General features: G+C 39.6%; 7 protein-coding genes, 1 long non-coding RNA gene, 1 other non-coding gene and 1 pseudogene across 10 annotated transcripts; 9 read left to right on the top strand and 1 right to left on the bottom strand.

The window, feature by feature from the left end:
• The first annotated feature begins 26770 nt into the window (after positions 1-26770).
• On the top strand, positions 26771-50951 carry LOC145434427 (uncharacterized). 2 transcript variants are annotated; one of them, XM_080311779.1, is made up of 4 exons: positions 26771-27464; positions 49948-50033; positions 50390-50542; positions 50606-50951. In XM_080311779.1, the coding sequence occupies exons 1-4, from the start codon at positions 27388-27390 to the stop codon at positions 50698-50700; spliced, it is 411 nt and encodes a 136-aa protein (XP_080167905.1). In that variant the 5' UTR covers positions 26771-27387; the 3' UTR covers positions 50701-50951. The 2 variants fall into 2 exon arrangements, with proteins under 2 accessions (XP_080167905.1, XP_080167912.1); XM_080311786.1 differs by lacking the exon at positions 26771-27464 and adding an exon at positions 49648-49806 and having other exon boundaries at positions 49883-50033.
• LOC145434228 (uncharacterized) lies at positions 27913-30329 on the top strand. The gene has a single exon (XM_080311567.1). It carries the CDS (start codon positions 28053-28055, stop codon positions 29181-29183), a length of 1131 nt encoding a protein of 376 aa, XP_080167693.1. The 5' UTR covers positions 27913-28052; the 3' UTR covers positions 29184-30329.
• Positions 39028-116081, top strand: LOC145434218 (uncharacterized). The gene is made up of 2 exons (XM_080311558.1): positions 39028-44136; positions 114401-116081. Exon 1 carries the CDS (start codon positions 42974-42976, stop codon positions 44108-44110), a length of 1137 nt encoding a protein of 378 aa, XP_080167684.1. The 5' UTR covers positions 39028-42973; the 3' UTR covers positions 44111-44136; positions 114401-116081.
• On the bottom strand, positions 51092-54655 carry LOC145434613 (uncharacterized). The gene is made up of 2 exons (XR_013913497.1): positions 54324-54655; positions 51092-51732 (listed from the first exon to the last, which is right to left on the bottom strand). It is a non-coding gene; the product is annotated as an uncharacterized LOC145434613 (long non-coding RNA).
• On the top strand, positions 55997-56069 carry Trnar-ccg (transfer RNA arginine (anticodon CCG)). Its single transcript has one exon. It is a non-coding gene; the product is annotated as a tRNA-Arg (tRNA).
• On the top strand, positions 93297-95928 carry LOC145434212 (uncharacterized; annotated as a pseudogene).
• On the top strand, positions 109815-116081 carry LOC145434266 (uncharacterized). Its single transcript, XM_080311627.1, has one exon. It carries the CDS (start codon positions 113410-113412, stop codon positions 114373-114375), a length of 966 nt encoding a protein of 321 aa, XP_080167753.1. The 5' UTR covers positions 109815-113409; the 3' UTR covers positions 114376-116081.
• A 3675-nt stretch (positions 116082-119756) lies between these two features.
• Positions 119757-121960, top strand: LOC145434333 (uncharacterized). Its single transcript, XM_080311699.1, has one exon. The coding sequence runs from the start codon at positions 119899-119901 to the stop codon at positions 120652-120654; it is 756 nt and encodes a 251-aa protein (XP_080167825.1). The 5' UTR covers positions 119757-119898; the 3' UTR covers positions 120655-121960.
• Positions 121961-123830: 1870 nt separating this feature from the next.
• On the top strand, positions 123831-126946 carry LOC145434340 (uncharacterized). Its single transcript, XM_080311709.1, has one exon. It carries the CDS (start codon positions 124885-124887, stop codon positions 125638-125640), a length of 756 nt encoding a protein of 251 aa, XP_080167835.1. The 5' UTR covers positions 123831-124884; the 3' UTR covers positions 125641-126946.
• Positions 126947-127474: 528 nt separating this feature from the next.
• Positions 127475-132870, top strand: LOC145434313 (uncharacterized). The gene has a single exon (XM_080311682.1). It carries the CDS (start codon positions 131845-131847, stop codon positions 132724-132726), a length of 882 nt encoding a protein of 293 aa, XP_080167808.1. The 5' UTR covers positions 127475-131844; the 3' UTR covers positions 132727-132870.
• Positions 132871-144179: the final 11309 nt, after the last annotated feature.

Below are 144179 nucleotides of genomic sequence, written 5' to 3'. Positions count from 1 at the left end.
CGACGTCGTCCTATTTGTTCAATTAATCGCATTTAAAATGGTATGTCCTGAGAGAATCAAAATGGTAGAACCGTTGAATACGAATGTGAAGACTATAAACCCGCCAATAGGCTTTTAAAATACGTACGACGATAGCGGGAATTCTCAATTTAATTTGATTCGGACCGCGCGTTGCAATCGTAAATAACTGCACGCAAATCAGCTGAAGCAAAAAACTAATTTCATATTCATGTTCACAAATCGATGTTAAAATATTCCAATGCAATGATACCATATCTAACCGGATCAAGCAAAATTATAAATCTACTGCGCAGGCCGCACATCGTTCAGAATTGGCACAACCTATACTTTTTACGGGCCGCAATCTGTTGCTTATCAGAGATATATAATGCACAGCCCAAGTTTTAATGTTGAACTGATACAAGTTCGTGGTGAAAAGGAAATATGTCGTTTCCTGGCTATGGTGATTGAGATTGAAATCATCCGCTTCAGTTCAATTATATGTAGGCCTACCTGCTAACTTCACGAAACCCATCACGCAGACTGGCATCCAGCACAGAAAATCGGTGGCGGCAGTCTCTTTCATATTTTTTTCGCGCGCATTTTCGCGCGCGCGCGCGGCCAATAGCACAAGTGTTGTAAAATGTACATTCAATTATGGGCTTGCTGTGGGTTTACTTTCTCTTTGAAGCCTTCTGGCACGGAAATGGCGAGGAGAAGTGGTCAAAGTAGTGATCATTGGTACTCAAGCAGCAGTGTAGAAGTAACGCCGGGCATAAGTAATAAAGTAAGTGTTTTAGAGCGAGTTTAGCCTATATACAAAAGCTACTAGAAGTGGAAGTAGGGCCTGTAGCAGACCTGGGCAGAGTGCGGCCTGCGGGGCTATTCAGTGCGGCCCGCGAAAAGTTGCTTGGGATTCAAAACATAAAACCTACTTTTTAATGCTCCTGCGTGGAATAAAACCATTGGCTGTATAAACTGAACCGACAATTCGTTTACTTTCAAGCCTGTTTATTAATATGCCGCGATTAAGCAGCCTTGCATGCGTAATCCAGATTCAAAATATAAACTTAATTAGGAAAATGATGCCTTGACAATTAAAGTCACCAAACCTTCTTTGTTGTCATTGTCATATTAACCATTATTGGGGGCATGGGCAAGGATATGGATTTAAATAGAGTTCAAAATGTATATATTTAACATTTCTTCGAAATATGACCACAAGCAAATATTATTTTTGGTAATTAACCCTCACCTTCTCATTCCCTAATATCAACACATCCACTGAGCAGAATTTATTAACAGTGTAATCCACTGCTTTCAATTTAGAAATTAAATTAATGTACTAGAAAACACAGCTAATTTTTTTTTGAATCGACCCGCCAACGTATTTTATGCTTCTCATTTGGCCTCCGGAGAAAAATAATTGCCCAGCCATGGCCTATAGTTTGCATGAAATCAAATGCCACTTGACTGCTTAGATAGAACATATTAATTAGTCCTACATCGAAAAGTAGAAGTATATATATTATTAGTGTCCACTGTCCAGTGCGTGTCCACCTCTAAGGGTGATGAGCACCGAATTGTTTTTGGGTAATTGGTTCACAATAGATAGGCTACCATAGTCCAGTTAAATTCAGCTCCATTTTGAACCACGGTCACGCCAGATTACAGCCAACAAACATTCTGTCAATATGAAAACTGATGAATATAATATACTGTTATCGCCCGTTGTGTCTCGATGGGTATATGTGTCCTTTAGTTAGGCCTACGTGGAATATTGTCCGCAATTTCAGGTTTCTTAGAGCAGCTAATTGCGCCCGCAGTCTTACCTGATATCATTGCTCTGATGCTGGTTAGAAGACTTTCAAGAAGACGCCTCTTTTAAGGAATAAATTTTACTCGCAAGAGATATGATTTGGTAATCGGTATAATACTTGTCCACCTCGAATCGTTGTGCTCAGACCTGTTGCATAACTGGTCGATTCAGTCGTAGCGCTAATGAGGGACATTTAGTAACGTGATGTCTGAGTTTGCGTTATCCGCCTGAAACCTCGCTGGACATTAACCATTTCGCATATCTTTGGAACCATATGGAATCAATTCCAATCGCTTCTGTTATACAGGATTACCATACTAACTTTTATGATTTTTAAAATGTGCCCTCTTTTCCGGATTCCAAAATATGTTAACCGTATTGTTATACTGGTTATGGTTACTGTGGTTATATGAGCTTCGACTTGAAATATTACCTGCATAATGCGATGTAGCCCGCGACCATGAAGACAAACGCCAGGAAGTTGATCAGCAGCAGAACAAGCGAGTACGTAAATGATTTGTCTTCTCGGTCAGGGAACAACGTCGGAAGGCAGACCGTGTGACTTGAATAATATCCAATTCCTGCACGGCCCTTATATTAGGATTCATTCGAGCTATGAGGGTTCTCAGTTTATTCCATTCCGTACCGCTGTAAAATCAAGCCAGCTATCATAGCAATCCTTCATTTTTAATTCACATGTCTCGTTATTCGTTACCTGTCAGCTTATTTATGGTTTGTACTGTTGTTCATCAAACCAACCCAATTATTGACACGATCTCTGTCGGTTTATTGAGCTTTGTTTTGAATATCACGGTGTCATTGAACTTTAAATTCAGGATTACGAATAATCAGCATTGTAATTTCAACCTGAATCACGCAGAGTTAGGTGAGCGGCGCAGCCACGACGGAAATATGATAAAATATCAATCTCAGCAGGCTGCATAGCGCATCTATCATTAATTGGAGCAAAACGAATACAAAAAACGACATATATTCACTTCAAGCTTTGCGACGGACTCTGTATGGGGCAAATCTATTTCTCATGGTAATGATATCTGCTTCAATTAACATTTTCTAATTGCGCATTTATTTGTGGTTTACCCGTTGACGGTAAGTCAAAGCGCTTGCAATAAATAGGGCCTATGTATAGAAAGATGAACATATCCCATTATTGGAAATTGTTAAGTTTTGTTCCGCAGAAGAGCTTGTTACAGAATAACACACAAGCATGAAGCTAAACTACAACAACCAGGACCGTAACTGTCACACCCCAAAACCCCCAATTGGGGGGGCCGAGATCGAAGGGGGCCCAAAATTATTTCGTGAATTAGCATAAATTATAGAGTATTTTTGAAAACTCATGCAACTTTTTCAAAAGTTTTTCGCGCTACGCGCGATTTCAAGTTGCCAAAGGTCTTGAATTTTGAGTACTCTTCCCCGAAGAAAAAATACGCAGGATTTATAGAAATGGGCATGTCGGCATTGGACATTACCGCGCCACGATTTACCAAGACATATAAAGGTTTAGGCCATGTAACATGCGACTCCGAGAAGTGGGCCAGGACGATCGACAGCGAGAAAACCTTGGCAGAAAAGGACCGCCCTTATGTTGACAAAATACAAATAGGTTTAATTGTCCATAGGCGCCTAAATGACTGGCGCCGAATATTCCTGTCTTTTGGCAATCTGAACCTCACAAGACAAATACCATCCCACAGGGAAAAATTATATGCCAGTGAAGAAATACCAATTTAAAATCGTGGGCGTCTTTTACTGTAGCAGCATACGTTTGGGCGATTCTATATATTTTGATATAGCAGACATGAGGTCACTAAATAACATCATGTTACGGAGTCGTACCAAAGGGCGCTACAGTTTCCAAGACACTTCTCTCAACTCTGCCGGTAAATCTGATTACAAGAGCAGAGATGATAAGAAATTGAATGCACTTGATGTGCAATTCCCTATCTTTTCGACCGATTTTATCATGATTTATCGAAGATTTTCGCGCCTCGCGCTGGCTCACTACACAGTACGGCAAATTTTCTGGCAAAAGCGAACAACGTGATTGGGGGTAGGTTTATCACCCTATGGTAGCCCAAGACCCAAGTTTTTTTGGGGGGCCTGACGAAGTGCTGTTTTGATCCTGCCAACGGGTATACGCCCGAAGGTGTTTAATTATTATTGAGGGGTCCTACCTTTTCAAACACACCTCACCTGTAAATCTGATTACGTGAGATGTGCGAGGATATAAATTAATAGCATTATATATGCAATTCCCGATGATATTGGCCGATTCAATCATGAATTATTTAAAATTTTCGCGCTTGGCGCGTCTACGCGAGAAAAGCTGGCCCAGTCAAAGGCGCCCAATCTAGATGACAAGTATAACGGTAAACAGCGGATAGCATGAGGAGGGATTGGGGGCAAAGCCCCCCATAGGTTCGGTTCATCATCATCATCATGTGGGTGACGTTTTTTGGGGGGGGGGCTGACGAAGTGCTGTTACGGCCCTGACAACAACCAACAGTTTAAACTTAGAGGAAAATCATGTTTTTAGGCCATAATAACCTTACGCCCATTTTCCGTTACCTCAAAATCATAAGTAACAGCAAATTTATGTATATTTATTCAGCAATAGGCCTACTCTCCATTGTAGCATTATCTCCTATACAAATTCACTGACGGCTTTCCAATGTGAACGAAATTAATGTCCATGATTTTGTTATGAATCCTATGATCCAGTTATGGGATTTCGTCGATGCGTAAATGCACGATTCTTGTGTAATGTGTAACATATGGTTGTATTTAAAACAGAAATCAATTTAAAACAGACATGTTTAAAACAAGGCCCTAATTTAAAACATGTTTTTTATTGTTTAATTTAGAGCCATGACGTCACGAATATTCAATGGTGACGTCATAGTGGATTGACATTGGCAATTGAAAATATAGGGTAATTATAGTTTCTTTAACGAAAGATCTGTACTATTGCTGTTGAACGGATTATTTTGACGGTTTCCAACCATCCCATATCGATATAAAGCTAGATATAGCACTATACTACTACTATACTACTACTACTACTATAGCACTATACTACTCACATGAACATTGAACATGCTATGAAAATCGCTACTTCGACTTGTAACTGTGTTGAGAATTCACAGTACTGCCTGCACTTGAAGATGGTAATTGGTCATTGATTATTGTCATTAAGCATAGGGATCAATGAATCAGGTCTATTAATATTTTATCGTTTCCAAACATCACAAGACTGCGATACAATGAAAAGATAGGAAGGTGTCGAAACAACTTGGAGTATAGCCAATAAGATCAGACACCCACCTTAGCCTAGGCCAGGGGTCGCCAACTCAGGACGGTTCATGGGCCCCTTTTCAAATTTCGTAGAGGCCGCGGGTCGCATGAATTCACTATCGAGATAAAATAGGCCACACGGTTCTGAGACTTTACGACTGTACAACGCTGAGCTCTCTAAACTGGGCGACGGGCTTGGTTAGTAGGCCTACAAAGTAAATAATATTTTATTCAAAATTATAATGATCATCACTTTCATTCTATCGTCAACTGTGAGCTGCGCACGATACCTAACAATACTTTTCAGCGACTAAATAATCGATATTGGGGTTAGACACGATGTTCGAAAGCTATCGCTTCTTGCAAGTTTCATCCTGTTGGGAAGCCTGAAGTCGTTTTCCAAGCGTCTTGCTCTTGGCAGTTTTGGGGCATTACAAAAGTCTAGCGATATGTCTAAGACCAATCATATCAGCTTATTATTCCTCCATGGAATGCTATTACCATCGCCGAAACTATATCAGTTAGTGAGTGTGACGTTTGGCACAGGAGAATAGCTTATTTTGAACAACAACAGCCATTTTTAAACTGAAATCAATTTCAGTATTTAAAATGCTTTACCAAGCGTACTCCCAAAGTAGGAAAACAAGTCGCGGGCCGCAGAACATGACCTCACGGGCCGCATGTGGCTCGCGAGCCACGTGTTGGTGACCCCTGGCCTAGGCGAAGTAAGGCATGCACACTGAATGAAAAGTAATGCAGAGAATATAAGACGCCAGCGACAAAATGAGGTGGCATGTGGCGGAGGGCGAGGTCGATGTTAGGTCGTGATCCGGTAATCCTGAAGACTGGCTAGTATTGATTTAGAAGAAATTGCTTGTATTTCGACTAGAATGCGGACATGCTCGACGACTGTCGGATTGCCGGCGAAATGCTGTTCCACAATTGGGGTCCGGCATACTTGATAGAGCAATGCGTTTTCTTGTATTCAGTCCTGATCATAAGGTAGTTGTTCTTCGTTGACGCGCGTGTGCTGTACTTGTGCGCTTTGTCTCCGAGGTGAAGTAGTCGTTGAAATTAGAGGGACATTGACCGCAATGGAACTGATACACAAACTTGGCAATTTCTAGCTTCCTCATATCTTCTAAGTTTAGAACACCAAGTCAAGCCGTTGCTTCTAAGTCGCAAGTCATACGAGTCAATGCAGATTTAAATTCGAGTTAAGTCAAGTCAATTCAGAGCAGTGACTCGAGTCAAGTCAATCAATTAAAAACTCAGGACAATACGTAGCTACAAATAGGCTGTAAATAGAAATATAGTGCGGCTGATATTTCGATGCCATCGGCTCGAGAGTATTGCTATAGGCAGTGGCAATTCAATTAAAAAATTCAATTCCATTTATTGCTATAATTTTCATCATTTCAAATCACCAAAAGACTGTGATGCAATGAAAGACAGGAAGGTGTCGAAACGACTTGGATTAGTCTTCGAAATCAGACACTCACCTGGCCTATAGGCGATGTGGAAAAGGAGGCATATGCACACTGAATTAAAAGTAAAAGAAGATAATATAAAAGGATAGGTGGCATGTGTCGAAAGGCGAAATCGATATGCCAGGTGGTGGTCCTCTAAACTGGAGGATTAACTTTAGCATTTATTCAGTAAAAATTGTTTGTACTTCGACTTCAATGTGGACATGCGCGATGACTGGCGGATAGCTGGCACATTTTGAATTTACCGAGGCGAATATCGGCTCGTCCTCCCCGCTTCGTCGTTCTTACAGCGAATACAAGAAAGCGATTGAAAAGAACGAGAGAAGCATTAAAAGTAGGATAACTTCACGACCAATATCGAACAACGTTAAATCGTCGTGACGTCCTCCTATCGGCTCAACACATCGCATTCAACATGGTACACTCTTAAAGAAAAGATTCTGTATTCAAACCCAAAGGGCGGAGATGGGTGCTACACGAAAAAAGGACCTAACTCAGAATTATATCGCGGGCATAAATTCTACTTGCCTACGTGCATGTATATTTGTATAATTTTGATTGCAATGTTCTACTTGATTTATACCGAGGCTTAAGTATGAAGTGTGTTCGGGATTTGTGCGCCATAGGTATATTCACGCCCCTATATCAGGTGTGGTACACGGGTGGAAATACACACTCCTTTCAATTAGATGGTATCGGTCTACGCATTGCAATCGTAAATACACGTAGGCAAATCAGCTGAAGTGGCACTGAGCTGCGCACATTTAACATATGCGCAGAATACATATATATATATACTCCCTACTCATGTCAGCAATCAATAGTGCAACCGTTGTACATTCATTTTCGGGAATAATAAAACGCTATCACGCAATGAACGTTAATATGGCTTTGCTACGGCTTTCCTCTCTCCTTGAGGGCTTCTGTCTCGGTACGGATGAGTAATTAGAATTACCGTTGGTGCACAAGTAGCAGCAGAAATCACGTCGGGAATTTTCATCATGTCTCAGTAGAGATAGCCATTTCCACGTGAGCAAAAAAAATAAGTACACTTGGACTGGTTTTGCCTAAAAGCCGAAAACTAATAGCAGTGGAAGTATAGCCTGAAATCAAAACTAAACACACTTTAGTTTACGTATGAGAAAGGATTTCCACAATTCTGTGTCACTTTGAGCGGTTAACCGGGCTCGCATGATACTTTCCAGAAGAAAATGCCTCTTTTATGGATCAACTTTTACGCGCAAGAGATATTTCGACTAAATCAGTCATCGTTACTCGGTTACGTAGTATATTGCGTGACCCACTCGAATCGTTGTGTTCAGACTTGTAGCTCAGGTAACATTCTTGGTCATTACAGTTTTAGCGCTAATAAGGGAAATATATAAACGTGACGTCTGAGCTTTCGTTATCTGCCGGAAACCGTGCTGTACGTACATTATCCATATCTTATATTTTGGAACATAATGGAATCAATCCCTATCGCTTTCCGTTATAGACCTACAAACTTTGACTTAAAATATTACCTGGATAATGCGATATAGCACACGAGCATGAAGAGAACCGCAATGAAGCTGATCAGCAGTAAAAAAAGTGGGTAGTATTAATCTTCTCGGTCAGAAAACAACGTTGCAGGGCAGACCGTGTGACTCGAATAATATCCAAATTCGTGCACGGCACTTATATTAGGATTCATTCTAGCTATGAGGGTTCTCAGTTTATTCCATTCCGTACCGCTGTACGAACCAGCTGTCATAGCAATCCGTCATTTGTAATTCACATGTCTCGGTTCGTCGTTAACTGTCGCAGCATCTATCTGGTTCACCGTTGGTCTGTTGTTCATCAATTCAAGCAAATCAATTACACGATTTCTGTCGGTTTGATTGACTAATGTTTTGAAGATCACGGTGTCATTGAACCTTAAATTAAGGATTAAGAATAATTATAATCATCACTGTAATGTCATTCTTAGTTACGCATGTAGTCGGGTGATGGGTGCAGCCACGAAATATGCTAGAATATCATTTCCGACGGGCTGTATTACGCATCGATCATTAATTGCAGCAAAAACTAAATTCATAAAGAGACATATCTTCGCTTCAAGTTTTTTTTTTCAACAGATTCGGTGTGGGCCTAAATCTCTTTCTCGTGGAAGTAGGCATTGTTATGACAAGCGTGAACTCTTCTCTATTCACGAATTCCCAATTGTCTATTTATTTGTGGCTGATCCTGATGACGGTATGTCAGGCAGCTTCTAGTAAATAAGAATAGCTATTAGCAATAGAAACATATAGCGTTGGTGGAAATTGTTAAGTTTTGTTCTGCCAAAGAGATTGTTACGGATTAACAAACGAAGATGAACTTGAAAAACAGAAACCAACAGTCAGCTTTAGAACAGTGGTTCTAAACCTTGTTGACCTCGTGGACCCGTAAAACTTCGAAACAAGCTTTGCAGTCATAAACCAAAATTCACTCTAAATTTATTATTATTGACGACAAATGCATGCTTCATTGGATATTTAATTTAATGGCGTCTTTTTGTTACTAGATATTTATATGTGGTTGTATTTCAGTTTCTGCGAGGAGAAGCTCGCGAAGTCCTGTGATTGTTCGGCATTCTTGAAAGAAATGCGAGTTTGCTATTTACCATACCAGTGGTTCTCAGCCTTTGTCACCTCGAGGATCGGTAAAATTTCAAATGCTATTTGGCGCACCGGTGGACCTTGAAAGCAGCCCCATATGTAGGGGAGACCGGGGACAAATGTAACAATCGACCTCACCGCTAGTAGGATGGAGAAATCAGCTTGATATTTTAAGTGCGCATGCAGTAGTTTTCTCTCCTATTATACCTGGAGTTACGTTGAGCTACGATGCGAAACCCCGGAATAATTTGAAAAAAACGAAATTTTTGACCCTCGAGTAAAGTTTTTCTGGTCTGGAATAATTTGTTTAGACGAATAGTACCTCAAGTAGTTACAACGTAATATATGTAGCTGGAACAATGTTACCATAGTCTACCGTGATGATGGAAAAAATAGGACTTGCATCGCCGGGAAGGTACCATACTGATACACTAATCATGGTCGACCGTGGCAGGGGCAATCGTAACACTCTGTTACTTTTGCCCCGTTACAATATGTTATCAATTCTGAATGTCTTTGTTCATATGTTGGTATTACCATTCATCTACTGCAGATTAATCTTGCAACAGCCAGAAGTTCACCAGAACAGATACTACCTTGCGATACCAATTCTAACATGATCATCTGTCGAAACGGCAATACAATAGTGGTGATGTGAATCTGACGGTTCGGTTATTTTCGTGATTCAACCACCCTTTCTCATGTTGATCGACTTTTGGTGTGTGGAACTTCAATGGTCATGACTGAATCCTCGTCCCATGACTTTGATCATGACCCAATTACATTTTGATATTTGATCTGAACTATTTATTTTAATTTTGTACAGCACAGAAGAATGTCATTATAGCTTTGACGCCAGACAATGTTGCGTCCTCATTTTGCTATACTATCCTCGGCCCATCCAACCAAGATATGTTAGCCAGGTCGGTTTCGCACCTTCACAGGTGCCCGAATGACCAACCCATTATGCACGCTGAACAACAGAACCTTGGTAGAAGAGGCCGAATATGTTTAGGGAGATGATGGAATGAATGTGTCACTTGTACGCTTTAAGCTTGAAAAAGACACGAAGAGTGATATTGCATTCAGATGCCATAAATGCGATGGGGCGTAGCCTGGAAGCGTTGAAACGTCTCTTCCTTTGGTTTCATGCAATATTTCAATTTGTGTTTCCGTTTTCGTTGTTCATTTCGTTTGTTTTTAGTTACAAATAACACTGTTACAATTGCCCCGCAAGGGTGGTACAATTGCCCCTGGGTACGGGGCTATTGTAACATTTGAGCAGCGATTTTTGCGACCCAAAATTTCCATGATTTATTGTTGATTGAGTTCCAATTTCGTTTTCATATAAACCATCGAGTTGTTGGCTTCTTTATATAAAACTTTGAGAGTGAAATTTCCACGAGAAAAACACGTAATGTTGGAAAATACAAAAAGTGTTACAATTGTCCCCGGTCTCCCCTAAAGTATGTTCAGCCGTTTTTCTGCAAGCATGGTAGTAGAGCAGGGGCGGGCAACATACGGCACACGGACCGGAATCGGTTCGCGACGGGACTTTAGGCGGCCCGCAGAAATGTTGTCGCGGATCGAAGGTTGAGAACCACTGGACTGGACCCCTCTATTGCCATGTATCGCTTAATTGCACTGCCGGGGGATTTAACGAAGTTTGTTTTAGGGCATAGGCGATAAGCGCCACTGTGTATGTGTGAATAAAACAAACAAACAACGAACGAAGTTTGTTTAAAAGTCGCTTCAGCTTTCGCATATAACTTGTCCGAAATATGTACCAGGAAACTTTCAGACAATTTCTTATAGCACTTAGCCTACACCATTGTGACACACGCCCTAAGTCAGGGGTGGGCAACATACGGCCCGCGAAGGGATTTTGTCCGGCCCGCGGACAGTTTTTCGTCTTACATGATAATGTGGCCCACCGGCCCCGGTCTTCTGAGATTCCCCACTACTTGCTGACATACATTTTAGTGATTGTATGTTTTTATACACATGTATGCACATTGCACAGCGAGCGAGGGTGTAGCTTACGCGTAAGTTCGTCGAAGCGAGAAGACTTGCATTATCGGCATTTACGATGTACTGAACCCTAATGTCATTTGTGGTAATAATGGTGTTTGTCGACGACAATGGTCATTTACACCAGGCCGATATTTCTTATAATTGATTTCGTAACCGTCGACGTGTAGCACGGCGCACACTTATAGGCTTTTGTAAGACACCGATTATGCCAGGTGTCGCCAACTGAAAACGAGTCGCGGGCCAATTTCAAATTTCGAGGCCGCGGCCCGCATGAATTCAATATCGAGATAGACAGGCCGCACAGTTTAACAACCACGCTATCTCGTCACCTACTTAATCCTAATGCATTGATATCTTGGTAAATTTGGGGTACCGGGATTATTGAACGCCTGGAAATCTTGATGAAGGATTGCACCGTGTGTTGATTGATCAGAGAGAAGCAAACATGGTTGTACCTGTATGACAGGGGTGGTACCTGTATGATAGGGGTGGCCAACCTGCGGCCGTAGAAGCAAATTTGTGCGGCCGTGGACACGTAATTCAATTAGTAGGTGTTGGCGGCCGTCGACGTGGAATTTGAATTTACGAATTGACTCCCGATTTCTTGAAAGATTTTAATTATTCTTGAAAGTTTCTTCGCGCAGCGCGCGATTCAATGCGACTTTATTTTTCGATTTTAATATAGTTGCGCACTTTGCAATCAGAGCCCCACAGTACAGTTGCGAACAGATGCGGCACATATAGATATACCAACTCGGAATCGTGTTCTCCTCACTATACCGACAATCCTGACGGGAGGTCAAGACATGCAAAGAGCAGCATGCAACAAAGTGACTAATAATAATTGGCCTGCCCTGACCAACCCTCCACCAACTCTACCGGTGAATCTGATCACATGGGATGAGAAATAATATGTAGAACTAGTAATTTTCATGACGAAATTCGTGAATGAATCTTAAAAAATTTTCGCGCTTGGCGCGACTATGAACAGCCAACATTATTTAATAGATTAGTACGGAGTTCGCCGGAAATGGACAGTTGGACACAGACACTTCAACATGAGTATTTGGCGTCCTGCTAGTTCATTACGACTATTCCCTGGAATGCGGCCGTAGGCTACATGAGTAGTCGAAATGCGGCCGTGATTGGCAAAAAGATTGGCCACCCCTGCTGTATGAGAGTGCTGTTCTCAAATCCACATTGTCTTCGTCATTATTGGCGAGAAATGGCTTTGAAGTTGCATTGCTGTCGTTAAAATACATTCATTAAATAGGATATCTTCCTTGTATACGTGGATAAATGGGCGAACAATGTATCGATTCAGCGATCCGGCCCGCCACGTACTTAATTTTCCTATATCCGGCCCGCCGACTTGGAGAAGTTGCCCGCCCCTGCCCTAAGTAGACTATGAATTCTCAAGTGCCACGCCATACAAAAAACGGATGCACGTCCCGAGGTGGCAATAACTATAACGATGCTGAAGTAGTCTGTGTGTTGTTTGTGGATTCTGCGTGTGACACTCTAGAGCAGTGGTTCCCAACCTGGGGGGCGTGAAAGCTCGGAAGGGGGGCGCCAAGAAGCGGTCAACTTAGAAAAAATGTGCGCTTTGCGCGATTTACCTCCAATTCACGCGTGTTTCTCTATATATATACAACGAATTTCATATTTTTTAATTCTCTCATCAACAGTTATAGGGCAAGTTTTTGTTGCAGAAAAATCCGTGGAAAGTTGCATTTATTTTTGAAAAAAGTTGCAGAAGTTGCATTTTGACCTCATTTTGCTCGGTTGACTAAAGTAAAAGGTAAATTTTCCGGTTCAGCTCCTGAAATACCCGAAAAAGCGTTAGTTCGGTTCGGTTCAGATTTACGGTGTTTCAGTCGAATTTGGCCGTGTATTTCACCAAAATCGAAAATACTTTCATGAAAAATCGAGAAAGTTGCAAAATGTTGCAAAAATTTGCATGAAAAAAATGGACAAAAGTTGCAAAAAGTTGCACTATAAGATTCCTTCAAGCAGCTTAAAACAGCATCTACATATCTTACGAGAATTTAGGAAGCTGCCGGAAGCTGTAAAAAATGTTGCAAACTTGCCCTAGATATAACCTTCCATGCCTTCAAAAAATCTGTTGGAGTTGCTACCATCCCGGTTGGATTTTGTGATATGACGATAAGGGGGGCGCGAAAAAAGTTTTTTTGAACAGCCCTATTGTATATATATCATTGCCCTAGCCTATGGTAGAGTTTGGATAAAGAAATCGCCAGTTACCGAAAAAAAGATATGACACGGATTAGCTGGAAATTAGTCGATTTCATTGAAATAACCACGTTCAAAGGATGGTGATATAACTTGCAACTGAAGTACCATTCACCCTAAAATTAACGACCACGAAAACGGAATAAACTGACAAGCAGGTAAAACACGCATAAATATATTTCTTAAGTGATAGTCGATATCTAGAAGCATATCTAGTGTATAGTCTTTTTAGGCAACTTGACGATTTAATCACCTAGCAAGCAAGATTAGGAAAATATAGTTTTATTTGAACAGCACTACTGTTCAGTGTTCATGGCTACTTTGCGGCTCGTTTGATGAAATTACACGGTCAGTAGAGGGCGCAAGAACCCAGGATCGCGATACATGCAGAGATCCCGTTTTTGGGTTTTCCCATCGACGAGAGGTTCGGCTTTTTGAGCATCTGGTGGGTTTGAGTTTGATTTTACGCCATTATGTTCATCTAGCTCAGTGGTTCTCAACCGATGGCCCGCGAGACCTCTAAATTCACAACAGGCTTGATAACGTAATTTGTATTATTTAAAATGGGAAAGTCACGAGGCAGTTTCTCTTTTCTGGTAATACTCAGGACTCACATCAACAGACTCATTTTAATTGTTGAATTGCCAATAGCCTACTGATACAAACATGTTACTGTTTAGAGATGTTTTGTTAAGGATTATGGAAAAAGAAGAAGTTGAAGTAGTAAGGTCAATCACGATGACTTCGAAATGTTCGCAGAAATCCATTTTCTTTAATGATATACACGACCAGTCGACCACTATTCCATATTAAATTCAAGATGAGTTTTCTAGATATAACGTTATGTGTTCATTAAAAAATATATTTCTCAATTTTGGTGCCATAGCCTATTTGTTGCGGTCATACTCAAATGTGTCGTTACAAGCGCTACGCGTTATCACATTCACCAAAAATGGATTGAAAATGGATTTAAGGAACTCGATCATACTAAATCAAGGAGCGGATATTCAAGACACGGCAATGCAGTGCCGAGATAGCGTAGTACTATAATCCACAGCTACAACGCCAACGGGTTATGGGTTCGAGTCCAACCGAGGTTCACTACAAAAAAAAAATTAGACAAATTTGGTCTCAAATTTAAGAAATGAGGATGATTTGGTCTCATTTTCAGCAATTTCAGTCTCACTGATGAATTGAGGTCTCAAAATTGAGACTGATTCAGCTGTTTAAGACCACATATAATTGTCACAATTATTTGGTCTTAAAAATGAGACCAATAAAATGCATCTCATTGTGCTTATTAAAACAGTTTTTGATGTGTCAGTATTTTTGGTCTTGTTTTTAAGACAAATTTCGCTAATCAAGAAACGACATGATTTGTGGTCTTAAAAATGAGACCGGAAAGTTAACACGTGCCAGTATTTCTAAGACATATTGTGCTTATTAAGACAGTTTTTGATGTGTCAGTATTTTTGGTCTTGTTTTTAAGACAAATTTGGCTTATCAAGAGAAAACATGATTTGTGGTCTTCAAAATGAGACCGGAAAGTTGACATGGGTCAGGAGCTCTAAGACATAATAAGCTTATTGAGACAGTTTTTGATGTGTCAGTATTTATGGTCTTGTTTCTAAGACAAATTTCACAAATCAAGAAATGACATGATTTGTGGTCTTAAAAATGAGACCGGAAAGTCGACATGGGCCAAGAGCATAAGACATAACTGGCTTTTTGAGACAGTTTTTGATGTGTAAGTATTTTTGGTCTTGTTTTTAAGTTGGATTTTGCTAATCAAGAAACAACATGGTTTGTGGTCTTAAAAATGAGACCGGAGATTTGACATGGGCCAAGAGCATACAATTAGACAAATTTGGTCTCAAGTTGATTTTTCAGAAAAAGAAGTCTCAAAACCAATTAGTCTTACCAAGTAGGCCTACATTCTGTCTCAAATCGTATTTTTAGCAAAAAAAGTCTTGAAGACCAATTAGTGTTACCAAGTACTTTCCGTCTCAAAAGTAAGACCCAACTTGATCGATAATAGAAGCACTGCTTCGGAGGCATCCTTTTCAATGTTAGGTTCTGAGTGAAGGGGGAGAGTGAGAGAGACCATGGGACAATACTTTTCTAAGGACTCTACAGACACAGCTAGCTTATTGAGATAATTTTTGATGCTTCAGCTTTTTTGGTCTTGTTTTTAAGACGAATTGTGCAGTATTTTTGGTCTCATTTTACCCAATCACCATAAATGCTATTTTCGACTGAGACAACCATATATATATTGATCTGAATAGTAGCCTACATATGAGTAGTAAGTGGCATGCACCTTGATAACTATATGTAGTGAATATCTTGTAAATCCTTAGTACAGTATCGTCCCAACACTGCAAATTCTGGTCTCTCTCATGCTTCCGCTTCGCTCAGACCCTAACATTGAAAAGGATGCCCCCAAGGCACTGCTACTATTTTTGATCAATTTGTGTCTTACTTTTGAGACATAAAATACTTGGTAAGACTAATTCGTCTTTAAGACTATTTTTTTTGTAAAATATCGATTTGAGACAGAATGTACTTGGTAAGACTAATTGGTCTTTAGGACTTTTTTTTTGTAAAAAATCGATTTGAGACCAAATTGGTCTAATTTTTTTTTGGAGTGTCGACTCCAGAATTCCAACCCAAGTGCTGGAGGTCTATCTAGGCTCCTCCGCACCATCTCATCCGTGCAACAGGGGTTGAACCCGCTCAGAGGCCAAACGCCGAGCGGCGGCCAAATGTCTGTACGGCGTTTGGCGTCTGTTATGTTCAGACGCCGAGTAGCTATAGGGCGTTTGGCGTCTGATATGGTGAGACGCCGAGTAGGTATACGGCGTTTGGCGTCTGTCATGTTGAGACGCCGAGTAGCTATACGGCGTTTGGCGTCTGGTATCTCGGTAAACTGAGCAGAGGCTAAATCCTTTCATGGCGCGACTATATGATATCTAAGATTGCATAGCCTATTGTTAAATTTTTGTCATAATAAGCGGTGGCAGAATACCAAATTATCTATTGCATGTTCAGCTGACTTTTACTGTGGTACCACTGCTTATTTCTTTGTGACTTTTACTAAGATTCCATTGCTCATTTCCTGATGACTTTTAACTGTTCCAATGCTGTTTTCTCAGTCATTTTTACTGTGGTTCCACTGCTCATTTCTTAATGACTTTTACCGTGGTTTCATTGCCTTCTGCTGTGGTTCCGTTGGCTATTTCATATTGTGGTATTGCAGTTTCATTACATACTGTATCTGCAGACTTGGGTCTGAGTGTACAAATATGGGGTGGTGACAAGGTTGTAACCAAGTCACTAGGTTTCATTAAGTGGAGTCGTTTGCAATTCACCGGCGAGTCAAGTCCGAGCAATCCCTAACGAGTCAAGTCCGAGAGCAATGGGTCGAGTCCAAGTCATGGTGTTTACTGTTCCCCATCGAGTTCAGCTTCAGATCACTTCTGTGGAACTCGCGGGCCCGGGGCGATATCGAAGGCCTCGTATAATTTTTATGTTTATTTTTTCCATTCTAAACATGGTTATTGTAACAGATAAAAGGCAGGTTTGGGCATATTTTTCATTTATCAGTCCTGATATACCATACTTGAATAAGTCATACAATGAGTAAATCCCTTTTCAAGAAAATCAATCAATCAATCAATCAAAAAAATTGTGAGTCGAGTCATGACTCGATTCATTGCAACCCTGGGCGGTGATACAATAATTGGATACAGCTGAACATGCAATAGATAATTTGGGATTCTGTCACCGCTTATTATGACAAAAATTTAACAATATGCAATCTTGGATATCATATAGTCGCGCCATGAAAGGATTTAGCCTCTGCTCAGTTTACCGAGATACCAGACGCCAAACGCCGTATAGCTACTCGGCGTCTCAACATGACAGACGCCAAACGCCGTATAGCTACTCGGCGTCTCACCATATCAGACGCCAAACGCCCTATAGCTACTCGGCGTCTGAACATAACAGACGCCAAACACCGTACAGACATTTGGCCGCCGCTCGGCGTCTGGCGTTTGGCCTCTGAGCGGGTTTAACCCCTACTCATCCGTGGTGTCATACAAAAGCCTGGAAGTAGGCCGTGCTACAATTCGGCTGTTACAGAATCAAAAATATGGAATATTGGCCTAGTGTATATGACCATTGTAGTAGTAGACAAACACCATGAATACCTCACACAATACCAACAGCAACATGACCGCGTATTTGAAAAAATGCAGTTTCGGTATTCATTTTGAAATATAAAATGTAGACCCATCTTCTACATAAATACTATGATGTTATCATCAATATAAGTAATTTTGTTAGTGTTTGTCGCTAGTCTGCAGGTAATATTTACAGAAGACAAATAACGATTGCATGATAATTGAGCTAAATTTGAACTAAAAGGTGAGGGGGTCCGCGGGGTTCCGTGACGGTCGCAAAGGTTGTGAACCACTGATCTAGCTAGTCAAAATTTAAAATATTAAATATCATAATATCGTCAACTGCAAGCACCTCGGTTTGCCATTGTTGATGTATTTCACAGTCATGCATAGCCATAGCATATAACTTTATAACGTGTGAAGTCGTGGTGGAATCAAAGTAGCTTATGGCCATTTGTCAAATTTTGAGATCCATTTTTTTTAAATCGATAGGAAATCAAGTGTTTGTAATATTTTCAATTTTTGTGGCCATGTTTATGTTTGTCTCATTGTTTAAAAGTTGATCATGGTCCAGCTATGGCCGAAAGTAAACGATAATTTTGCGTTAAGTTATTTTTCTGGGAATGTGTGAAATGGAAATGACCTACTTTTATTCGACAGTGGCGAAATTACTATGGTAACAGTAATGGCTGAGTATTGAGTGACTCTTTCACTGCTAAAATGAGAGCGGGGTCAGCGTTATCAGGATTCTGTGGAACTTTATTGATGAATATTGATAGTCATGTTGCCAAGAGTCATGTTCATAGAAAAATTCTAGGAATTGTCTTAAATGCTAGTATCATTCCAATAATTTTCTCATGTTGCGATCAATCACATGTAACCGACTGGTAACTGTATTTTATATGCACATGGATAGATCAAGTATTGATCAGATGAATCAAATATATTGTAGTGTAATTACAGGCGACAGACAGCGCATTGAAAATACTGTTTTATTCTATAGTTACTGAATCACAGCGGCGCAGTACTGCAGTAATTGGCACTGATCGCATGAAACGTGCAAGAGTTATAGCCTACCTAAAGTCAAGTTAGTTTTATTGTATATCAATACCGTAACATTTTATGAAATATTTTTACTGTTTTCTATAATATTGTGTAAAACATTAATAGCATGGTTGAAATAGAATGCTACGGTAAATTTTCACGGGAGAAACGGCTATTTTCACCTGATAAAAGTAGCTTACTCTACAAAACAGTAGGTAATTGAAGAAAAAAGCTTTTAGCTTGGCAGAAAACTTTTCTGTATCGTTCTGTTCAAGACTGATGCAATTGTACCAAAGTAAAAGCGACTATTATGCTGGCATGGCCTTGAATGAGCTCATTGTCGACTGTTAATGGATGAATCGACTTTGTGTCACCATAATCACTCATCTTGTGTTTAAACGAACAAAGTACCATACTGTGTATTGTATCATAACCTAACGATAAGAATTGCGACCCTGTGTCTGATCATTTTACTGATTCCGTTTCCAAGCATTTTTGTCGGTTTTCCTTGGTATGTGGTGGTGTCTCAATATGAGTGGATCTGAATATATTTTAATTCCGACATGGCCGCTCTGATAGTGACAGTTTGGGTACCCAGGCAATATAGCCAGAGGGTTAGTTGAACTGTGCATTCGAACATCACCTGAATTTCATGATATTTTAGTTTGTCTGCTTACTAAACATGCCTCTTTCATTGTCCAGCAATCCTAGCTATTTGATTGTTTCTGAATTAATCAATTGCAAGCACCTTTCACTCTGGTCGGGTCACTGAAAACACTTGAAATTCTTCTTCAAACATTGCAATTGACCTTGTTAGTGTGTTCATATAATAATAATACACTATTGATGTCTCACACACACACCGATTGTTTCAAAACAACGTGTCGAGAGGAGAGCAACATATTTCTGTAGGATTTAATTGGAGCAAGTAAAATCAAAAGTACCGGTATGAGTTATTGGGCTCCATGGATAGAGGTATTTCATTTGATACTTCCCACCATGTATCAAGACCACTTCTTGAGATGCAAATTGCAATTGTTTGATTTTTCGCACCACCCTGTTCATGAGTGCTGTATCTTCGAATAGTTTAGCTATATGTCTTGTTTCTAATGATAGCCTATTATGAGTATCTTGATCGGTGTTGTTATTAGTGCAGCACTAATGTAGGCTGGTTTCGGTTCACCCCGTTAATCATTATTTATGACTTCTCAGCAGCTTCAACGAAGCAGATTAGTTCAGTTTTTTTGTTAATTTCATTACTTCGAAACAGCACCACATTATCACATTTCACATTATCAGCCACTGTGATTCCCATGAAACTTCGATGGCCATCGGCGATCAGTGCTCCCCATTAACACGATAAAATCCAGATTGGTAAATAGTGTATCGTCACAGCACACAGTAGCCCACTAGTGAGTCAGAACTATAAGCAGCTAAATGCTAAACTGGAGATTTGATATGTTTCATCCAGATTAATGGATCCAGGAAGCAGCTTTTCTAGTTTAGATCATGTGCAAATTGTCCAGGCATTGTAATAACTGTAAATGTGTTCAAATACATGTGCTGAAGTTTTGGCTTTGGATATGCATTTTAGGCTACGTGTAGGCCTACTTGCACTGACGATAGTCATGTTTAAAGCTGATCCAATTCAGTTAAAATGAAATTAGTTGTGGTACGATAGTTGCTTTGGAATTGAATGTAGTTAGTTTTGGTTTAGTTGTGGATATTCGAAGGTCATTAGTTGTTCTAGTTGCGAGTTTTTCAAATCGGTAGTTTGCTGCCATTTTCTCAATTTTGAAAAGCCAGTAGTTCATAGAAGGCTAGTTGGTATTGTTGATATGTGCGATTGATAAATGAACGAAAAATGTGTATAAAACCTTGGAAATACACTAACGGTTGATTTAATCCAAGGATTAGGTCAGTGGTTCTCAAACTCGGGGCGGGAAAGCATCTGAAGGGGGTGGGCATAGAGTCGCCTGACAGAAACGTAGTTTATGAACCTTAAATGATTCTAATTGGGTACCTACGTCCTACAGGATCCAACAATGGCAATAACCCTGATAATATTGCGACTTTAAATGTCATATATTATTGTTAAATGCTATATTGTGACTGATACTGACCCGTGGCCCTATAGCAGTGTTCGGGAACCTATGACTCGCGAGCCATATATGGCTCTTTTGGGTGAGAAATGGCTCTTTGCCAAATATTTATTTTGTACTGAATTGATTAATATTGCAGCAACTTGTTGGTAAATTTTCATCACGCCCAAAATAATTATTCTCGTGGCAGTATAAACATGTATTTGAGAGGTAAAGACAATGTCGTCTTCAGGTTTAGGGGCTCGGACCCCCTCTTTTCAAAATCATCAAATTTAAGTTACGGTCACGGCGGCAGCCAATGTAGTAGGCTACTCGATAATTCTCTGCACACTGCTCGAAAAATTGAATTGTGTGTTACGTAAATTAATCAAAGAGCATAGCAGACATAGCAAAGACGATTTCCAAACGCAGATTTCAGATACACGTTGTTTTCCTGATCTACGGCGTTAAATGAACAATTGTGGATATGACATTCACAATTACAAACTCGAATTACAAACAACGCCATAGCTATCCACGTTCTTGATTGGTGAGTATAGATATATGTAGCACCGGCGATAACATGTATGCGTGTGGCGCAACGTTGTTACAGAATACTTTTAGAATTGAGAGGTCGATATGTATTTATATTTTCGGAATTAGTGTGACAGTCACATTCGACTAATATCAGTTATAATTTGGGCGATTTTTTTGACATGTCTAAAAAAGTCGAAATTAGGTCAATATTAAAAATCTTCCGTTTTTTAGGTAAAAAATCGCCCTGCCCTGGTTTTAATAAATTCCAAGCTACTTATGATGAATTGCGTTATCAATGGTGAGGCTTGGCCCGTCTGTGCCTTACTTCTTGTTTCGAGCTTCATTTTCGAAACATTAAATACCAGTTTTTACAGAGAATATATGGCGCACACGAGGAATCTCATATAGTGAGTTCGAATTAGTGCTACCATGACGTCACGAATTTTCAATTGTGACGTAACAGTTGATTGGCATGTAAGGCTCTTTGAGAGTTCAGATTAAAAATATAGGGCCCATATGGCTCTTAGGATAAAAAAGGTTCCCGACCACTGCCATAGCCTATAGCCTACCAATCAGCAGATGTCTCTGAATTAGGATTAGCTGTTGAATGCTTGTAGTTTCGGTGCTTTTATGGTCGATCTGTAAAGCATCTGTGCAGAGTGCTCGAAAAGACACAAAGTTGTGAAGAAATAAGATATTTTCTTACAAGTTCATGATATATGCTATTTTATATTGTGTCTTTTGAATTTACTAAGCAAGAATTTAAATCGAAGTGGCTCCTACGAGAATACTCATACTCAACTAAGATACATTTTGTAGAATGCCACTCAAGAAGGCTCATTTTACGGCTACCCAAAAGTTATCAATTGAATGAATGATACTCTTGCCGAGCACCTACGACCCCAGGAGAAAAACTGTTTGTCTCGTCTAAAAGTGATAAGTTTGAATGGCGTGAGGCGCGCTCAGGGGCGTATTTAGCCGAAAAAAACACGGGGGGTACCGTACCTTTAGAAAAGGGAGGTTTTTTTTGAAGAAGAGGGTGTTCCTAGTTCTAACCCATTGATCAGGTTAAATGTATGCACAAATGCAGATATTACCACTGTCAGATAATCTTACTCATGTTTGTTACTTCTTCATTCGCATATACAAAACTAAGTACAACTAAACATAACATTGTAACCCGTAAGTGAAGATAACAGCAGAAAGAGAGACAGTGAGGTATCTTGACCTTAATTACAAAAGAGAGGATGTTATCACGAAAGTGCGGGCAGATCATATTACAGCACAGCGGTTCGCTCAAATACGAACACTCGAACAGTGAAGATACGCAGATGAAATATAGTCTGTTTTTGTCTATATCAGTGGTTCCCAAACTTTTTCGGTGTGAGGGACAAATTTAGAATTTCAGAGTACGGTCGGGGCCGCACAAATACTATGGCTATGGAACGGACCCAAACAGTGATCATGGCTATTTCTGAGTAGTTTTATTGCCCTGGCGAGATTTCAAAACTGTACACTGTTTACCGCTACTTATCTGCTGCATTGGGTGTGCATTGAGTGAATCAGCTGTACTCGCCTAAATGCGCGAAGCGGGAAATTTCTTTAGTTTCATGACTGAATCGGTCAATATGATCGGGAATTGCATATATTGCTATCAATTTTCATCCTGTCTCTGTTCACGTAATCTGATTTACCGGCATAAGCGCTGAGTGAGATGTGTTTGAAAAGGTGTAGGCCCCCTCAATAGTAATTAAACATCTCTGGGAGTATACCCATTGGCAGGAACGTAACAGCACTTCGTCAGGACCCCGGGCTCCCAGAGGGTGATGAACTGACCCCGCATCACGTTGTTCGCTTTTGCCACGAAATTAAAGTTGTACTGTTTAGTGAGACAGCGCGACGCGCGAATATTTCGATAATTCATGATAAAATCTATGAATAAGATCGGGAATTGCATGGTTGTCCTCTTTGCCCACGTAATCAGATTTACCGGTATAGCTGAGTGAGAGGTGTCTTTTAAACTGCAGACCCCGTAAAATTAAACATCCTCGGACGGGGGGACCCCTAGGTATTACTTCTTTACATGATGTTTTTTCGTGACCTCCTGTCTGCTATATTTAAAAATGTAGAATTGCCGAAACCTACTAATCTGAAAGATCACACGATTTCAGATTGGTATTTCTTCACTGGCATATAATTTCTTTCCTGCGGGATGGTATTTGTCTTGTGAGGTTCAGATTGCCAAGACAAGAACATTCGGCGCCAGTCATTTAGGCGCCTTTATGGACAATTAAACCTATATGTACTGTGTATGTAAAAGCAGTCCTTCACGGCCAAGGCTTTCTCGCTGCTGATCGTTCTGCACACTTCTTGGAGTCACATGTCTTGGTGCGTATAGGTGCGGTCATGGCCAACGCTGATATGCCCATTTCTATAAATCTTGCATATTTTTTCTTGGGGAAGAGTACCCAACATAGGCGCCATGACACATTTATGGGATGGCGGCCACCCCATGCAAAATCCTTAAACGCCCGTGGTCTGTCAATTAGCGAGTCCGTGATATCACGTAAATGCCAACTATTTACCATTTACCGATACGCGCGGGAATGATTTAATACGCAGCTTCGCCGGCGACGGTTGTAGATTGTAATCCGTGATTACTAATCATACAATCGAAGTAACCTCGTTTACGACGTCGTTTTCGACATGTTTGCGCTGAGAAACAACATCTTGTCTCTCAGCCATACAGGCAAATTCACTTTTAGTTAAATTGCATTTGCGCCCATATTCGTTTACGAAATAATTCTCGAGTTATTTCCGTGATAGTCTCTTTAATTGGAGGCTTGGAGCGCGAAATAGGACAGCGTGTTTGTGTACGCCTGCAAACTGAAAATCAATCCTGCGCAAAGTGCGCATATTCACTACTCTAACAAGGCTTTGTCAATTTTTATCGGAAAATGCAATAATGCAGCTCAAATGTCGATATAATGAGTAAACATTTGTCGCGATGTCAGACTCGGAACCCCATTGTGTTGTATGCAAGTTGAGGAATTACTGATTAGATGCACGCTTTCTCGTTTGCTATCATATGTAGGCTACTAATTCTTGTCTGCTTTATATACTCGTATTCGCTCGGTGTCATTCTTCAGTGTTTTATTTGTGATCGATACTGAGCTCATTGTGCAGTGCACGGCGTCGAATTACGTTGTAAAATATTGATGCAACACAAGATTTTCGGTGGCTCAAATTCTGAATTTATTCGATTAGTTGGTGCGCAACCATATCGCGGATCGAATTTCAAACCTTTGGGATTTGTATTTCTATTGATAAGATCGCGGCATGCGCCAATATTGCTCTTGCTGCAATAACACGTGGATAATAATAGCGCACCATATTACGATCAAATTCGACTGGTTGATCGGGGCCTACGTTTTATCGATGCTGCGTACTGCAAATTAGCGAGCATAATTCGTATGCGAATAAGTCATCGACAGCTCATGTGCACTATCGTCGGTGGTTTGGTTTAGCGCGTCCGCATGCAGGGCGCAGGCCTGCTGCCGTCCGCAGAAACACGTTCGCCGAACAGTAACAATCTCTGAGTGTAATATTGTTTGGGTTTATGTATCTTTTGATTAAAACTTATGCCCGTGTCTAAACTAATTGTGCTCGTTGCCATTGTCGAATCTGGTTATTTTGATATGACTAGCGCACCCTGTAATTGTAATTATTGTGGGTTTGCGGCATGTCTGCATTTTCGTTATCAGCGCAACCTTGCCGGCGGATTGGACAGTTCGATAAAATTGAACTGGCGAATTGAAGTCGCGCCTAGCGCGAAAAATTTTTGAAAACATTGCATAAATTTTCAAAAAATACTCCATAACTTATGCTAATTCACGAAATAATTTTGGGCCCCCTTCGATCTCGGCCCCCTCAATTAGGGGGTTTGGGGTGCAGCAGTTACGGCCCTGACTATAGGACTACCAATTATGCTGCTTTTAGCCGGCAATGCAGTATGCATCTCGGAGTATTCAACCGTGAGTCACGTGCTGCACATCTAGTTACCATAGGGTTACCATACGTCCTCTTTTAAGATGATTTGTCCTCTTTTTTGATTTGTACTCGGAGGACGCCCAAATGTCTTCTTTATTGAGATTTTGAGGATTTTGGTTACATATAGGGCCAAATTCGACTGATATACATTAATTCAGCACTGTAGGAACACTACGGCGGCTATTTTGGGAGCTGGACCGGAAAGTCCACCTTTTTGTTCAGTCAACCACCTGTTAATGTGAAAGAAAAACTGTATATTCCGGGAGTTGAGCCTCTTTTTCATTTTTCGTCAAGCGACCACGAAGTGAGGAAAATTTACCATTTTTTTCGGATTTTCCTCCGGTTTTGAAAGTTATCAATACCTATTTATATCTATAGCTACTACTCGTTCAACTGGAAACTTAGGGCACATTGCATTGAAACAGCAGTGACGTAACGTTAGCAATCTATACTCACAACTTTCCTGCAATTCTATAATTAAAAACTACAGACGCCAAGCCAAGCAAGAGTATTTTATAAATATAAATTTTATTTTTTGTCATAAATCGATTTCCTAATATATTTTTGATACCGCGCTTGTGAATCACTAGTCTATATCGATTGTTCAGCCTGTTTTTGCACAAGCACATGATCTGGATTAATTTTGTTCTAAATCAGGGGTTCTCAACCTGGGGGGCGCGCCCCCCTTGGGGGGCGCGGGAGGCTCTCAGGGGGGGCGCGAGAAATTGACGAAGTCAGTATAGGGGGGGGCGCGAGAAATTGACAAAGTCAGTATAAATTGTACGTGTCTGAACATGTGTTTCACATCCATTATGAGAAGACGATTAATGAAGATGAAATTTATTCCATATTCAAGAAAGCTTGCAAAATACAAACTCTAGCAACCGCGCTCAACGGAGTATAGTCTGATTTCAACTTCATTTGAGCAAATTTTTGAAATTCTTTGGAGATATAGAGAGCAATTCCGACGTGTAAGTCATTCATTGCTTCATAGCTTTGACAGTAGTCTAAAGCTTGTCGCGCTGGTCAGCTCTTGTTAGTAGGTGGGAACTGCACTGCCTAAAACAGACTTAGATGCAACATAGGTTGCCCGGTTTCGCCCTCAATTAGGCTATAAATCAACACAATTTAATTAATTTCCAAAACTGATCAAATTTAGCCTGGTAGGACAGAACGATGCCTTGCTCTCTGTACTCACTACCAGCATCAGGATTAGTCTCAGGGTGACCTACCTTGCAATTAATTAATGGATGTCTTTTTCAATGTTTTTTTTTGTTATTTTCAAACAAAGTTTGGAGAAATTTGTCAGCAATGTAAAAGACTCAACAACCGGAATGCAGGTTCAAAATTGGCGTAAGATATACCTTATGTATACTATTAGATCAGAGGTGGGCAGCCTGCGGCCGTAGAAGGGAATTTGAGCGGCCGTCGACGCCTAATTCAATTAGTATGTGTTGGCGGCCGTAGACATGCAAATTGCAATTACGAATTCACTCCCGCATTTTCGAGAGATTTTAATTAATCTGGAAATTTTCTCCGCCCTCCGCGCAATTCAACAAGACTTCATTGTTCGATTTTAATGCAGTAGCGCCCTTCTTAATCTGAGCCGGAATGGGAATTGGCAAGAAATAACAATTCGTTCGCGGCCCTGAAAAATTTTCGCGCTCAGCGCGACAATATGCACCTCCCGGCAACTATTCATAACATTGCCACTCGCGATTTTGGTGCGTACAATAGGCCATTGTGAAAAGTAAAATAGTCTGGAGTTCATCGGGAATGGATATGGACAGTTTACCATAGGAATTTTGCGTCCAGATCGTTCATTGCGGCTATATGCCCTGGAATGCGGCCTTAGGCTACATAAGTAATCGAAATGCGGCCATGATTATCAAAAACGTTGCCCACCTCTGTATTAGATGATGTGCTCTTTTTGACATGACGATAAATGCAAGGGGTGTCAGGGGGGGCGCGATTTTTTTGACCATCTCCAAGGGGGGCGCGTGTCAAAAAAGGTTGAGAACCACTGTTCTAAATCAATATGATATCTACTGTCTGCCAAGATAGTGTAGTATTTTTGGTGTTTGGAGATGGTGAAGACCAATTAACGCTTGAGCTTGTGGATTGGTTGGATATTTCTTTCATAATAAATTGAAAATTGTGGCCATTGCATTCTAGGTCGTGATGACTACAAGCCAAACATATGAACAACCCTTGTTGAATTGTTGTTACTGTATGCTGGTAATTTTCGATCGCTTAGCATATTGACTATTGGTCGGCAGTCATTTATTTTGTCTTTAGTGATTCCGCAATATTGCTGTCTGTCAATATATAGGCCTACATATTATAGATAGGGTACATATGTTGAGCATTTTACTTTTCTTCTGTTCATTTTTAAGACAAAGTTCTGTGAAAGTGAGGTGTTGGATTTTGTAATTTTTCAAACTTAACCGCTTTTTTCTTTGTGCTTCAGACTGGATTGCTATAAAAGGATTCTGATACGTTGTGATAGTTCATTCAAAGCTATTGTTGAATATTTATTTTCAATCACGAAACGGTTGATGTGTGTACTCGAAGAAGTAGTTCAAGGATAATCCAGAATAATGACAAGGGATATGTGTTGGATCTGTGGAAAGAACTTCCATTATCATGACAGATTGAAAAGTCACCTGCAATTACACCTTGAAGAAAGAAATAATGAATGTGAGATCTGTGGAAAAGCATTTACCCGGCTTGGTGACTTTAAAAGACATGAAAATACACATACTGGAGTAGAAAACTACGAGTGTGAGATCTGTGGAAAAGCGTTCACCCTGCTTGGTGACTTTAAAAGACATGAAAATACACATACTGGAGGAGTAAAAAACTATGAGTGTGAGATCTGTGGAAAAGCGTTTACCCGGCTTAGTGACTTTAGGAGACATGAAAATACACATACTGGAGTAAAATGCTATGAGTGTCAGATCTGTGGAAAAGGGTTTAACCGGCTTGGTAACTTGAAATCACATGGAAATACACATACCGGAGTCAGAAACTATTCTTGTCAGATTTGCGGAAAAGCGTTTAGCCAGTTTTATTATCTGAAAAGACATAGACATATACATACCGAAGTTAAAAGCTATGCATGTCAGATCTGCGGCAAAGCGTTCACGCGGCTTGGTGACTTGAAATCACATGGAAATACACATACTGGAGTCAAAAACTATCTATGTCAAATCTGCGGAAAAGCGTTCAGGCTGCCAGGCCACTTGAAAACACATGTTCCCACACATACCGGAGTCAAGCAATATGAATGTCAGATCTGCGGAAAAGCGTTTACCCGACTTGGTGTCTTGAAAGTACATGGATATACACATACTGGAGTCAAAAACTATCTATGTCAAATCTGCGGAAAAGCGTTCAGGCTGCCAGGCCACTTGAAAACACATGTTCCCACACATACCGGAGTCAAGCAATATGAATGTCAGATCTGCGGAAAAGCGTTTACCCGACTTGGTGTCTTGAAAGTACATGGAAATGCACATGTTGGAGGTAAAAACTATGAGTGTCAGGTCTGCGGTAAAGCGTTTACCCTACTTGGTAACTTGAAAAGACATGCAAATATACATACTGGAGTCAAAAGCTATCGATGTGAAATCTGCGGAAAAGCGTTTAGCCAACTTGGTGACTTGAAAGCACATGGAAATACACATACTGGGCGTAAAAACTATGAGTGTCAGATCTGCGGAAAATAATTTACACTGTTCGGAAGCTTGAAAAAACATGCAAATATACATACTGGAGGCAAAGAATATGCATGTCAGATCTGTGGATAATCGTTTAGCCGGCTTGGTCAGTTGAAAACACATGGAAGTACACATGATACAGTGAAAAACTGAGTGTCAGGCCCGTAGAATAGCGTTTACCTGGCTCAGTCACTTGAAAAGACATAGGAATACACATAGCAGAGTCGGAACCTACGAGTGCTAAATCTGTGGAAAAGCATGTACTTACAATGCAACAGTGTTAATTTGAAAACATGCGAGTATATTCATGCCAGAGGTAACAAGTACTGTGTGTCTGTGATGTCTCTGGAAAGTCATTATAGTGAACAGCTAGTTTGCTTAACCACCTGACGCACCCCATGTAGTGGACTGTTTGAATCATAAAGGATCGGTAACATTTTATATTGAATAAATTGTCAGCCATAGAACTGTTTCATACATTCGTACTAAATGGTTGGAAACGTTCATGTGTATGTGTAGCAACTTTTTGGGGTGCGTCATTTCCGGGCTCGTATTTAAGAAATGGTTGCATGCCTTTGTCATCGTGTCACTTAACCTCTCCCACGTCTCTATTTATTGCTGTCACAGGTTTCCCAATTCATTCTTTTCTCGCTCATCTTTTACTCACTTGTTTCATTATGTGAATGAGAGTATCTCTCCTGTTGTTTTCACATTTAAATTGAAATGTATGCTTACTAACTGAAAAATTTGGCTTGCATTGCACCAATCAGCTTCAATAGAACACTTACGGAATGGTGAATTGCGCAGTGTTTGTTATTCGGAAGCAGTTTCGTGTGGTGTGGATGTTTGAATTTTTGTATTACAGTGTGATGATCCAATGTAATAATTTATTATACTAACCTTTTAAACTGCGAATACATCATCCATTGCCACATTCTCTGGTAATTAGCAGTCTGTGCATATCAGTTTCAATTTCGTTTAAAGTTGTAGTGTTGTTTGTGGGTATCTTGTAAATATGTGCTCGTTTCTGCCATCCATTTCATAGAGCTTGTTGAGATTTTCACTCCTTCATGACATCCCGTCTCGTTCAGTTTAGTAATTAATCATAGCGCTACAATTGGAAACTTCTCATACTCTAATATTGTATTCTTCCAGCTTTTCGCTGTTAATATCTCCTAATTGCAGCATTATGCAGCATCCTTACAAAGACGACCTGAAGGGAAGAGGATTCATGTTTGAATTGTGAAAGAGGCGGTAATAATGCCAAGGTATCCTTATGCATATGCATATTTGGTGGATGGATACTAGGACCTATCCTATCAAAGCAGTTCAATTAACTTAAATGAATTTCAACTTGGAGCTTTCCAGTGGATATTTACGGTTTCCATAAAAAAATCTCAAGATCATTACAAATTTGTTCACAGTGTGCAACTCAATTGATGATTGCAACTCTGCTTCATTTAATAGGCCAATAGCCAATAAGAGAGGTTGCGAAAATGTAGCCTGATCCGGGATCATGAATATGTACAGATTTTTGTAACATGTGTGTTTCGGTCCAAAGAGAGATATTGCGAGAGAGAGTGAAGTCCGACTTTTTAAGGTTAAAACACGATATAACGTTAACATCTTCCAACTCTATCATGATCAGTTTCTGCCAAAATCATCGGCATTTGTTAATATCTTTCAACTCATTCCCGTAATGGGTAAAATGAGGTCGCAGAACAAAAAAAAGCACTGAGGGTGTGATATAAAGAATATAATTCTACCTTTCAGTGACACAAATTGTTTTTTAGTGCTTGATTCCGTTAAATCGCTCGCCTTCAATGATTCAGGGCACAGCATATAGTAGCCGACTAGTGGAGTCAGAACTGTAATCAACTACTGCTAGACTAGAGATATTGAGACATTTAATACATGTACAAGTGTCCATGAAGCAGTTTTTCTAGTTTATTTCCTGTCCAAATTGTCCAAGCATAGCAATAGCCGTAAATCTGTTCGAATAAGTGCGCTTAAGATTTTAAAATGCACATTAGGCTATGTACTTGTACTGAGGTTCATGTGGAAAGCTGATCCAATTCTGATGAAATGAAAACCAGTTACGGTAGGCTAGTCGCTTTGAAATGGAATCTTGTTAGTTGTGTTTTAGTTGGTTAGCTGTGGATATTTAAAGGTCGTTAGCTCTACTTCTATTGGCTCATTTCGAAAAGCCAGTAATTTATATAAGCATGGTTTGTATTGGTGATTCTTACGATTGATGAATAAACGGAAAATATGCTACAGACCCTGGAGATCCACCGACGTTTAATTTTAATCCAAGGATTAGGCACTGGATCAGTGGTTCTTAACCTTGCCCCCAGCGCCCCCTAGGGGGCGCTGGCGATCTTGAAGGGGGGCGGAAACACTCAGGGGGCAATATGGGGGGCGCTGGGCTCAGGGGGGCGGTATGGGGGGCGCTGAAGAAAAATGGCTTCGCAGTAGATGGTGTGGTGATAGGACATATCCTTAATGAGTATTCAGAGCAAATTAACACCGTAAACTTCTTTACATATAGCCTTCAAAATACATATAGGTTTAATTGTCCATGGGCGCCTAAATGACTGACACCGAATGTTCCTGTCTTGGCAATCTGAACCCCAGAAGACGAATTCCATCTGGCAGGGAAAATTATATGTCATTGAAGAAATACCAATCTGAAATCGTGTGCGTCTTTTAGTTTAGTACGATTGGGCGACAGTGATATTCCTGTTGGGCGATATCCCCGTTGAGCGATTCTATATTTTTTGATATCGCAGACAGGGGGTCACGAAATAACATCATGCAACGAAGTCATACCAACGGGTTCGCCCGCCCGAATATGTTTAATTATTAGTAACGGGCCCTACAGTTTCCAAGAAACCTCACAATGTTCGCTTAAAATTTTGATGAGTCTGCGCACACTCAACAACTCACTGCGCTGACACTTGGACAACAGTGCGTAACGACTAAAAAATGTAATAACTCCGGATTTGTTGTGCGCAACGTAGATTTTCTGTGCGCAGAGACCGTGTCAGCACTGCGCACGTGCGCAGCTTAGAGGGAACATTGCACCTCACTCAGCTCTACCGGTAAATGTGTTTACGTGAGCAGAGAGAGGATAAAAATTGATCTCGAATTACATGCAATTCCCGATGATATTGACCAATTCAATCATTAATTAGTGAAATTTTTCGCACTTCGCGCGAATAGGCGAGAATAGCTGCCTCAGTAAATGGACACCCAATGTACATACCTAATAGGCTATCAGCAAATAGCAGACAGCCTAATGGGGGTCTGGGAGTGAAGTCCCCCGGAAGTTTGGTTTATCACCCGATGGGGGCCCACGACCAACGCTTTTTTTTTGGGGGGGGGGGCTGACGAAGTGCTGTTACGGCCCTGGTAACGAATAATTGTACCTGCGGGCACGCCCGAATATGTTTAATTGTTAATTACGTGTCCTTTATTTACTCATTGTCTTTATTACATTCCTTACAATATGAAGTTAGGGGGGGGGCGCTGGAGCACGATAATTTTTGAAAGGGGGCGCTGGAAGGAAAAAGGTTAAGAACCACTGCACTAGATGATCTGTGCGTCAAAGTTTTCTATAAGAATCTTCAGATTACCTAATCTATCGAAATAGAGGGCTAAACCGTGGCTTAGCAAATGACTTGACATTTTCATTATCACTTGCATGATTATGTCAGATTCTTTCCATTACTTGAACATTTTGTTGCTGGTTGGATATTTCTTTCATAATTAATTTTGAACTGTAGCCAATAAGTCATCATGCCCTAGGCTAGGGGCGAGCGACTTCTCTAGTCGGCGGGCTGGATATGGGGACATGAAGTACTCGGCATAAAGCATCGAGATCAATAATGAATATTTTAACGTAATGTCCTTCAATAGCTGTTGAAGTCAATAAGATATCTATGGTAAATGGTCAGTCAAAATTGTCAACTCTGACTTCATGTTGGACGTAAGAACCCTTAGTAGCCTAAAGACTACACATGAACATAAGTTAGGTTGCAATGCCACTCTGTCTTGTTAATGTTCATTGTCAAAAACGTTTGGCCTCTTTGAATTGTTTTATGGTATGCTGGTAATTTTGGTACCATTGCGAATTGACTAGGCTTTTGGGCAGCAGTAATTCATTTTCTCTGAAGTGATTTTGCAACATTGCTGTCTAGTAGGCCTAATATACATATGGTAGATACATATGTGGAGCATTTTATTTTTCTGGCACCTGTAGACTGCAACGTCATCTTGGTTGAAACTGTGTAGCCTACTCGCAACATCCAACGAGCTTTCAGTACTTACAGACAATTTGCTCTAGAACCGCGTTGCACAAAGTCCAGTATATGTACAAGTGTGCATGCCATGAGCGAAAAATTTACTGTTACAGCAATGTCAGCGTGGAACAAAAAAACGTCTCTGATTACATGCAGACTCTATTCGTAGCATTAAACGTTTTTCCCAGTAATGATGTGTGATATCGTAAGCTATTTCGTAATGTATTTGAATAATGGTATTGAATAAGAGCTTACTTGATATCAGTGGCGACGATAAATCCATCATAATAGTTATAGTGAAGCGAGAGGTAAGGTGATTTTATCCCAGGGCAAATTTTCTTCATCATGCTCAACTTTTGTTCACAAGGCCCAAGGCAGGCCAACCAATAATGCAGCAAGAGCAGTGTAGGCACTGTATTTGCAACTATCTCTGTGGCTTGGCCTCAAGGGCAGTTTGGGGTAGTTGCAGTGCCCTGTCAGATCATAATTTATCTTTTCGTAGTCAGTGCGAGAGTAGCTTTGTTCCAGATCAATTTTAACAAATTTATGCCGTATTGCATTAGAAAACGAACATTAGTGGTGTTCAACAAAACTTTTTTTTCAAATTTCATCGGCTTGGTTGTCAAATCGTCAGGATACCTAAAAAACGTTGTAGACCAAATTTGACTCAATTCCAACCAGTAGAATCCGAGGTCACTCAAATTAAAATTGTAGTCATTTTTGAAATAATATTATTTACCGTACTGTGACCAATTTCATCGTACATACATGAACAAAAATCATGTTCCAGGTATGCCTGAAGTTGCAGGGATGTCTTTTCCACTTGTTTTGATCCTGACAAGGGCCTATGGTGGGGTTTGGATGAATACATCACCAGTAAATGAAAAAAAAAAAGATATGACACAGATTACCTGGAAATTGGTCCACTTCATTGAAATAGACATGTTAAAACGACGGTGAGATAATATTCTAATAGAGTACTTTACACACTGAAATTAACGACCACGAAAAGGAAATGAATTGGTAAGAAGTTGAAATACAGGTAAATATATTCCTCAAGTGATAGTCATATTTAGGAGTATTTTTTTGTCTGACCAGGTTAGATTTCACGAAATCTCTCCCATTTATGCAAGGCATACCGATGTATCTCTGCCTTGATTCAAATTGTTTACTGATTGCAAAGTCGTCATTCCCAAAATCACATCCACTGAGACATCAGTTGCATTCCTCAGCAGCTCAGTGTTCGAATATTTCTCCGCTACTTCACATTGACTGATCCGGGGCGTTAAAATGCTGCTGATTGCAATTCAGAATGGTATTTATGAGCTGAAAACAACATTTCTGAAACTTTACATAAGCGTTGATACTGAAGCTTTTTATTTGCTCGAAACTTTGCAAGATACAGGGAAACCAAATGGTAACCCAATGAGCTTACAGAGCACATTTGTCATTTTCGGGTCTCTTGATATCATCTGGACCTCCTTGTCATATAGTAATAAAAAGCATTGGTCTTTCACCACGATACATGGATACAATTGGATGGCAGTAACCGAATATGGAGGATGACATGAAAAGAGGACGATAACATTTGATATGAACAGGATCTGTCACGATGCCCATTAGTCTTATAATTCGCCTGTGATAGTACTATAGGAGTGCTGCAGAGCAAATAATAAAATATCATATAATATCACATTGTATCGTGAAGAAATCTACATCGGACCAACAAAGAATATAGATAACGACTATCACTTCAGGAATGTATTTACCCGTATTTTACGTGCTTATTATCAGTTTTTGTCCTGTTAGTGGTCGTTAATTTCAGTGTGTAAAGTACTCTATTTGATAATTATCTCGCCATCGTTTTAACATGTCTATTTCAATGAAGTGGACCAATTTCCATATAATCCGTGACAAATCTTTTTTTTTTCGTTTACTGGCAATGACTTCATCCAAACCCCACCATAGGCCCTTGTCAAGATCAAAACATGTCGAAAAGACATCTCTGTACCCATGTATAGTACGCACCGTGTATTCGCAGTACATGAAAAGTACCGTAATTTTCCATGTATAATCCTCAAAATTTTCACGATTTTTTGCCCTAAAATCGGGGAGTGCGTATTATACATGGGAACAACACGCTTGAAAAAAATCTCCCTCGATAAAAAACTTGAAATCACACCTTTCTTCATGTTTGTTTCCAATCGCGCATCACTTTCAGCCATCGTGCCCAGTAATTCGTATTATCAGTGTAACGCGCTACCAATTAGCAAAAAGCGTGTTGTCAATTAACGAGAGTATCGTCTGCACAGCACGCAATATCCTGCTGAGCTGGTTTGCCGTTTAGACGCGAGCGAAATGAGGTCATCCATTCATTGATTGCTGAACGCGCGCACGGCAATCCTTGCTAATTCATCGACAGGCCATGTGCGCAGAATACAATCGCTTGCGTAATCAGTCGCACCTCCAACAGCCGTGGTCTGCACGACATAACCGTTGGCCTGAGCAATGGCATCTGACCTCGTGCGCGAGATGTCGCGTCGCCGGCCTCGCAGGCTTTGGCTGCTATCTACGATCATATAGAGGCAATACCGTTACTTGTATAATGATTAGCAATCGCATCTGTAATAGGCCTCGTGCGCAAGACGTCATGTCGCTGGCCCGAACTATCCCGTCGCCAGCCTCGCAGGCTTTGGCTGCTCTCTACTATCGTTTAGAGACAATGCCGTTAATTGCATAATGATTAGCGATGGTTATGTCATGATTGTTTGACAGTGACATCGCAAAACAGAACACCATCGTGTACTAAAACACAGCTATTCATGTACTGCGAATGCAGGGTGCGTACTAGGGATGGTGTGAACGTGAGGTTCACGTTCGCGTTCTGTGTGTGAACCTCCGATATTTAGAGGTTCGCGTTCACAAACGAACCTCGGTAGGTTCTGCACTGTGAACCTTTTTCATATATTACGATTTTCACTTCATCATAACATCTTTGGTTGAAATTTATTGCATTTCAACTGCGGGAAATTCTATGCATGGCGTTGTCAGCATAAAAAATCAACACTAAACAAGAAGCATGTACCTTGACCATCTCAAAAATTTTACTTGCTTTGTTACAAACGTTTGATCGAAATATCCAGCTTTCCGTTTGTGAATATTTAGTTACTCTCTGCTGTGAGCTTGACCCGCAATCTCACAAAATCAAAGGCGAAATACACTACGTGTATCGATAGTCAGCGAATGATGCTTATTCAACCAATTGACGAAATTGATGTCTTTGTCTGATGTAAATAATCTAGCAGACGTACGGGGTCAATCTTAATTTCATGTGTTTATTGTATCATAAAATCCAAATCCGTGCGATTGGGGTGTTGGCTACTGCTCTATAACTTGTTAATGGGTTAATACCGGTAGCAAGTATAGAAACCCTCTGCTTCACCATCACCGTAGCAATACTCAAACGCCGAATACATTGTACGGTCAGGCCTTGACCGTTAAGGCGTAAGCATATATTCCCTTGCAAGTCCTTGTCGAAATTGTTGGCAAAGCGATGGAAGATATTGATTTTCTGGGATGATGATATAAATTAATTGCCCAGTTGATACATCTGGTGACGTTTAAAACGTCAATATGTACTTCAGCATTGTGGCATTATGTAGCCCGAGTCGTCGCTAGATATAGTGTACATTAATATAGGCTATCACTTCACTGAAATGTAGGGTTGGAATTAGCAATATGACGTCACGTGACGTCATGAGGTTCACGTTCTGGTTCACACAGAACCTTTCCAAAAGGTTCGCTTTCACACGAACCTGAACCTTTCAGAGGTTCACACCATCCCTAGTGCGTACTATACATGGGTACAGGCTTTTTCCCAGAATTTGCATGCCATTTTAAGGGTGCCTATTATACATGGGGGCGTACTATACTTATAAAATTACGGTAATATTTTAGTATTCGATAACATTCTGTTTTGCGATGTCATTGTTGAACAATGATGACATAATCATTGCCAACCATTATACACTTAACGGCATTGTCTCTAAACCAGGGGTCACCAACCTTTTTGCAACCGAGGGCTACTTTTACGTAATGATTGAAGCGGCGGGCTACTATTTACTCCCGTCGTTTACCCGTACCACACTGAATTTCCGCTTTGATATTCATAGCACTGGGCAGGACTGGACATCATGTTATCTGTTTCTATAGCAGTCCATGGGAAGCCTGGCATTGTATGATATCAACTAGTGCGCTGTACTCTGGTATTTAACTTGACACTGCAATTCTGAGTGAGTGTTCCAGATGTGCAATAATTAAGCGTGTTTTGTGTTTGTTTTTGATGAAGTTTATGTCCGAAAAGGCTGATTCACAACGATAAGTTGAACAATAGACGCTTGCAACCTTCATAGCTGCTGCGCATACACCACTGTACTTTTCCGTATCAATAATGCACCAAACGTTGCTGCACGGTGAGGTGGGGGTCATTTTGCAGTGTTACAATTTCAATCTCCTACGGTTCAGCATCCAGAAATGACAATACCGGACAGCAGCAACGATTACGGAAAGTTAGAAACATGGTATATTAAACTGCGTTGATTGTAACAGAAACAAGCTGTGTCAAAAGATGCAATACGTAATGGGTATACAGATATTAAAAATCTGCTAGTACTTCACAGCTATCTGAGTCCGAATAGTAATATTGTTTACTACTGTGGCATTGTCCTGGTCGTCGAGCTATCATATCGGAACCGCCACCATTTCAAGAAGACCGTGGGGCATTCAGTCATGTCACCTGTATAGGCAATGCGCCGTACCATGAATTTATGGTGATTCTATCACATATCTATATAGGCCTATTACTAATTGTAATAGAAGATAAGTGTTTATATATGTAAGTGACATGTTAGTGTGTTTTAAACAAGAATAGCTGAATCGATCGATCTATATATTTAAAATCTCATTGGTAATAATCTGACGAATATTGGTTATTCCACCTATTTTTAGAATGGGCTCGCGGGCTACTCATTTAGTCCTCGCGGGCTACCTGGTGCCCGCGGGCACCGGGTTGGTGACCCCTGCTCTAAACAATAGTAGATAGTAGCCAAAGCCTGCGAGGCTGGCGACGCGATAGTTCAGGCCAGCGACATCTTGCGCACGAGGCCTATTACAGATGCGATTGCTCAGGCCAACGATTATGTCGTGCGTACTAGGCCTGTTAGAGATGAGACTGTGGTGTTTAGGCTAGGGATCACATCTTGCGCACATGGAGTGTTATATATGTGATTGATCAGGCCTGCGGTTGACCCCGATGTATTAACGTGCAGCACAGATCTAATTCCGCGGCAAACCAAGCAGGAGATCGCTTGCTGTTGTACAGCGCAGACGCTAATCGGCTTGATTAAAACAAACATGAAGAAAGGTGTAATTTTAAGTTTTTTATCGAGAGATATTTCTTTCTAGGGATCATATCATCATCGGGGAAATTTTGTGCAATATACGTTAAAAATTGCGAAAATTCAGACATGCTTTGAACGTGATGTTGGTTTTGGCGAAGTGTCGAAATCGGCCATACTATTACTTTAAAAATGGCCGAATTGTCGATTATTTCAGATTGCATAGCTTTTGCTGGTTGGAATCGACTGAAATTTGGTGTTTAACGTTGTTAGGCAACCTGACAATTTCATCACTATGTGAGTGAAGTTTGAAAAAAAAACGCTATTTCCGGAACAACCTTACTGTGACTGGTGACTGCTGTCACGAGGGGGATTATTCAGATATCAATGTCTCATTGTTATTGAAGCGAATGAAAGCCAGTAAATGGTATTTTGAGTCCGTTGGTAGTTTTATCCTCTTGTAAAGATGATACAGACAGCTCGATATTTTTAGAAACAGTTTTTTTCCAAACTTGATTCTTTAAATCTGAAAATAACCCTTCTATGCCTTTCGAAATTGTGCTGGACAAGTTGAACAAGTTTGTAACTTGATCAATCAATTCTTTTTTTCCCAGCTTGACCCTGTCAACAACTTGTGTGACCTGCGATACCAACCAATCATTTGACGATCGTGATGCGTGCTTTAACTCAGCCTGAACTGTTTTGTCACAAATTAACTGAACATAAACGATGTGATTCCATCGTATGTATTCGTAGAATTCCGTAGTAGTATTCTGTCGATAGGTAGCAACGATGTGTTTGTAGTGCACTGACAGCTCACTTCTCCCCTTAATGTACGTCTTCTGCGATTTGAACCAAATTTATTATTGTGTCTAGAATAAATGTTGATATTACCCATGTCTGCTTCATAATATGAATTGGTTTCAACTATCTGCAAATTCGTATTTATTCTATATTTTGCTTGGTAACACTGGTAAAGTTTACATTTGAATTTGGTCAATAATATTGGTACTTCCATATATGGGATACACGTGATCAGATTTCCTGATGGAAATTACGCCTTCAAAAATTTAGGACACTCATTCCACACATGTTAAGACTATTCATGAAGTTTAGTATGGGTACACGTTGCTTTCATCAACTTGGTTGACCTCCGTTCAAGATTGACGCTAAGCTGCTCGAAGGATTCCAAATTAGTATTTCTTGACATTTCTTGTTTTCCTCTTCGAGTCGCATTTGTACCGCACGACTATACGTTGCTGTCATTCTGGAGCCGCGCAGTCATATTAATGTCGACGGTTTCTGTAAACATGTATCGACCATTTTTTATTATAGGTGTTATCACTGTCAATCTGTCTTGGCGCACAGTCGCAAGTTTAGCAAAATTTTGATATGTCTTGATATGTCCTTGCGCGAATATGCAGGTTGCTAATGATGACGCAATAGCCTACTCCGCAACTCTAGCTAGACTGATGCATCTCTACGGCCTCAAGCCATACCAAAAAAAAATATTATCCTTTCATAGTTGCGGATACAGTTTGAATCAATTCTGTAAATCGAGCGTATTTAGTGCGCTATTTTTTGATTTTTGGTTTCCTATTGACACTAGCTCACGTGAATGAATTAGCCTAAAAATAGTATATTTTTTATCATTAACAAAATTACAAAAATCGAAGCATCGTCCTTTTTGCCCTCGAGCTAATAAATATAGCAAAATAAATTAGTTCGTCACTTTCCGCTTTGCCAACGTTTTACGAAGTTTAGCATTTGTTTTCTCGTTCAGGAAACTGTTCTCTAAAAATAAAGCAAGTTCATTTACGCTCTCTTTGACTTGAATCGATAATGTTGTAATTTTTGTCACCATCTGTGAAATGTTGACTGGAAATTAAGATAAATACTTTCACTAGAGGTCTCTCTGTGATAGATTCGGCGCAAAGTTCACGATTAGGATTAGGATACTTTATTCTCATAATCAGGACAAGCACGGAGAGACACTAAACCGCGCACAGCGAACAAAATATTTTTAATTTGAATCCATCTGCCCGTAAATAGTCCACTATTTATAAATATTTATAAATATTACGAATATTTTCGAAAAATTGGGGAATAACATGGTCCCCATAGCCCGGGCTACGTCAATGCAGTGAACATCAGCTGTATTGGAAGGTCGATTTGTCGTGCTAAGGTTCATGCTTGAAAATGTTTGCGCCTAAATGCCTGTTGACGGCGACACTGTCCTCATCATCACGTAAGACCAAAAACTGTCCGCAGGCCGCACAAAATCCCGTCGCGGGCCGTATTTTGCCCGCCCCTGAAATACACACACCTGAGTCAATAACTATGAGTGCCAAATCCGTGGCAAGTCGTTAAGCCAACTTGTTCAATTGAAAATACATGGAAATACACATACTGGAGTCAAAAACTACGAATGTTAGATCCGCGATAAAACTTTTATTCAGCTTGCTTACTTGAAGAGGCATAGACATAGGCCTACACAGGTTGCTCACGCTGGAGACTTGAATATACACGGATAAACACATAACAGAGTCGGAAACTATGAATGCTAGACCCGCGAAAATGCGTTTACTTTTAGAACATGTGGGAATATCCATGCCAGATGTAAGAAGTATGACATGTCTGTGATATCTCTGGGAAGTCAACAGAGATATAGGCGAGTTTTCGTTAACAAAATATGCATCCCATATACTGATCTTTTTTAATCATCCAGCGTCGGCAACATTCTATGTTCGTTAAATTGTCACATAAAATAGCCAACAGCCAATAGAAATGAAACACAGAACAGCGGTTATGAAAATGTGGCCTGATCATGAGAATGCACATATTTTTGAATCATGTGTGTTTCTGTGTTGGACGAGGAAGGGGGAGAAGGTATGAGACATAGCCACGTCTTACTAGCTGAGGTTGAATCATCAATATTTCGTCAACATCTTCCAACTCTAGCATGATCAGTCTCCGTTGTAATGGGTAAAATGGGGTGGCAGAAAAAAAATTCACAGTGTTTGTTATGAAAATGATAATATTCTGCCTGCTAATGGTGCATGTTGTTTTCCGGTACTTGGTTCCGTAAAATCGATCGCGTTCAATGATTCAGATGACCCTAATCTTGAAAATGCCCTGAAAGGAGTTTGTGAGTACAAAAAGTTTGCGATCCATAAATATACAATTAAAGGAGAGTTATGCACAAATAATACCATGAATGACAAGTGACTTCAACTACTGAAATTGGTATTGTAATCAATGTGATGAATCATGTTTCATAAAACGCCGTTGCGTACAGCTGGTTGTCTGCACTTGCGCTATTTCATACATGCTGGTGAAAAATGTAGCATAGTAGCATTTGAAAAGTATTCATTTCTATGAGCAAGTCTTGGGTCGCAAGATGGCAATGCCACTTGAATTTGGCTCGTGGTGGAAAACGTTGAAGAACCACTGATCTCCAAAATATTGTCAGACACAATCCTTATTCGGCTAGTGCCGTAGGTGCTGGTTTTTAACGTGACCAGGGCCAGTTGCCTACTCCGAATCAGATATCCGTCCCTAATTGCCTAGCCGAACCGTGCTGATGGAGTCACAGGCGGTCTGGAACACTTAGGAATCTAATTGTCATCCGATGGACTTGGTGAACGGAGAGTAAGTTTATGGTTCAGTGTCTTGGAAGTGAATTCTATTGGACGATCAAGTTAAAACCTGAACGTCCCAAATGTTCTATCCGCAGGAAATTTCCGAAAGGGAATCTAAAATGTATTTGTGATCTCTAAAATTTGGCAAAACATCTTTTTGGAACTACTCGTCTGAATTGTCTTATTCCCGATCATTACAATGCCTAAAAATGCAACATACCTATTATTGATATATATTCCATGTTTTTTATTCTTGTATTGGTTGAATGTTGTAATTTGTCAACCTTAATAATTATTGCAAGTTATCATCTGTATGTTCTGACAGATTTTCTATAATATAAATATTCTAATACTATTTATTAGCTCATTTCAAGCTATTGGAATATATTCGTCTTCAATCAGAGAACGATCGCTTGATGTGTGCACTTGAAGAAGTAATTTACTGATAATCAAGAAGAATGACAAAGAAAATGTGTTTGATCTGTGGAAAGAGCTTCCATTTTCCAGACGGATTGAAAATTCACCTTCAATTCCACCTTGAATATAGGAATACCGAATGTGAGATCTGCGGAAAAGCGTTTGCCCGGCTTGGTGACTTGAAAAGGCATGGAGATATACATACTGGAATCAAAAAGTATGAATGTGAACTTTGTGGAAAAGCGTTTACCCAGGATAGCAGCTTGAAAGAACATGGAAATACACATACTGGAGTCAAAAATTATGAATGTGAGATATGCGGAAAAGCATTTAGTCAGCTCGGTAACTTGAAAACACATGGGATTACACATACCGCAGTCACAAACTATGAATGTCACATCTGCGGAAAAGCATTTACCCGGCGTTATGATTTGAAAAAACATGAACATACACATACAGGAATCAAAAACTATGCATGTGAGATCTGTGGAAAACCATTTACCCAGCTTGTTCACTTGAAAGAACATCGAACTAAACATACTGGAATCAAAAACTATGTGTGTCAGATCTGTGGCAAAGCGTTTACTCGGCTTCGTGACTTGACCAGACATGGACATACACATACTGGAGTGAGAAACTATGAGTGTCCGATCTGTGGAAAAGCATTTACCCAGCCTGGTCACGTGAAAGAACATCTAACAACACATACCGGAATCAAAAACTATGTGTGTCAGATCTGTGGTAAAGCGTTTACTCGGCTTCGTGACTTGACTAGACATGGACATACACATATTGGATTGAGAAACTATGAGTGTCAGATCTGTGGAAAAGCGTTTACCCAGCTTGCTCACTTGAAAGAACATCTAACAGCACATACCGGAGTCAAAAAGTATGAGTGTCAGATCTGCGGAAAAGCTTTTACCAAGCTTCAGCACTTGAAAGAACATCTAACAAGACATACCGGGCTCAAAAAGTATGAATGTCGGATTTGTGGTAAAGCGTTTACTCGGCTTGGTAACTCGACCAGACATGGTAATACACATACTGGAGGCAAAAAATATGAGTGTCAGATTTGTGGAAAAGCGTTTACCCAGCTTGGTAACTTGAAAAGACATGGAAAAGTGCATAACGAAGTCAAAAATCACGATTGTCATATCTTGTGCGGCTCGTCAACCTGAAAACACATTGAAATGTACATACTATAGTAAAAAACTATGAGTGTCAGATCTGCGGAAAATCGTTTACCGGCTTGGTTAAACACATGAAACTACACATATCGGTGTCAAATACTATGTGTGTCAGATTTCCGGAAAAGCGTTAACCCGGCTTTGTGCTTTGCAAATATATTGACATACACATACCTGAGTCTAAAACCATGTGTGTCTTATCTGTTGAAAAGCATTTACTCTGCTTGGTAACTTGAAATAACATGGAAATAAAAACACTGTAGCCAAAAACTATGCATGTCAGATCTACGGAAAAGATTTGGCTTTGATCGGCCACTCGAAAACACATTAGAATACAAATAAGAAACTTCAAGTTTTAGAGCGTGGAAAATTGGTCACTTACTCATCAGTGAGTGTGAAGATGTGAATATTCATGCAGTAGGTGACAAATATTCTTGCTGGAAGCACATTTTCGTGATCACAGGAAACATCTCATGTCCTAGAATTTTTTAATCTTTTGTATTTGATGAATTGTCAGATTGACAAATATTTCATTCATCTGTTTGAAATGGTTCGAGTTGTTTTGTTGTCCAGCTGAAGAACCGATTTTGTATTTAGTTGCTGAATGTTACTGCTGATACAAAAATGTAGGACTACTTCAAAATGAACAAAGGCATAGAGAAACGTTATTCTGTTATTCAAAGGAGTCTTGCATTTACTCTGCCACCATATCAATACAATTAAGAATTGCAATCAAATCTGTACAAGCAAATAGTGAATATATTTTTGGATCGACCTTGCAGCCTGCATGATTCCTGGGCTGAGATTGTACAAATAGTTAAGTTATGTGTCTTCGTGTCACTAAGCCTCTTGCAAATATCCATTTATCGCTACCACAAAAAATTCCATATACATTGTTTTTCTTACCTAATTGTTCCGGTATGAAAATGTTTTTCCTGTTTCCATATTTCAGTTACAGTGTACGATGAGTTCCTGAAAAAGTTGTTTCTCACTGCATAAATCAGTTTCAATGAACACTTTGTGGTAATTTGGCCTGGGTCTGTTGTTCAGAACAGTTTGATGTGGATCTCTAGAGCAGTGGTTCTCAACCTTTTTGTCTTCGCGGACCCCTTTCGGACCGTCACGGACCCGGCGGACCCCCACGAAGTTTTAGTTCAAACTTAGCTTAATCATCGTGCAATCGTCATCTGTCTTGTGCAAATGATAATTGTGGGCTTAGTAATAAACGTCAAGAAAACGACTTTTCTTGATAATAAGATCATATACTATTCATCTATAGAAATTGAGTTGACTACTATTTCAAAGCGAATTCTGTAACTGCATTTCTTGAAATTCGTTGTCATATCATGAAATTCCGCTCCTTGGATTTGATATGAATGAGATGCCCTAAATCCATTTAAACAAATGTAGGTGGTGGCCAGAGTTGGATCAATTGTAATTTGTAATTAGGCTGAATGTAAATAATTACATTTTTCAATGTAATTGTATTGTAATTGAAGCATTTTTATTTTGTGTAATTGTAATTTGACAAAAATTTTGCTCGATTACAATTTCAATACATTAAATTGCTATTGAGACCTGTCAAGCACAACATAAAATAATTGACTTTATAATGCATTCTCTTTAAATGTCGACAAGGAATTTGGTGGATCCATTCGCAGAAGCCCTTGACTGCGCCCTTGCGGGCGAATTTTTTTATTTTTACCGCTATGCTGGCCTCGGCTGCCATTGTGTACAATTATTAGATTGCTAACCAACGGATGGATTCGCAACACGTGACTCACGATTGAATACGCCAAGAAGCGAACTGTTGAGCCGGCTAAAAGCAGCAGAATTGATAGTCCCATAGCTGGCGATCCAAGCGTCGGAATTTGATAAGTATGGTCCTAATCGAAAGCTAGTGTCGCACTGATTCCGCAATAAAAGTATATTTCCAGGCAATGGTACCATCCCAAAATAGTCGTGAAAGTCTGGGAATCAGTATTGTTCTGAACAATCGCTGCGCGTAATTGGTCCTTGTTGTGGTCATGCTGCTGCGGCGCCCTCACTTTTCAGAACAGTCGGTCTTAAACGGCAATTGTGGAACAGTTACATTGCCCTGACGAGATTTTAATTTGTATTTTCGGAATTAGTGCATCAATAGCTTACGATAAAGACCAGATGCATCAAATTTGGACGCTTGGATCGCCAGCTCTAGGACTACAAAGTTTGCTGCTTTTAGCCGGCTCTTCAGTACGTTTGTCAGTGCATTCATCCGTGACTCAGATCTTGCGAATCTATCCGTGGGTTGGCAATCCACAATACGATTTCAGCATAGTGACCTATATGGTGTCGACACAAGCAAATCTCACGACTCAGTGAAATTGTATCACGTCACAATTTCCATTTGGCTACAGGCAATTTGACGGTCATTTTTGACCGGCTTGCCGAGCATTAAATTTGGTAAAACGGGTATCAATCGAAAGCTGACGCTGCACTGATTACGAAAATATATATTTTATTCCGCTTGCGGTCCTGGAACCCCCACAATCAGCCTCGAATTTTTCATTGTTGTGGAGGTTGGCATTGGGACGCAACAATGCTTTTTGGACCTTTTTCTCTTGAGCTACACTCTCGTATCGCCAGACAGCATTGTTGCGTCATGAGTTTCTCTCTCGTTTCGCCAGACAGCATTGTTGCGTCCCAATGCCAATCTCCATAACAATGAAAAATTCGAGGCTGATTGTGGGAGTTCCAGGGCGATGAGCGGAATAAAATTTATATTTTCGTAATCAGTGCAGACTCAGCCTTCGATTGATACCCGTTTTACCAAATTTAATGCTCGGCAAGCCGGTCAAAAATGACCGTCAAATTGCCTGTAGCCAAATGGAAATTGTGACGTGATACAATTTCACTGAGCCGTGAGATTTGCTTGTCGACACCATATAGGACACTATGATTTCAGATCACTATGCTGCATCGTTACTTCGTCTGGCTAACTAACCATACCACTGGATATTATATAACGTCTTATCTGACAAATCACGGTTTTGTTTTTACTCCTCATCCTAATTCCTACGTCCCTCGATGATAATAATATTATTTCTTCAATTATATACTATATACGCAAATCCAACACGTGCATATATTATCTATAGGAGAATCCTGTTACCATCCAACCATGAAATGTGTATATCTCGTAACCGAGAGACATCCTGTTGGAGTATATGGTAACTGACAACCTCTAAACCCAACATGAACCTACTAACCGCAAGCAGATCTCATTCGATCTGGCTTTCATTCGATCAGAGGCAACCGCTGCCAAGCTGTGGCAAAGTGTTGCAATTTATACTCCCAGTAATTCCCTCTCAACATGCAAACGCCCGTCTCCACACCATTTCAGATCAAATTGAGAATTTTCACATCGATCAGGCATTAAATTTGGTGCATAACAAACTTTGTTTCAAGAAAATCGGACAATTCGTTACAGAGTTATTGCAATTTGAAAAATGACATTTTGTGCTCACTCGGCCGTGACGTTATACTGCTTGGAACCTGTGTCTAATTGTAATTAACATTATAGTGATCAAATTGCTGCCGGGCAGACTTAAATTTCTGTAGTAAGATATTTTGGTATATGCTTATTGTGATAGACCTAAATTTTTAACTTTACTAATGGGGGTTAGGGGTCAAATGTCAATTCAAAGTCATCATGTTTTCGAAATCAGCCATGCGTAACAAATATGCAACTCTGCCTAGCGTAATTCTATTTAAACCGATTTTTTCAAGGAAGGTGTCAAATGGAAGCTTGGAAAGAGTAGAACGTTGCTGAATTGGTATTGCATGTGATATTTGACTGCCACTTGTCTAAAACTTCATTGAGAAGATGCGCTCTAAATAGTGCATGACCTGTTCTGCATAAAGTGTCAAAGTATATTTTTAAACCTGTTCCTGTCTTATATCCGATTCATAACCAATTCTGGTGGATTCTAATTGGTAACAGCTTTCATATGACACCTTACTTATGAATTTTGAGGTAGATAGAGTCGTGCCAGAGAGTTCAGAAATATCGTCACGCATCGCTGATTTCAACATACTGGTATGTCAATTTTCAAATCAAGATTTTAACCTTGATTCTTTAATACGGAGGGGAATTCCTAGTGAGCGAAGAACATGTACCACCAATCATTGCTTACCAGCATTATTACCTGCAGCCTGTATAAGTAATGATTTTAGCAGTTACAATTATACGCAAATTTCATGGTTGAGTAAGCACAAAATCCTCAATCCTCATTCTTCATACTGCAATTGCTCAAGAACCGATCAATAAAGTTATATTAATTAAATTCTATTCTACTCAGAATTGGGTACTTTAGCTGTACATGATATTGCAGAGAAATCTGAGAGGGTGTGAAGACGAATTGAAATATTATTTGGATGTTGACTCGAATTACTGATAGTCGGTAAACCCAGAAGCACCCTTGCAAGCATAATGCACATGCAATAAATAAAAGTACTCTCTGAGCATGGCAATAATTATCTACTGATACACATTATCATATAAGGAGAAGAATAATGTCAAAATCAGGTAATCACTGAATTAATATAATTTAAATTAATTAAAAAATGACCTAATTTGCATTATGCACCATATAATATCTTTAACCATGTTGCTGTCAAATATCAATAATAAAACTAAGTTTCGTGCATTCTAGTTGGAAACAATTTTCAAATGACACCTTGCTTGTGATTTTTGGTTTAAATAGAATTGCACGAGATGAGTTGAAAAATATCGTTATGCATCACCGATTTTAACATATGCCAATTTTAAAATCGCGTTTCGAACCTTGACCCAATACTGTGGAGCAGGGAAATTCGTGGCAAGTGAAGAACATGTACCAACAATTATTGCTAAATAACATTCAAACCTTTACTCTAAGTAACCTCTGAGCTATATCAGTTACAATCATACACCGGTTTTATGTTGCCAAATTTCATGGTTGAGTAATGACAAAATCATCATTTTTCAAACTGCAATAACTCGAGAACCGTTAACCGAAATTGTCCGAAATAGATTTCGTTGTACTCAGAACTAGATACTTTATTTGTATATAAATTTAGAGAAAAATCTGAGAGGGTGTGGAGACGGATTCAAAAAATATTTGCATGTTGACACTTGACAGGGACTGTAGATGTGATACACCTGCTTGCGGGACTATATGATAATATCCAATATTGTGTATTTCACGCCATATTGTGGTGTACACTGAGAATAAGCTAAGCTACGCTAAACTAAGCTAAACTAAGTGAAGCGAACCTGAGGTTCACACTGGCAGCGTAAATTGTGCTCAGTCAGGCGTCACTGAGATCAGCTGATTGTTCGCGCGCTAACAACAAACATTCCCGGCACAATGTCTATCAGGTTGGAATCCCGGTACGTTTAGCGCAATATCTTTGGTGTGCCAAGGCGGTACTCGGCGTCACACCTGTGTACAGTCAGTAGAATCTTTGGTGTGCACGAGACACCGATTCCATATAATAGACTATTACGGCTGTGATTTTGCAATCTGCATTAATGGATCCGGAGGTACTGATCGAATTGGTAAGGCAATTCCCAGCGCTGTATTTAAAGTCTCACAAATTGTATGGCGACAAAGTGGCTATGCAAAACTGCTGGGAACGCGTGAGCCGGGATGTACAATTTCCAGGTAATTATTTAAGAAAACGAGTACAGTACCGTACTTCGAACTACTCACCAATTGCTTTGCTTGTTTTTTCTCATAGTTGATGAATGTAAAAGAAATGGAATTATCTCCGTGATAAATATCGATGGGAGTGGCTGGGAAAAGGTTGGGAACCACTGCTCTAGATACACATGACCCTCTAGTTACTTTGACCCTGACTGAAGTTCTGAATGGCGGTTTGCAGAATCAAGGTTAGTACAACATTCAAATTTCATGTAACATGAAAGACGTCGGTCAATACCAATGTTCCCTCTAATTTTTGACGAGTCTGCGCACACTCACCAACTCACTGCGCATACCCTTGGACAACAGTACGTAAATACCAAAAAAAGTTCATCACTTCGGATTTTTTGTGCACAACTTAGATTTTCTGTGCGCAGAGACCGTATCAGCGATGCGCGTTTGCGCAGCTTAGAGGGAACATTGGGCAAGACTTTAGTTACCAGCAGCTCAGTTCAGTTACAAATATTAATTGTGAACACCCTGTCAAATTGTGTTTCGTTATTTATATAGAATAGGTGTATATTATGTGCCTATCACTCTACAGGACCATTGCATTCTGGAGATCCAGCACCATCGTTGCCAAGTGATTGCAGCACGCCATTAGGCAAACAGATTCCAGGAAAGCAAAACAAAGAAGACTCACGGTCGTCAGATAGTGAGCGAATCATTTTTTCTGCGATTGAACGCATTACTGCAGGTAATTATTACAATCTTATTTATGAAAAAAATATCCTGAATGCATCTAGTTTAATTTTTGTAGATGAGAAAGAAGACGAAGTTGACTTATTCGCACGCATGCTTGCACCGCTCTTGGAGAAGTATGAATCCAGAGAAAAGGCTGAAAGTGGAAATTGAAATTATGAAAGTAGTTGCAGAAAATAGAAGTGAAGATTAGTTGGAGACATGGAATATGTAGTAGCCTCATCCTTTGACAGTTTTCATGGTTTTACTGTGATGCGCAAATATAATGTCTGTAAATAACATGCAGTTCCCTTCTTTGACTGTTTACTTATGTTTCAATTGTGATGCACCCATATACTTTGTGTATATTGGCATGCAGTATCCTTCTTTCCTGTAAATAACATGAAATGTTTCTAACCTGTTGTTATTTGTGTCAACCTGCAGAAGGTCTTTACTGTGCAAAAAGGCCCTTTCGACTGATCAAGTATTGGTGTCCGGCGAAAGTTTTGTAAAATATGAAGAGCTTTCAGCTTCAGTGTAAACCAGGGTCCATCACCCGACAAAGGTTAATAGGGAGACATTTATTCTACAACACGGAATGTTTTCGCTCAGCTCACAGTATAACAATCAGATAAACTCATATTAGTACGGTCGTGCAGTAGCCTACTTGATAGGAAATACAACATGAAAATGGAGACCGGCATGCATTCTACTAGAGTTGCATAAATGTAGGCAACTTTCTCAATGCCACACATACAGCAACAATTTCGTATATCGTAACAGTGGAATCAAAGTATCTATTTTTTTAAACTTGAAGAAATACAGTTTTTGAAAATTTTCAATAATTTTCGGCAATATTTTAACCATGGGTATGTCTGTCTCATTAATTCAAAGTTGATCATGGTGAATATATGTCTGCAAGAAGTTTGCCAAAGGCCGAATTCGCAAATATCGAGCTGTCGCATTGAGCACCGTACGCACCAATGTCAACCACTCTGAACTTGTATGAAGCATCAGCAACTGCTAGTAGCACAATACTAAAATATTTCTTATAGTTGAAGAATAATGAGCCAGAGTTGGCTGGTGCTTGCAACATGATACGCTTCTCGTCTCTTGATCCGAGGCAATTTGGAAAATGCCATATTCTATTAAATTCTTCTTCTTCATGATTGTGCCGAAGCTCTTGAACAAGTCGATGATATTCGCCTAAAAATATAATAATACATCAAATGGTTTCTAATCAATGATCTGTTTTTCAATGTAAGCAATAGGGGCGTACAATTTTTTTTTCAAATTTCATCGGCTTAGTCGTCAAATCGTCACGTTACCAAATTTGACTCAATTCCAACCAGTAGAACCCGAGGTCAGTCAAATTGGAATTTCGTTCATTTTACAAATAATAGTATTTACGGTGACCAATTGCATCACACGGTCATGACTAAAAATCATGTTCCAGGCAATGTTACCTCTAATTTTTGACGAGTCTGCGCACACTCACCAACTTACTGCGTAGACACTTGGACGACAGTGCGTAAGGACTAAAAAAAAGGTCATCACTTCGGATTTTCCGTGCGCAACTTAGATTTTGTGTGCGCAGAGACCATGTCAGCACTGCGCATTTGCGCACGTGCGCAGCTGAGAGGCAACATTGGATTTCCAGGTATGCCTGTAGAGCAATGATTCCCAACCGCGGCCCCCAGAAAATATTAGGAAATCGAGATATGACAACAAATAAAATTTATATTTATAAAATACACTTGCTTGGCTTGGAGTCTGGAGTTTTTAATTAGGATTGCAGGAAAGTTAGTAGACTGCTATCGTCACTAGGTAAAGACAGGACCATAACTGCCGCATGTGAAACCCCCAACGGGGCAAAAAATTATTTCGTGAGTTAGCATGAATTATAGAGTGTTTTTTCAAAATTATGAATCTTTTTCAAAAATTTTTCACTCTAGGCGTGATTTCATGCTGCCAAATATCGAGATTTTTGGGTAGTCATCCCCAAGAAAAAATGCGTAAAATTTATAGAAATAGGCATTGGGCATATCGGCGTTGGCCATTACCGCGCCACGACGCACCAAGACATATTAAGTTTTAGGCCATGTAACATGCGACTCCAAGAAGTGGGTCAGAACGATCGGCAGCGAGAAAACCTTGGCCCAACAGGACTTCCCTTATGATGACTGAAGACTTCGTTATATATACAAAATACTGCCTAGGCAATCTGAACCTCATGAGACAGGGAAAAATTATATTCCAGTGAAGAAATAACAATTTGAAATCGTGTGCGTCTTTCAGTTCAGAAGCCTACGTTTGGGCAATTCTATATTTTTGATATAGCAGACAGGAGGTCACGAAATAACTTATTACGGAATCATACTAACGGGCCCTACAGTTTCCAAGACACATCACTCGGCTCTACCGGTTAATCTGATTACGTGAGAAGCGAGGACAAGAAATTGATAGCAATATATATGCAATTCCCGATCATATTGACCGATTTTATCATGAATTATCGAAAATTTTCGCGCTTCACTCTGGCCCACTTAACATTACCATTAGTTTTGTGGCAACAGCGAAAAGGTAACAGGGGTAGGTTTATCATCCTATGGGAGCCCAAGACCCAAGTTGAGTTTATTTTTATTTATTATTATTTTTGGGGAGGGGGCTGACGAAGTGCTGTTTCGTTCCTGCCAACAGGTATACGCTAGAAGATGTTTAATTATTTTTGAGTGGTCCCACCTTTTCAAACACACCTCCCTCGGCTCTACATGTAGAACTGATTACGCGAGCAGAGAGAGGATTAAAATTGATGGCAATATATATTCGATTCCCGATCATATTGACCGATTCAATCTGAATTATAGAAAATTTTCGCGCTTATAGGCGATAAAAGCTGACTCACAAAACTGCCCCGAAAGCAGCATAATTGGTAGTCCTATAGCTCACGACCGAAGCGTCCGAATAATTTAATAGGTCTGGTCATTATCGAAAGCTAGTGTTGCAATGAATCCAAAAATACGAATTGAAATCTCGCCAGCGCAATAAAACTACTCCTAAATAGCCACCAAGGGTCAATTGTTCTGAGCACTGGGAGCGCAGCAGCACAATGACCATAACAATAACGATTGATCAGAACACTGCCGATTTTCATATATTGATGACTATTTTGGGTATGTTTCATTGCCCTGGTATTGGTGCAACCCCGACCGACTCTGAAATTCTAAATTTGGCCCTGACACTCTGACACCGAAAAAGGTTGGGAACCACTGCTGTAGAGGTAGGGATGTCTTTCCTATTTGTTTTGATCTTGACAAGGGCCTATGGTGGTGTTTGGATGGAGACATCGCCAATAAACAAAAAAAAAGATACGGCACGGATTAGCAGGAAATTGGTCCACCTCATTGAAATAGCCAAGTGGAAAGGATAGTGAGATAATTGAGAATTGGCTATGCCATTGAATAGTATTTATGAGTTGAAAAAAAGCATTTATGGTACTTCACATAAGTGTTGACTGTTGAGCAGTGGTTCTCAAATTTTCACCTCGTGGACCGATAAAATTTTATAAGGTATTTGGCGGGACGGTGGAACTTCAAAAATTGAAATCACGCCAAAATGATATCGCTTTTGGCACGGATGGTTCTAGAGCAGGGTCGTCAAACATACGACCCGCGAGTCGCATCTGGCCTGTCAGACAATTTTTTCCGGCAGACGAACCGATTCTGAGTAGGTTAAAATTGGTACTGGGAAATACTTCATTTCATAAGAGTAATATAAAGCATTGGTGGTCTACTTACCTAATGTTTCTCTTTTCTTCAATATTGGGTCAACCCTCAATCTTTTCTTTTCTTTAGTTTCAGTCAAAAGTAGCAAAGTCAACGCCAAGGAGTCGCTTTTTCTTTCGGTCTCTACTCATCAATACCGGCATCGTGATATACTGATTCGACTACGGCCGCGAGTCCAAGTTGCCGCCGCTGTGCGCTTCTCTACGCCACGAAAAAAACGCTCGGAGATCGATTTTAGAGCTCAGCGTGGCGAAGCGTAATGAAGCGTAATGAGGCGTTACGAGGCGCTCCAAATTATAATAAACAAACAGAGCCTTCGCCTTCAATGTAAACTAGTGTCCATCACCCTTTAACCGAAATTGTCCGAAATAGATTTCGTTGTACTCAGAACTAGATACTTTATTTGTATATAAATTTAGAGAAAAATCTGAGAGGGTGTGGAGACGGATTTAAAAAATATTTGCATGTTGACAGGGACTGTAGATGTGATACACCTGCTTGCGGGACTATATGATAATATCCAATATTGTGTATTTCACGCCATATTAGGATACGAATAAGACTTCCGATTGCAATGATCACGAGTCTACATAAGCGCATGTTTAGTTGACTCGAGATGAGACTTCATGCTAACCTCCTGGAATACGTTGAATAAACTGTGTATGAACAATATATTTGTACGAAGAACTTCACGACTACAACGCAGGACATTCTCTCAGTTAAGTACCAGACAGCTACAGCCTATACATTGGGACATCTACTTCGTCTGAGTTCTAATTACAGAGACATAACCTTATAAGTTGTTACACTACTAAACGGTAAAAAATTCAAGCCGAATTCAGCACAAAACCGCTGGTGAAAATGTTTACCTTTTAAAGCAACATATGAGTTAACGTGAAAAACATACCAAATTCATTGATTCAATGCGATCGAGATAGTGTAATGGTGATGCGTCCGGCTTTTCGAGCGGTAGGTCGTGGGTTCGATCCCCGGCCGGGGTGGCTATCCTGCTAGGCGCCCAGCAATCACGGATAGCATGGAGGAGAAAAAAACGGGGGCCTCACGGCCGTATCGCAGTTCCCTCGTCTAAGCATCTCGACGGTACAGTCAAAAAAGAGTATCATCTCTCTCTCTCTCTCTCTCTCATCGATTCGACTCAAGGCCATCGCAAGCGGACTTCATGATTTATTTTTCGTCAGTGACTACCCGACTGGTAAAAAACAGGTCAAATTTAGCTCTAGGCCTTTTATCAAAGTGTAGTGCTGTCCGCATTCAACATAGTTCGGACGTCGGACGTATCTGAATATGTTTGGCAATATATTGCTCAGTGAACAAATGGTTGTGCGTTAAAGAGCACCTTTTTTAGTCTCTGGCGACTGTTTCATAGGGTGGGGGCCACGGGGTCCACGAGACGAAAAAGATTGGGACCCTCAGGTCTAATGTATATGGGGTTGTCGATTAGGCCACTCAATCTATGGTTATTGAGACCTGAAAAGTAATTCTGTGCAGACCTACTTATATCGAACTCAACGATAAATAATGATATCATTTGGGGAATGGAAAATGCTTTTCGTCGTTGTTGGCGTTCAACGCCACGGGCTATCATTGGGATAAGGTTAATCCAGCTCCTTATTTATCGTCGCACGTCAAATTTGATCGCGAGGTGCCGAAATGTTCGAGCAACGGGCTTCGTGGCCTAATGGAGAAGGCGTCTGATTCCGGATCAGAAGATTGAGGGTCCGAGTCCCTTCGGAGTCGGTTTTATATCGTAGGCCGACGCTTTGTAACGCGTTCGCACATTGAATGCATAAAATCCCGTAAGTGAGCAAATGAACAAAGCGTTGTAAAGTCACATCCATAACCTGTGAACAGTCTCTATGAGCAGTGATTCGCAACCGGGGGGCCGCGAAGCATTTTCAGGGGGCCGCGAAGCCTCAAAATAGTTGATAACCTAATTCGTATTTATTAAATTCGAAAAATCACTAGGCCATTTCGCTTCATTGCTAGTAAAACTCCAGAGCTCACATCAACACAATGGCTATATGAGAGGAAATATCCTATTGTGTAGGCTTACCATACGTCCTCTTTTAAGAGGATTTGTCCTCTTTTTTGACTTTTTTGAAAGTGTCCTCGGAGGACGCCCTTTTGTCCTCTTATTTGAGATTTTGTCTTCTTTTTTGAAAATTCAGGTCAGATTTAGAGCAAATTGCGAGTGATATGCCGCAAATTAGCACAGAAGTGAAGCTCCGGCGGGTATTTCGGAGTGAAAAACGGTGATTTTAGCTCTGAGCGAAAAGATGACCTTTTTTTTAGTCATCCACCTGGCCATGTGGAGAGAAAAACGATATTTTGAGCTCTGAGCGGAAAAGATGACCTTTTTTTATCTAGTCAACCGATCACAAAGTGGGAAAAATTCACCGGTTTTTGAGAATTCTACTCCGGTTTTGCAAGTTGCAAATTCCTGAAAAAGTGTCCTCTTTTTAGATTTCCAAAATATGGTAAGCCTACTATTGTCCAGACACATTTTAACTGCTAAATTGCTAATAGCCTATACCGACACAAACATTTTGCTGATCAGAAATGTTTTGTTGGGGATTGCGTAAAAAAGTTGGATGACTAAAGTCAATCACGGTGACTCCGAAATGTTTACAAAAATCCATTTTTTCCTGTTATGTACACAACCACTTTTCCAATTCCATAATAACTTTAAGATAAGCAGCTAGATAGAATGACCCGGCTTGACGTCAAGGGCGTAGCCAGAAAAAATATTTGGGGGGGGCGAAAAATTCGATGACGTAAATGAACCCCTCCCCTAAAGGTAAGGAGAAAATACGTAAAAGACGATGGTCTTAGGGCCCTTATTGGATGATTAACACAACATCTGGGGCGATCGTTACACATATATTCCACTCACAGACATAAAGTGCTAGTAATAATATAATGATTGTGGAAAACTCAGGCGTCAACACTTCGCGCGAAGCGCGAAAATTTTGCTTGGTTAATGAATGAAATTGGTTCATTATATTGTTACTTGCATATTGCAAATACGTTTTCCTTTTCATATTTACCGGTATGGCTAATAGAAGTGGTGTCATCGAACATTCAGGGGACACTTAATTATATACATCTTGAACTATGTTCATACCACACGGCAAGACTATTTATGAGTTTCTTTTTTCGACACGCCCCCCTTTATGACAGTGGAAAATTTCGCGTCCCCCTTATCGTCATATCACAAAATGCAACAAGAATGCGAGCAATCCCAACGGATTGTTTGATGGCATCGAAGGTTATCTGACTGTTGATGAGAGAATTCACAAATTTGAAATTCGGACTATACACATAGCAATAACCACGAAACGGAGATAAATCGCGCAGAGCGCGAAATTTTTTTTCAGTTGACCGAAGCTTCGTGTCCCCCTTCATTCATTTTATTTTCATTTATTGCTGTTACTTCATGACTTACGGAGAAAGCAGTCATCACTCAAAAGATGAAAAGATCGCTCACATGCAAGGTTGTGGCCAGAAAAAACTTTTTTTTTGGAGGGGGCAGTTTAGCGACGCTCTCCTGTGGGAACACCTCGCAGAACTGTATATCCTTCCATGGGCAATTTCATCACTACCCTTTATACATACGATTCTTAGACGCACACACACACACACACACACACACCCTATGGAAGCTCCCTGTTGCCAACTATAGCTTATTGGGCGATCGTTTCACGGACGAGCCCAAATCGCTGACACTAGGTGACGAACAATCAGTGTGAATTTCGGGCCTAGTCGCGCGGAGCGGAAATTTATTTCAATAAATGGAAGAATTTGATCAATGATATTGGAGCGTGTATATGAGCAGCAAGTGGCGTCCATTGTTATTACTTTACTTCGTTGAAGCACGGTTATTTAGTAACCCCTGGAATAGATTGGCGCTACTTTTCAAAATTGGAATCGCTGATACATACCAGACCAATTAAAAAAACTCCTTTGATCAGACTCGTGCGATTTCAAATTAGCACTTTTTAACGGGGTGGTGATATTTTCCTGTGCCAGTCGCATTAATGTCGGAGGGGTCTAATTGCAGGGACAGGATGATTAGGCGCCAGCCATTTAAGCACCCGAAAATATATACCTTGGGCTTCTGAATACATGCGTCGGTTTCATGACCGTCACTTTGCGGAAGCGCGTGTGGCCTACTTTATATGTCTTCGTGTGTCCCGGAACGGAAATTGCCGGAACTAACATTCCCCAACTCCCATACTGAACTGACAACCCTGGACTCAATCAACCCAACGACCTCTGGCTACTCTAGTGTATCTGCTTGTACTGTTACATTCTCATAATTGAAGATGCAGCTAAATATAATTATAGGTATTTGGTATTTGCAGAAGAAACTTCTTTCGGGATAACGATAACGAAATCAAGACATATACGGACACTAAATCGCGCGAGGCGCGAAGAAAAATTTTAGGTTGCATTCATCTGCCCAAAATACTCTAATATATCTATTGATTTCACGAAAATTTTCCAAAAACTGGGGGGGGGGCGATCGCCCCTTTCGCCCCTCTCTGGCTACGCCAGTGCTTGACGTTATATGCTCAATTGTTCATTAAAGAAATTTGTTTGTCAATTTTGGTGCCATATTTGTTGCGATCATATCCAAATGCAGTTGCAGAATTCGCCTGGAAATAGTAGTCAACCCAATTTCTATAGATGAATAGTATATGATGTTATTATCAAGAAAAGTCATTTTGTTGCTGTTTATTACTAAGCCCACAGTTATCATTTGCACAAGACAGATGACGGTTGCATGATAATTGAGCTAAATTTGAACTAAAACTTCGTGGGAGTCCGCCTGGTCCGTGACGGTCCGCGAAGACAAAAAGATTGAGACACGCCCCCCTTTATGATAGTGAAAAATATCGCGCCCCCTTATCGTCAAGTCACAAAATCCAACCAGGATGCTAGCAACTCCAACAGATTTTTTGATGGCATGGAAGGTTATAACTAAGGCAAGTTTTTGCAACTTTTGCAACTTTTTTGACAGCTTCCGACAGCTTCCAAAATACTCGTAAGATATGTAGATTGTTGTTGTTTTAAGCTGCTTGAAGTAATCTTATAGTGCAACTTTTTGCAACTTTTGTCCATTTTTTTCATGCAAATTTTTGCAACTTTCTCGATTTTTCATGAAAGTATTTTCGATTTTGGTGAAATACACGGCCAAATTCGACTGAAACACCGTAAATCAGCACCGAACTAACGCTTTTTCGGGTATTTCGAGAGCTGAGCCGGAAATTGACCTTTTTTTAGTCAACCGAGCAAAATGAGGTCAAAACGCAACTTCTGCAACTTTTTTAAAAAATAAATGCAACTTTCCACGGATTTAACTGCAACAAAAACTTGGCCTATAACTGTTCATGAGAGAATTAAAAAATATGAAATTCGTTGTATATATATAGAAACACGCGTGAATTGGAGGTAAGTCGCGCAAAGCGCGAATTTTTTCTCAGTTGACCGCTTCTTGGCGCCCCCGCTTCCGAGCTTTCACGCCCCCCAGGTTGGGAACCACTGCTCTAAAGTGTCACTCGCAGAATCCACAAACAACACACAGACTACTTCAGCATCGTTATAGTTATAGCCACCGCGGGACGTGCATCCGTTATTTTTTTATGGCGTGGCACTTGAGAGTTCATAGTCTACGTAGGGCGTGTGTCACAATGGTGTAGGCCAGGGGTTCTCAGCCATTTTTTGGCTGTGGTTCATTTTCCGGTTTGAAAATGTTCTGTGGACCACCTCTTTTCAAGTTATAGTGCATTTCAATGTGTGGTAGGCTTATCGCCGCCGATATGGCTATTTCTTTATAACATACGCATGTTTTTATTATTACTGTTCAGTGTTCATATTTAAATGTCGATTGGGGGTTTGATTCCACTCTGGTGGGGAATACTATACCCATTCTGGGCCCGCTTCAGACAATTCTTTGATGAATGGGATACTAAACGGAAAAGATTTTTTTTAAATATGCTAGTAATACAATGTAGTCCTACCTAATATATGTCTTGTACCTTTTGAAGTGACGATGTAATAAGTAATAACATTAAATCCAATGATACCACCAATTCATGTGACTCTTACATTGTGTACAATGATTTCAAGCCCGGACCTTTTTAGACCGACGCCGAAGATTAATGTCCTTTGCCAACTCCTCAATCCATTATGACCCAGTCGGAATACTTGGATATTTATCATAGCATTACCTTTCAGTTATTATATAATCGAAATTATTTTCGTTGCTGTTGGCCGGCGGTTGTCATAGCTGAAGGTACAAAAGCCGCCGTATCCCCACCCATCTCGACTTGTACATTCGTGACTCCATATGTACCACTAAGTCTCATCAGAGTCGGATGAAAATCTTTATGTAGCATACGTATAATTCGATAATTCTATATATTTTTTAAATATATGAACAAAAGGAAAATGCAACTAAACTTTCACGAATTCTACAATTTTCCAAATAGCTCTGTGGCCCACCCAAATTACTCCTGTTGCCCACCCTTTGAGAACCCCTGGTGTAGGCGAAGTGCTATAAGAAATTGTCTGAAAGTTTCCTGGTACATATTTCGGACAAGTTATATGCGAAAGCTGAAGCGACTTTTAAACAAACTTCGTTGTTCGTTTGTTTTATTCACACATACACAGTGGCGCTTATCGCCTATAGGGCTGCCATCGACATGGACCCAACAATAAGGACAGTCGAAAAAGAACGTTAGTCTTGTGCCCCCCATATAGTTATAAACCAAACTTATTCACCTTATTGTGATTAGAGGCGTCAACCAAGATGGGAAAGGCCGCACACCAAGTCTGGACAAAATCATTTTTGAGCGTATGGAGCAAGAACTCCAGTAACAATGCTTATAGTCTTTGTACTGGCCGAAAAAAAGCTTATTTGGGATGTTGGAATCGGGGAATATTGCTTTGAACGATTGCGATGTACCATCATTGGCGAGGAATGATTGCTGATGTTCGACAGTATGGAATGCCCAGGTACCCTCTGCAGCAGCTGCCTTGTAGTATGTGGTCGTTGGTGCTGATCGACTTGTGAAAAAATTATTCATCGACTGGCTCGAATCAATCATTATGACACACTTCTTGTTTTTTCTGGTATCAATGTGAGTTGAAATAGGGTGTCTTTCCTATGGTCTCCAGGCTAATGTCACAATTGCAGATACTGCAATGTGCGAAACACTCGCCCTTCAAGCTTTGTTAGATACCTTTGAATCCTCTCTCATATTCGTCACGAAAAACAGTTTTACGCCTGCTCATTTTAACTAATCAGATTTGGCCTTATTAGTAGCCAAAACTATATGCACAAGTGCAATATAATTTAGATAAATTTATCAGTGATTTATAGCTTTACTACTGTTTAACCCAGGGGTCGGCAACCTTTGGCTAGTCGCGGGCCAATTTCGGGTGTACAACTTTTTGGCGGGCCGGAATTTTTCTTAGTACTATATTTTACGTTCACTTCGGGATATTATCATACATTGCTGCAATCTCAATCATACCAATCAGAAGACACATGTATTTACACTTCAACAACACAGAATAAATGTGACAATTGACGCAGCTTGCTTTGTGAAAGGATTTAAACTTCTGGTAACAAGTCAGATGAAACCAGAATCAGACCCTATTCAAAATGGACCTCCGAAATACGTGATCTTAGCTTGCTCTTCGTGAATTCCATTGTTTAAAACTATTGTTTACATGCGTACGTGCTTCCAAAAATCGATGCAATTTCTCTTGCATTGTTGGTCAAGCTGGGATAAAGACCAATTTCAAGAACGTACTCTTTGTCAAAGTCATGCAGCGATATGCTCTTTGTATGAAATTCGTCATTCAATTCAACTGCATCGCATTTCAGAAAGGCCCATTTGAAATTTTCAGGCAATAGTAGGCTATTGGCGTCCACATTAAACAGAGTACTGAATAGTCAGAATTCATTTTGTAGAGAAGGAATGTCGGAAAAGTGGGTGAATATTCAGTAGTTAAATTTCGTATCGCAGTTACAAATGTAGTGTTGGTACTAGGGTTTCTCTCCTCCAGTATAGGAAAGTGAGCATAATTTTCATTGTACTGTTGACATTTCCAGAGTCACAGATTTGTTTTGAATGCGCATCATAATCTCATGTATTTAGTTGTTTCCCCCCTGAAGTTGCAAATTCAATTTGTTCAGATGTGACGTTAAATGTACCGGGAAAGCAAGATGAGATACCCATTTTCGATTACAAGATTATGTGTCAGCGATATGTGTGTTTTCGAGGAAAGTTGCTATTTCATTTCTCAGTTCATACACTCGTGTAAGCATAGCTGCTCGACTTAATGCGCGAACATGACAGATATATAGGCCTACATGAAATCGCCATATTGATTCTCTGCTTCTAGTAAGATCTGGCGTAACTGATTCAGTTAATGAGGCAAAAATCATATTAACAGTTTCACCATAGTGGCCAAAATACTATTCATGTTTTTTGTCTTGGCACACAATGCCTTCTGGAAAATTAAACTATAGATAGGCAAACTAACATATACGCCCAGCAAACACAAAACCGTAAAAGGATCATCCGGGATCATCTCGATTAGGTTCTGATTTTCTAAGTGTCGAGGGAATGTCTAAAATACGTAGTAGGATGGTCTTGTGGTTATATTCAATCAGAATAAATTCATACTCGGTGTTGTTCCATCTCATGCATTAGGCTTCGTTATATCTGGTAGTTAACCTAATAATGCAAATTTTCTATCTCTCGCGGGTACGACTAAAATACGTAGAAAGGATGACTTTTTCGGTACATTCAATAACGATGAATTCTATCCGGTTTTGTTCGATCTCATGCGGTAGCTTCGTTCTATCCATTAGAAAACAATGTTCTCCCTTCGTTTTATTGCGTGAGGATGTCACCGGTGTTGTATATTCGTGTTGTTGCTCTAAGGTCGAATAGTTTTGTTTTCCTCTGATATATATGATCTTCATTATATATATATTCGCTCTTTCGGTAATCTCGCATGTTCAACGAGTATGGTTAATAGTTTTATTCAGAGAATAACTAAATAAGTGATATGTTGTACGTTTAGGAATATGATTATCGATGCGTGACTTCTAGAATATTTCGGCGATTCAAATTTTACGTCATCGCGCCATACAAAGATTTGAAGCGCAACAGGTCGCAGCCAGGTATAGTTCGCTCTTTCTGTATGGCAAATGCCGTAAATATATAGGAATTGTGACTGACTGAGGTAGCGGGTTAAAGGTATATATGCAGTAGCATATAGCTTATGGGGTATTTCGAATTGCCTGTAGTATATGACGCCTAGAGCTGTTTGACTTTCTGCAAAACAGGTGTAGACAACTATAGAAAAGTTTCAGCTTTTCCAGGTTAGAATTAGAGCTAAACCGTTTTTCCGAATTAGATTACAATTATATTGCTAGCATTTCGCTCTAATTTAGTGAAATTAGACCACTATAATTCGCTTCAAACATCTGAATTACCGGTACCTATACCTACGGTATATCATAATATTTATGCTTGAATTTTCTAGGTATATAAGTCATATAGATACATTCCTGTAGAACACTGATTCATGATTTTATAAAAGTTGGTGCAAGAATGGACATTTTCAACTTGATGTTGATTAATGGAGCAAAATTTGATATTTAAGTGCAATTATACCTCGAATCCAGTAACAAGATTATTAATCGTTGAAACCAAACGCAGCTTGATTATGTTGGCCCAGAGAATTTGGCTAGCCAGACCATATTGATGGAATATGGTCACAGTAAGATAATATTTTGGGCTATTTTACATGAACTTTCCAACATTTGATTTGATATGTCCACTAAAACAGTTGTTATTCTGCTTTCGAATAAGACCTTAATTGCTGGTTTCAATGGTAACTGTGTTTGTCAAAGGCTGCAAAGGTAATTTCTTTTCCTTGTTAGATGTTTATTTGTTTGTTTGTGGTGTTCATGGTGGTGGTTCGACTACACTAGTCATTTTACACCAGGCCGGTTCTTATTATTATTATTCCGTATCTGCCCGATTACCAGTGAACTCGGCACTTAGTGAATTCGGCCGCACAAACTCGGCACTTGGTGAATTCGGCCGTGGTAGATCTCGTAGCGGTACCGGTCACCATGATTGGTTACTGGAATGTTTGCCGGTGAACTTGGCACTTTGAGTGGTTGTCAATGTTGTACGGCGGTCAGGGCATGCGTAGATCACACAGTCACGGCGTGATTAGATCACAGATTGCGTAATTGCGGGAAATAACGCGACGCTCTTCACTTGGTGAACTCGGCCCTTGGAGGAATTGGCACTAGAACACCTTCGCATTAGAAATGCATTAAGTATGAATGAACAGTACCAAAAAGGAAATTTAAACGTGTCGTGGCTCGTGGTAGATCTCGTAATCTTGGGATCCTTCAACCGTGTTATCGAGACATCCTAATCCCAGAGTGGAATCGTCTCTCCAAAGGCGAAAAATAATTTATTTTGACGTGATCATGCGAAACATTTGTTGATGAGGAACACTGGCTTGTCGTGATCGATAAACGAAGAAGCGCCGCTTGATGTTCCACAGTGTTGATCTCACATACAACGCCAAGATCCATCTTCTCAAAACTTACACGACACAGGCCCGTGACTCACGCCATCGATTCCAAGCAGACCGAGCGTGGTCGGTATATGAGCGCTGTGTTATTTCCCGTCGCTACGCAATCCGTGATCTAATCACGCCGTGACTGCGCGATCTACGGATGCCCTGACCTCCTTACAAGATTGACGAATCACTTGATAATACTATTATTAGTTTGATAACTCATATTAATAGCTGTAAATACACTTCATTTCAAAATTTCCCGAGGGCCGAATTCACCAAGTGCCGAGTTTGTGCGGCCGAATTCACCAAGTGCCGGGTGCATCGGCAACCATCTGCCCACTTACAGCACGGCCCACTCCTAGGCTTTTTAAGACATGGCTATGCGAATCAGATGGCGAGGAGGAGCCTAGATAAACGGCCAACACTTCGGTAGGAATTATGGAGTCGACGTGTCACGCTCGAACCCGCAATTCATTGGTGTTTAGCTATAATGGAACGTACCACTACGTTTCCTCGCCATACCTTGTAAAATGAGACCGTAGCATTTGGCATTTCGTGTGGCAATTGACTTTTGTGTGGAAAATTGTGTTCGTTTTAGAACTTATCCGAAAATTTTATTCCGCCATAGATTGTATATGATAAAACAATATCGGAATTGATCCTAGAAGAATTCCAAAGCAACTCACCACAAAGGAGGATTTAAAGAAGTTTGATGGAAAATTGAATGAAAGCAAAAGCCTTTGCAAGAGATGTGGTATGTTGAATCTGTTTTGGTATTTTTAAATAGGCCTACTTTGTTGTGCCGATAGCAGACAGTATATATAAACGTAAGATGTGGAAGCTATCAAGGTGTTTTTAGAAATTCAGTCAGTCAAAGTGGACGATCGTATTGCTTGGATTATATTTAGGCTTATTTTAGCATCTTTGAGATGCAACTCTAAACGTGGACGGTCATGAACAGTAGGGCTCTTCAAAAATGACTTTTTTTCTCAAATCGTACTGGCTACTTGATAAAATTGTTAGGTTACCTAATTTAAGCCTACAAACAAAATATGGTTCAAATCCAGCCAGTATCCGCTTTGCTACAAGAGAAGAAAGTTCCTATTTATTATATAAAAATGAATAATAAAAAATTTGAAGATTTTCTGTTAACCCCATGAAAGTGTTAGGCTGTCTATAGAAACGATGCTCACCAAATTTGGTTCAATTCCAACCAGTGGAAGCGGAGTTTTATTGCTGTCGAAAAATTTGGATTTTAATAAAATAGTACTTACGGTGAGCACAACTTTAATAAGTAAACAAAGAATCGGTCACCGTAAATACTATTTTATTCAAATCCAAATTTTTCGACGGCAATATCTCCGCTTCCACTGGTTGGAATTGAACCAAATTTGGTGAGCATCGTTTCTATAGACAGCCTAACACTTTCATGGGGTGAACAGAAAATTCTCAAATTTTTATTACCTATTTATTTTTATATAATAAATAGAAACTTTCTTCTCCTGTAGCAAAGCGGTTACTGGCTGGAATTGAACCAAATTTTGTGTTTAGGCTTAAATTAGGTAACCTAACAATTTTATCAAGTAGCCAGAACGATTTGTGAAAAAAAGTCATATTTTAAGAGCCCTAATGTCCATGTCAGAGAAACGTTTTAGGGTAGGCCTACTCATATGTCTCGCAGCGTTCTCTACATAATTGTCAATTGCGATACAAACTGTTTGCTTGTATTGGTAAAGCCATCCAACTTCGAATTGTAAAATGTTGGGAGTCTTGATATCAAATTTTTGAAAGGTGCACTTTGAGAAGATTTCGGAATCTGTCAAATTATACAAAAATTTAGCAAATTCTTTGACATATTTCATCTATTTGGGACTCGATCAACGTAAAAGAATTGGTAATCATTTTATACAATATAGGCTATTCTATTTGTAGTTGAAGTATAGTAATAATTCTTATGGTTACCGCACTTGTAACGATTCACGGCCATAACTGGAATAATTAGAATGATGTAACTTTCAAATTGTCATGCATTTTGCAACAACATTGTTCTCAATTTTCAAGGTGCTGACCATTCGAGGAAGAATCACCCACCGGGAATTCACGATCCGTAAACGCGGCCGACTGTTTCTCTCCTCAAGCGGAAGCGACAGAGAAGAGGAACGAAGAGAAAAAAGGAGCAGAAATAGCAAGAGTGTGACAAGTCGCGTCCGTTCGCTTTAATGCGTATTTCCATCCGCGAAGTAGTAGGTGGGAAAACTAATGGGCGTTTGGTTAGGGCTTATATAAGGTTGACTCCAGCGCTGTATTTGCTAAATGTTGCTATGAAATAGGTGTGGTGTCATTTGGTATCAATATTGACTATTGAAAGACCATTTGTTAGTGGTCATGGATTTGTTCGGCCAGTATGCAGTAATTTCTGATGGTCACTTCCCGGGCTTCTGTTCTCTAACCCCTCATGATTGTTATTCTGCTTCTAGTAAGACTGTCGATTCTAATGTTTTATCGTATCATTTGTCGGAGGTTTCGCTCGCTTTATTTACAACGTTTTGCTCTCTGCTAGGTCAATTACTGGCTGAGTATCACTACAGCCTAAGAAACTGCACTAATTCTCATTTTAATGTCTTGCTGGTTATCTTGCTGTCAATTCTAATAATTTATTAATGTCTATACCAGTGCCGCCACTCAAATGTTTTGTTCTCTGTACACAATATTGTTAGGTCTTCAGCTTTCCAGGCAGAATATCATTCCACTTTCTAGACTTGAGTATATATCTCTCCAACTAGCTGCCAAATAACTGATTCATTTGGATTGTTGAATTGATCATTTTGGACAGAATGTGAAGAAATTTTAGTCAAGAATTCTTTTTGTGTTAGTGGCTGTTTTCAAAGAGTGCTGAAGTAGTCATCGTTGATCTTGATAATCAAGTAGAAGTGACGATTGAAGTCAGTTCTCTAGTCATATAATATTAAAAAATATAATAATAAAACTTGAAAACTTGAGTGGAAATAGTTCAGAATCGAATCCATTTTAGTAAGTATGGGCGAAAAAAATGTAGGAGTCATTCGTTAGTCGCTACCTCTGCCATTTTCGCAGTACGAATGTCTTAGCTATTAATCATCATTTTCATTTTATTTCTGCAGGGTGTTGAAAAAAAAAGGCCGCATGCTGGTTATTTAACTGGCTCATCAGAAGATGAAACCTGATGATAAGGACTGTTTTCACTTTCTTTCTAAAGACATTCGTTCGTTTGTTCGTTTTATTTTTTACAACGGCATTATTGCCAATTCGTTTGAAATAAAATTATCACAAATGTGATTAATATGTAGTAAATAATGTGGTGTGTGTACGCAGCCGTGATCAGGTTAAGCCCATAGTGGTAGAAAACAGGTTATTATATCAGGATCTTCTTCTTCTAACGTAGGATCTACATTCTACTCACCATGTTTAAAGGCTGTAGCATCTGCATAATATTTACATTATTGAAGGACATGGAAAAGACGTTGAATTGAGTCGACACAAAATCCCCCTTTCTACGACCTGCCGAGATCTAATATCTACTATATCGGCTCGGCTTTTCTACATCTTTGGTCTGTACTGTGTTTGCTGGGCGGCGGCTAGTTATCTATAATTGAACATTTTGAGATTCCGTCATTGCGTCTGAGATGTTTCAAGCGTTTTTGAACCAAAGGAAGAACACCCTTATTGTCACACCCCATTAGAGTGGTAAACCCTTTAAAAAAGTATGGAACACGTTCGGTTGCGAGATACACCCGATTGATAAGCACTGATCCAGTCTAGTCTATATCCATCTCCACTTCAACCACCTTCGTTTTATGGCGTAACAATAGACTAATACGATGTAGGCTACTATTATATCGTAGCAATGCCGCATTTTTTTCATGCAGTGCTACACTGCAGATTGAAACTTATTATGAAACGGCGGGCCGTATTCTTGTGATAACTAATTATTATGTCGCGGGCCGGACGATTTCGCTTGGCGGGCCGGATCCGGCCCACGGGCCGTAGGTTGCCGACCCTTGGTTTAACCAATGTTTCGTCAGCACTGCGCCTTTTTCAGAACGCAATAAATGCTGCTTTCCCCACAGCTTGAGCTTATTCTGCTGTAGACCAAACAGCAGGAACCTGATACTGCTGTTTACTGCTATAATGACGTCCACTGCGGTAGCTCGGCACAGATGAAACTGCTACCACTCACTGCTCTAGCTATCTCACCACTTAGAAATCAAATCGTGTGGTGTGTACGTCACGAGAGTTCCTTTCGTTCATGATGTCATAAAATCTCGACGCAAAAGCATTATTTTAGAATATTATGCAACACAGATACCAGAGGAAAACGATCGAAGTTCTGTAGTGGTTGAAAATAAGACAAAATAAGGACGCAAGTCGAAAATAAGGACATTTCTTAGAAATAAGGACAGTTGAGTTTTCTAAGACGTGGCCCTTCAAAATAAGGACAAATCTTAGAAATAAGGACGGTATGGCAACCCTGATTATAATACTATTTTCAACGACATACTGCATACTGGAATAGTTCGAAAACGTTTTTGCTTTTTATTAATAAACGGGTATTTGCGTATCATGAATGAAACATGAATACTTGAATTGTTGTTTATTACGACGCTATACGGTTGTCAAGGAGCACGGTTGAATTTATGATTATTCAATTACATGTTCAACAGCAGCAATTGTAATTGTAATGTAATTGAAGCATGCAAGGAGTAATTGTAATTGTAATTGTAATTTGATATTTTTAGCATGGAGTAATTTAATTGTAATGTAATTGAAACATGTATGAAAGTAATTGTAGTTGTAATTGAACTGAAATAATGTAGGCTAATTGATCCAACTCTGGTGGTGGCGAATGTAATATTAATGCGTAACGCTTCCGATGTCACATTTGGGTATGATCGCAACAAATATGGCACCAAAATTGACAAACAAATTTCTTTAATGAACATGTAACGCCAAGCCTGGTCATTTTATCTAGCTGCTTATCTTAAAGTTATTATGAAATTGGAAAAGTGGTTGTGTACATAACAGGAGAAAATAGATTTTTGTAAACATTTTTGAGTCACCGTGATTGACTTTACTCATCCAACTTTTTTCCGCAATCCCAAAGAAAACATTTCTGATCAGCAAAATGTGTGTCTCGGTAGGCTATTGGCAATTTAGCGGTTAAAATGAGTCTGCACAATAGGATATTTCCTCTCATATGACCATGGTGTTTATGTGAGCTCTGGAGTTTAACAAGCAATGAATCGAAATAACCTAGTGATTTTTCAAATTTAATAAATACGAATTAGGTTATCAACTATTTTGAGGCTTCGCGGACCCCCTAAAAATGCTTCGCGGACCCCTGGTTGGCAATATTGAAACGTATTTTCAAGTGTTGCAACCAATGTTCCCTGTAACTTAAGCTGCTCAAATGTGCAATTGCGACATGCTGACACCGTCTCTGGGCACAGAAAATTTAGGCTGAGCACAAAACATCAAAGTAATGACCTTTTTTTAGTCGCTACGCACTGTTGTCCAAGTTGAGTGCGTGCAGACTCTTGAAAAATTGGTTAAACAAAATTTTGAGCTCGAGTTGCCAGCGCTAAGATTACCACCTACTGCTTTCGATTCCAGAAACAGCAGTACTGATTTTGTTCGGAAGAGCAAGCAGATGCGTAAGAGCTTGCAAAATTGGTAAACTTCTTGACCGGAAAGTGAATTTAACTGTTCTACAAAAAGATTGTACCGGAGGAAGCAGGTATGTGGCCGAATATTTCTAATACTTCCGAGACTTATGGCTAGCAAAACATGATATACAAATTGCAGTTTAAAGTTCATCCAACGCAGAAGAAACTCCCCACTTAGCAGACCGGACTGTCACAATATAACACTGAGACGATCGCAAAAGTGGATTTACATACTTTCGTAGTATTCCCTCGGTATGTCTAGAATTTTTAACCGGACTGACTTTGATAATTATAATGATATCAAAAACTCAATCTCAAACCAAATATCAATGTTTGATTTTTGGATGTGAAGCAATAATTGCAACTGCTGTACCCAGAATCCCTCAATAGGGATCTTTAGAGTAATGAGGTATCTTCAGTAACTTGAGACTATATTTTCATGCTTTGCGGGGATAGTTATGTGCACTAGATTCATTTTAATATTCTGAAAACAATGTGGGGGTCGAATATCCGCATTTTTGTTTCATGACCAAAAGTATTTAAGAACCCCTGTAGATACGATACCGCCATGCGCAGCAAGATAAAAATCATACTAAGGAATCTGATTAATATCCATGATAACTATATGATTCCTAGAGCGACCGGTACTGTGTACATGGCAATTTTGAAACTTTTAGCAATCTGTCATGGTAACGTATGTTTCAGGCTAATTATGTTTCATAGTTCATCCATAGTGATTTAGCCAACGTTAACGAACTGTGGTTTATGTATTAGTTACAATGTGAGTCAAATTTTGTATTCGTAGCAGTGTTGGGATCAAGTCACTACCTCCACGTCACTGTATATTTTGACTCGAGTCAAGTCAGGTCAATCGATTTTCGAAGGTGACTCGAGTCAAGTCAAGTCACTCGATTTTTGTATGTGACTCGAGTTGAGTCAAAATTCAAGTCAAGTTGCCTTTTCGACGTATGAGGCGTGATTATGTCATTGCATTTTGCTAGCTGTCTGAAATACAGATTGAGTGGTAATGGACTCTGAGCCAATGAACGAATATAGAGTTAAATATACACGCAAGAAGACGCTGTATCGCTCACATATACGCAGAACTGTTAAACTGCGTAAGTAATTGCACAGCCTCAGTTTATAGAACTTCTAGAACTGGTAACTTTACCAGCCAAAATAGAGAATAGAGAAATAAATTGATAAGATGCAATACATTACCCTTTTACAAACAGATATGATACACCATGCGTTAGTACAACGATGAAGCCGTTTCTGCTAGTGCGGAATAGTGTTGTTGGGCAATGGGCACAGGCGAATAGCTTATTTTGAAAAAAAAACACAATAATTTGAAACTGACATCAATTTCAGCAGTCAACCGTCAGACACGTGTTGCACATCTATCGTAGATTAGTTATCAATACCTCTATCTATAGCTACTGTTCGGTCAACTGGAAAGTTACACGGCACATTGCATTGAAATAGCAGTGACGTAACGTTAGCAGTCTTTTCACAATTTTTCTGCAATCCTAGTTAAAACTCCAGACTCAAAGCAAGAGGCTTGGATGCATGATGATGCATTTTTGTTTTACTTCTAATCCAATTCCTGGTTTTCCTGTAAAGGCTACTGTAGGCCTATTGTGTGAAACAAGCCAAGCTTGCTGTACGGCACAGACATTTGCTATTCTCATGTCCATAATAAGAATGGACCATGATTTGGAACTTGATGCGATTTCCAAGTTTTCTCGAATTTAGTCATTTTAATATAATTTGTATACAAACTGTAGCTATAATTCTAATTAATGAATTCGCTCAACACTTGCATAAGCGCCTGTGCTTTCTCTCGATGAAAACACGACATGTAGGCTTCAGCCGTTTCCTTCACAATGAAGCAGTCATGCTGTAAAAGCTTCTGTGAAGCAGGTGCTGTTTGTTCATCATGTATTTCGTACCTCAACGTGACCTGAATTAATGTTAAATCATCACCTGCTAAACTACTAACAATGCGCACTCAGAATCCCCGCCGGTAGCAGACTTCTTGAACACCTGGTCAGCAAGCTGCTGGTGCCGTGGTCATTGAAGCATAGCCGATTAGCTAATCAAGAGCCGTGGTTATTTGATTACTAGTCTTCTCGCCGTTCTATGGTCAGTGGCACGCCCATTCTTTAGCAGCTACTTTCAAACGCGTTGACCGAAATCTTAACGGCTTTCCTGTAAGCTTCTTTCAGGCTAATTGTTGTTTTTTATCAATAATCTATAGAATGAGACACAATCACGGAGACTTTTTGAGATTTTCCAAATTTTGGACAACCCTAATGGTGATGAGGCTTTGACCGAAAAATCTTACATTCATGTTGTCATGGAGGCGCTGCGCCACTTCCCTCATCAGAAAGGCGAATGTCAATGGAAGGTATGATATCCATATGCATACTTGACATGGTCCATGGACTACAGAGATGTTACAGTTCTTAGGCTTGACTGGTATTCATTCAAGTACGGCAGGCCCGCCGGCTTTGCGTGGCCCGCGAGGCCATTCTCGAAATTATAAACAAATAAATTACCCATGAAACAATTCGGTCAATGAAATAATGTTAGTTGCATATATTGTGGGCCGTCGCTGCATACCACTGGGCTCATTTGGCCAGGACATGATTAATCAACACTTGGACATATCAATATCGAAGAGTTCAGTGAAAGCGCGTCTATCACTTTGTGCAAAGGTTTCATCGCCAACGATCTCTTCGCGAGTGCAGACGCGAAGTCGGATGTCGGACGACATGTTCTCGCATAATTGCCAATATAGCTAATATCAATTCCGTAAATTAGACGTTTCAGGAGGAGGCACCAATACTAAAAGCAAAAAATCGACTGGCAATAAATCGAGCGCAGCGCTAAAAAACATCAAGACAAATAAATCTCTTACGAGATATTCTAATTTATGGTAATATACGAAGATCTACGAAATGTGTTCCTGGCTACGACAATACGTCGGAACTGATATTTTAGTCATCAACAGCCTAAAGTCCACGGTGAGGCTAATCAAATTTTCGGTTGGTCTTGCAAGTTAACGATAAATTACCTGGGTAATTTATTTGTTGTTGATATTATAACTAATTTCGAGAATTGCCTCGCGGGCCACTGAAAACCTTCTCGCGAGCCACATTTTTCCGGCCCTGGGTTAGTGCCGGATTCACAGTGTACCCAGTCTTAGGGTACAGATAATAAAGTCATTCCAATTTGCTGGGTAAATAGAGGATCGAATACGAAGCCTCGAGAAGTTGCAATAAATTGATATGGTACTACCCATCCGTGAGAATAGAGACGCATAAACTATATTCGTTCGACTTAAATTATACAAGAGGGTTGGTAAAAGATAGCACCGCGCAATTTAAGCACTGTGCTGTCTGAGAAACAAAGATACCTTGCTAACAGAATAAACTACTACTACGACGACAACGCAAGCATATGCTGTGACCGTTTCGTTGGGTCAATTAAATTCTGATGTAAGAACGGAGGATCAGTGAAAGGTGCGATCAGTGAATGGCTGTTTGCTCTGGCAAGTGACACCGGCATAAAGCAAAACATCCGAACGTACATAAGATATAGGATTATTTAATTGTCACCGTTTACTTGATTACTTGAAATTGACTCGTAAATTTTGCTCCGAGTCACGAGTCAATCCACATATCTGGAGCGCCGAGTCGAGTCAAGTCATTTTTGCAAAGAGACTCGAGTCAAGTCGAGTCATACGAAAGAGTTGACTTGAGTCAGACTCGAGTCAAGTCAAGAGTCGAGTCATCCCAACACTGCGTAGTACTAAGAACTAACTAAACAGGATCGAGCATGTCTTTAACATTCAATGTTGTTCTTTCTCTGTAGGGTTTTATGGGGAAAAAGGCAGAATGCAGCTTCTTGTCCTCGTCGTCAGAAGATGAATATGACACTCAGTTGGCATTTGGATCTTGATTATTTTTTCATTCGTTTCTTTCGTTTCGTTCTGAGTTTCTCTGACACTATTTTCTATATGAATTATAAGTTCATCAAATGCAATGTATAGTGTGATACGCGTGTATGTGTCCGCAGCCACCCTCAGGTATGTCTAAATATGGGAATATAGTGATGTTAGTATGTCCGGATGTTTTTTGGCCATCGATTGTACGTTCTAAAGCATTGTAGATACAGAGTTTTATCTACGTTTTATTAACTATCCCGATTTGCGTGAAGAACGCGTTAAAACGCGTCGACACAAAAACCCACTTAAAACTAACCTACCAGTCTTTAATATGAACCAAATAAAAACGGTTTTTTAACCTCAATGGGCTGTTTCGTGTTTGCTGGGATATACATTAGACCTGAGGTTCGCAATCTTTTTCGTCTCGTGGACCCCGTGGCCTCCACCCTATGAAAAAGTCGTCTGAGAATAAAAAAGGTGCTCTTTAACGCACAACCATTTGTTCACTGAGCAATATATGGCCAAACATATTCAGATACGTCCGACGTCCGAACTAAGTTGAATGCGGACACCACTACACTTTGATAAAAGGCCTACAGCTAAATTTGACCTGTTTTTTTACCGGTCGGGTAGCCACTGACGAAAAATAAATCACCAAGTCCGCTTGCGATGACCTTGGAGTTGAATCGATAAGAGAGAGAGACAGAATTTGATCGAGAGGCTGTCGCGGGCCCACCGAAATCGTCTCGCGAGCCTTACTGTATTAGGGGGTGTAATATCTACAGAAGGCATTGAAACATAAACCTAGCTTAAAATCCACCAAAGTGACATACAATTGTAAAGAACTGCGGTTTCATACTTAACAGTTCTACCATAAAAATCTAAAACCTTGTGAACCTAGTATATCTTCCGATACAACCCTAAAGCCAGATTCCCCCCTAAAAATTTCAAAATTCCAGGGCCAGGAATGTTAGACCTGACGAAATTCACGATATTATGAATGCGAGCCAGTCTATAACACTCGAGCAGGGTTGAAAAAGTGGGTTGAGCTGGATTTGAAACTACTCAGTACTCGGTCCTATACTGACTTGCAGTCAGACTGGGGGTGAATAGAAAATGACCCGATCTGACTAGAGCCAAAACTATAAACGTGTGAGATTGACTAGTGACTCAGAACTTTTGGACGTGGTTACACTGGCGCAAACGCAGTTCCCTGTTCACAGAGCTGTTCGAAAAAAACCTTTTTTCAAATCTTGCTTGCTATAGGTGATTAAATCGTCAGGTTGACTAAAACAACGATGCACGCCAAATTTGACTCAATTCCAACCCGTAGATACCGATGTCTGCCAAGTTGAAATTTCGGCCATTTTTTAAATAATAGTATTTACCAGTGGCGGCTCGTCCTATAGGGCAACTGGGGCATTGCCCCACCTAAAATTCTGTTCAATAACAATTTAACCATTTATAGACGCACAGCGATCAATATATACCGAGATCACAGCGAAACCCGCGTTCTTCTTGTGCTTTCGCTTGCAAACGCCCATACATAGCGAAGTCTCTGCGAAAATCGAATTCTCTTCTGTGTTTTCGCTTTGTGAATGCCTAGCCGGGGCTTGCCCCGGTAGCGCTCATAACAAGCTTTCACTATCTATTCTCTCAAAGCCGCGCACAATAAAGAAACGGTGATTTACTCTCTCCTATTCGTAAAATGGCCGAGCAACCGGGGCAAATATGCCTACTCGCCCTTAAGGTGTGATGTAACAATCGTATCTATATCTGAACTCGGTAACCGTAATATGCGTTGAGTCGACCTTTGCTGGTATAGGTCGATTTTGACGGTGTTTCGCACCATGATAATTCTTGAAACTTGGTATGATATGTCGTGAAGGTAGTATTTAACACTGCTATAAGTTTCAGGCTTGCTACTTAAAGATAATGGTAGTAATTCCGTTTCCGAAGTTCAGTGTGTGCTGATCTATCATTGTACATAGTACAGCAAACAGATTTTACTCAAAAGCCGGTATTGGTCTCCATTGATTTTGACGATGTTCTATACCGAGATCGGTCATGACATTTGGCACGGTAAGTGTTAGTATCGACCGCTGTAACAAGTTTTAAGTTTGTCACTGAACTATGTGGGTGGTAATTTCGTTTCCAAAGTCGAGTAAGAGCTGACTCTTCATTTATCGCCAACAAATTTACGCGAAAGCCGTTATTGGTCTCTATTGATTTTAACGATGTTCCATACCTAGATCTGTCATGAGCTTTCACACGGTATGTCTTGATTTTAGTATCGAACGCGGTGCCAAGTCTTAAAGTTGACACTCAATGATTGAGGCAGTTATTTCGTTTTCGAGGTCGAGTATGGTAGAGATGCGCGCTGATCTGATACTTAGCCTACCTAGTCATTGCGGATCTCACGCAAAAGCCGGTGTCGGTCTGTGCTAATCTATAGTCTGCGTTCCATAACGAGATCGGTGATGATATTTCCATGATGATCGCATGAAACAGCTAACCAAGATTCTCGGTTTGCATTCAAATATTCACATAATTTTATGTTCGCCAATGTCCATTTCACTGTGAAATTGTGGCCTTCAAACCATTTGCTTACAATCCCCTGTCAATTGCGATAGCTATTTCATTTTCGATGTCGGCTAACAGCTGATCATTCGATCAGCCTATTCCTCGATCTATTTTACTGAAAGTTCGGTGTTCGTCTGTTTGCATTGATTTTGACAGTGTACCATACCGGAATGGGTTATGAGATTGCGTATGCTACTTGTCGATGATTTCTTGTAACAGTATACTAAGTTACCGCTTTTATTCATGTATTTATATATTAATATATTTTCCAACGGCGATTTCGCAGCAGACTTATAGACAGTAAGCCGTATGTGTTGTGTCACAGTCTCCAGTTTCAAGGCCAAAATGTCCTACGTTGTTCCGAGACCGAAGTTCCGAGGCTGCTGTCCTTAGTTCTTCAAAGACCATTCAAATTGATGTTCTGGATTCAATATGACAGGCCCAATCTATGAGATAACAATCGCGTATGTGTCCGAACTCGTTGACCTTTCCAGTTAGGCTTACGCAATCTCTCGAGTTCTAGTCATTGGAATTAGTCAGGTCAAGTCAAGTGCGAACATGAATCGTATTGAATCTTTATTCCGTACGTAGTTTACGCAGCTGCCTTTAGAGCGAAAATGAGAGGTCTAGAAGTTGTCCAGTCTATTGATCCAATCGTACGCCGGGTGCCTCCGCTTTGGTTGCCTATTATCACCTGGTCGTAAACAGAGATGGCCACAGTCCGGTTCAGGAGCCGGAGCAGGATTTCAATGTTTTTTTACCTGGCCGGACTGGATCCGGATTTCAAATTTGGGGTGACGGTCGGATTTTAGGGTCTATCGATTTGCGTAATCTATAACTCTACCATGAAATCAAAACGCATGCTACTAAGGATGACCTGATACTTGATTCGTGGCATAGGGACGATTCTTAGTTCACGTACATTTTGTAAAATAATCCTTTGATTAAAAATAAATGAATAAAACATTTGTTACCACACTTCAAGTCACGGCTCAACGGCAAACCTCTCGCGGTACCTACGTTAAAATCACTGTTGTCGGGAAATTCATGTGACCATCATAAAGTTACTTTTTTGCGTTGGAAAACGCCATTGTGACGTCATGTTGATAAAAGTCGCTCGCAGCCCTTGCCCCACCACCCGATATTGTCACGAGCCGCCACTGGTATTTACGGAGGTAAATTTCGTCACTCCGGCCAGTCTCCATCTTGACAGAGGGCCTATGGTAGGGTTACCATATTTTGGAAATCTGAAAAGAGGACACTTTTCCAGAATTTACAAACTTGCAAAATCGGAGGAGAATTGTCAAAAAATGGTAAATTTTTCCCACATTGTGGTCGGTTGACTAAAAAAAAGGTCAACTTTTCACTCAGCTCCCTAAATACCCGCCGGAGCGCCTCGATCTCCGGTTCTGATTTACGGCATGTCAGTTGAATTTTGCTATAGACATGACCAACATTTCAAAAAAGATGACAAAATCTCAAAAAAGAGGCCAAAAGGGCGTCCTCCGAGGACACTTGCAAAAAAGTCAAAAAAGAGGACCAATCCTCTTGAAATAGGACGTGTGGTAACCCTAGCTTATGGTAGAGTTTGGATAAAGAAATCGGCAGTTACCGAAACTAAAGATATGACACGGATTAGCTGGAAATTAGTCGACTTCATTGAAATAGCCACGTTCAAAGGATGGTGATATAACTCGCAACTGAAGTACTATTCATCCTAAAATTAACGACCACGAAAACGGAATAGACTGACAAGCAGGTAAAACACGCGTAAATATATTTCTCAAGTGATAGTCAATATCTAGAAGCATATCTAGTGCATCGTCGTTTTAGGCAACCTGACGATTTAATCACCTAGCAAGCATGATTAGGAAAATAAATTTTTATTTGAACAGCTTGGCTAATGGCTACTTTCGGCTCGTTTGGTTAAATTACATAGCCAGTAGAGGGCGCAAGAACCCAGGATCGCGATAGAAGCAGAGATCCCGTTTTTGGGATTTTCCACCGAGAGCTTGGGCTTTTTGAGCATCAACTGGGTGTGAGTTTGATCAATCAATCAATCAGGTTTATTAATATTTTCATCGTTTCAAAACATCACAAGCAGTGGTGCCACTCCTAGTGTTTTAACACTAGATCTAGTGTTTTTTCGGTCGTCCTAGTGTTCTAGTGTTTTTTTTCGCACAATTTTGCTAATCTAGTGTTTTTCTGCAATTGTGCGAACAAGGAATACTTTAACATTACACTACTAAATTATACCCTAAATTTATCGCTAATAAGGCGATTTGGTGCCTCTGGCTATGTTTGTTTTCAACAATTCTATGTGGTGGTGCAGTAACAAGTAATCATTACGTAACAGGGTGCGCTGTAAATCCGTACTTCTGAGCGAAAGTCTCGGAAAAAATGAGCGATTTCGCTATAGTGCTCTGTTGTTTCTTGTTGAACTAACTCTGCAGATTCGGGAAAGATTTTCATTTGCCGAGGACAGCATACTTTCGTACTTGAGTGTATTGAATCCGTAAACAGCCTTGCCAACACAAAGAAAAATAAAATCAATCGTTCCTCTAGCTGTGCCATTCCCTCTGTGATGTTATTTAATGAACTTAATGATTTGTCGGAAATAGGGGCTGCTTTTGCAAATTCACATTATGAGCTGCAGGTTATCAGTCAATGCCCTCGAACAGAACTTTTGCAAAAATTGATATATGTGCCCAATGGATTCGGTGAATCGAAATTCCCTTTACCGGGGAAGCTCATGACGAATCTCTTGGCATTGCCACATTCCGCTGCATGCATGGAAATGAAGTATGCTGCACAATGCACATGGACACCTCCCCATTGTTTGGTTGAAGATGTAGGCCTACGGTAGAGAGCAAGATGCCACACAAAAGATATTATGTTTGATCGATAGTGTACAATCGAAAGATAATTTTTATGATGCCGTACAATTCGAAAGCGCCAATATTTGATTTTTTCTTACTCTGTTGAATTCGTTTCATTAATTTTCGTTGAATAATCATGCAGTATATCAATTCGTTTCATTAATTTTCGTTGAATAATCATGCAGTATATCATACATATGTATCGAATTCATGTGTGGAACACTGATAGTCTATGGATTTGTACCTTGTTCATCATGATTACTTGGCAACGGCAAATTTTTCCTGCAATTCACCAATCTAGTGTTTTTTCGCCAATCTAGTGTTTTTTCACGACACAATCTTGTGTTTTTCCAGACACCTAGAGTGGCAACACTGATCACAAGACTGCGATACAATGAAAAGATAGGAAGGTGTCGAAACAACTTGGAGTAGCTATTAAGATCAGACACCCACCTTAGCCTAGGCGAAGTAGCCTAAAAAAGAGGCATGCACACTGAATGAAAAGTAATGCAGAGAATATAAGACGCAAGCGACAAAATGAAGTGGCATGTGGCGGAGGGCGAGGTCGATGTTAGGTCGTGGTCCGGTTATTCTGAAGACTGGCTAGTATTGATTTAGAAGAAATGACTTGTATGCGGACATGCTCGGCGACTGTAGGATAGCCGGCGAGATGCTGTTCCACAATTGGGGTCCGGCATACTTGATAGAGCAATGTGTTTTCTTGTATTCAGTCCTGATCATATGGTAGTTGTTCTTCGTTGACGCGTTACGTCATTATGTTCATCTAGCTCAGTGGTTCTCTACCGGGGGCCCGCGAGACCTCTAAATTCACAACAGGGTTGATAACCTAATTTGTATTATTTAAGATAGGAAATTCACGAGGCAGTTTCTCTTATACTGGGAAAACTCAGGACTCACATGAACAGACTGGCCGTCTGAGATGAAATATACTAATGTGGAAACTCATTTTAATTGTTAAATTGCCTACTGATACAAACATGTTGCTGTTTAGCGATGTTTTTTTAAGGATTATGGAAAAATAAGAAGTTGTAGTAGTAAGGTGAAGGTCAATCACGATGACTTCGAAATGTTCGCAGAAATCCATTTTATTCTGTGATATACACAACCATTATTCCATATTAAATTCAAGATGAGTTGCTAGATAAAAACGACCAGGCTGGACGTTATATGTTCATTAAAAAATCTGTTTCTCAGTTTTGGTGCCATATTTGTCGCGGTGATACTCAAATGTGTCGTCACAAGCGCTACACGTTATTATCAAATTCACCACCACCTGTCTTTGTGGGAATGGATTTAAGGAACTCGTTCATATTAAACCGAAGGAGCGGATATTCAAGACACGCCAATGCAGTGCCGAGATAGCGTAGTGGTATAATCCACAGCTACAACACTAATGGGTTGTGGATTCGAGTCCGACCGAGGTTGACTCCAGAATTGCAACCCAAGTGTTGCAGGTTTATGTAGGCTCCCCCTCACCATCTCATCTGCGCTGTCTTACAAAAGCCTAGAAGTAGGCCGTTCTACAATTGGGCTGTTACAGAATCAAAAATAAGGAATATTGGCCTGGTGTATACAACCATTGTAGTAGACAAACACCATTAATACCTCACAGAATAACAACAACATCATGACCGCGTATTTGAAGAAATGCAGTTTCGGGATTCATTTTGAAATATAAAATGTAGACCTAATTTCTACATAGCCTAAATACTATGATGTTATTATCAATAAAAGTAATTTTGTTAGTGTTTGTCGCTAGCCTGCAGTTGATATTTACACAAGACAAATAACGATTGCACGGTAATTGAGCTAAATTCTAAAAGGTCCGTGGCGGTCGCAAAGGTTGAGAACCACTGCTCTAGCTAATCATTTTTAACGTTCCAAAATTAATTGCTAAATCCGGTTTATCATAATATCGTCAACTGAGCGCGCCTCGGTTTGCCATTGTTGATGTATTTCACAGTCATAGCCGTAGCATATAACTTGTAAAGTCGTGGTGGAATCAAAGTAGCTAATGTCCAGTTTTGAAATTTTGAGATCCATTTTTTAAAGTGATAGGAAATCAAGTTCTTGTAATATTTCCAATTTTGTTTTGGTCATATCTTGGTCATGTTTAAATTAATCTCATTGCCACAAAGTTGATCGTGATCAAACTATATGGCCGAAAAAAAATGATAATTTTATGTAAAGTTAATTTTCTTGAAATGTGTGAAATGGATATGAACTACTTTGATTCCACAGTAATGAAATTACTATGGTTTACTTACGGTAATGGCTGAGTATTGAGTGACTCTTTCACTGCTAAAATGAGAGCGGGGTTGGCGTGATCAGGATGCTGTGGAGCTTTATTGATGAATATTGATAGCGATGTCGCCAAGAGTCATGTTCATATGAAAATTCTAGGAATTGTCTTAAATGTTAGTATCATACCGTACCAATAATGTTCTCATGTTGTAGCCCACCGGTAACTGTATTTTATATGCACAAGCACATGTAGGCCTATAGATCAAGTATTGATCCTCCGACTTCAATATATTGTAGTGTAATTACATACGACAGAAAGTGCATTGAAAATACTGTTTTATTATGTAGTTAATGAATTGAATTGCAGCTGCACAGTACTGCAGTAATTGGCACTGATTGCCTGAAACGTACAAGAGTTATAGCCTACTTGTCAGGTTTGTTTTAATGTACCATTATTGTATTTCAATAGCCTAATGTTTTAAGAATTTCTATCAATTGTTTACTACATTACTCTGTAAAACATTCATAGTATGGTTAAAATCAAAAGCTACCGTAAATCTAATAGGAAAGAAAGGCTATTTTCACCTGATAAAAATACCCTACTCCACAAAACAGTAGGAAATTGAAGCAAAAAGATCTTAGCTGGGTAGAAAACTTTTCTGTACCATTCTGTTCTACAAGATGGACGTAATTGTACCAAAGTAAAAGCGATTATTATGCAGGCATGGCGTTGAATGAGTTCATTGTCGACTGTTAATGGATGAATCGACTTTGTTTCACCATAAATACTCATCCTGAGTTGAAACGAACAAAGTACCGTACTGTGTATTGTATCATAACCTAACGATAAGAATTGCGACCCTCCGTCTGATCATTTTACTGATTCCGTTTCCAAGCATTTTTGTCGGTTTTCCTTGGTATGTGGTGGTGTCTAAATATGAGTGGATCTGAATATATTTTAATGGCCAACTCTGATAGTGACAGTTTGGGTACCCAGGCAATATAGCCAGAGGGTTAAGTTAAACTGTGCATTCGAACATCACCTGAATTTCATGATACTTTAGTTTGTCTGCTAACTAAACATGCCTCTTTCATTGTCCAGCAATCCTAGCTATTTGATTGAGATGCAAATTGCAATTGTTTGATTTTTCGCTACACCCTGTTCATGAGTGCTGTATCTTCGAATAGTCTAGCTATATGTCTTGTTTCTAATGATAGCCTATTATGAGTATCTTGATCGGTGTTGTTATTAGTGCAGCACTAATGTAGGCTGGTTTCGGTTCACCCCGTTGATCATTATTCATGACTTATCAGCAACCTCAGCCAAGCAGATTAGTTCAGTTATTTTAATTCCATTACTTCAAAACAGCACTACATTTCTAATCCAATTCTGGAAGTCCTCCCACGACCATCACAAATCAGTGATTCCCATATACAAGTGAAAATGTGTCGTGTTTCACATTATCAGCCATCGTGATTCCCAGGAAACTTTAATATTGATGGCCATTGGCGATCAATGCTCCCCATGAACACGATAAAATCCAGATTGGTAAATAGTGTGACGACACAGCATACAGTTGCCTATTAGTGAGTCAGCACTATAAGCAGCTAATGCTAGACTGGAGATTTGATATGCTTCATCCAGATTACTGGGTCCAGGAAGCAGCTTTTCTAGTTTAGATCATGTGCAAATTGTCAAGGCATACTAATAACTGCAAATGTGTTCAAATACATGTGCTGAAGTTTTGGCTTTGGATATGCATGTTAGGCTAGGTGTAGGCTTACTTGCACTGATGATACTCATGTTTAAAGCTGATCAATTTCAGTTAAAATGAAATAAGTTATGGTACGATTACTATAGTTGCTTTGGAATTGAATGTAGCTAGTTTTGCTTTAGTTGGTTAGATATGGATATTCAAAGGTCATTAGTTGTTTTAGTTGCGGGTTTTTCAAGTCGGTAGTTTGCTGCCATTTTCTCAATTTTGAAAAGCCAGTAGTTCATAGAAGGCTAGTTGGTATTTTTGATATGTGCGATTGATAAATGAACGGAAAATGTGTATAAAACCTTGGAAATACACTAACGGTTGATTTAATTCAAGGATTATGCCAGTGGTTCTCAAACTGGGGGCGGGAAAGCATCTGAAGGGGGTGGGCACGGAGTCGCCTGACAGAAACGTAGTTTATGAACCTTAGATGATTCTAATTGGGTACCTACAGGATCCAACAATGGCAATAACCCTGATAATATTGCGACTTTAAATGTCATATATTATTGTTAAATGCTATATTGTGACTGATACTGACCCGTGGCCCTATAGCAGTGTTCGGGAACCTATGACTCGCGAGCCATATATGGCTCTTTTGGGTGAGAAATGGCTCTTTGCCAAATATTTATTTTGTACTGAATTGATTAATATTGCAGCGACTTGTTGGTAAATTTTCATCACGCCCAAAATAATTATTCTCGTGGCAGTATAAACATGTATTTGAGAGGTAAAGACAATGTCGTCTTCAGGTTTAGGGGCTCGGACCCCCTCTTTTCAAAATCATCAAATTTAAGTTACTGTCACGGCGGCGGCCAATGTAGTACTCGATAATTCTCTGCACACTGCTCGAAAAATTGAATTGTGCGTTACGTAAATTAATCAAAGAGCATAGCAGACATGGCAAAGACGATTTCCAAACGCAGATTTCAGATACACGTTGTTTTCCTGATCTACGGCGTTAAATGAACAATTGTGGATATGACATTCACAATTACAAACTCGAATTACAAACAACGCCATAGCTATCCACTTTCTTGATTGGTAAGTATAGCTATATGTAGCACCGGCGATAACATGTATGCGTGTGGCGCAACGTTGTTACCGAATACTTTGAGAATTGAGAGGTCGATATGTATTTATATTTTCGGAATTAGTGTGACAGTCGCATTCGACTAATACCAGTTATAATTTGGGCGATTTTTTTGACATGTCTAAAAAAGTCGAAATTAGGTCAATATTAAAAATCTTCCGTTTTTTAGGTAAAAAATCGCCCTGGTTTTAATAAATTCCAAGCTACTTATGATGAATTGCGTTATCAATGGTGAGGCTTGGCCCGTCTGTGCCTTACTTCTTGTTTCGAGCTTCATTTTCGAAACATTAAATACCAGTTTTTACAGAGAATATATGGCGCACACGAGGAATCTCATATAGTGAGTTCGAATTAGTGCTACCATGACGTCACAAATTTTCAATTGTGACGTAACAGTTGATTGGCATGTAAGGCTCTTTGGGAGTTCAGATGAAAAATATAGGGCCCATATGGCTCTTAGGACAAAAAAGGTTCCCGACCACTGCCATAGCCTATAGCCTACCAATCAGCAGATGTCTCTGAATTAGGATTAGCTGTTGAATGCTTGTAGTTTCGGTGCTTTTATGGTCGATCTGTAAAGCATCTGTGCAGAGTGCTCGAAAAGACACAAAGTTGTGAAGAAATAAGATATTTTCTTACAAGTTCATGATATATGCTATTTTATATTGTGTCTTTTGAATTTACTAAGCAAGAATTTAAATCAAAGTGGCTCCTACGAGAATACTCATACTCAATTAAGATACATTTTGTAGAATGCCACTCAAGAAGGCTCATTTTACGGCTACCCAAAAGTTATCAATTGAATGAATGATACTCTTGCCGAGCACCTACGACGCCAGGAGAAAAACTGTTTGTCTTGTCTAAAAGTGATAAGTTTGAATGGCGTGAGGCGCGCTCAGGGGCGTATTTAGCCGAAAAAAAACACGGGGGGTACCGTACCTTTAGAAAAGGGAGGTTTTTTTTAAAGAAGAGGGTGTTCCTACTTCTAACCCATTGATCAGGTTAAATGCATGCACAAATGCAGATATTACCACTGTCAGATAATCTTACTCATGTTTGTTACTTCTTCATTCGCATATACAAAACTAAGTACAACTAAACATAACATTGTAACCCGTAAGTGAAGATAACAGCAAAAAGAGAGACAGTGAGGTATCTTGACCTTAATTACAAAAGAGATGATGTTATCACGAAAGTGCGGGCAGATCATATTACAGCACAGCGGTTCGCTCAAATACGAACACTCGAACAGTGAAGATACGCAGATGAAATATAGTCTGTTTTTGTCTATATCAGTGGTTCCCAAACTTTTTCGGTGTGAGGGCCAAATTTAGAATTTCAGAGTACGGTCGGGGCCGCACAAATACTATGGCTATGGAACGGACCCAAACAGTGATCATGGCTATTTCTGAGTAGTTTTATTGCCCTGGCGAGATTTCAAAACTGTACACTGTTTACCGCTACTTATCTGCTGCATTGGGTGTGCATTGAGTGAATCAGCTTTTCTCGCCTAAACGCGCGAAGCGGGAAATTTCTTTAGTTTCATGACTGAATTGGTCAATATGATCGGGAATTGCATGTATTGCTATCAATTTTCATCCTGTCTCTGTTCACGTAATCTGATTTACCGGTATAAGAGCTGAGTGAGATGTGTTTAAAAAGGTGTAGGCCCCCTCAATAGTAATTAAACAGCTCTGGGAGTATACCCATTGGCAGGAACGTAACAGCACTTCGTCAGGACCCCGGGCTCCCAGAGGGTGATGAACTTACCCCGCATGACGTTGTTCGCTTTTGCCACGCAAGTAAAGTTGTACTGTTTAGTGAGACAGCGCGACGCGCGAATATTTCGATAATTCATGATAAAATCTATGAATAAGATCGGGAATCGCATGGTTGTCCTCTTTGCCCACGTAATCAGATTTACCGGTATAGCTGAGTGAGAGGTGTCTTTTAAACTGCAGACCCCGTAAAATTAAACATCGTCGGACGGGGGGACCCCTAGGTATTACTTCTTTACATGATGTTATTTAGTGACCTCCTGTCTGCTATAATTAAAAATGTAGAATTGCCCAAACCTACTAATCTGAAAGATCACACGATTTCGGATTGGTATTTTCACTGGCATATAATTTCTTCCTGCGGGATGGTATTTGTCTTGTGAGGTTCAGATTGCCAAGACAAGAACATTCGGCGCGAGTCATTTAGGCGCCTATATGGCTAATCAAACCTATATGTACTTTGTATATATAATGAAGTTTTTGGTATTTCGAAGTTTTTGGTCAGCACAAAAGCAGTCGTTCATGGCCAAGGTTTTCTCGCTGCTGATCGTTCTGACACACTTCTTGGAGTCACATGTCTTGGTGCGTTGTGGTGCGGTCATGGCCAACGCTGATATGCCCATTTCTATAAATCTTGAGTGTTTTTTTCTTGAGGAAGAGTACCCAACATAGGCGCCGAGTTACGGGGTGGCTGGGTGGTGGCCACGCCATGCAACATCCTTAAACGCCCGCGGTCTGTCAATTAGCGAGTAAATGCCAACTATTTACCATTTACCGATACGCACGGGAATGATTTAATTCGCAGCTTCGCCGGCGACGATTGTAGATTGTAATCCGTGATTACTAATCATACAATCGAAGTAACCTCGTCTACGACGTCGTTTTCGACATGTTTGCGCTGAGAAACAACATCTTGTCTCTTAACCATACAGGAAAATTCACTTTCAGCTAAATTGCATTTGCGCCCATATTAGTTTACAAAATAATTCGTGAGTTATTTCCGTGATAGTCTCTTTAATTGGAGGCTTGGAGCGCGAAATAGGACAGCGTGTTTGTGTACGCCTGCAAACTGAAAGTCATTCCTGCGCAAAGTGGGTATATTCATTACTCTAACAAGGCTTTGTCAATTTTTATCGGAAAATGCAATAATGCAGCTCAAATGTCGATATAGCCTAATGAGTAAACATTTGTCGCGATGTCAGACTCGGAACCCCATTGTGCTGTACGCAAGTTGAGGAATTACTGATTAGATGCACGCTTTCTAGTGTGCTATCATCTGTAGGCTACTAATTCTTGTCTGCTTTATATACTCATATTCGCTCGGTGTCACTCGTCAGTGTTTGATTTGTGATTAATACTGAGCTCATTGTGCAGTGCACGGCGTCGAATTACGTTGTAAAATATTGATGCAACACGAGATTTTCGGTGGCGCAAATTCTGAATTTATTCGATTAGTTTGTGCGCAACCATATCGCGGATCGAATTTCAAACCTTTGAGATTTGTATTTCTATTGATAAGATCGCGGCATGCGCCAATATTGCTCTTGCTGCAATAACACGTGGATAATAATAGCGCACCATTTTACGATCAAATTCGACTGGTTGATCGGGGCCTACGTTTTATCGATGCTGCGTACTGCAAATTAGCGAGAATAATTCGTATGCGAATAAGTCATCGACAGCTCATGTGCACTATCGTCGGTGGTTTGGTTTAGCGCGTCCGCATGCAGGGCGCAGGCCTGCTGCCGTCCGCAGAAACACGTTCGCGGAACAGTAACAATCTCTGAATGTAATATTGTTTGTGTTTATGTATCTTTTGATCAAAACTTATGCCCGAGTCTAAACTAATTGTGCTCGTTGCCATTGCCGAATCTGGTTATTTAGATATATCTAGCTCACCCTGTAATTGTAATTATTGTGGGTTTACGGCATGTCTGCATTTTCGTTATCAGCGCAACCTTGCCGGCGTATTGGACAGTTCGATAAAACTGATCACCACTATGTATTTTGCACAGTGTAATTATACTGATTTCAGCCAACTAACGATCTTTATTAGATGTACAAATTTGACCTCATCGTTAGAATTATAGATATCATCGCTCGCTCCGAGTAACACCATCTCTTATCGCGAGTTGACGGCCAAATATACGTTTACCTTCTACAATTCAAGTGCATTATTTGCATCGATGAGGACCGCAATCCGCGTTTAAAATATTTTGTGAACCTTTTTTTATGATAAATATTCTTGGAGCGCAAAGTTGAACAGTGTTTTATGGTGTGTGCCTGCTAGTTGGAATTTATTCCAGTGCCCATGATATTATTCCAATTATGCTTTGCGAACATAAATCGGGAAATGCAGCAATGCAGTAAAAAATCGATGTTTTAATCAGCAACCAATTGTCACGATGCCAGGTACCCAATACTAAGTAAAAACACATTGTGTTGGCGGTACGGGATAATTACTGATTGGTCGCACGCGTTTGTAATCATCACTCTTGTCTGTCTTTTGTGTTCCAGAATTGTCGCGCCGTGTTACTAGTTACTGTGCTTAGTCCAGCGATGAATGCTGAGGGAGAACTCGGCAATCAATGACCTAATTTCGCAATCAACTCAGCGGCAGATCGCGTCTCATTACATTGTGCGATATGCGTGCACAGACGAATCTTGCTAATTGATTGCGGCCGCGCGTAACACTGATAATACTTGTTGAATCGCAACTGAATATTAGCATCAGAATGGTAATTTCAAAAGGACGGGGTTTTGCATTTCAAAAGGAGGGGGTTTCGACACCCCCTGGCTACGCGCCTGCCGCCACCCCATGCAAAAATAAAAGTCGGCACCTGTGGTACCCAATAATCAAAATATGTGGCGAATTGAAATCGCGCCCAGCGCGAAAAATTTTTTGAAAAGTTGCGTAAATTTTCAAAAAATACTTCATAACTTATGCTAATTCACGAAATAATTTTGGGCCCCCTTCGATCTCGGCCCCCCTCAATTGGGGGTTTGGGGTGCGGCAGTTACGGCCCTGACTATAGGACTACCAATTATGCTGCTTTTAGCCGGCAATGCAGTATGCATCTTGGAGTATTCAACGGTGAGTCACGTGCTGCACATCTAGTTACCATAGGGTTACCATACGTCCTCTTTTAAGATGATTTGTCCTCTTTTTTGATTTGTCCTCGGAGGACGCCCAAATGTCTTCTTTATTGAGATTTTGAGGATTTTGGTTACATATAGGGCCAAATTCAACTGATATACATTAAGTCAGCACTGTAGGAACACTACGGCGGCAATTTTGGGAGCTGGACCGGAAAGTCGACCTTTTTGTTCAGTCAACCACCTGTTAATGTGAAAGAAAAACTGTATTTTCCGGGAGTTGAGCCTTATTTTCATTTTTCGTCAAGCGACCACGAAGTGAGGAAATTTTACAATTTTTTTCGGATTTTCCTCCGGTTTTGAAAGTTATCAATACCTATTTATATCTATAGCTACTACACCAGTGGTTCTCAACCGGGGGTCCGCGGACCCCTAGGGGTCCGCGAAGCAATTTCAGGGGTCCGCGAGACCTCTAAATTTTTAAAATGGTTGATAACGTAATTTTTATTTTATTTATTAATTCGAGAAAGCATGAGGCAGTTTCGCACCACAACTGCTAAAACCTTATGACTCATATCATCATAATAATCGTTTGACATGAACTATCGTAGTGTGGAAATTCATTTTCATTGCCAATTTTCCAATAACTTGCCGATACAAAGATATTGCTGTTTAGAGACGTTTTGTTGGGGTTTGTTGCCAAAATAAAAATATGGAGATAGTAAGGTCAATCAGGGGGACTTCGTTATGTCTTCTCGATTTGAAGTTGTCAGTCCCATCAAATTAGTGAACAGTCGTTTAAAATAAAAATTTCCGAAGTATTTCCCAAATTTGTACCAATGCAGGGATCAAAACCTCGCCACGAAATCCATTTTATCCTGCGATAGACATAACCACTATTTGAACAGCTTCTTGGGGGCACAGAACTTCAATATACAATTGCATAGTATATTCATATTGAAATGAACCCGAATATTGTCGGCTGACAGTCGTCACAAATCGGACGATGCTACTTTTGAAGCTCGACTATCAGATTTGGCGCATTCTTATCGCGGATGTCCTATCTACAAAGCTGTTTTTTGATGAACAAGGAGTGTTTCGTTGCTATCAAAGCATTACGCTCCAACCTTGAAATTTATATCACCAGTTATATTGGTATGCAGCCTTGTCTTGTTAATGTTCAATTGTTCCTGGCCGAAAGTGTTTGCTCGTAAATATATTGTAAACCCGAACAGAAAAAGTCGTTTCATGACAGTCTTTCTCAGGTTGGGAAACATGGTTCCATTATTTGGCGCATAAAACGTGTCTATACTATTAGATTAGGCTTTCACTTTGACGGTAGGAACTCTCTGCGGGCCGATCAAAATGCCGTTGCGGGCGGGATTCGACCCGAGGTCCGTATGTTGCCCGTCCCTGCGCTAAATGCTGGACGTTATATGTTCATAAAATATATGTTTTGTTTCATTTTGGTGCCATAAATGTTGCGATCACACCAAAAGTATCGTCGGAAGCGTTATGCGTTAATACTGCATTAGCCGCCATCTATATTTGCGGAAATGGTTTTCGGCCCTCCTCATTCATATCAAAACGAGGACGCGGATTTTCAAGACACGACAATGTACTTCAAGAAATACTGCAGCAAAATTAGCTTTGAAATAATAAAAGTCTACCAATTTCTACATAAATAGTACGATGTTATTTTCAAGAAAAATCATGATTTTGTTGTTTATCACAAGCCTACAGTTCATAATTGCACAAGACAGATGAAGGTTGCACCATAATAAAGCTAAAATTGAACTAAAACTTGAGGGGGTCCGCGAGGGTCCGTGACGGTCAAAAGGGGTCCGCGAAGCCAAAAAGGTTGAGAACCACTGTACTACACGTTCAACTGGAAACTTAGGGCACATTGCATTGAAACAGCAGTGACGTAACGTTAGCAATCTATACTCACAACTTTCCTGCAATTCTATAATTAAAAACTACAGACGCCAAGCCAAGCAGGAGTATTTTATAAATATAAATTTTTTTTTTTTTGGAATAAATCGATTTCTTAATATATTTTTGGGACCGCGCTTGTGAATCACTAGTCTATATCGATTGTTCAGCCTGTTTTTGCACAAGCACATGATGTGGATTAATTTTTTTCTAAATCAATATGATATCTACTGTCTGCCAAGATAGTGTTGTATTTTTGGTGTTTGGAGATGGTGAAGACCAATTAACGCTTGAGCTTGTGGATTGGTTGGATATTTCTTTCATAATAAATTGAAAATTGTGGCCATTGCATTCTAGGTCGTGACGACTACAAGCCAAATGTGTGAACAAGCCTTGTTGAATTGTTGTTACTGTATGCTGGTAATTTTCGATCGCTTAGCATATTGACTATTGGTCAGCAGTCATTTATTTTGTCTTTAGTGATTCCGCAATATTGCTGTCTGTCAATATATAGGCCTTCATATTATAGATAGGGTACATATGTTGAGCATTTTACTTTTCTTCTTTTCATTTTTAAGACAAAGTTCTGTGAAAGTGAGATGTTGGATTTTGTAATTTTTCAAACTTAACCGCATTTTCTTTGTGTTTCAGACTGGATTGCTATAAAAGGATTCTAATACGTTGTGATAGCTCATTCAAAGCTATTGTTGAATACTTGTTTTCAATCACGAAACGGTTGATGTCTGTACTCGAAGAAGAAGTTCAAGGATAATCCAGAATAATGACAAGGGATATGTGTTGGATCTGTGGAAAGAACTTCCATTATCATGACAGATTGAAAAGTCACCTGCAATTACACCTTGAAGAAAGAAATAATGAATGTGAGATCTGTGGGAAAGCATTTACCCGGCTTGGTGACTTTAAAAGACATGAAAATACACATACTGGAGTAGAAAACTACCAGTGTGAGATCTGTGGAAAAGCGTTCACCCTGCCTGGTGACTTTAAAAGACATGAAAATACACATACTGGAGGAGTAAAAAACTATGAGTGTGAGATCTGTGGAAAAGCGTTTACCCGGCTTGGTGACTTTAGGAGACATGAAAATACACATACTGGAGTAAAATGCTATGAGTGTCAGATCTGTGGAAAAGGGTTTAACCGGCTTGGTAACTTGAAATCACATGGAAATACACATACCGGGGTCAGAAACTATTCATGTCAGATTTGCGGAAAAGCGTTTAGCCAGTTTTATTATCTGAAAAGACATAGACATATACATACCGGAGTTTAAAACTATGCATGTCAGATCTGCGGCAAAGCGTTCACGCGGCTTGGTGATTTGAAATCACATGTAAATACACATACCGGAGTCAAAAACTATGCATGTCAGATCTGTGGAATAGCTGTAACTAGCCTTGGTGACATGAAAAGGCATGAAAATACACATACCGGAGTCAGAAATTATGAATGTCAGATCTGCGGAAAAGCATTTATCCGGCTTTGTCACTTAAAAATGCATGGGGTTACGCATACCAGAGTCCAAAACTATGCGTGTGAGATCTGCGGAAAAGCTTTTGCTCTGAATGGTTCCTTGAAAGCACATGAGAATACACACACAAGACTTGAAAGTTATGAGTGTCAGATATGCAGAAAAACTTTTAATCAGCTTGATTACTTGAGAAGACATGGACATATACATACCAGAGTCAAAAACTGTGCATGTCAGATCTGTGGAAAATCATTTACCTGGCTTCATGAATTGGAAAAGCATGTATTTAAACATACTGGGGTCAAAAATCATGCATGTCAGGTCTGCGGGAAAGTGTTTGCTCAGCTGGGTGAGTTGAAAAGGCATGGACATACACATACCAGAGTCAAAAATTATGCGTGTGAGATTTGTGGAAAAGCTTTTGCTCTTATCAGACGCTTGAAAGCACATGAACTTACACATACCGGAATAAAAAAGTACGACTGTCCGATATGTGGAAAATTGTTTGTGCGACTAAGTAACTTGAACACACATGGAAATATTCATACTGGAGTCAAAAACGTTAGGTGTGAGATATGTGGAAAAGCTTTTAGTGAGCTTAGTAGCTTGAAAATACATGAGAATACGCATACTGGACATAAAAACCATGAGTGTCAGATCTGTGGAAAGGCATTTACTGGGCTTGGTGACTTGAAAATACATGGATATACACATACTGGAGTCAAAAACTATCTATGTCAAATCTGCGGAAAAGCGTTCAGGCTGCCAGGCCACTTGAAAACACATGTTCCCACACATACCGGAGTCAAGCAATATGAATGTCAGATCTGCGGAAAAGCGTTTACCCGACTTGGTGTCTTGAAAGCACATGGAAATGTACATGCTGGAGGTAAAAACTATGATTGTCAGGTCTGCGGTAAAGCGTTTACCTTACTTGGTAACTTGAAAAGACATGCAAATATACATACTGGAGACAAAAGCTATCGATGAGAAATCTGCGGAAAAGCGTTTAGCCAACTTGCTGACTTGAAAGCACATGGGAATACACATACTGGACATAAAAACTATTAGTGTCAGATCTGAGGAAAAGCATTTACCCTGCTCGGTAGCTTGAAAAAACATGCAAATATACATACTGGAGTCAAAGAATATGTATGTCAGATCTGTGGAAAATCGTTTTGCCGGCTTGTTCAGTTGAAAACACATGAAAATACACATATGATAGAGTGAAAAACTGAGTGTTAGGCCTGTAGAATAGCGTTTACCTGGCTCAGTCACTTGAAAAGACAAAAAAATACACATAGCGGAGTCGGAACCTATGAGTCCTAGATCCGTGGAAAAGCATGTATTTACAATGCAACAGTGTTAATTTAAAAACATGCAAGTATGTTCATGCCAGAGGTAACAAGTACTGTGTGTCTGTGATGTCTCTGGAAAGTCATCACAGTGAACAGCTAGTTTTCTTAACCACCTGACGCATCCCATGTGCTGGAGTCTTTGAATCATAAAGGATCGATAACATTTTATATTGAATAAATTGTCAGCCATAGAACTGTTTCATACATTCATACTAAATGGTTGGAAACGTTAATGTTTTCAAGCTAATGAACCGTTTCGTCATTCAGGTGCGGAATGTTACTGTTGATCCACAAATTTAGGACAACTTTAAAATGAGCAAACGAATAGATGATGATCATTATGATAATTTTCAACCCAATACAATAATATGGACGGAAATGCCCTAAAGGATAACATGCCGTTTCCAAGGAGCCGTTTATTTACTCTGCCAGCACATTAATCTGATTTATTATTGCAATAGAATCTCTACTAGGTATTTTGCATATATGTCTGTGTAGCAACTTTTTGGGGTGCGTCATTAACGGGCTCGTATTGAAGAAATGGTCGCATGCCTTTGTCATCGTGTCACTTAATCTCTCCCACGTCTCTATTTATTGCTGTCACAGGTTTCCCAATTCATTCTTTTCTCGCTCATCTTTTACTCACTTGCTTCATTATGTGAATGAGAGTATCTCTCCTGTTGTTTTCACATTTAAATTGAAATGAATGCTTACTAACTGAAGAATTTGGTTTGCATTGCACCAATCAGCTTCAATAGAACACTTACGGAATGGTGAATTGCGCGGTGTTTGTTATTCGGAAGCAGTTTCGTGTGGTGTGGATGTTTGAATTTTTGTATTACAGTGTGATGATCCAATGTAATAATTTATTATACTAACCTTTTAAACTGCGAATACATCATCCATTGCCACATTCTCTGGTAATTAGCAGTCTGTGCATATCAGTTTCAATTTCGTTTAAAGTTGTAGTGTTGTTTGTGGGTATCTTGTAAATATGTGTTCGTTTCTGCCATCCATTTCATAGAGCTTGATGAGATTTTCACTCCTTCATGACATCCCGTCTCGTTCAGATTAGTCGTTAATCATAGCGCTACAATTGGAAACTTCTCATAGTCTGATATTGTATTCTTCCAGCTTTTCGCTGGTAATATCTCCTATTCGCAGCAGTATGCAGCATCCTTACAAAGACGACCTGAAGTAAAGAGGACCCACGTTTGATTTGTGAAAGACGCGATAACAATGACAAGTTATCCTTATGCATATGCACATTTGGTGGATGGATACTAGGACATATCCTGTCGGTAAAGCAGTTGTATTAATATAAATGAATTTCAACTTGGAGCTTTCCAGACAAGATTTACGGTTTCCATAAGAAACCCCTCACGATCAATAGAAATTTGTTCACAGTGTGCAACTCAATGATGGCAACTCTGCTTCATTTAATAGGCCAATAGCCAATAACAGAGGTTCCGAAAATATAGCCTGATCAGGGATCATGAATATGCACAGATTTTTGTAACATGTGTGTTTCGGTCCAAAGAGAGATATTGCGAGAGAGAGTGAAGTGCGACTTTCTAAGGTTAAAACACGATATAACGTTAACATCTTCCAGCTCTATCATGATAAGTTTCTGCCAAAATCATCGGCATTCGTTACCGTATTTTTCCATGTATAATGCGCAAAATTTTACTTACTTATAAATGGGTACAGCAAGCCTTGAAAAAAAATCCCTCGATCAAAAACCTGAAATCACACATTTCTTCATGTTTGTTTAAATCGCGCATCACCTCTAGCCATTGGGCCCGTAATTCGTATTATAGAGTGTAACGCACTGCTTAATAGAGAAGTGTGTTGCCAATTAACGAATAGCGCCTTTATAATTAACGAGAGTCGTCTGCAAAGCACGCGATCTCTTGCTGAGTTGGTTTGTCGTTTGTACGCGAGCGAAATTAGGTCGCTGACTGCTACAAGCGTGCGCGGCAATCCTTGTTGATTCATCGCGTTAATGACAGGCCTTCACAATCGCATACACAAGAGGCCAGGCGCGCAAGATATAATCGCTTGCGTAATCAGTCGCATCTCCAAAAGGACTGGTGCGCCCGACATAACCGTTGGCCTGAGCAATAGCATATGTAATTGTAATAGGCCACATGCACAAGATGTCGTGTGTCGCTAGCGTGAGCTATCGCGACGCCGATCTCACAGGCTTTGGGTACTATCTACTCTTGTTTAGAGACAATGCACTTATTGTATTATGATTAGCGATCATCATGTCATGATTGTTCGACAGTGACATCGCAAAACAGAACAACATCGAATACTAAACCGCAACTGTTCATGTACTAATGTACTGCGAATGCATGGTGCGTACTATACACGGGAACGGGCTTTTTCCCAGAATGTGCACGTCATTTTAAGGGTGCGTATTATACACTGGGGCGCACTATATTCGGAAAATTACGGTAATATCTTCCAACTCAATCATGATCACTTTCTGCCGTATGGGTAAATGAGGTCGCAGAACAAAAAAAGCACTGAGGGTGTGATATAAAGAATATAATTCTACCTTTCAGTGAAACAAATCGTTTTTTAGTGCTTGGTTCAGTTGAATAGCTAGCCTTGAATCATTCAGGGCACAGTATATAGTAGCCTACTAGTGGAGTCAGAACTATAATCAACTACTGCTAGACTAGAGATATTGATATATTTCATACATATACAAGTGTATACGAAGCAGTTTTTCTACTTTATTTCCTGTCCAAATTGTCTAAGTATAGCAATAGTCGTAAATCTGTTCGAATTAGTGCGCTTAAGTTCCTAAAATGCGCATTAGGCTATGTACTTGTACGGAGGTTCATATGGAAAGCTGATCCAATTCTGATAAAATTAAAAACAAGTACGGTAGGCTAGTCGCTTCGAAATGGAATCTTGTTACTTGTGTTTTGGTTGGTTAGCTGTGGATATCTAAAGGTCGTTAGTTCTACTTATATTTGCTCATTTAGAAAAGTCAGTAATTTATATAAGGATGGTTTGTATTGGTGATTCGTGTGATTGATAAATAAATGGAAAATATGCTACAGACCTTGGAAATCCACTGACGTTTAATTTTAAGTAAAGGATTAGGCAGTAGGTGATCCGTGTGCCAAAGTTTTCTATTGGAATCTTCAGATTTCCTAATTTATCGAAATAGAGGGCTAAACCGTGGCTTAGCAAATGACTTGGCATTTTCATTGTCAGTTGCATGATTATGTCAGATTCTTTCCATTACTTAAACATTTTGTTGCTGGTTGGATATTTCTGTCATAATTAATTTCGAACTGTAGCCAATAAGCCATCACGCCCTAGGCTAGGGGCGAGCGACTTCTCTAGTCAGCGGGCTGGATAGGAGGACATGAAGTACTCGGCATAAAGCATCGAGACCAATAACAGTAGTCAATGAATTTTTTAACGTAATGTACTTCAATAGCTGTTGAAGTCAATGAGATATCTATGGTCATTGGTCAGTCAAAGTTGTCAACTCTGAATTCATGTTGGACGTACGAACCCTTAGTAGCCTAAAGACTACACACGGACATGAGTTAGGTTGCAATGCCACTCTGTCTTGTTAATGTTCATCGTCAAAAAAGTTTGCCTCTTTGAATTGTTTTATGGTATGCTGGTAATTTTGGCACCATTGCGAATTGACTAGGCTTTTGGCAGCAGTAATTCGTTTTCTCTGAAGTGATTTTGCAACATTGCTGTTTAGTAGGCCTAATATACATATGATAGAGACATATGTAGAGCATTTTACTTTTCTGGCAACTGTAGGCTGCAGAGTCATCTTGGTTGAAACTGTGTAGCCTACTCGCAACATCCAACAAGCTTTCAGTACTTACAGACAATCTGCTCTAGAACCGCGTTGCACAATGTCCAGTAAGTACAAGTGTGCATGTCATGAGCAAACAATTTACTGTTTCAGCAATGTCAGCGTGGAACAAAAAACTGTCTCTGGTTGGATGCAGACTCTATTCGTACCATTAAACGTTTTTCCCAGTAATGAAAAGTGATATCATAAGCTATTTTGTAATGTATTTGAATAATGGTATTGAATAAGAGCTTACTTGATATCGATGGTGACAATAAATACATCATAATAGCTATAGTGTAGCGAGCGGTGAGGTGATTTTATACCAGGGCAAATTTTCTTCATCATGCTCATCTTTTGTTCACAAGGCACTGTATTTGCAACTATCTCAGTGGCTTGGCTTCAAGGGCAGTTTGGGGTAGTTGCAGTGCCCTGTCAGATCATAATTTATCTTTTCGAACGTTAGTCGTGTTCAATAAAACTTTTTTTTTCATATTTCATCGGCTTGGTTGTCAAATCGTCAGGTTACTAAATTTGACTCCATTCCAACCGGTAGAATCCGAGGTCACTCAAATTGAGATTTTGGTCATTTTTGAAATAATAGTATTTACTGTGACCAATTTCGTCACACTGACATGACCAAAAATCGTGTTCCAGGTATGCCTGGAGTTGCAGGGATGTTTTTTCCACTTGTTTTGATCTTGGCAAGGGCTTAGGGTGGTGTTTGAATGAAGACATCGTCAGTAAACGAAAAAAAAGAGGATATGACACAGATTATCTGGAAATTGGTCCACTATGTTGAAATAGACATGTTAAAACGACGGTGAGATAATATTCAAATAGAGTACTTTACACACTGAAATTAGCGACCACGAAAAAGAAATGAATTGGTAAGCAGTTAAAATACAGGTAAATATATTCCTCAAGTGATAGTCATATTTAGGATTTTTATTGTCCGACCAGGTTAGATTTCACGAAATCTATCCCATTTATGCCTTGATTCAAAGTTTTTACTGATTGCAAAGTCGTCATTCCCAAAATCACATCCACTGAGACATCAGTTGCATTCCCCAGCAGCTCAGTGTTCGAATATTTCTCCGCTACTTCACATTGACTGATCCAGGGCGTGGAAATGCTGCTGATTGCAATTCAGAATGGTATTTATGAGCTGAAAACCATATTTCTGAAACTTTACATAAGCGTTGATACTAAAGCTTTTTATTTGCTCGAAACTTTGCAAGATACAGGGAAACCAAATGGTAACTCAATGAGCTTACAGAGCATATTTGTCATTTTCGGGTCTCTTGATATCATCTGGACCTCCTTGTCATATAGTAATAAAAAGCATTGGTCTTTCACCACGATACATGGATACAATTGGGTGGCAGTAACCGAATATGGAGGATGACATTAAAAGAGGACGATAACATTTGATATGAATAGGATCTGTCACGATGCCCATTAGTCTTATAATTCGCCTGTGATAGTACTTTAGGAGTGCTGCAGAGCAAATAATAAAATATCATATAATATCACATTGTATCGTGAAGAAATCTACATCGGACCAACAAAGAATATAGATAACGACTATCACTTCAGGAATATATTTACCTGTATTTTATGTGCTTATTATCAGTTTTTGTCCTGTTAGTGGTCGTTAATTTCAGTGTGTAAAGTACTGTATTTGATAATTATCTCGCCATCGTTTTAACATGTCTATTTCAATGAAGTGGACCAATTTCCATATAATCCGTGACAAATGTTTTTTTTTCGTTTACTGGCAATGTCTTCATCCAAACCCCACCATAGGCCCTTTTCAAGATCAAAACATGTGGAAAAGACATCCCTGTACCCATGTATAGTGCGCACCCTGTATTCCCAGTACATGAAAAGTACCGTAATTTTCCATGTATAATCCTCAAAATTTTCATGATTTTTTGCCCTAAAATTGGGGGGTGCGTATTATACATGGGAACAACACGCTTGAAAAAAATCTCCCTCGATAAAAAACTTGAAATCACACCCTTTTTCATGTTTGTTTCCAATCGCGCCTCACTTTCAGCCATCGTGCCCAGTAATTCGTATTATCAGTGTAACGCGCTACCATGTAGCAAAAAGCGTTTTGTCAATTAACGAGAGTATCATCTGTACAGCACGCAATATCCTGCTGAGCTGGTTTGCTGTTTACACGCGAGCGAAATTAGGTCATTCATTCATTGATTGCTGAACGCGCGCACAGCAATCCTTGCTAATTCATCGACAGGCCATGTGCGCAGAATATAATCGCTTGCGTAATCAGTCGCACCTCCAACAGGCGTGGTGTGCACAACATAACCGTTGGCCTGAGCAATCGCATCTGCCCTCGTGCGCGAGATGTCGCGTCGCCGGCCTCGCAGGCTTTGGCTGCTATCTACTATCCTATAGAGGCAATACCGTTACTTGTATAATGATTAGCAATCGCATCTGTAATAGGCCTCGTGCCCAAGACGTCATGTCGCTGGCCCGAACTATCGCATCGCCAGCCTCGCAGGCTTTGGCTGCTCTCTACTATCGTTTAGAGACAATGCCGTTAATTGCATAATGATTAGCGATGGTTATGTCATGATTGTTTGACAGTGACATCGCAAAACAGAACACCATCGTGTACTAAAACACAGCTATTCATGTACTGCGAATGCAGGGTGCGTACTAGGGATGGTGTGAACGTGAGGTTCACGTTCGCGTTCTGTGTGTGAACCTCCGATATTTAGAGGTTCGCGTTCACAAACGAACCTCGGTAGGTTCTGCACTGTGAACCTTTTTCATATATTACGATTTTCACTTCATCATAACATCTTTGGTTGAAATTTATTGCATTTCAACTGCGGGCAATTCTATGCATGGCGTTGTCAGCATAAAAAATCAACACTAAACAAGCATGTACCTTGACCATCTCAGAAATTTTACTTGCTTTGTTACAAACGTTTGCTCGAAATATCCAGCTTTCCGTTTGTGACTCTCTGCTGTGAGCTTGACCCACAATCTCACAAAATCAAAGGCGAAATACACTACGTGTATCGATAGTCAGCGAATGATGCTTATTCAACCAATTGACGAAATTGATGTCTTTGTCTGATGTAAATAATCAAGCAGGCGTATGGGGTCAATCTTAATTTCATGTGTTTGTTGTATCATAAAATCCAAATCCGTGCGATTGGGGTGTTGGCTACTGCTCTATAACTTGTTAATGGGGTAATACCGGTAGCAAGTATAGAAACCCTCTGCTTCACCATCACCGTAGCAATACTCAAACGCCAAATACATTGTACGGTCAGGCCTTAAGCGTAAGCATATGTTCCCTTGCAAGTCCTTGTCGAAATTGTTGGCAAAGCGATGAAAGATATTGATTTTCTGGGATGATGATATAAATTAATTGCCCAGTTGATACATCTGGTGACGTTTAAAACGTCAATATGTACTTCAGCATTGTGGCATTATGTAGCCCGAGTCGTCGCTAGATATAGTGTACATCAATGGTTCTTAACAGGGTTGTAACCAAGTCACAAGGCTCCGAGTCACAAGTCAATCTCACTTTTATATTTTTGACTCGAGTCAAGTCGAGTTATTTTCAATTCCCACCGAGTCAAGTCCGAGTCCAAGTCAGCGAACAGAGGATCGAGTCCGAGTCATGGTATTATGACTCGAGTCCGAGTCCAAGTCATTGTGTTGACTGCTCAGTTTCCAGTTAAAGTCTTCCTAAACCCACTTTTTTAACTCTGTTTGGTGATATTGAATGGTTCGCATTTATAATATATCAATTTTCCTCACTTTTAGCAGGTTCTGGTCGCATTTTCAAGCACCAGTACCAACAGACGAAATCCCAATAGTGTGTTGGCTTCAAAATTACAATGAAAGTCGGTCTTGGCCGTCTGAATCTCGAGTCAATGACTTGCTTCGAGTCATTCGCAATGACTCGAGTCCAAGTCGAGTGATACACAGATTGACTCGAGTCGAGTCGAGTCATTTCCGTATTTTGAGAAAATGAGTCGAGTCGAGTCATCCGAAAATCGTGACTCGAGTCATTACAACCCTGGTTCTTAACCTTTCCCCAGCGCCCCCCAGGGGGCGCTGGCGATCTTGAAGGGGGGCGGAAACGCTAAGGGGGCGATATGGGGGGCGCTGGGCTCAGGGGGGCGGTATGGGGGGCGCTGGAGAAAAATGGCTTTGCGCAGAGGTCTCAAACACGCGGGCCGCATGCGGCCCGCGAGACCATTTTGTGCGGCCCGCGCAAGTATTTCAAGAATTTCAAGTATTCAAGTGCCATATATGTTTTTTAGATATAAGAACTTCAAGTTCATGCTAAAACTAGTATAAAAATCACTGAAATCCCAACAAACGACACTATCACATCACTTTTAAAAGTTACCATGCGGTACAAGATCAGCTATGACGTCACATTTCTAGTTCATGATGATAAAACATGACCCTTTGATGATTCGTTACTGAAAATTGTGATTTGGTTTGGTGCAACCTTCTCGTAAAATTACTCGATTTCGGATTGACTGGGTGATTAAATAAAAATGACTCGAGTTGAGTCGGGTCAAACGGTAAAATCAGAGAAGGACTTGCCAATCGGAACGGTGACTTGGTAATCCAACGGACACAACAATCCATGAAACTGTCATGGGGGATAGTAATATGTCAAGAGGTCGTAGCTTGCGCTGCGTCGGGTATATAGCTATCTAATCAGGTCAGTATGGCAACCATTGGTATTCTGTAACACCCGCTAACTTGGTTACATGCTGGGTGTTGTTTGTTCTCTTTATCCATGTTATTATCGGTGGCGAGTACGCCAGTAGTAGCCTAAGCACTACAGCTGTAACATCAATGAATTCTCCGATTGGACATTTCAATTCCTAAGTTCTTAACCAGGGTCCGTACCTCCATAGACCCCATCGGGGTACGAAGCACCACATCAGAGTGTACGAGATGCATTGTGGAAGTAGGCCTATATGCTGCGGAATATTTTCTTGGCCAATTAATTCAGCAGGAAATAGCCTTCGCGCTACGGGCGATTTTATGTGAATGGGCATCCTGATTTTAATATAGGTACCGTCGGAAATTCTGTTGAAAATGGACAGGGTCTATGGGAAATCTTATTGCAAACACACGGGTACGATTGCTAAAAAGGTTAAGAAGCAATGCTATTACTATAGCTAAATAATAATTAATATTCGAAGGCAAAATCGAACGCTGAATTAATTTGACTTTGGCAATGACAGTAACAATTGCGTATACTTAACACGACAATATCAACACCAGAATTAGGCTACACCGGTCAAATGCTCTGATATCAGATCACTATCGTCAGTGATATTTAAATATTCTTCATAAAATTGTGGCACGTCAAAGGTCCACTACCTGTAATATTAGAACCCGAAAGTTTTACAATGTCATAATGCATCCTCTCGCATGATGTCTAAAACTCATTAATTAAAAAAATTGTGCCCGGCACAAATACAATTTTATTGAAATATTTGAAAATGTGATTTTTTTAGGTGCCAAGCGTGAATAGCCTATATTACATTTCCACGATGTTTTCGGAATGTCTGTCTGCGAGGTCGCGTCAAATAAAGCCGCCTACTTGGAAATTATACATTGAATATCCCTATTATTGGTGCTGCGGCCCGCGGGGTCATCAAAACTAGGAAATTGGCCCGCGAGCCCATTTGAGTTTGAGACCTCTGCAGTAGATGATGTGGTGATGGGACATATCCCTAATGAGTATTCAGAGAAAATTAACACCGGAAACTTCGTTACATATAGCCTTCAAAATACATATAGGTTTAATTGTCCATGGGCGCCTAAATGACTGACACCGAATGTCCCTTTCTTGGCAATCTGAACCCCAGAAGACGAATTCCATCTGGCAGGGAAAAATTATATGTCAGTGAAGAAATACCAATCTCGAATCGTGTGCGTCTTTTAGTTTAGTACGATTGGGCGACAGGGATATTCCTGTTTGACGATATACCCGTTGAGCGATTCTATATTTTTGATATTGCAGACAGGGGATCACGAAATAACATTATGCAACGAAGTCATACCAACGGGTTCGCCAGCCCGAATATGTTTAGTAACGGGCCCTACAGTTTCCAAGAAACCTCACAATGTTCGCTTTAAGTTTTGATGAGTCTGCGCACACTCAACAACTCACTGCGGTGACCCTTGGATAACAGTGCGTGACGACTAAAAAAGGGTAATAACTTCGGATTTGTTGTGCGCAATGTAGATTTTCTGTGTGCAGAGACCGTGTCAGCACTGCGCACGTGCGCAGCTTAGAGGGAACATTGCACCTCACTCAGCTCAACCGGTAAATGTGTTTACGTGAGCAGAGAGAGGATAAAAATTGATCTCAATTTACATGCAATTCCCGATGATATTGACCAATTCAATCATCAATTAGTGAAATTTTTCGCACTTCGCGCGAATAGGCGAGAATAGCTGCCTCAGTAAATTGACACCCAATGTAGATACCTAATAGACTATCAGCAAATAGCGGACAGCCTAATTGGGGTCTGGGAGTGAAGTCCCCCCCCGGAAGTTTGGTTTATCACCCGATGGGGGCCCAGGACCAAAGTTTTTTGTTTGGGGGAGGCTGACGAAGTGCTGTTACGGCCCTGGTAACGAATAATTGTACCTGCGGGCACGCCCGAATATGTTTAATTATCAATTACGTGCCTTTTATTTTCCTCTACAACAGCTCACTCAGTGCTACTGGTAAATCTGATTACGTGGGCTGAGAGGATAAAAAGTTTATAGCGACTGATATATGTAATTACCACCTATTCATTCATGCATTGTGGAAAATTTTGGTACCTAGGGCGACCAGGCCACACAAATTTTGCTGACCATCAAAATCAGGATACGGCCCTCCCTCTTACTCATTGTCTTTATTACATTCCTTACAATATGAAGTGGGGGGGGGGGGGGGGCGCTGGAAGAAAAAAGGTTAAGAACCACTGGTGTACATTAATATAGGCTATCACTTCACTGAAATGTAGGGTTGGAATTAGCAATATGACGTCACGTGACGTCATGAGGTTCACGTTCTGGTTCACACAGAACCTTTCCAAAAGGTTCGCTTTCACACGAACCTGAACCTTTCAGAGGTTCACACCATCCCCAGTGCGTACTATACATGGGTACAGGCTTTTTCCCAGAATTTTCATGCCATTTTAAGGAAGCGTATTATACATGTGGACGTACTATACTTGGAAAATTACTGTAATATTTTAGTATTCGATAACATTCTGTTTTGCGATGTCATTGTTGAACAATCATGACATAATCATTGCCAACCATTATACACTTAACGGCATTGTCTCTAAACAATAGTAGATAGTAGCCAAAGCCTGCGAGGCTGGCGACGCGATTGTTCAGGCCAGCGACATCTTGCGCACGAGGCCTATTACAGATGCGATTGCTCAGGCAAACGATTATTTCGTGCGCACTAGGCCTGTTAGAGATGAGACTGTGATGTTTAGGCCAGGGATCACATCTTGCGCACATGGAGTGGTATATATGTGATTGTTCAGGCCTGCCGTTGACCCCGATGTTTTAACGTGCAGCACAGACCTAATTCCGCGGCAAACAAAGCAGGGGATCGCTTGCTGTTGTACAGCGCAGACGCTAATCGACAACACGCTTGATTAAAACAAACATGAAGAAAGGTGTGATTTCAAGTTTTTTATCGAGAGATATTTCTTTTCTAGGGATCATATCATCATCGGGAAAATTTTGCGCAATATACATTAAAAATTGCGTTAGGTCCTGTTCCACGTTTGAGAGTAAGAGCTCATTGCGGTGGAGGGGCGCTAGACCATTGAAATCATGAAAAGAGGCATGCTAAAAAAAACCACAGGCCTAGGTTGTTGCAGACTTGCATACCGTATTCATCTATCTATGTGTAGAAGTGTGTTTCTGTTCCATATAATGCTCAGTGACGAACCTCTGATCTGGGTAAGTCAGACTCATATTGTTTATACAATTATAGGCTAGAAATCGTGATGGAAGTATTTCATTTGATATTTGGGATTGGGAGTTGGGACCATTATATCAACAACACTTTTTCAAATTCACATTTCCCCTCCAGCCTATTGCAAAGTAGAACTGCATTGTGTACAACTGTTGTCTATGTGTTGTCTATATCGTACATTCCCCTTACATCGTAACATACTAATAATAAAAATATATTTATTTTTGGTGTGTTCGGCTTGGGTGGCGAGATAGCACTAAAACTCAGATTTTTGACGCGGTTCAAGAAGTTAAATAACGGCTACTTGATATATTAAATTAATTTCAGGTACTACTGTGTTATGATGTAAATGAATGAGGTGAGGACTATTGACCTCCTATATTGCTACCTACTGTAACTTTTCATTCTTTGGTATAGGAAGTCTTAGATCTGGGGCCAACCTTTTCGGCCAAAGGGCCACATGAGTTTTACGCACCATAGCACGGGCCCCTTGATTGTTGATGACTAGTTTTGGTCGTACGATAGGAGCGAACCGAATTAGGTAATGGTGAAAACTAGACTTATCGATACGCATTAATGTCATGAAAACTCTCGGTGGGCATCCATGTTCTAGCCGCGCCATGTGCAAAAGTTTTTCGAGGTTGATGTAGGAATCTGGTCGATAATACTGTTACCGTGTTTGCATAGGTTATATATTGCAGATCTGAATACTGCCGGACTAATTTGGCATAGACTAAATTCGAGAATTACCACTCTGGCCACCCAAAACATTTTCACAGGCGGCTCAAGAGCCACTGGTTGGCTGCTGCCCTAGATGAATTTGGAATCTGTTGCTGCATTGATACAAGTTTTGGTTCATCAGCAATGGCCACAAAATTTTTCTCTGCATAGTATGGAATGTATGGTTGTAGCAGGGTGCATATTGAATTTAGAAACAGATTCAATATGTCAATTAGTTTTGCTATCACCAACATGTGTGTCTGTATTGGGAGAGAGAAAGAAAAATATTTATTGATTCGTCCAACCGAAAATAACATTAACGCATGAAATTGTAACAAGATACTTAACGGTGTAGGACAGGGTCTGATCACAACCTGCATTAACAATTACAGATATTCTTTATTACTTTGGTTGAAGTTGGTTGGGATTATCAAATTCAGCATAGCATAACATAAATAATAACTATAACATGGAAAAATGGGCGAGACAAGTGGTGTTAGTAATAGGAGATATGGTGTCTGAATAATTATTTTTTGAATAAGTGATAAGGAAGGTCTCTTATAGATGTAGGTATAATGTCCCAAATATCAGGACCGGCATATTCGATTTCTTTCTTTCTGAGCTTACTGGTGGGCGGGCGTATATGGATGTTGCCCCTGGAAGAATGTCTAGTATTGTGGGAGTGTACACTTCGAGCAACCACGAATAAATGATTGAAGACAGGAGGCAAGTCATTCGAAAAATATCTATGCATTGGTTTAGCTACTTTCAGGACCGTAACTGTCGCACCCCAAACCCCCTAATCGGGAAAATTGGAAATTAACGTATTTGGCATGGCCGAAATAGTCCGTCGTCAGCCCCCCCCTCCCCCAAACGTTTGTCTTGGGATTTTTTTAGTTGGTGATTTTACAGAAGATTTTACATTGATTGGTGCAAGTAAACTGTGTAGATTTTCAAGAGTTCAGTACTATTAAAATTTACACATAATATTGTTGATGCATCATTTATGTGTGTCAGCTCTGTAACAAGTTGTTTACTCGACTATTCAACTTGGAAAGCCATCAGAATACACATGACTGGGTCAAAAAGAATCTTTGCGATTCGTGTGGGGAAGTCCTTTGCTAGAAATGTACATTTAGAAGAGCATATTAGGGTGAACTGAAAAAAACTAAAATTAGAATGTCAACAAGTGGTATTTAATATTTGGTCCCAAATCTCAAATGAATTACTTCTAACATGATTTCAGGATTCTGCACCCTCTAGTGGCCGACAATTTCACCGAACAAGCCGAAAATAGCTGATTTTTACCTATCTTAATAACCGCTTATGCTAGAAAGGTAGTTTTGGGCTTCAAAGCTTTGGAAGCAACGTGTTTCTATCTCACTTACACAGAGATTTGTCTTGAAAATGTATAAAAATAAGCTAGGAACAAATTATTGATTTTTAGACGGCCATTAAAATGTTGGTTGGTTATAGCAAGTTTCAAATGCTAATTTCCGTGTTAAAGTTTGTTACATTGCTGCTTCAACAACAAGGTCTTGTTTGCCGTGACCTATCAATTAATTTTTACGTCAACCCAGTATAATTGTGATGTAGAGAGAAACATTGAAGTTACATCATATAACATCATCACAAACCATCACAAAGACTTGTTTTTGATTATCAAAAGTTCCAGAATAATCCAAAGATGAGTACAGCAGCTTGAACAATATGTATAATATATAAAACAGTTTACCATGTCTCGGGTGATATGAAAATTACGATTTTCAACAAAACATACAGCTATGAGGGATATATAAATTTTATAGCGGATTCACTGTAACTTGTTCACTTTTTGAACAATCTAGGCCTATCGTTTGTTGTCGAGTTGAACAGGAAGATGCCTTGCCCATGCAATGATAATTTTAGGGCACAGATTTACTGCCAGCGATCCCTTTGACAGTGCTCTTCTCGTGAACTCGCATGTCAGCCAAACCTTTACCACAGAGATTCCTATGATGCACCCGAAGGTCAATGGCCTCAAGGGATGCTTTTATGATTGTGAATACCTGTAAACTTATTGTAAAATTACGTGTATTTAATTCGGGAGTGGGTATACGAACAATAAAATCAAAAGATGCTTATAGTGTAGTGATGCTTATAGTGTAGATTGTGTAAGTTTTGCTGGTTGGAATCGACTGAAATTTGGTGTTTAGCGTTGTTTATACAACCTGACAATCTCATCACAATGGGAGTGAAGTTTGAAAAGAAAACACTACTTCCGGAACAACCTTACTGTGACAGCCGTCACCAGGTGATTATTCATCCACCAATGTCTCAGTGTTATTGAAGCGAATAAAAGCCAGTAGATGAGATTTTGAGTCTGTCGGTAGACAATTTTTTTCAAACTTTATTCTTTAAATCTGAAAATAACCCTTCTATGCCTTTCGAAATTGTGTTTTGTGGTGGACAAGCTGAGCAACTTTGTAACTTGATCAATCAATCCTTTTCCCCCCAGCTTGACCCTGTCAACGACTTGTGTGACCTGCAATACCAACCAATCATATGACGATCGAATGCGTGCTTTTACTCAGCCTACACTGTTTTGTCACAAATTAACTGAACATAAACGATGTGATTCCATCGTACGTAGTCGTAGAATTACGTAGTAGTATTCTGTCGATAGGTAGCAACGTTGTGCTTATACTGCACTGACAGCTCCCTTCTCCCCTTAATGTACTCCTTCTGCGATTTGAACGAAATTTAATATTGTGTATAGAATAAATGTTGATATTACCCATGTGTGCTTCATCATATGAATTGGTTTCAACTATCTGCACATTCGTATTTATTCTATATTTTGCTTGGTAACACTGGTAAAGTTTACATATGAATTGGTCAATGATATTGGTGCTTCCATATATGGGATACACGTGATCCGAATTCCTGATGGAAATTATGACTTCAAAAATTTAGGACACTCATGCCACACATGTTAAGACTATTCATGAAGTTTAGTATGGGTACACGTTGCTTTCATCAACTTGGTTGACCTCCGGTCAAGATTGACGCTAAGCTGCTTGAAGGATTCCAAATTAGTATTTCTTGACATTACTTGTTTTCCTCTTCGAGTCGCATTTGTACCGCAGGACTATACGTTGCTGTCATTCTAGAGCCGCGCAGTCATATTAATATCTACGGTTTCTGTAAAAGTGTATCGACCATTTTTTATTCTAGGTGTTATCACCGTCAATCTTTCTTGGCGCACAGTCGCAAGTTTAGCAAAATTTTGATATGTCTTGATATGTCCTTGCGCGAATATGCAGGTAGCTAATGGTGACGCACTAGCCTACTCCGCAACTCTAGCTAGACTGATGCATCTCTACGGCCTCAAGCCATACCAAAAAAAAATATTATCCTTTCATAGTTGCGGATACAGTTTGAATCAATTCTGTAAATCGAGCGTATTTAGTGCGCAATTTTTTGATTTTTGGTTTCCTATTGACACTAGCTCGCGCGAATGAATTAGCTTAAAAATAGTATATTTTTTATCATTAACAAAATTACAAAAATCGAAGCATCGTCCTTTTTGCCCTCGAGCTAATAAATATAGCAAAATAAATTAGTTCGTCACTTTCCGCTTTGCCAACGTTTTACGAAGTTTAGCATTTGTTTTCTCGTTCAGGAAACTGTTCTCTAAAAATAAAGCAAGTTCAATTGCGCTCTCTTTGACTTGAATCGATAATGTTGTAATTTTTGTCACCATCTGTGAAATGTTGACTGGAAATTAAGATAAATACTTTCACTAGAGGTCTCTCTGTGATAGATTCGGCGCAAAGTTCACGATTAGGATTAGGATACTTTATTCTCATAATCAGGACAAGCACGGAGAGACACTAAACCGCGCACAGCGAACAAAATATTTTTAATTTGAATCCATCTGCCCGTAAATAGTCCACTATTTATAAATGTTACGAATATTTTCGAAAAATTGGGGAATAACATGGTCCCCATAGCCCGGGCTACGTCAATGCAGTGAACATCAGCTGTATTGAAAGGTCGATTTGTCGTGCTAAGGTTCATGCTTAAAAATGTTTGCGCCTAAATGCCTGTTGACAGCGACACTGTCCTCATCATCACGTAAGACCAAAAACTGTCCGCAGGCCGCACAAAATCCCGTCGCGGGCCGTATTTTGCCCGCCCCTGAAATACACACACCTGAGTCAATAACTATGAGTGCCAAATCCGTGGCAAGTCGTTAAGCCAACTTGTTCAATTGAAAATACATGGAAATACACATACTGGAGTCAAAAACTATGAATGTTAGATCCGCGATAAAACTTTTATTCAGCTTGCTTACTTGAAGAGGCCTAGACATAGGCCTACACAGGTTGCTCACGCTGGAGACTTGAATATACATGGATAAACACATAACAGAGTCGGAAACTATGAATGCTAGACCCGCGAAAATGCGTTTACTTTTAGAACATGTGGGAATATCCATGCCAGATGTAAGAAGTATGACATGTCTGTGATATCTCTGTGAAGTCAACAGAGATATAGGCGAGTTTTCGTTAACAAAATATGCATCCCATATACTGATCTTTTTTAATCATCCAGCGTCGGCAACATTCTATGTTCGTTAAATTGTCACATAAAATAGCCAACAGCCAATAGAAATGAAACACAGAACAGCGGTTATGAAAATGTGGCCTGATCATGAGAATGCACATATTTTTGAATCATGTATGTTTCTGTGTTGGACGAGGAAGGGGGAGAAGATATGAGACATAGCCACGTCTTACTAGCTGAGGTTGAATCATCAATATTTCGTCAACATCTTCCAACTCTAGCATGATCAGTCTCCGTTGTAATGGGTAAAATGGGGTGGCAGAAAAAAAATTCACAGTGTTTGTTATGAAAATGATAATATTCTGCCTGCTAATGGTGCATGTTGATTTCCGGTACTTGGTTCCGTAAAATCGATCGCGTTCAATGATTCAGATGACCCTAATCTTGAAAATTCCCTGAAAGGAGTTTGTGAGTACAAAAAAGTTTGCGATCCATAAATATACAATTAAAGGAGATTTATGCACAAATAATACCATGAATGACAAGTGACTTCAACTACTGAAATTAGTATTGTAATCAATGTGATGAATCATGTTTCATAAAACGCCGTTGCGTACAGCTGGTTGTCTGCACTTGCGCTATTTCATACATGCTGGTGAAAAATGTAGCAAAGTTACATTTGAAAAGTATTCATTTCTATGAGCAAGTCTTGGGTCGCAAGATGGCAATGCCACTTGAATTTGGCTCGTGGTGGAAAACGTTGAAGAACCACTGATCTCCAAAATATTGTCAGACACAATCCTTATTCGGCTAGTGCTGTAGGTGCTGGTTTTTAACGTGACCAGGGCCAGGTGCCTACTCCGAACCAGGTATCCGTCCCTAATTGCCTAGCCGAACCGTGCTGATGGAGTCACAGACGGTCTGGAACACTTTGGAATCTAATTGTCATCCGATGGACTTGGTGAACGGAGAGTAAGTTTACGGTTCAGTGTCTTGGAAGTGAATTCTATTGGACGATCAAGTTAAAACCTGAACGTCCCAAATGTTCTATCCGCAGCAAATTTCCGAAAGGGAATCTAAAATGTATTTGTGATCTCTAAAATTTGGCAAAACATCTTTATGGAACTACTCGTCTGAATTGTCTTATTCCCGATCATTACAATGCATAAAAATGCAACATACCTATTATTGATATATATTCCATGTTTTTTATTCTTGGATTGGTTGAATGTTGTAATTTGTCAACCTTATTAATTATTGCAAGTTATCATCTGTATGTTCTGACAGATTTTCTATAATATAAGTATTCTAATACTATTTATTAGCTCATTTCAGGCTATTGGAAAATATTCGTCTTCAATCAGAGAACGATCGCTTGATGTGTGCACTTGAAGAAGTAATTTACTGATAATCAAGAAGAATGGCAAAGAATATGTGTTTGATCTGTGGAAAGAGCTTCCATTTTCCAGACGGATTGAAAATTCACCTTCAATTCCACCTTGAATATAGGAATACCGAATGTGAGATCTGCGGAAAAGCGTTTGCCCGGCTTGGTGACTTGAAAAGGCATGGAGATATACATACTGGAATCAAGTATGAATGTGAACTTTGTGGAAAAGCGTTTACCCAGGATAGCAGCTTGAAAGAACATGGAAATACACATACTGGAGTCAAAAACTATCAGTGTGAGATATGCGGAAAAGCATTTAGACAGCTCGGTAACTTGAAAACACATGGAAATACACATACCGGAGTCACAAACTATGAATGTCACATCTGCGGAAAAGCATTTACCCGGCGTTATGGTTTGAAAAAGCATGGAAATACACATACAGGAGTCAAAAACTATGAGTGTGAGATCTGTGGTAAAGCATTTAGTCATCTCGGTAACTTGAAAACACATGGGATTACACATACCGGAGTCACAAACTATGAATGTCACATCTGCGGAAAAGCATTTACCCGGCGTTATGGTTTGAAAAAGCATGGAAATACACACACAGGAGTCAAAAACTATGCATGTCAGATCTGTGGAAAAGCGTTTACCCAGATTGCTCACTTGAAAGAACATCTAACGACGCATACCGGAGTCAAAAAGTATGAGTGTCAGATCTGTGGTAAAGCGTTTACTCGGCTTCGTGACTTGACCAGACATGGACATTCACATACTGGAGTGATAAACTATGAGTGTCAGATCTGTGGAAAAGCGTTTACCCAGCTTTGGTCCTTGAAAATACATAGAAATACACATACTGGTGGCAAAAACTATGAGTGTCAGATTTGTGGAAAAGCGTTTACCCAACTTGGTAACTTGAAAAGACATGGAAAAGTGCATAACGAAGTCAAAAATCACGATTGTCATATCTTGTGTGGCTCGTCAACCTGAAAACACATTGAAATATACATACTAGAGTAAAAACTATGAGTGTCAGATCTGCGGAAAAGCGTTTAACTGGCTTGGTTAAACACATGGAACTACACATATCGGTGTCAAATACTATGTGTGTCAGATTTGGGGGAAAGCGTTTACCCAGCTTTGTGCCTTGGAAATATATTGACAAACACGTACCTGAGTCTAAACCCGTGTGTGTCATATCTGTGGAAAAGCGTTTAATCTGCTTGGTAACTTAAAATGACATGGAAATAAATATACTGGAGCCAAAATCTGTGCATGTCAGATCTATGAAAAGATTGTATTTTGATCGGCCACTCGAAAACGCATAAGAATACAAATAAGAAACTATAAGTTTTATACCGTGGAAAAGTGTTCACTTACTCATCAGTGAGTTTGAAGATGCGTGAATATTCATGCAGGAGGTGGCAAATATTTGTGAGATATCTCCGGAAAGTCATTCTTGCTGAAAGCACATTTTTGTGAACACAGGAAACATCTCATGTCCTAGAATTTTTTAATATTTTATAATTGATGCATTGTCAGATTGACAAATAATTCATTCATCTGTTTAAAATGGTTCGAGTAGTTTGTGTTGTCCAGCTGAAGAACCGATTTTGCATTTAGTTGCTGAATGTTACTGCTGATACAAAAATGTAGGACTACTTCAAAATGAACAAAGGAATAGAGAAACGCAAGTGTAGTTCATGCGATGATGATCTTGAACATGATAAAGTAAGTAATATGGACAGAAATATTCATTAAAATATGCTTTTATACAAAGGAGTCATGCATTCACTCTGCCACCATATCAATACGATTAAGAGTTGCAATCAAATCTGTACAAGTGAATAGCGAATATATTTTTGGATCGACCTTGCAGGCTGCATGATTTCTGGGCTGAGATTGTAGAAATAGTTATGTGTCTTCGTGCCACTAAGCGTGTTGCAAATATCCATTTATCGCTACCACAAAAATTCCATATACGTTGTTTATCTCACCTAATTGTTCCGGTATGAAAATGTTTTTCCTGTTTCCATATTTCAGTTATAGCTCACGATGAATTCCTGAAAAAGTTGTTTCTCACTGCATTAATCAGTTTCAATGAACACTTTGTGGTAATTTGGCCTGGATCTGTTGTTCAGAACAGTTTGATGTGGATATTCAAATCTGTGTGGTGAGCTAATACTATTGTTGCACGTGCATTATCCTTCGTCAGATTCTCTGGTAATTAGCAGTTTGCGCATATCGTTTTCAATTTCGTTTCAAGTTGTAATGGTGTGGCCATTTTGTAAACATCCGTTATTTTTGCCATCCATTGCATGCAATTTGTCGACATTTTAGTCCTTCATGAGATTTCAATTTTTTCAAATTATCGGTGAATCATAGCGCTACAAAAGGAATCTCCTTACAGTCTAATATGGTGTGCTGCCAGCTTTTTCACTAGTAGCCGTATGCAGCATCCTTACAGAGGCGACATGAAATGGATCTCTGTATGATCTGTGATACAGCTGATAATCGCATCTTTGTTTGCTATCAACTGTGATGATGTGATGGTAAACAGTCCACACTTATCATTTTTATTCAGTTTCGCTTTGGAATTGATTGAATATCTTACGAAATTTGTGTGTATTTCTGTCATACAAGCGTTGCATCTTGTAAATGATTGTGTTACTCCATAAGATTTCGTTTCGTTCAGATTACTTTGTAATTCATAGTCCTACAACACTGCACCACAGTGCCCTTTAACATTATTTTGTTTGATGAACCTGCGAAGCGGCTACAACAACTTCTTAACCCTGTTTACTAAAGGGAAAACTGAGGTAAATCGTAATATGAATAATCATTGGGCTTATCAATATGTCAATTGAACTACCTATCGCTACCTGTCTTTCAGACACTGCTGGTTAGAGTTCAATTATAGCTCCAGGCTGTAAGAAAAATCACTTTTGGTCGGTGGTTTCACTTCTGTCCCAGCAGGCCACATATTTATGGTTTGATTCATGACGGTTGCTTTTCCAAGAACTTATCAGCTGTAGAGCAAAACCAGTGTCAGTCCCTAGCTTAGCCAACATGATTGGGTAAGGAATGGTATTCTGCGTAAAACTTGTGATGAATCATTATACTGACAACTGAGCACTGATCTGCTGTGGCAATCTGACACTATGGAGGCGCATAATGGATTAAAATTATCATACACTGTTACTATGGTTTTATCAAAGGTGCAAGCTACATAGATTTCCTTTTTGGAATATGCGCGCAGGGCGCTGTTTAACATTGTGCCTCAGTAGTAATGCTTATTGTCCGTCTGTAAATTGCATCACTTTAATCAGTGATTCTCAAATGCAGTCCCCAGATCTCTTCTAGTCTGTGTCATATGTCCAGTTGGCTGAACAAATATATATTTGATGTATTCGTAATCGCAAAATAAAAGAGGTTCGAGTCTTGTTCAGTAATTACAGAACTAGAATGTCGCCTTCTTTTTTTCGGTCATCACAATGCTGCATTGATGCATCAATCGGTTTCAAATTAGCCGGAACACGTTCTTCAATATCAGTAATACCAGGTTATTTCAATGAAGCTGACTAATTTCCAGTTAATTGTTACAGGCTTTTCTCAAGATGTTAACCCTTTCTAATCGGCCGGCCTACTGACCAATATTTTGCTGCATCCACAAAAAAGGCGATAAAATATCATCCATATGGCTTAAATCGAGGCCCAATATATTGCCCTTAACCTGAAGTAGCTGCCTAGCGGTCTGAGATACTCTAACGGCTCAGACGCCAGAGAGAATAGCGGTGTGCGAGAAAATGTTCTCGATTCTTGAAAATAACATACAATTTTGTTCTTCTATATCTCCTGACGTAGTACTTAGGCCCTCTCTTGGTATATGGCCACCTGATTGCGTTTCGCATGAATCTCTACGTTCCAACGAGACATTACATGCTACTATAGCGCTTCATAGCCCAGCGCTACGATCTTGGAAAGGTAGACATGATAAGCACGAATCAAGCGGCCGCCGCCGATGAGTAATCGATTACGTAATCGTGTGATCTCGCGGAAGGCAATTCAATTCAAATTCTACATAACATAGTAACTATTTTATATATCTCTATGCTATTGAAGTGGTATCAACCCCAGAGGTATGCCCCAATTTTTTAATTAATGAGTTATAGACATCATAGGAGAGGATGCGTCTTGCACCCCTTGTGATTCCGATGAGATTTCTCGTTGCCCCTGTCCATTTTCAACACAATTTCTGATGGTACCTATATGAAAATCAGAAAGCCCATTCACATAAAATCGCGCATAGCGCCAATACTATTTTCCATTTGAATCAATTGGCCAGAAAAATATTCCACAGCATATAGACCTAATTCCACAATGCATCTCGTGCACCCTGATGTGGTGCTTCGTACCCCGATGGGATCTAGGGACCCTGGTTAGGAACCCCTGAAAAAGAAATGTCTGATCGGCAAAGAATTCATTGGTGTAACAACTGTAGAGCGTACTAATGTCTTTCTCGACACCGATAATAAAATGGATAATGAGAACAAACCAACTATACGTCATGGGTAGGGCGATTTTTTTTTGACCTAAAAAACGGAAGATTTTGACCTAAAAAATCTAATTTTTGACTTTTTTTGACCTAAAAAAACTGAATTTTGACCAAATTTTAACCTCGCGTGTGCAAATTAGGTGTTTTCGCACATAATGTTAAAATTGTACTACTAATATTCATTTCTGGTTGAAACTGTCTGTCCTTACGAAGTAGTTTGGCCTGAAAAAGTTTTTTGGCTCAAAAACTGACAAATTTTTAAATGAAAAAACTAATATTTTATCGAAATCTGGCCCTATGAAGAATTCCAGTAGTTACATTACGCATTATGGTGGAAATAATCAAATCAAATTGTAGTACAACGAAACATACTTTCCTACACTCTCGGGTAGAAAGTGTCTGTCTGTCCTTACTCAGTAGCTTTCCAAGAATGGAGAAAGAACGTTCACCAGCAGCAGTTGTTGGCTGACAACACTGAAGTTGTGCGTACGCTGCTGATGGTGACCAACCGTGTTGCTTCATTCTGACAACGCTGTCTACATAACAATTTTTCATCGTGCGCTTCTTGATATAAGAACCATGCAATGCCCACGCAGTCTTGCTTCAGTTGGGATATTGCGGTACGTTGAGCATAACACCATTTGTTTCATTTTAATGTTTAATATGATTCACAATGAGCAGACACGGGGCCATCTACAACGGTAGGCCTATAAAGTAGGCAACAAGCTGTAAAATGCCTAATGATAAGTGCACCGAAAGTGCAAAATCTACGATACAAACGAAATGCAGGTTGCAAAAAAGTTTGAACTTCGTAAACAATTTTGACATTTTTTGACCTAACGCAACAATTTTGACCTAATTTTGACTTTTTAGACATGTCAAAAAAAAAAACGCCCTTGTCATGGGGGTCACAGAATGCCAGGGTTGCCATACTGACCTGATTAGATAGCTATATATTCTACGCAACGCAAGCAACGATGTTGTGATATATTACTCTTCCCCATGACAGTTTCATAGATTGTTTTGTCCGTAGGAATAGCAAGTCACCGTTCCCAATCGCAAATCCTTCTCTGATTTTACCGTTTGACCCGACTACATTCACGTCGTTTTTAATAACTCACCCAGTCAATCCCAAATCGAGTAATTTTACGAGAAGGTTGCACCAAACCAAATCACAATTTTCTGTCACGAATCACCAAGGGTCATGTTTTATCATCATGGATTGGAAATGTGACGTAATAGCAGATCTTCTACTGCTACTACTTCTACTTTTAAAAGTGATGTGATAATGAAGTTTGTCTAGATTTCAGTGATCTTTATAGTAGTTTTAGGTTGAACTTTAAGATCTCATATCTGAAAAAGATGTATGGCACGTGAATATATTGTTGAATACTTGAAATTCCAAAATGCCGTCGCGGGCCGCACAAAATGCTCTCGCGGGCCGCGTGTTTGAGACCTCTGGTTTAGAGACAATGCCGTTATTTGCATAATGATTAGCGAGGGTTATGTCATGATTGTTCGACAGTGACATCGCAAAACAGAACAACATCGCGTACTAAAACACAGCTATTCATGTACTGTGAATGCAGGGTGCGTACTATACATGGGTACAGGCTTTTTCCCAGAAATCGCATGCCATTGTGAGGGTGCGTATTATACATGGGGGCGTACTATACTTGGAAAATTACGGTACTCGTCTGAATTGTCTTATTCCCGATCGTTACAATGCCTAAAAATGCAACTTATCCATTATTGATATATATTCTATGTTTTTTATTCTTGTATTGGTTGAATGTTGTAATTTGTCATTTGTATGTTCAGACAGATTTTCTATAATATAAGTATTCTAATACTATTTAATAGCTCATTACAAGCTATTGGAATATATTCGTTTTCAATCAGAGAACGATCGCTTCATGTGTGCACTTGAAGAAGTAATTTGTGGATAATCAAGAAGAATGACGAAGAATATGTGTTTGGTCTGTGGAATGAGCTTTCATTTTCCAGACGGATTGAAAATTCACCTGCAATTCCACCTTGAATATAGGAATATTGAATGTGAGATCTGTGGAAAATCGTTTGCCCGGCTTGGTGACTTGAAAAGGCATGGAGATATACATACTGGAATCAAAAAGTATAAATGTGAATTATGTGGAAAAGCATTTACCCAGCATAGCAGCTTGAAAGAACATGGAAATACACATACTGGAGTCAAAAACTACGAGTGTGAGATATGCGGAAAAGCATTTAGTCAGCTCGGTAACTTGAAAAAACATGGGATTACACATACCGGAGTCACAAACTATGAATGTCACATCTGCGGAAAAGCATTTACCCGGCGTTATGATTTGAAAAAACATGAAAATACACATACAAGAGTCAAAAACTATGAGTGTCAGATCTGCGGAAAAGCGTTTAGCCAGCTTCGGGGCTTGAAAAGACATGGAAATACACATACTGGAGTCAAAAACTATGAATGTCAGATCTGCGGAAAAGCTATTAGCCAGCTTCATCACTTGAAAACACATGGGTATACACATACCGGAGTCAAACAATATGCCTGTCAAATCTGTGGAAAAACATTTAGCCAGCTTTCGAACTTGAGAAGACATGGCAATACACATACTGGAGTCAAAAACTATGCATGTCAGATCTGCGGAAAAGCGTTTAGCATGCTTCATCACTTGAAAACACATGAAAATACACATGCTTGAGTCAAAAACTGAGTGTCAGGTCTATGGAAAAGCGTTTACCAGACTTGCTAACTTGAAAAGAAATGGAAATACTCTTATTGGAGTCGATAGCTATGCGTTGCAGATCCGCAGAAAAGCATTTAGCCAGCTTGATCACTTGAAATTACTCGGACATACACCTACCGGATTCGAAGCATTTGCAGGTTAAAGCTGCGGAAAATCGTTTAACTGGCTTGTTCATCTGAAAACACATCGAAATAAACATATTGGAGTCAAAAACAATTAGTGTCAGGTCGACGGAAAACCGTATAAACGGCTTTTTCACTTGAAAATACATGAAAATGCGCACATCGGAGTCAAAAACTGCGCATGACAGATCTGTGGAAAACCGTTTACGTGGCTCAGTAACTTAAACCGGAATCAGAAACTAATGCATTTCAGATCTACAGAAAAGCGTTTGCATGGCTTGGTAACTTCAAAATACATGGAAACGAACATACTGTTGTCGAAAACTATGTATGGGAGATCTGCAGAAAACCGTTTACCCTGCTCAGTAACTTGTGAGCACATGAGAATGCACATTCCGGAAACCGAAACTAACGAATATCAGATCTGCGGAAAAGTATTTTTCCAGCTTAGTCACTTCAAAACCTATGGAAATACACATACTAGAGGCAAAGACTATGAGTGTCAGGTCTGCGGAAAAGCGTTTACCCGGCTTGGTAACTCGGAAATACAGGAAAATATACATACTGGACTCAAAAACTATGCATGTCAGATCTGCCCTGCTTGGTAACTTGTCAAGTGTTGAAAATGCACATCTGAAACTATGAGTGCTAGACCAGTGGAAATGCGTTTACTTACTATTCACCAGTAGATCGTTATCCACTGTATATTCATGCTAGAGGTAGTAAGTACGGTGTTTCTGTGATATCTATTAAAAGTCATTACAGCGAGAAGCGAGTTTTCGTGAACACAAGATACATCCAATGTACTAGACTTTTTGAATCAACAACCATCGGTAACATTCTATATTTGATGAATTGCTATTTAAATGTTTCATACATTCACGATTCGTTTGTGTGTTCAAGTTGAAAAAACGTTTCTGCTGCTGGATGTTACTGTTGACGCACAAATTTAGGACAACTTTAAAATGAAGGAATAAGGAATAGATGATATTTGTGATGATAATTTTCAATATTATCATAATACACTAACATTGAATAGCTTATAGTAAAATATGCTGTTACTCAGTGGAATCGTCCATTCACTCTGCCAGCACATCAACTTGATTTAATATTGCAATGAAATATGAACTAGTATGTAACACATATATATATATAGCACCTCTTTAGGATGCCTAATTTCTGGGATGGCATTGAATAAATGGTTACGTGCCTTTGGTCTTCTTACCACTACATACTCACTTGTATCATTACGTGAATATGAGTGCCTCTTCTTCACATATAAATGAAAGCGTATGCTTACTAACTGAAAGATCTGGTTTGCACTGCACCAATCAGCTTCAATAAAACAGAGCAGTGCAGAACAAAGCAGTTTGATGTGGATGTTCGAATTTTTCTATCACAGTGTGATGAGGTAATGCTATACTGGTTGCACAAACACTTCAAGCTGCAAGTAGGCTACAGATCCATTCCCATATTCTCTAATTATTAGCAGTCTGTGTACATTAGGTTCGATTTCATTATAAGTTTCAGTGTAGTAACTATCTTGTGAATATGTGCTTGTTTCTGCCATCCATTTCATACAACATTGACATTTTCACTCCTTCATTACATTCCGTTGTGTTCAGATTGCTAGAGTATCATAGCTTATGGTCTTATATGGTGTTCTGCGAGCTTTTCGCTTGCAATATCGCTTAACTGCATTGCACTATGCAGCATCCTTACAAAGACAGCCTGAAGGGGATCCTTGTTTGATTGCTGAAATAAACGGTAACAATGCCAAGTTACCCTCATACATATGCACATTAGCTGGATGGATACCAATATTTCCCTGTCAGCAAAGAAGTTCAATTAACTTGATATGGATTTTGTATCGAAGCTTTCAAGACCAATGCGCAGATTCCTAATCATGTGTCTTTCGGTTCTGGGAAAGAGGAAGAGACGGAAAGAGGGAGAGGGGAAAAGAGTCACGTCACTTGCTGAGGTTAAATCATCAATATTGCGTCAACATTTTCCAACTCTAGCATGATCAGTTTTTGTCGTAATGGGTAAATGGGGTGGCAGAACGTAAAATTCACGGAGGTCCTGATGAAAATCATATAATTCTACCTGCCAGTGGCGCTTGTCGTTTTCTCGTAGGCCTACTTGCTTATATAAAATCGATCACGGCCAATGGTTCAGGTGACCCTAATCTTGAAAATTTGCTGCAACGAGCTTGTGAGTAGAAAAAGTTTGGAAACCTTGAATATGCGCATAAAGCGAAGTTGTGCACAAATAATACCATGATGATGTATATTATGTGACTTCAATGACTTATACAGTTATTGTGATCAATCAAGTTTTTTGGCTCAAAAACTGACAAATTTTTAAATGAAAAAACTAATATTTTATCGAAATCTGGCCCTATGAAGAATTCCAGTAGTTACATTACGCATTATGGTGGAAATAATCAAATCAAATTGTAGTACAACGAAACATACTTTCCTACACTCTCGGGTAGAAAGTGTCTGTCTGTCCTTACTCAGTAGCTTTCCAAGAATGGAGAAAGAACGTTCACCAGCAGCAGTTGTTGGCTGACAACACTGAAGTTGTGCGTACGCTGCTGATGGTGACCAACCGTGTTGCTTCATTCTGACAACGCTGTCTACATAACAATTTTTCATCGTGCGCTTCTTGATATAAGAACCATGCAATGCCCACGCAGTCTTGCTTCAGTTGGGATATTGCGGTACGTTGAGCATAACACCATTTGTTTCATTTTAATGTTTAATATGATTCACAATGAGCAGACACGGGGCCATCTACAACGGTAGGCCTATAAAGTAGGCAACAAGCTGTAAAATGCCTAATGATAAGTGCACCGAAAGTGCAAAATCTACGATACAAACGAAATGCAGGTTGCAAAAAAGTTTGAACTTCGTAAACAATTTTGACATTTTTTGACCTAACGCAACAATTTTGACCTAATTTTGACTTTTTAGACATGTCAAAAAAAAAAACGCCCTTGTCATGGGGGTCACAGAATGCCAGGGTTGCCATACTGACCTGATTAGATAGCTATATATTCTACGCAACGCAAGCAACGATGTTGTGATATATTACTCTTCCCCATGACAGTTTCATAGATTGTTTTGTCCGTAGGAATAGCAAGTCACCGTTCCCAATCGCAAATCCTTCTCTGATTTTACCGTTTGACCCGACTACATTCACGTCGTTTTTAATAACTCACCCAGTCAATCCCAAATCGAGTAATTTTACGAGAAGGTTGCACCAAACCAAATCACAATTTTCTGTCACGAATCACCAAGGGTCATGTTTTATCATCATGGATTGGAAATGTGACGTAATAGCAGATCTTCTACTGCTACTACTTCTACTTTTAAAAGTGATGTGATAATGAAGTTTGTCTAGATTTCAGTGATCTTTATAGTAGTTTTAGGTTGAACTTTAAGATCTCATATCTGAAAAAGATGTATGGCACGTGAATATATTGTTGAATACTTGAAATTCCAAAATGCCGTCGCGGGCCGCACAAAATGCTCTCGCGGGCCGCGTGTTTGAGACCTCTGGTTTAGAGACAATGCCGTTATTTGCATAATGATTAGCGAGGGTTATGTCATGATTGTTCGACAGTGACATCGCAAAACAGAACAACATCGCGTACTAAAACACAGCTATTCATGTACTGTGAATGCAGGGTGCGTACTATACATGGGTACAGGCTTTTTCCCAGAAATCGCATGCCATTGTGAGGGTGCGTATTATACATGGGGGCGTACTATACTTGGAAAATTACGGTACTCGTCTGAATTGTCTTATTCCCGATCGTTACAATGCCTAAAAATGCAACTTATCCATTATTGATATATATTCTATGTTTTTTATTCTTGTATTGGTTGAATGTTGTAATTTGTCATTTGTATGTTCAGACAGATTTTCTATAATATAAGTATTCTAATACTATTTAATAGCTCATTACAAGCTATTGGAATATATTCGTTTTCAATCAGAGAACGATCGCTTCATGTGTGCACTTGAAGAAGTAATTTGTGGATAATCAAGAAGAATGACGAAGAATATGTGTTTGGTCTGTGGAATGAGCTTTCATTTTCCAGACGGATTGAAAATTCACCTGCAATTCCACCTTGAATATAGGAATATTGAATGTGAGATCTGTGGAAAATCGTTTGCCCGGCTTGGTGACTTGAAAAGGCATGGAGATATACATACTGGAATCAAAAAGTATAAATGTGAATTATGTGGAAAAGCATTTACCCAGCATAGCAGCTTGAAAGAACATGGAAATACACATACTGGAGTCAAAAACTACGAGTGTGAGATATGCGGAAAAGCATTTAGTCAGCTCGGTAACTTGAAAAAACATGGGATTACACATACCGGAGTCACAAACTATGAATGTCACATCTGCGGAAAAGCATTTACCCGGCGTTATGATTTGAAAAAACATGAAAATACACATACAAGAGTCAAAAACTATGAGTGTCAGATCTGCGGAAAAGCGTTTAGCCAGCTTCGGGGCTTGAAAAGACATGGAAATACACATACTGGAGTCAAAAACTATGAATGTCAGATCTGCGGAAAAGCTATTAGCCAGCTTCATCACTTGAAAACACATGGGTATACACATACCGGAGTCAAACAATATGCCTGTCAAATCTGTGGAAAAACATTTAGCCAGCTTTCGAACTTGAGAAGACATGGCAATACACATACTGGAGTCAAAAACTATGCATGTCAGATCTGCGGAAAAGCGTTTAGCATGCTTCATCACTTGAAAACACATGAAAATACACATGCTTGAGTCAAAAACTGAGTGTCAGGTCTATGGAAAAGCGTTTACCAGACTTGCTAACTTGAAAAGAAATGGAAATACTCTTATTGGAGTCGATAGCTATGCGTTGCAGATCCGCAGAAAAGCATTTAGCCAGCTTGATCACTTGAAATTACTCGGACATACACCTACCGGATTCGAAGCATTTGCAGGTTAAAGCTGCGGAAAATCGTTTAACTGGCTTGTTCATCTGAAAACACATCGAAATAAACATATTGGAGTCAAAAACAATTAGTGTCAGGTCGACGGAAAACCGTATAAACGGCTTTTTCACTTGAAAATACATGAAAATGCGCACATCGGAGTCAAAAACTGCGCATGACAGATCTGTGGAAAACCGTTTACGTGGCTCAGTAACTTAAACCGGAATCAGAAACTAATGCATTTCAGATCTACAGAAAAGCGTTTGCATGGCTTGGTAACTTCAAAATACATGGAAACGAACATACTGTTGTCGAAAACTATGTATGGGAGATCTGCAGAAAACCGTTTACCCTGCTCAGTAACTTGTGAGCACATGAGAATGCACATTCCGGAAACCGAAACTAACGAATATCAGATCTGCGGAAAAGTATTTTTCCAGCTTAGTCACTTCAAAACCTATGGAAATACACATACTAGAGGCAAAGACTATGAGTGTCAGGTCTGCGGAAAAGCGTTTACCCGGCTTGGTAACTCGGAAATACAGGAAAATATACATACTGGACTCAAAAACTATGCATGTCAGATCTGCCCTGCTTGGTAACTTGTCAAGTGTTGAAAATGCACATCTGAAACTATGAGTGCTAGACCAGTGGAAATGCGTTTACTTACTATTCACCAGTAGATCGTTATCCACTGTATATTCATGCTAGAGGTAGTAAGTACGGTGTTTCTGTGATATCTATTAAAAGTCATTACAGCGAGAAGCGAGTTTTCGTGAACACAAGATACATCCAATGTACTAGACTTTTTGAATCAACAACCATCGGTAACATTCTATATTTGATGAATTGCTATTTAAATGTTTCATACATTCACGATTCGTTTGTGTGTTCAAGTTGAAAAAACGTTTCTGCTGCTGGATGTTACTGTTGACGCACAAATTTAGGACAACTTTAAAATGAAGGAATAAGGAATAGATGATATTTGTGATGATAATTTTCAATATTATCATAATACACTAACATTGAATAGCTTATAGTAAAATATGCTGTTACTCAGTGGAATCGTCCATTCACTCTGCCAGCACATCAACTTGATTTAATATTGCAATGAAATATGAACTAGTATGTAACACATATATATATATAGCACCTCTTTAGGATGCCTAATTTCTGGGATGGCATTGAATAAATGGTTACGTGCCTTTGGTCTTCTTACCACTACATACTCACTTGTATCATTACGTGAATATGAGTGCCTCTTCTTCACATATAAATGAAAGCGTATGCTTACTAACTGAAAGATCTGGTTTGCACTGCACCAATCAGCTTCAATAAAACAGAGCAGTGCAGAACAAAGCAGTTTGATGTGGATGTTCGAATTTTTCTATCACAGTGTGATGAGGTAATGCTATACTGGTTGCACAAACACTTCAAGCTGCAAGTAGGCTACAGATCCATTCCCATATTCTCTAATTATTAGCAGTCTGTGTACATTAGGTTCGATTTCATTATAAGTTTCAGTGTAGTAACTATCTTGTGAATATGTGCTTGTTTCTGCCATCCATTTCATACAACATTGACATTTTCACTCCTTCATTACATTCCGTTGTGTTCAGATTGCTAGAGTATCATAGCTTATCGTCTTATATGGTGTTCTGCGAGCTTTTCGCTTGCAATATCGCTTAACTGCATTGCACTATGCAGCATCCTTACAAAGACAGCCTGAAGGGGATCCTTGTTTGATTGCTGAAATAAACGGTAACAATGCCAAGTTACCCTCATACATATGCACATTAGCTGGATGGATACCAATATTTCCCTGTCAGCAAAGAAGTTCAATTAACTTGATATGGATTTTGTATCGAAGCTTTCAAGACCAATGCGCAGATTCCTAATCATGTGTCTTTCGGTTCTGGGAAAGAGGAAGAGACGGAAAGAGGGAGAGGGGAAAAGAGTCACGTCACTTGCTGAGGTTAAATCATCAATATTGCGTCAACATTTTCCAACTCTAGCATGATCAGTTTTTGTCGTAATGGGTAAATGGGGTGGCAGAACGTAAAATTCACGGAGGTCCTGATGAAAATCATATAATTCTACCTGCCAGTGGCGCTTGTCGTTTTCTCGTAGGCCTACTTGCTTATATAAAATCGATCACGGCCAATGGTTCAGGTGACCCTAATCTTGAAAATTTGCTGCAACGAGCTTGTGAGTAGAAAAAGTTTGGAAACCTTGAATATGCGCATAAAGCGAAGTTGTGCACAAATAATACCATGATGATGTATATTATGTGACTTCAATGACTTATACAGTTATTGTGATCAATGTGATGAATCATGTTTCATAGAAAGCCGTTACGTACAGCTTGCCCGTGAAAAATGTAGTATAGTTGAATTTGAAATGTATTCATTTCTATGAGCGAGTCTTGGATCGCAAGATGATAATATCCTTTGGATTTGCGTCGTGGTGGAACGTTGAAGAACCGCTGTGTTGGCTGGTGTTATCGGTGCTGGTGTTCAAAGTGATCGGTTTCAGGTCCCTTCTCCGAACGAGATATTGGTCCCCTATCGCCTGAGATGTACTCACCAGTATTTTCAGGAGATGTGTGAACATTCATGGCGGAGGTGACAATAAATTGTGGGATATATCTGGAGCGCCATTCTAGCTGAAAGCACATTTTATTGAACACAGGATAAATCCCATATCTTGAAATTTTTGCATCATTAACACTTTACATTTAATGAATTGTCAGATTGACATTCAGCGTATGGAATGTTTCGAAACCTTTGTGTTGCCATGCTGAAAAAACGTTTTGCATTTAAATGTTGAATGTTCCTGCTGATACATAAATTTTATACTACTTTTGAATGAGCAGAAAAATAGCGAAAAACGAGTCGGTTCCGTTTGTTGATGATTATCTTGAACATGACACAGTCATGTGAGCAAAACTGCCGTACATTGAAATGTGTTCTTACTCGAAGTAGTCTTCTATTCACTCTGCCACCATATCAATATGATTTAATATTAGGATCAAATCTCTACAGGTACACAGCGCATGTATCTATCATCTATGGATCAGCTTTCCGGCTGTATGATTGCTGGGCTAAGATTGTAGAAATGCTGGTATGTTTGCTGGTATGCTAGCTGGTATCTTCGTGTCACTTGCATACGTCCATTATAGCTGCCACAAAAATTCTCTGTATACGTCATTTTTTCTCACTTATCTGTTTCTAGATGGGAATGTTGGTATTTTTCCTGCTGTTGTAACATTCAAATTACAGCGTATGATTAGCACTTGTGATATTTGGCTCACACTGCACAAATAAGATTCAATAAAGCTAGGTCATGGTATGGAATGAAATTTCAGTATGGAATATGGGAAACTACATGTATGGTATAGTATGGTAATTTCCAAATATGAGATGAAAACTTTTTCCATACTCTCGCAATTTTGCCAGGACATATCAGCTATACATTAGTTGGGAATGTATTTGCTCCACATTACGTATTGGCCGTCGCTACTAAACAAGTCCTACAAGACTGTTCGTTTTTCGAAATCGATAGCGCGTTTCACTGTGCTTAGATTGTCCATGTGCTGCATGGCATCGTCTGTAATGAAGCCGAATGTCACATTGCTTGGTCATTTTGAGGGGTTCTGATGCTCTGAGTCTGTTAATATTTGGATTTTCGGAATCAGTACGACGACAGCATTTGAATGAGACCAATTATTATTAATTCCGAGCTGTTTATGAAAAATTGCATGGTCGCAGGTGAGACACGGCCCGCCCGTGCCTCACCTCTTCTTTCGCGAAGTATTTTTGAATAATAATTCTGCAAATTGATGATGTTGGGTGAAAACAATATTCACAATTTAGTTATTTATGAATATCGATGAAAAATACCAATTATCATTGAGGGTTTTCACAATTTTCTCTTACCCTGGCGACAGGTGAGACACTGCCTCACCTGCCTCATTTGACAGCACGTCGCTGTTCAGGAGTATAGATCAGACAAATCTAATCTGTCTAATTCCATAAGGAGTTCGCATAATGGTAAAAAAATATAGTGGACGTTGATATCATATCCAATATCATAAACTGTGTACCCAATTTTGCACGTATTGGAATCTTGAATCGCTCGACACGTTTTTTTTTTAAATGCTTTTTAAAAAATTTTCACGATCATTTGAATTTTTGAAATGGACCACGGATCCCAGTTTGAAAATCAATAATCTATCTGGAACAACTCTTCTAAATTGGTGACTGTCCGAATTGTCTGCTTATTCATCATTACGATGCCTAGAAAATTCAATCAAACTGGTAGCCTATTAATCTATCATATGATTGTTATTCCTGTATTGATTGGATTTTGTATTTTATCAAACTGAACCGATATTGCTATTTTTTCTTCTGTAAAAGCGTTTGCTACAATCGCAACATTGAAAAACATTTACTGTCCCACACTGGTTTGGAAAATCATGAATGCAAGGTCATTGTCAAAGATTATAATCCGATCGGTCACTCGAAAAGACATATGGATACAAAAACAAAGTAAAGTATAAATGTGAGATGTGTCGGAAGTCTTTCACTAGGAAGACATCTTTAACAGAACATATTGCTGCTCACCTTGGAGTCAAAAACCACGACCATCAGATCTGTGGAAAATCGTTTGTGTGGAAAACACATGGAAATATACATACAGGAGTCGAAAAACAATATATATGTCAGATCCACGAAAAGCATTTACCCAGCTTTGGCACTTGAAAAGACATGGAAATACACATACTGAAGTCAAAAACTATGTATGTCAGGTCTGCAGAAAAGCGTTTACACCAGTAATTCCCAACTGCGGCTCCCAGCTACCGTTCTTGTGGATCTCATTGACGTTTGGAAATCCCACAAAAATATTTTTTAAAATCAAGTCATAACAAGAAACTAAAATTCATATTCAGAAATTACCCCTGTTTGGCTTGAAGTCTGCAGTTTATATTTAAGGGGGTCACCAACTCCTGTTTTTAAGTGACAATTCTCTACTCAGCAACGATTTACTTAATCAGCTCATGCCAAAAAGTATACTCACACCCAAGGCTTATGTCTTGTGAGTCATGCATTGAAAAATGTTTGAGTTGAAGAAATATAACAGTTTTGACATCAATAATAAAGAGCTGTCATTCCCGATATGATTTCAATCAGCTTCGTGTCACGTTTGCTTTGAGTCATCAGGTCTTTGTGATTACTAAGTACATTAAGAAATACACCACATGGTATTCATGTTAGATGACATATTTTTATGTTGAAAAGTATACCGGCCTCGACTTTCACAAATTTACCATCAACTAAAAACCCATTGGTTCGAATTTCATTACTTGTGCTGTCGTAGCGGGGATATTTAAAGGTACTCATTATTGCTAGGAAAATATAGAACATTGACTCTGCGATGAATGTGTTTCTATTACAAATCATACACAAGGTTGCAATGAACTTTGATTCATGGTAATTGCACTACTTGTTGTGAATTGGTTCTATATTATTTGTCATTTAAATGAGCTGAGACTTACACAAGACCTCATCGACAATTTCCAACAAATACAGAGTTGAAAATTCGGTCATCCACGATATATTCTGAAAATTTAAATTATTCCAGCCAAGTCACCAGATTCATTCAAGATCACACTGTTCTGAAAATTTGTTTATGCTCCGCAATTTTAGCCTAGCGAAAACTGTGTCGATTATTTCATAACAATGTGTCTGGTTACAGATTATTACAATGCTGAGATATATTCGAGGAAAAGCCTATCAATATGTCATATGTTGGTGATTCGGGAAATTGTTATAATTCGCTCATCATCAGACTAATGCGTCATTGAATAACTTCTCTGATGATATTGCTTTTCAGACTGATGTTATATTATAACAAGTATCATACTACACAATAGCCTTTGGATTGCAAGAACACAAATCCGGTATTGGACAAAGAACTGTTGGTGTTATTGTGTGACGCTTGATGGAGTAGATTACATTCACCCGCAACAATGACCAGAAAGAAGTGTTGGATCTGTGGGAAATGCGTCCATCGTCATGGCGGAATGAAAACTCACCTGCAATCCCACATTGAAGCGAGGAAAGATGAATGTGATATCAGTGGGAAAGCCTATTCTACAACGGCTGCGTTGAGAGCACATCGAACAGTTCACACTGTTTTCGACGACCACGAATGTGATGTCTGTGGCGAAAAGTGTATTGGGAGCAGGGATTTGAAGATACATAGAAATACACATAATGGAGTGAAAAGCCATGAATGTGATATCTGTGGCAGAAAGTTTATTTGGATCGGTAACTTCAATATACATTTAACAAGACACATGCTTATTCACACTGGAATAAAAGACTACACATGTCAGATCTGCGGAAAAGCATTTACATCCCTCGGTAACTTGAAGGCACACTTGAATGCACATATGGGAGTCAAAAACTATGAGTGTGAGATATGTGGAAAAGCGTTTACTCAGCACGGTGACTTGAAAAGACACAGAAATACACATACCGGAGTCAAAAACTATACATGTCAGATCTGCGGAAAAGCGTTTACCCTTCTTGGTAACTTGAAAACACATGGAAATATACATACTGGAGTCAAAAACTATGAATGTGAGATTTGTGGAAAAGTGTTTAATCAGAGCAGTAACTTGAAAAGACATGAGAATACACATACTGGAGTCAAACAATATGCATGTCATATATGCGGAAGAGCATTTAACCGGCATGATGACATGAAAAAACACGAAAAGACACATACTAGAGTCAAAACCTATGCATGTCAGATCTGCGGAAAAGTGTTCACCCAGCTTGGTGACTTGAAACGACATGAAAATATACACACTGGATTGAAAAATTATGAGTGTCAGATCTGTTGAAAAGCGTTTGCCATGCTTGGCAACTTGAAGAAACATGAACATATACATACCGGAGTCAAACAATATATATGTCAAATCTGCGGAAAAGCGTTCAGCCGGCTTAGTTACTTGAAAAAACATGGAAATACACATACTGGAGTCAAAAACTATGTGTGACAGGTCTGCGGAAAAGCCTTTAGCCGGCATTCTCAGTGAAAAAAACATGAAAATACACATACCGGAGTCAAAATATATGCATGTCAGATCTGCGGAAAAGCGTTTAGCCTGCCTGATTACTTGAAAAGACATGGACACACACATACCGAGTCAAAACCTATGAGTGTTAGATCCCTGGAATATTAGTTACATACTCACCAGTATTTTGAGAATATGTGAGAATATTCATATCCCAGGTGGTGGGATATCTCTGAAAAGTCACTCCAGATAAAAGCATATTTTCGTGAACAGAAGAAACATCCACTGTATATCCATTGTACTGGACTTTTTGTATAATCAAGCATTTTATATTCGATAAATTGTCAGTTCGACTGAATGTTTCAAAGCGTTTGTGTTTTCAAGCTAATGCATATACCTAAATACACATGCCGGAGTCAAAAACTGTGGACGTCAGATCTGCGGAAATCGTTTAACCGGATTAGTAACTTGGAAAACATGGTAATACGCATACTGGAATCAAAACTTATGCATGTCAGATCTGCGGAAAAGCGTTTGCTTTGATCAGTCACATGTAAACACATGAGAATACACATACCCGAGTCAGAACCTATGAGTGTTAGTCTTGTGGAAAAGGGCGACCTAAAAGGTATCCCGTATGATTTGTGAAATAGACGGTAACAATACCAAGATTTCCACATGCATATGTGCATTTGCTGGATGAACATCAGTGCGTTTCCTGTCGTCAAAGCGGTTCAAGAAAATTGAAATATGATTCAACTCGGTGCTTTCCAGACTAGACTGTGACATTTTTGCTGATTTCTCACTAAACCTTCCAAGATCTGCAACTGGACTATGCAAATGTTCGTAGTGTGCAACTGTAGCCTACTCCGTTGAACAAGCCAATCCAATTGTTCGAGGAATGCCCGGAGACTCTTATGTAGAATGACGGGCAAATACGATAGCCTTGACCTTAACCTCACTTTCTTCTCCCCTATATACGTCTGGATACATTCACGGATATTTGTAGCTAAATTGTCTCATCATAGTGTCCTATATGGTGACGACACAGGCAAATCTCACGCCTCAGTGAACTTGTATCACGTCACAGTTTCCATTTGGCTACAGGCAATTTGACGGTCCTTTTTGACCGGCTTGCCGAGCATTAAATTTGGTAAAACAGGTATCAATCGAAAAGCTGACTCCGCACTAATTACGAACATATAAATTTTATTCCGCTCGTGGCCCTGGAACTCCCACAATCGGCCTCTAATTTTTCATTGTTATGGAGATTGGCATTGGGACGCAACAATGCTGTCTGGCGAAACGAGAGAGTAGCTCAAGAGAAAAAGCGCCAGACAGCATTGTTCAGCACTGTGATCTCATATATGACACGTAATGATCTGTTGGTGAACCACTGGTTCAACAGCAGGCTTGAACTTTGCATGAAGTACTCCCTTCATTTGCTATATTCATTATTTTATGATACTAACAAAACAATGATTCGTGCATAATTATTATGTACCTTATTTTAATCAAGACTGCATTTGAAATTTTGAATTTTAAAGGGATATCATAATACATGATAGTTTTACTATCATCCGCCATTTGTAGCTGTTTTGGATATTTTCCATTCAACCTGGTGTTGTACATACTGTACATTCATACACATAATGCCGGTTGAGATTTATAGATCTGAGATCCATGAAGCAGCTTTGTTAGTAACAGCAAAGATTCCTTATCGAGTTTCTAAAATGGAATAGCAGAAGTCACTGATTTTCAATAAAAATTAATCATTCTGTTTTTGTTTTGAAGAGCTTCTTAGGGGTACACAACTTTAAATACAAATGAATAGTATACTTATGTTAAAATGAACCCTAATATTTTCGGTTCACACTCGCCAGGAGTAATCGCAAGCAATTTGTAGAGAATTCGAAAGAAATAATTGTATGTCAACAATCGTATCACTGAATCATCGGGGTGAAGGGATGTACTATTTTCAGACTGCAAACGAACTCCGTCTGTTCACACAAACTTGGTTGGCATATTCTGATAAAAGTAGACTCCAAGCCAAACAACTGGAAAAACTCTTGTTGCACAGCTCATTTTGTGCACTAGAACTCCATAATAATTTATTTGCCATATGTAGATAACTTTAAAATATTGTGTTTCCTAGTGGCCAGGGCCTGGTACACATGTGTCACTTCCATATGTTTATGTCCGACAGAAATGAAAAAAAAAGCTAAAACATCGAAATAATTTCCCGGAAAACCTCCGCATAGTCAGCGATGGACCAGGAGAAAGTGACCCACAATATCCGAAGATATTTTTACCGAAGATACCAGAGTAGATTGGGGCTTTATGTTAACTGACTATTGCTCCCGTCTCAAACGTGACAACCCACAGAATTATGGGTTACTAGCGTAAATTTGGACCCCCAAACTCGCACTTTATTTGTCCCGCAGAAGCGATATCTGTTTAAATCAGCCACTAAAATAGTGCCAATGTCTATTTGAAGTCTGATTTACTTTCGGCTGCTTGTGGTTTTTGAAACGTTTTATACAATAAACTTAAATATTTTAAATAGTACATATATGTGGGTTATGACTCTGAGACAATGCGATGGGTGCCTAACCCAGCGACTTGACGTGATGGAGAAAAATGGTAGTAATTTTTTGATTCAGCGCCGAAAAGTTAGTCAGGATCAATTGTCTGATCAAAGTCAACTTAAATTGTGTTCTCCAGTGTAATCATCGTAATTCCAACTTGAATGACGCGTAGTTGGGTGATCTGCGCAGCCAAGACGAAAATATGATAAAGTATCAATTTCATCAGGCTACATCACGCATCTATCATTAATTGTAGCAAAAAAAAGTACAAAAAATGACATATATTCACTTCAAGCATTGCGTCAGACTGTATGGGGCCAAATCTATTTCTCATGTTAATATCCATTCTAAGAGAGCGGCGTGATTTCTGCTTTAATTACCCATTTATTTGCGATTTATCCCGCTGGCGGTAAGTCGAGGAGCTTGTAATAAATATGTTTAGAAATACGAACATATATTCCAGTGGTGGCTCGCCACAATATCGGGTGGTGGGGCAAGGGCTACAAGCGACTTTTTATCAAGATGACGTCACAATGGCGTTTTCCAACGTAAACAAGCAACTTGATGATGGTACGGTAACATGAATTTCTCGACAACAGTGATTTTAACGTATGTGCCACGAGAATTCAGAGCTCACTAAAAGTTCAGGCTAACATAGGAATCCGTAAAGTGTGCGATAAACTCGCCGGTGGGATAACCTTGACCTAGGGTTACCATATTTTTGTGAAGCAAATTCCGGACACTCTGTAGCGCCCACTAGCGGATTTAAAATGAGGTATTACACATTGTCTGTCAATATGACGTCACACTAGCAAAGCATTGTCAAACGACGGTATGCAGGAAGGGAGTGGAACATAGGTCATGAATTGGACCCTCTGTAATGTGAACTCTGCTGATTGCTACTAGCTATGGTGTGCAATAGATTTCTCCACTTGCCGGATGAAATCGTCTGGCGGGCCGTGTTTGGCCTGTCAGGATTGTGTTTGACAGTCCCGCTATACTGTTAGGTCGGTGCGGCTATCTGATTGTTTGTTTTTATTTTATTCAGGTCCGAGACAACATTTTTCCGCCCCCTTCCGCCCAAAAAAGCACTGATCTCTAACCCACCATAGGGTAATCGATGTAACTTCTTGGGCAATTACTATATGCATTTGGCTGTGAAATTTTATCAAGGAATTCTTCAATAATATTGATTTTTTCATTGGGCTACTATAAAATGCACCAACAGGTTGCCCAATGCTCATCCGGTGATTTCCAACCTTTAATGGTCGCGACCTCATTTCAAACTTAAAAATGTTCCATGGCCCAGCTAAAAACTTGATAAGCTGATTACTAAAAAAATTCAGCTTGCTCAAACTTACTCCCGGCCTAGGACGGTGATTGCGTCCAACATCATCGCGATCCACAGATAAAGGTAAACGAGCCCAAGAATTTGGAACCACTGTCTGTGACTAAATCATCCAATCGGCCATAACCAATTCTAGTACTATACCGTTAGCTTATAATTGCGATTACCATTGGACTTATTTCAGTAAATTATGGTAATTTATATTAATTTTGATTGCATTTGTTTGGCGAATGTGATGCCAGGTGCCCGTACTAATACCAATAAACGTTGCATTACCTCGCGCGCAGCGCGAAGAAGAATTTCGAATATCATAAATCTGCTTGAAAAAAATATTGTTTATGTTGACTTACGAAAAACTTTTGAGCCTACTTCAACCCTTCAAAATTCCGGACATTTGGGCATATTTTAGGAATTCCTCCCGGACGCAGATTTTTCAGTGAAATTCCGGACATGTCCGGGAAATTCCTGACGTATGGCAACCCTACCTTGACCGAAAAAGACTGCCCTTTATTGACCGATAAGTTCGAGATAGATATGTATAATCGTCCATAGGCCCGATAATGGCTGGCACCTAATCTCACTGTCCTGGCAATCTGTGCCCCACAGCACAAATAACAAAGGCCAGAGTCAAATTATTTGCCGGTGAAGAAATACCAATTTGGAATCGTGTACGTCCTTTAGTTTATAGTACGCTTGGGTGATTTCAATATCTAGTCACAATATAACAGACAGTAGGTGACGAAATATTGACATGTAATGAAGTAATTAGTAGGGATGGTGTGAACGCGAGGTTCACGTTCGCGTTATGTGTGTGAACCTCGGAAATTTAGAGGTTCGCGTTCACAACAGAACCTTGGTAGGTTCTACACTGTGAACCTTTTTCATATATTACAATTTTCACTTCATTACAACATCTTTGGTTCATATTTATTGCATTTCAACTGCGGGCCACTCCAGGCATGGCGCTGGCAACATTAAAAATCAACACTAAACGAGCATGCACCTTGACCATCTCAAATGTTTTACTTGCTTTATAGTTACAAAAGTTTGCTCGAAATATCCAGGTTTCCGTTTGTGACTTTCTGTTGTGAGTTTGACCCGCAATCAAAAACATCACGAGCAAAATACGTAGTCAGCGAATGATGCTTATTCAACCAATCAATGAAATTGATATCGTTTTCTGATGAAAAAAATCTAGCAGGCGTACGGGGTCAATCTTGACTTCGTATCTTTACTGCATCATTAAAACCAAATCCGTGCGATTGAAGTGTTGGCCACTGCTGTATAGTGTTTAACTTCTTAATGGGGTAATATTTGTAGCAAGTATAGAAACCTATTTTACACTCAGCTCAATATCAATGTAGCGATACTCAGACGCCGAACACATTGTCCGGTCTGGTCTCGACCGTTAAGGCGTAAGTTTATGTTCCCTGGTAAGTCCTCGTCGAAATTGTTGGCAAAGCGACGGAAAATATTGATTTTATGGGAGTATTATATCCTTTAATTGCCTCAGTTGATACATTTAGAGCGAAGATAATAAAGTTGGATTAGCAATAAAGTCGATTAGCGCGTTCGCCAGGATTTATCAACCCAGGATTAAGGAAACCGGTTGATCGCGGCGCATAAAGTTAGTGTTAATCTCATGATTTAACAAACTGGAACAACTATAGATTTCAAGTTATGTATGGCTAATTCCATTATAATTTAGCAAATTTTTTGAGATTTGTAATGCATACTCTCAGAATTGTCCAATATTTATATATGTTGTTCTTTTTTGAATTCCAAGTTTCTTAAAAAAAAAAAAATTGAAAAATGTTCAGCGGTTCAAAAGATATTGCGATTTAAAATCCTCTCGTCACTAGGTGGCGCTACTTTCAAAAATCTTTGAAATCGATATTTTTCGCTTAAATGATGGTAGAGAACCAATTAAAATGTCCAATTAACCAATTCTGGGGCCAAGGAATTCAATAAAACCAACTGTTTCGCCCTAAACTCAATGAAAAAAAAGTTACGGATGAAAAAAAAAATGGGGGGGACGGGCTTGAAAATGTCTGTGGGATACGGCCTACACAAAAAAAAATTATTGTGAAATGTGCTTTCAAGGAGTATGGTTGATAAAAAGCTTGATTTTAAATTCCCCAGTTATTCCACCGTGAAATATGCATTACATAAAAATTTTATGGTCCCAACCCATATCCCTGCTCACCGTAAATACTATTATCACCAGTCAAATATATCAATAAATTTATTAGTTTTGGTGTTTGAAATTTTTCAAGTAGAATCCGTGCTGAACCACCGCATCAACAATAATAGAAGCAAGTAACAAAAGACATATTTACAATTGATCTTGAAATGTGGCAAGTCGACGATCCAAAATGCATGCCAAACACGAAACAATAAATATGTTGAAATTGCATTTTGTCTCTTAGTATAGTCAAAAGTCAAAAATCCGAACATATTTATTGTTTCGTGTTTGGCATGCATTTTGGATCGTCGACTTGCCACATTTCAAGATCAATTGTAAATATGTCTTTTGTTACTTGCTTCTATTATTGTTGATGCAGTGGTTCAGCACGGATTCTACTTGAAAAATTTCAAAAACCGAAACTGATAAATTTATTCATATATTTGACTGGTGATAATAGTATTTACGGTGAGCAGGGATATGGGTTGGGACCATGAAATTTTTATGTAATGCATATTTCACGGTGGAATAACTGGGGAATTTAAAATCAAGCTTTTTATCAACCATACTCCTTGAATGCACATTTCACAATAATTTTTTTTTGTGTAGGCCGTATCCCACAGACATTTTCAAGCCCGTCCCCCCCATTTTTTTTTCATCCGTAACTTTTTTTTCATTGAGTTTAGGGCGAAACAGTTGGTTTTATTGAATTCCTTGGCCCCAGAATTGGTTAATTGGACATTTTAATTGGTTCTCTACCATCATTTAAGCGAAAAATATCGATTTCAAAGATTTTTGAAAGTAGCGCCACCTAGTGACGAGAGGATTTTAAATCGCAATATCTTTTGAACTGCTGAACATTTTTCAATTTTTTTTTTTTAATAAACTTGGAATTCAAAAAAGAATAACATTTGTAAATATTGGACAATTCTGAGGGTATGCATTACAGCCCCTGTTAAATTATAATGGAATTAGCCGTATAGAAACTGAGTACCATTCCTACGTCTAATTATTCCCGATAATTACCATGCCGATTGTCTCCTAGGTTATGGCTTCACTAAAACAACAATAATCACCGAATTATGTAGGACTACCCACCATTGCAAAGCGATATCCGCTTCTTAGCTGTACCGTACGAATTGGACACGACTTTCATTTCGCGATGATGATAATTCTACCTATTACAGTGGCAGTATCGTCGTCAGCAGGCTGCTGTTTCATTATGGAGATTGTGGGATCTCTAGTTTTATTCACTAACTAGCAGCCAATATATAACGCATTTTCGCATTATGATGCAACAGATAACGTATTTAATCACACGATTAGCATTCTCCCGGATCAGCACACTTAATTATCTCCGCCCTCAGCGACGTTTAAAACACCAATATGTACTTCGGCATTGTGGCATTATGTGGCCCGAGTCGTCACTATAGGTATAGTGTACAAGTAGGCTATCACTTCATTGAAAGATTGGGTTGGAATTAGCAATATGACGTCACGTGACGTCATGAGGTTCACGTTCGTGTTCACACAGAACCTTTCAAAAAGGTTCGCGTTCACACGAACCTGAACCTTTCAGAGGTTCACACCATCCCTAGTAATTAGTCCAACAGGCCCACCCGAATATGTTTAATTATTATCTATTACGTGCCCTAAATTTTCCAACACGACACCTCAATCAACTCTACCGGAAAATCTGATAATTCTGATAGTGTACAAATTTGCAGCAATATAGCCTATATGCAATTAACAATTTTATTGACCGATTCAGTCATGAATTACCTATAGAAAACTATCTGCCTATACTCAGTAGATGGAATGTGTTCGCAAGTCCTGGCGAAAACAACCAGCGGTGGGGTCTGGGGGCGATGCCCCTAGCTATAAAAGTTTGGTGTATCGCTTTGTGGGGCCAAAGACTACCGTTTTGGGCAACTTGGCTGACGTTCGGCCCTGATTTTGTGGATGGCCACTGGCCAGGTATAGCTGTAGTCAGGTGTTTTCGTGCGGCGCATTGCATTCATAGTAGGGACCTATTATGAACTTCTGATGATTCCGACCTAACATATTTCAGTGAAGTGATATATTAATGTACAGCGACGACTGAGGCCACATTAAGCCAGAATGCTGAAGTACGGGCTGATTTTTTGAAAGTCACCAAATGTAGGCTTACCATATTTTGGAAATCTAAAAAGAGGACACTTTTTCAGAAATTTGAGACTTGCAAAACCGGAGAAAAATTCTCAAAAACCGGTGAAGTTTTCCCACTTTGTGAAAGACCGTTTTTCTCGCGGCGTTGCTAGGTGGATGACTAAAAAGAAAAAGAAAAAAAAAAGGTAGGCCATCTTTTCGCTCAGAGCTAAAATCACCGTTTCTCGCTCCGGAATACCCGCCGGAGCTTCACTTCTGTGCTAATTTACGGCATATCGCTCGCAATTTGCCCTAAATCTGACCTAAATTTTCAAAAAAGAGGACAAAATCTCAAAAAAGAGGACAAAAGGACGTCCTCCGAGGACTCTGTCAAAAAAGTCAAAAAAGAGAACAAATCCTCTTAAAACAGGACGTATGGTCACTACGGCAGTACATACCGATTGTAAGGCGTGATACGTCAGTGACGTGGGGTCAGATACCGCAAGTGAGGAAGTGCATCACCTATCGTCAGGATGCGTAAACGAAATTGTGGAACTTTTACTGAATATTGGTATTTTCTACCGATGTTTAAGAATTGGAAAAGATTTGCAACATTTTTGCTCCAAACATTACGCAACTTGCATACTCATTGTTCGAAAATAAAGCGCGAATTGAGATGTAAGGCATATGCGAGGCCACATATCAAGCCTCACCCATGACGGCACAATTCATCATATATAGCTTTAAATTTATAATAATCGAATGTAACTGTAGCACTGGTTCCGAAAATCTGAAATTCTAAATATTGATCGACTTCTCAATTCTCAAATTATTCGATGGTAACATAACGTTGCGCAACACGCCTACATTTTAACGCCAATGCTACCAAGCTACTTACTAATAGGGCTGGGCAAAATCGAATACCTGGATAATTTGATTCTGAATCATGTAATATGCTGCGAGTCGAGTCGAGTAATCGAGTATCACTCAGTACGTATTACCTCATAACAGAATGTAATACTTGAAGCTCGAATATATACCATTTATTCCACCACAAAGAATACATTGCCTGTTATCCATCTCATAAAAGATACTTTGGTATTTCTTTCGACCATACCGATTTCATTGCACTTTGTAACAATGTTGTGGGATAATTACGACTTCGTAAATGTGCTACGTCCAGTAACCTTCGTAGCTTTCTACTATATGTTTCGTATGTTACGATACCGTCAATCAAGGTTTCAGGGCTTCAACAGTATCGACACTATAATTCTTGTTGATGAATTAACTTTCAGTGGCGAGAAGCGAATAACTCAGTACTCGAAAAAATCGTCTTTTACTACTCGACTCGAATTATTAAAATTAATACTCGAATCATTGTGCCCAGTCCTACTTACTAATCAATCAGCGCGTGTCACTTTTAGGGCAGCACATTTCTCGCCGTAGATCAGCAAGACAATATGTATTTGCAACCTGCCTTGTCACACAGGCGTTGAGATGTTTGCTATTATCTTTGATCATTTGATCAATCATCGTATCGTGCAATTCGCAATTTCGAGGCGCGATGTCGGGTGCATCGAACACGCGAGTGGTATTGGTAGCCGGAGCGAAAGCAACTTTAATTTGAGGATTTCCAAAACGGGCTCCGAGCCTCTATGCCTGAATACGCCATTGCCTTGTCATGTTTATACAGCCACGACAACAATTATTTTTGCCATGATAAGAATTTACTAAGCAGTTGCTGCAATATTGGTAAATTAGGTACAAATATAAAAATTCGGCAATGAGTCATACATTTACCCAAAAGAGCCATAGGTTCCTGACCACCGCTCTAGCACCATACATTGCAAAAAACGATTGCTTACTTGCCATTTTGGCTTCATTTCAATTTTTGAAAGTCCACCGGTCCGCAAGACATTTTTTGAAATTTTACCGGTCCGCGAGGTGAAAAAGGTTGAGAACCTCTGCATTAGAATACACATACCGGAGTCAGACCCGGGGAATAGCGTTTACCTTCCAGTATTTTAAGGAGATGTTTGAATATTTCTGCCGGTGGTGGCAATTAATCGTGGGATATCTCTGGAAAGTGATTCCAGCTGAAAGCGCATTTCCGTGAACACAGGAATCATCTCATGACCTGGAATTTTTGTGTCTTCGAACAACGTGGACATTTCAAATTTGCGGAATTGTCAGATTGACAAATATTTCCTTCTTCCGTATGAAATAGTACGAATTGTTGGTGTTGTCAAGCTAAAGAAACAGTTTGCATTGAGGTTATGAATGTTATAGCTAATGAGCAAATGATTAGAGAAACTCAAGTCTATTTCGTCCCTGTATTCAAATTTGCTTGTACTCAAAGGAGTCGTCCATCATTCAATCTGAGATCATATCCATATGATTTAATATTGAGTACACAGCGCATATATCCTTGGATCACATTTCAGGCTGCACGATTCCTGGGCTGAGATAGTAGAAATATAGCGGTGTGCTTGTGTCTTCGTGTCACTAAGCCTCTTGCACATGTCCATTTATCGCTGCCACAGACATTTTCCGTATACGTTGTTTTTTCACTAGTTTATTTGTTTCTGTGTGAGAGTGTTAGTGTTTTTCTGTTGTTTGCGTCCGCGTGGCTTTGGATCAAGTTCCTTTTGTCCTGACATTTCGACGTCTAGCGTGGTCGAGAGTTTTGCGTCGTTCTGCGTTTCAAGTCTATTTTGAATTTGTAAATATTACCCTGTAAAATGCAAGCCAATGGAATGCAAACACACACAATTCTTATTAGGGCAATCATTTTGTCATTTGCCTGCTGCTCCGGCAGCGATTATCTGTTAAAGCTTTGAAATAATCTACACGACAGGCCCGGCTTGCTTGTGACGTCACACGCGAGTGGCGTGAGAACGGACTATACGGGACAGAGGTGTCGACGTGTGACGTCACACAACAGCTGAGCACCTCGCCGTTAAAACCTAGTCTTTGTTTACTTTACGTTATCAAATATCTAGAAGTTTTGCAATAACCCAGGGCTCTTCAA

Source organism: Botryllus schlosseri, chromosome 1 (genome assembly GCF_051294905.1).
Source record: "Botryllus schlosseri isolate E-star chromosome 1, Bs_hap1, whole genome shotgun sequence".
NCBI classification, from domain to species: Eukaryota; Metazoa; Chordata; class Ascidiacea; order Stolidobranchia; family Styelidae; genus Botryllus; species Botryllus schlosseri.
Note: the sequence above shows the minus strand (reverse complement) of the source record. Positions and strands in the feature narration are given on the sequence as shown.

Coding starts and splice junctions, on each gene's coding strand:
- LOC145434427 (XM_080311779.1), top strand. CDS start 27,388: ATGACGATAAATGCAAGGGGTGTCAGGGGGGGCGCGATTTTTTTGACC. Junction 27,465..49,947: donor GGGGGCGCGTGTCAAAAAAG/GTTGAGAACCAC, acceptor GGCTGGGAAAAG/GTTGGGAACCACTGCTCTAG. Junction 50,034..50,389: donor TGGCGGTTTGCAGAATCAAG/GTTAGTACAACA, acceptor ATCACTCTACAG/GACCATTGCATTCTGGAGAT.
- LOC145434228 (XM_080311567.1), top strand. CDS start 28,053: ATGACAAGGGATATGTGTTGGATCTGTGGAAAGAACTTCCATTATCAT.
- LOC145434218 (XM_080311558.1), top strand. CDS start 42,974: ATGACAAAGAAAATGTGTTTGATCTGTGGAAAGAGCTTCCATTTTCCA.
- LOC145434266 (XM_080311627.1), top strand. CDS start 113,410: ATGGCAAAGAATATGTGTTTGATCTGTGGAAAGAGCTTCCATTTTCCA.
- LOC145434333 (XM_080311699.1), top strand. CDS start 119,899: ATGACGAAGAATATGTGTTTGGTCTGTGGAATGAGCTTTCATTTTCCA.
- LOC145434340 (XM_080311709.1), top strand. CDS start 124,885: ATGACGAAGAATATGTGTTTGGTCTGTGGAATGAGCTTTCATTTTCCA.
- LOC145434313 (XM_080311682.1), top strand. CDS start 131,845: ATGACCAGAAAGAAGTGTTGGATCTGTGGGAAATGCGTCCATCGTCAT.